Source organism: Labrus mixtus, chromosome 14 (assembly GCF_963584025.1).
Source record: "Labrus mixtus chromosome 14, fLabMix1.1, whole genome shotgun sequence".
Lineage (NCBI taxonomy): Eukaryota > Metazoa > Chordata > Actinopteri > Labriformes > Labridae > Labrus > Labrus mixtus.
This window is the reverse complement of record NC_083625.1, coordinates 14,696,593-14,840,771: the sequence shown is the minus strand read 5'-3', so window position 1 is coordinate 14,840,771 and position 144,179 is coordinate 14,696,593. Positions and strand designations below refer to the sequence as shown.

Here is a 144,179-nt window from a genome sequence, read left to right as displayed (position 1 = left end):
CGTGTAACTTAGTGTCACAATACTCCTGTAAGTCCTTTAGGAAGCCCCTTGACACACAGAGAGAAACCCTGTTTCGTGTTTTTACTGCCTTGTTTGAGAAGAAGAAAAAACAGAAATATACGGTACAAACGGTAAGTCCACAGGAAAAGATGTCCACAATAACAGAATTAGCATAAAATAAAAGACACAAATGTAAAGAATAATGATATGGGACTGCCTGTTAGATAAAGAAAAACAAACTGATTTAAGTGGTAGATAAAGCCACAACACTCTGGCTGAATCTCCTGAGATTTAACCTTAACCCTGGATTGTGTTGCATAACAGCAGCAAACCTGACAGATAAAACACAGGCTGTTAACACCCCCCACTCACCTCCCCCAGTGTGCGACTAGACAGCAGTATCCAAACACAGGGACTCCTCACTACGCTGACTTTACAAGGACTAATTACCGGCTGGCACTGAGAGCAGACAGATGGTGGAAAGAGAGAGGGAGAGGTGGAGACGGAGCACACAGGGAGGGAGCAAAAAGATGTATATCATCACACAAGTGTTTGTGGTCATGTTGGTTTGTACACATAAGCTAATTTGCGTCAATAATTGCCATCCTAAGCGGTCGACAAAAGAAGTGCCTAAACATAACTAACTGATGTCTGTTGTCAGGTTCATTCCTCTGCTGTGTGCCACAGCATCTAACTTATATTCACTCTTATTTTGACTGAGACAGCTTGTTGGTAGAGTTCTGTAAACAAATTCTCCAAACTTTAGGACATTATTTCATCATCATAAGTGGTGCTCTCCCCTCCACGAATATAGTTTCATTTTTTAATCGTCAGGTTGCAGTTGAGCAAGGCATGTTTTTCTTTTATTGGCTTCGTTCACAGCAGACATTTTGAAATGTCACATAAGAAAAAAAATCCAGTCGAACTACCGCCGTGACAAAGACCACTGTCGAGTCCAACTATACAAGCTTTGAGCTGAAAAGTTTACCGTCTTCACTAAAGAATTCAAATAATGAAGTTGGTCCCTTTCAGGCTCTCCTCTCCTCAAAACCCCTCCTGTAGTTGTCTCTTGTCTCTTTCTCTCCAGGCCACCTCTCAACCTCTGCTCCTTCCCTCGTCTCCTCACCTCACCCTCGACTCTTTATTCAAGCAGTTTTGTTTTTTTTTACTCCCCCTTCCTTTCCATCCTCAAACCCCACCCCCATAGTATTTCCCTCCCCCTTCCAACACTCTCCCCCTCGCACAGCTTCACTCGTTAGCCGGGTATAAATCTCCAGAACTAACCCAGTAATTTAACCCATTAGCATCTCAGATATGCGGGTGGCACCTAAATTACGACAGTGCAGAATAGTGATGCATGTGGCCCCGGCTGCTGAATTTACAACGTCTCGTTACATATTCAGCTGGCATAAATCAAGCGCTCCCCACTGACATGGGGCCTTATGGGTAGGCACGGGCCGGGGCTGAGGGAGCAGTCTCGGAGACACAAGTTAGTTAATCATGTGGAAATAAGAAGCATAACCTAGATACACACAGACACACACACACACACACACACGCACACACACACACACACACAAATACACATACAGGTACATGCAGTTCATACATGTGTTAATGAATACACACAGACTTGGGGACTCACATTAAACATAGAGGCTCATTCCCAGACACATGCTCAAAATCACCTAATTGATAAGCTATACTACAACCACAAACATAATAAAGTCATCACAACATTTGAATCATCAAATTATTTTTTGTTACCTACTTTCTTTTTTGTAAACACACATACACACACTCACATACACACAGGCACACTTTCCTGCCTAAATGAGTGTTTCTGTGTGTTGATGGGCACGGCAAAGAGCAAAAGCAGCCACCACTTTGTTTGTGATTGTGTGTCTGTGTGAAGGCTTGTACGCCTCTGGTGTTATCTCAGCACGTGGTTTCCGCAGCAGCGCGGGGCGTCTGGTCGTCGCAGCAGCAGCGGAGACAGCGAGTGAGTGATAACTGTAGTAAAAGTGGAGTAAACAGTCTGAGTGATGGCGGCTGTCGTCGAGGCCAATTGAGCGTGTGACATCAGCCGTGACACATCAGCGGAGAAGCACAACGGTAATGACAGCATCGCCACGCAGCGCGGTCAGGCTATCTGTTACAGCTTAACTGCCTGCACACACACACACACACACACACACACACACACACACACACACACGTACATATAGTCAGTGAGTCAGTGAAGGGGATAAATCTGACTTTCAACTGCAGGTAGAAGCTGCAATTGTTCCTAAATTACTCGTAAGTCTTAAAAGGACATTACAGACATTTTTCTTTCTTGTAAATGTGTGTGTGTGTGTGTGTGTGTGTGTGTGTGTGTGTGTGTGTGTGTGTGTGTGTGAGGATGTGTTGGTGGTAGATGCAAAATCTCAGGTATGAGGGTTTATGATTAGTTAGGATGGTCAAAGGTCAGACACTCAGGTCCCAAGAGAGAGACAACAAACACGGCTGCTCCCACAGGAAGACACACTGAGCATCATTATGGAACACACACACACACACACACACACACACACACACACACACACACACACACACACACACCACAAATCATTATAACATGTATTCTTATAATGAGGTGGTCACCTTCTAAACCTTCTAAAAAGGAATCCCCTGATGCTGCGCTGACTGGGAGGGTGTCATAATGAGACACTGGGACACAGACAGCGGAGACCACACTTAACATTGGAATTCAGAATATAGATGACAATACTCAGACTTTACCCATGTTAATCTAAACACTGACTCTGTAGACTTTTGTGTCTTATCAATTTGCTGACATCAGATAATAAAACATTTCAGTCATCAATAACATGTTTCTAAGTCCTGAAAAAACCCATCTTTAGTGATTGAATGCTGTATCTTTACCTGGGAGGACGTGTTTTTAGGTAAGATGAAGTATCCCTGAATTCATCCTGATGATTTTTATATTCTCACGATGCTCAGCACACATAACAAAATAAACATATCTATATAGTTTGAATGCAATTTGCATGTCTGTTTTAGGCATTGGAGCCTGCACACAATTGGTTCTCACAAATCTTGAAATTTGTCATAGAGACAAATTTTAGATTTGTCAGTTACAAAAATGACAAATATCTAAGCTTGAGTATCTCAAATCTTTAAAAATGAAAACTAAAATCACCTGCATATCTGGAACAAAGTTGTTTTTCTACATCAGATTAACTTACCCTATACGCTAAGAATAAAGCAACACATCTCCCTTTAAAAAAGTTTCCTTATTTAAAGGAAACATGGCTCCTTTTTCATTCACCTGCCATCAACTGACCCCGTGTGAACTGCATTTCAAAACTACTATCGCCCAATTCACACAGAATGACCAATTTGACAAAATATTCAAAAAGAACCTTTGCACAAAGACACAGTTGCTTAAAGAGAAACGGGCAGTACTTGAGGTGACGTGTGGCTTTTCAGCTAATAATACAACGTTGTACTGCAGCTTAAACAATGCAAACCCAGAAATCAGAGACTAGTCGCTTCCTCTGATCATTGGTCATTATCAAATTGTTATGTGCACTCAGGTGTTTGCTTCTCAGACTGCAACTCCATCCTCTCCCGGCTGTTAATAAAAGCGTCAGATAGACTAAGTTGACATCACCTTTCTGCTCTCGGGGGTAGTTTCTCACAAAAGCCTTCATTATAAATACGCCAAGAAGAACAGTTATATTTATACCAATGCCACGGGTCACAGAGAAGAAATGCAGATTTACAGAAACTGTCTTTCATTTTAAATAAATACCCAGATGGTAACGGCGGGTTTGACACTTACTGGCTGGCTAACACCTACGCAGCCTGACCCAAGTTCAAGTGTTTCTATCTCTCTTTTTCCCGCTCGGAGAAAGATGGAGAGAGAGCGAGAGACAGAGAAGGAGAGAGAGAGACAGAGAAGGAGAGAGAAAAGAGAGAGAAGCATTTAACCTCAGAGGGTCAGACCAAAAATTCAGTGGAAATTCTCTGTGATCAATACGTCCAAGAAATACATGCACCCACGCAGTGCTGTTCCAAACACACACACACACACACACACACACACACACACACACACACACACACACACACACACACACACACACACACACACACACACAAAGTGGAAGAGCTGGCCTCAGCTGTGCTCTACTCTCGAGCGCAGCACTAACTGACGGCTAATCGATTAGTGCTTGCTGACCTCTGACCCTGCTAGCTTCCTGTCTGACAGATTACACCTCCGCAGTTCCACAGGAGCGCAATAGCCTATCTCCTTGTGTGTTTGTTTGTGTACTGTTTTTTTTTTTTTTTTTAGCTTTCAAGCTTCACGACAGAGCATTAAAAAACAGTAACATATTTCATAACACCTCACATTCAATCACGTATGTTATATCACTGCATTTGTGTCATTGTGTGTGCATGGACAATGTTTTTTTTTTTTTCTACAGCGATGAAATGAAAAAAGTGTTTGTTGTTGTCTGGGCGTGTGCTATGTGTTTCCGTGGAGACACAGACGGTGTGCAGATCAGGCAGCTTAGTCTGGGAGTGCTGATGCATTTATGCGTGTGTGTGTGTGTGTGTGAAGGTGTGGGCGTGTGTGTGTTGGGAGGTAGATAACAATGCCCCTCTCGGCAGGACACTGATGCTCTCTTCCTGGCCTGTTCAGCACAGGAAACACCACCCCAACACACACACACACACTTATACGTGTGTTGGTTACAATGACTTCACCAGCTCGCCCTGCACAGCCCCAACAAAGGGAAACAAGACCTCATTGTAGACTTGTGTCCCCCACCACACACACACACATACACACACACGCAGACAGACACAGGACTATAGTGCTTGCAGACTCAGCCGTCCGTTAGATCAGACAAGGTTAGCATTTTTATTCCGACACGGCTATTAATAATGAAATGATGCACGGCAGGCACATTTAAAATCTCCTCTCCTCTCCTCTCCTCTCTTCTCTTTTCTTCTCTTCTCTCCTCTCCTCTCCTCTCCTCTCTTCTCCTCTCCTCTCCTCTCCTCTCCTCCAAATTCCTTTTTACAGTTACACAAGCTCTCAAACAGTAAGTAAACACACTCTCACTCGGCCTCCCAAAACACCTCAACCACTAGTCCACTTTGTGGTGAAGGGAAAATTCCCACTACCATCACTGCACTCGTGTGTGTGTGTGTGTGTGTGTGTGTGTGTGCGCGCGTGCGTGCGTGTGTACGTGTGTGTGTGTTTGTGTTTGAGAGTCTTGAGGGAGTTTCCAGATGAACTAAATTTGTTTGCTTTTTAATGACAGAGCTTAAGATATTCACACACACATGCACACACACCCCTACTCCAACCACCTATCGTGAATGAGCCACTTTATGCTTCTCTCCTTGATACCAAAAAATTGTGTATGTGTGTGTGTGTGTGTGTGTCTCTCTGTGTGTGCATTTGTGTGTGTGTGTGTGTAAGAGAGACTAATGGCTGTCCAGTAATGGGTGTAGGATAAGAGAGATCTTTGTGCGTAGTTACCCAGAGGCTTCTAACCACAGCCTAATCGCACACTAGGAGGTTATCCACATACCACACACACACACACACACACACACACACACACACACACACACACACACACACACACACACACACACACACACACACACACACACACACACACACACACACACACAGGTCAGCCAGGTAGTTTTCGTCATACAGCGAGTACAGAAGTCGTCTAGTTCAGATGGGTTACATCCTCACTCACAGAGGCAATCAGTCCGTAAGTTTGTCAATCAATCTGCAAAGTCATTATATGAGTCATTCAGCAGGTTAATTAGCCAGCAGTCATCTAATTAGTCAGCTAACTGAATGAAAAGGATTGATGTCGATTTTGCATAAATGAGTTCAACTTGACTTACGGTGCTGACACTCTTGATTTTTCCCTCCATGATACATTATCCTGTACATTTATACGTACCGCTTCTGGCTGGAAAGTATTTCTGCTACACTGTGTCAGGTCAATACTGTAAGTCCCTCGAGTCCCGTACCATAGCCGGGTCTCGGACCTCTGAATCCCTGCCCACATAACTGATCCTTTTAGCATTTTAATTACGTCTCGTTTTGTGCTCACTGACGGACAGTGACCTGATTCAAGAAACAACAGAGCCAGTTAGACACATGTATTCAGTGAGAAAGTGCACGCCATCATTTGTTTAAAAGCCAAAAACTGTTAGAGGTGATAAGGATGACCAACATGGATGACATTGAATAATTTTTTTTCAAGCCAGCAGAGATAACAAATCTTGATTAGACATGACTAGACACTACCACTACTGCCACTTTTTTGCAAGCTAGACGTGTTATAATGATGAGTATGAGGGAGTACATCAGACATTGTTGATTAGTATAGGTGCAATAAATGAAACAATGCACAATGAAGACATGGAAGGAAATCTGGAAATTAAAGGAATTAATGAAAAAAATTATTCTGCCAGATAGGCAGGTTTTTTCTAGCATGATCAGGTTTACAGCCATACTGGCGGGTCCAAATACGCTTACTGAGCTCAATGCTTACATCAAGATCTTACTTGCTTTCACAATGCTTACAATGTTGGTTTTTAGGTTACATAATTAACTTGGCATTTTAGGTGCATATGCTACACTGCTAACAGTAAAAACTCATGGTAATGTAATGTATTGCATTTAACTAGCTATAAAAAATTAAGCCGTCAGGTAATGGGGGTAGGAAAACTTAATAAGCAAATGCATTATAATTTGTCCTTACAGGAACATTAATCACTGTAACAAATACTGGGGCAAGCCATCCTATAGTCATTCAGGTGTTCCAAAAATAACTCAAAGTAAGCTTGCTGGAGTGTTAGAGGGAAAGACAGTCAAAGTCAGATCGCTACATGAAAGTCTGTGAAGAACTAAATTCATCTTAAAGCTTTGTAAACCTGCGCCACAAGAACTGACGCACTGATCGACTGACCAACAGAGTTTTTCCATCCTGAAGCTGACCATGCTTGTAAGGATAACAAATAATGATCATATAAGTATCCATATGCTGGATTGGACTGCTTTTGCAGCTTCATCTAAGAACTAGTCCATATTTCTGTGAGCTCCATACATTCAAAGTAAATTGTGCCTTACTGTATTTTACCTCTTTATAATCATTATTTGATGTATTCTCTGGGATTAATGACTGATCAATAAATCATCCTAAATACTGTAAACTTTCACTTATTCTTAACAAAATCATCCATTGACCTGCTCACCGATAAACAGAGCAAGTGTGGTTCTTCACAACAGGCAGACTCTCAGAGTATATGAGGCATCATAACATCTCTGCGGAAAAGAGATGGGAAAATGTGTGTGTGTGTGTGTGTGTGTGTGTGTGTGTGTCTTAGAGAGATTGTGAGGCCATCATGTCTGTGTTTGTAGCTTTCAGGGTAACGTGATCCCTGCCTGGGGGTGTGTGTGTGTATGTGTGTGTGTGAGAGTGTTCTTGGGGAGTGTAGAGTGGGAGACCGCAGGAGGAGGAATGGGAGGATGAAGGAGCTGAAAGAGGAGGAGAGGGGGAGGACAGAAAGAGGAAAAGGGTGAGAGTAGGGTGAGTTACTCATCTTCATGGACTCCATTTATAGCTTGTGGCAGTTTAACTTTCTCACTAATATTAACCTAAACCCTAAGCACACAGACAGCAGGAGGGACGGAGAAAGACAAAGACAAGGAGGGGATTTATTTCCCCTTAGCTCTGAGTCTCATTCATGGACAAAAAAAGAAGCAAAAATGATCAAAGACAAAACAAAATTCAGCTACACTTTGATATGTATTACAAGCTAGAACGGAAGGGAGAATTTAAGTAAAGTATTTCAAATAAACAAGTCAGAAAAAAGCACTCCACCTCCAAATAATGGCAATACAATTTGCTCTGACCCTGAATAAGCCAGGTAGTTATCTAAGAAAGCTACTGGACAAAAAAATGTGTGTGTGTGTCCATTAAAACGATCGGTTAAACTAAATCAGCAAGTAATGTGAATACCGAGCTTCTAAATGCTAGGACAGGTGCTGACTGAGAGACTAAATGAGATAAATGAATAAAACATTCTCTCTCTCTATCTCTCTCTCTCCTCCTCAACCATTCAACGCACGCACACACACACACACACACACACACACACACACACACACACACACACACACACACACACACACACACACACAGGCGCACACACACACACACACACACACACACACACACACACACACACACACACACACACACACACACACACAGTAATGCAGTGAGAAAAGTGAATGCTGACATTAAGTCAATGGTATGAATAATTCCCCTTAGTCCACATCTCCAAGCAACTGCTGACCTTTTACACAGGAAGTGAAACTTAACTCATGAAAGAGCAAGAGGGAGAGAGAGAGAGAGAGAGAGAGAGAGAGAGAGAGAAAATCTAGAATATTACCTGTTGCATTCACATATTGGTGCAGACTGACTACAAACAGACTTTCTACTAGGCGGCTGGCAGGATCCAGATGACTTAAATTCGGGATAAACAGTTTGGGGATATCACGTTCCCACTGGCAACCCTTCTGGACAATGTTGGGAAATTTGCAATATAATATACACACATCACATGCAGGGCGATTCTAAAAATAGCAACAAGAACACGAAAAGCCCCCCTTCCTCAATAGCCCAAAAACCGAAATCATGTTTCGACCGAGGGGTCTTCTTCAGGTGAAAGTCTTTGAAAAAGTGGGGTCCACACCATAGACTGTATCAAAAAAACAACAACGTACTCTCAGTGACATCACCTCTTGGTTTCTGAAGTAATTGTGTAAACTCTATATCATAGTTAGAGTTTAGCATGCGACCATTTGCTCTTTAGCTCTCAACACAAAGTGCATTAAGGCTGATGAGAAAGTTGTCCGTTTTTTCATAACCACTGTACACGATTAGATTCAAATATTGGTCTTCTAGTTCTGCTGTGTCATTTTGCAACAGTATATTACTCTTGTTGTGTTTTGCTGCTTCATTTTTTTTTTGTTTAATATCAGTTAGCAGACAGTTACAAGCAATGTGTGACTGCTTGTTTTTCTCTCCACTCAGTGACAATTCAGGTTGAACATAGGGCTGGGCGATATGGACCAAAACTCATATCTTAATATTGTTTAGCTGAATTGCGATACTCGATATATATCTCGATATGTATTTTATTAACAGTGAAAACACATGGAAAAATAAACTACCTGTTTGTGAATTTAAAAAGTAATATTATAAAATAAAAATGTTAAATACAATAAAAGAGAGAGAGAGGAGGAGCAGGGTTAAGAGGGACAGACAGTCAGTCATCATCAGTGAGATGAGAAAAAGGTGAACTGGCACCTCTATAACGTTATTTTAATGCAACATAAACTATATCGATATTAACGATATTGTCTTACCCTATATCTTGTTTGAAAATATATCGATATATCTTAAAACTCGATATATTTCCCAGCCCTAGTTGAAAATACAAACATTGTTACAGGCCTAGTGGGATTGAAAACTGGGGGATCAATCCGTATATATGCATTACTGTAAGTAATACATTGTTTATAGTGTATCACATTACACAAATCAGGAAAGGAGATTTAGGATGTAAATTGTATTATAGCTTTGAAGGAAAAAGAGGCTAACTCAACAAGCTAAACCAAACAAACAACAACAACAACAACAAAAGGGTTAGAGGTGTAGGTGTTCCAGATCGATGGGAAGAAAGCTTTTTTTGTTCATTACCTTCTTTGTTTTTGAAAGATTCAAGTTTTTTAAATCCAAGTTACATGGTGGTCATAATGAGTCTAAATGTAGTGAAGGCTTTTCTGTATTTAGCGTATCATTATACAGAGCACATTTAAATGTAATAGGATGGGTGGGGCTAAGAGAAAGGAGGGCAGAGAAGGAGAAGAGAGACGAGGACAGGTCAAGAAAGAAGGCAGATTATCTCACTATCTATTTTAGATAAGTGAGTGAGAGTGTGTGCGTCAGACGGTGACAGTTGAGCGAACAGTGACAGACCAGGTTGGCAGAGATATTTTGGTAAGTAGGACAAGAGAGAGAGAGAGAGAGAGAGAGAGAGACAGAGAGAGAGGGAGTGAAGGGTGGGGTGGGGTGGGGGAGAGAGAGAGAAGGAGAGAGAGGGTGGGGGGAGAGAGAGAGAGAGGGAAAGACAAAGGCAAAAAAGATGAAGAGATCGTTTAGAAGATCCCCCAGCTCCCTTCATCGCTTTTCTTCCCCCCTCCCTCCTCCTCCTCCTACTCCAGCTGATTGACAGCACCCCCTCCTCCCCCGACCGGCGCTCTTTGATTGACAGGACTCCCCAGACTGAAGCTCTTATCCCCAGAAACAAACCGTGCTCTGCTCCACCTCACCTCTTTTCACTCCCCAGTCTGCCTAGACAAGACTCCCTACCCATTCTCCCTCCCTCTCTCCCTTTGCTCACTCTACTCTCCTTACCTCCTTTTTCCCTCTAATTCATTTATTTCCATTCCTTCCTCATTCCTCTCTCTCCCATCATGTCTTCCTCAAGCCATGACCCTCTTAACCCTATACCTACACACACACACACACACACACACACGCACACACACACACACACACACACACACACACACACACACACACACACACACACACACACACACACACACACACACACACACACTAGGGGAACCCCTTAAACCCCTCAGGCTTATGTGGGCCCCTTTAGACTTCGAGAGGGCAACCACTGGTACCCATAACCCCCCACACACACAAATACACACACAAACACACACACACACGCACAATAATCAGACACTTTGAAACCACCTTCCCCAAGTCATGACACCGATCTAAGCCTTGTGCACACACTACCGGAGACTCTGCACACACAGTCACACACACACTGAGCCTATTAAGCCAATCGTTCAAGTCTAAATAGGCAGCGAACTGAGCAGTGAGGTAGGTTACCCCTCAGGGCCACGGAGAGTAAAACAAAGTAAAATACGAAAAAAGGGAGGAAAGAAGAGAAAATGGGAGGGAATAAGAGGCAGGGAGTAGGAGAGAGCCAAAGGGGGAGAACGAGGGGGAAAGAGAGAGATGAAGGATGGGGAAAGTTGAAATGTAGGAGGAATAAAAGAAAAAGAGCAAAAGATGTTGAGCGATTCAGGGAAAAAAAGACAGTAGGAGATACAAAGAGGCTAAACTAAAAGGCGCAAACACACACACACACACACACACACACACACACACACACACACACACAGAGAGAGAGAGACACACACGAATGAGGAGTAGAGTGGATGTGGCTCTTTAGGAGTCAAGCAGGCGTATGATAGGATATCGTTGCATGTCGTTAACCCTATATTAACCCTGGGAGGCGGCGGGACACTCACTGTGCTACAACACGGATTAACTGGGCCACACACACTCACACATTGATACATACACACACACACACACACACACAGGCAGCTGGGTGTCAGTCACAGACATACACATACAAGTGCACACAAGGACTGATATCCTCACTGACACAATGGAATGAGCTGTCAATCACACACAAACACTTTTTTCTGTTTAAATGCAACGATAACTGCAGAAGCCTGAAATGTGTTTGAGGTTGTTAAAGCACCATAAACACTGGGAGCATCACTTTTTAGATAGCATTGCAATGTGTGGCATTTTAGGGTCAACTTGTTTTTTTCTTAATTTGATGTTTTTACAGGAGGAAAGTACATGCTAATGGAAAGAGCAGCATCCCTTAAAGAGAAATCTGTAACAAGATTTGTATTGGTTCAGTTTACTCTGCACTGTGGTTATTCTCACGCTACTGTTTGTATTCCCTCCGTTTCAACTTCTAATGACAAACATCAATAAGAGTAGGTAACGTGCATGAAGTTGCATATTGTGTCGGGACACAGGTGCTGAATCCCGAATGTCTGCATGTTGTGATGAATACCCTTTTTCACACTTTGAGATGTATGTTACTTTATCTACAAATCTCGGGTTAGTTGTTAATATTACACTGTGACTTCTGCGGCATCATTTTCACGTCCCGTCTTGCCTCCTGAAAGCCCCCTACCTCCCGTCTGACAGGTAGAATCTTCCACTGTGGGGGTCATGTGTAAAATGGTAACTTTTGAAAATGTGAAGGGGTACACCGTCCTGAAGTATTGTGGAAATGTTCAGGAGTGCATTGATGAAAGGGCATTTTCCTGCATTCCTATTGGCTGCATAATTTGACTATACAGTCACATTACACAACTAATTTTAAGTCTTTAACAGCTTGATTCTTGGAAGTGAAATTGTTCCCATGATTATTGTGTTGTGTCATTTCTTCTGCAGCTGTCCTGGTTGGTGACGCAAAGAGGAAATCCTACCATAGACCAGACCGTCTTATTTAACAACGCTTAGTTTGATGTTCGTGGTGTACAAAGCTGTGACCTTCAGAGGATGCAGTCTTTGAACTGAGCCACAGCTTGTGTCATTGATTCAAAGCTCTTCGGTGCAGGTGCTTCAAACATACAATGGGAGACAAAACTGTAGTTACAAGAGCTTGATACCTCACTGACTTCAGTCAAACTGACTTCTTCCAGCTGTTATTTGCTACTATTGCAACACGCTGAATTAGCACTAGTTTTCTGTGAGCTAAGATAAATAACTACCACTTTATGAATAAATAAGTACCACTTTGGGAATATAATCCTTTATAGAAGGCTACATGGCTGCCCTCAAATAAAAAAAATGGAAAAGTTGACTCATGTTTTTCCAGTCCAATCATTGTTCTCCTTTTCTGTGTCATTGTACACACATGACTCAGCAAAACAGTAAAAGTTATAATCTTTGTCTGTCAAACTGAGTTTTGTATCAAATTGATCTTACTATCAATCTAACAAACTGAGTTATAGGAACAGAGGGCATCATAATCCCTGTAGAAACTTAAGCTTGGCTTCAGCATCTCAGTGCTCTGAGCTAGGTTCACAATGTTAGCTAGGTGCTAATGCCTCCTCTACAGCCGTTCATATTAATGTAAATCATAATTTAGAATACCTCAGCATTTGAATGAAAGAAGGATGACTACATATGTGATTTGAGTTGGACTTCAAAAATGTTGTCTGTATAGAAGCAGAGACATGCATGATTAAAGCTCTTATTTTTTCTCTTTCTCTCTACATGTTGGGCCTGACTGCAGAGCTCCAGATGTTACTCTGAGAGGAGGGGGCTACAGGAAGTATCCCACGGTATCCACGGTAACCTTGACATTCCATCCTGACCAAGTTCGCTGACATCTCCCATAATTCACTCTACTCTTTTCCTCGAGCCATAAAAAAACAAACATACACACTTATAGTCCCCAAACATGAATGCTCCATACAGTCTGGTTACACACTTATCTCTTCGATTTTGTTTACAGCTTACAGACAGCACTAATTCTCCCAGTGACCCAACACAAGTCAAAACTACCCATCCACTCACACGTTTAAACATGCGCAGATACACACACACCTTCCAGGGAAATGAATAACGGGTGTAAGCTGAGATAGCCGACAAAAACAGAAGAATGGTCCTGTGGTGTAAAGATGCTATAATGTCCTGAGCACACACACACACACACACACACACACACACACACACACACACACACACACACACACACACACACACACACACACACACACATACAACTTAAAATATCATTGCTGTGGAGTTGTGTTTAACTTTAAATATACAACTGGTCAGCTGTTGCTCAGTGGCAAAGTCAAACGTATTTCAACAGGAAGGTTGGGGGTTTGAAAGTGTCCATGGACAAGTCGCTGAGCCCCAAATTGCTCCCACGAGCAACAACTTGACTATGTGGTCACTTAGCAGCCTCTGCCATCAGTGTGTGAATGTGGAGTGAACTGGTGAACGGGACATGGAGTGTAAAAGCGCTTGGAGTGGACAGAAGAATAGAAAAGCGTTTTACAAGCCGAAGTTCATTTGCAATTTTTCTATGCTGAAATTTACCAATATTTTTATATAAAGTACGATAATAAAACAACTCCAACATGCCATAAGACAGTTACTCTATAATTATATTATATTGGATTATTGGATTATTATATTATATAATTATTATCTTATACTCTATTCTATACAATACACTGTATACAACAGAATACTGTATCTTATTGCACTATCCTATCCTAAAAAAATGAATTCATGTTTTTTACATTTGGTAAGTAAAAAGCTGCAATAACTTCCACCCCAAACTGTGTTATCACTGAAGTTATGAAAAGAAAAATTACAATCACCCCAACCTTGCTCTGATAGTTACACCTTATAAGTCAAGGCATTGTCTGATAAAAGTCCAAATAAAGCTCTGTCCATTTCCATCAAAATCTACGTTATTTGATACTTTTGGACTGGGAGTTAAGGTGTCTTTTTTTAACCTTCCTCTGGTAACAACTAAAGAATGATTACTGGGCTCTCTCATTATGTGGTGACAGCGAGAGTGATAAGAATCAGCTCTCCTTCACTCCTTCAATGGAGTCCCTGAGAGTTTTTCTTCCAAACACTCACACAGACTTTCACACAGGAAAACCTGCAACAAAGGGTTAAAACAATTGCCAAGGAGAAATCAGATTGAAATGAGGATGGATCTCATTTCAGTTTGTCTCTGTCACTTTTTTCTTTGCTCATGACCCATTTTTCTGTGCTGCCGCTGCTGCTGCAGGGATACAGAAAGGGAGAAAGGAGGAGGAGGAGGAGGAGAAGGAGGAGGGGGAGGTAAGGGAGGGATAACTTCAGTCCTCCTCATCTACAGAGAGACAGGCAGACAGAGAGATGGAAGAAAGAACCAGAGAGACAGACATGCAGGTAGGAAAAAAAGGTAAGAGCAGAAACGACAGACAGCTTCTGCTAGTAAACAGCTCTGTAGTTTGTGATACATAGCGGACACGTACACTCATCTGAGCAGCGTCTGTTCACTGAAGTCTGTAGACGATCTAACCTGCACATGTGTCTGAATCTTACAGTTTTGCAGGTGCAGGAGCTGATTTGCCTTTATGCACCCCCAGCATAGGCCAGTGATTGAGTAGCTAGATTGAATCAATCAGTCCTGTACTTTACCGGTTCAGTACCACCATGAGTCCTGCTGTTTCACTCAAATATTCAGTCTCACTCTGTCTTCCATCAAAAGCCATCACTTCTATCTGAGGGGCTTCTATTTCAGGAGCGACAGCTGATCATCAAAACACACAAACATCCTGTCATACGCAGCCATTCAAACAGGTCAACTCCTTCAGTGTGTGTGTGTGTGTGTGTGTGTGTGTGTGTGTGTGTGTGTGTGTGTGTGTGTGTGTGTGTGTGTGTGTGTGTGTGTGTGTGTGTGTGTTTAAAAGAGAGAGAACGACAGAGAGAGTGAGAGGCAGTACCTGTCGATGATAACGGGGTCTGAAGGTGTCTCATTACGGTTTCCGCAGCTCTTCTTGTCACAGCATCGACTGCAGGAAAAGGAGACAGTATAGAAGAAGTTTGAGTACAAAAAAAACCACTCAGACTTACAGTATATTACAACAGTGTGTTACAATGGGAGTGTTTCAGCATGATACTGTATGTCTCCAATGTTTTCAACCTAACACCAAATGCACAGAAAACTGATCAAATCTGTTTAAAACAGACCGAAAAGGAAACTCTGCAGCACCATCCAGGTCTACACTGACAGCACAGATAAAAAGAGATGTTCATGACATGACATGGAAAGTGAGTGTGAAGCAGGAAGTGTAAGAAAGAACACTTTTAGTGGGACAAGCCATTTGAGGAGCTTAACCATTTTAGCACATGTGAGTTATTAAAACAGATTTGTCACCAAATTGTAGACAAAGTCCTGACCTCTCATTTGAATGATTTTTCATATCTCACTCAAAAAAGGTTTTTTTGTTAATAATTTGCACTTCAGCACTGTGCACTCTTGTTGCACTGCACTGCTTGTTGCTGCAAGCCAAAACAAATTTCCTGGGCAAGTTATGAACACATACACATTAACAGCCTTTTCCACTTTCACTTTTCCCAGCATAAAGTGCACCTCGAATCCAAACCGTCCCTTGCAGGTGCCAGAAAAAGTCTGGAGATTTGCTGATGTTGTCCTTCCTCACACCAGTTCCAATACCTGAAGTTGTATGTCTGCCAATAATGAGTTCCACTATGATTTACTTCACATAAAAAGGCCTTTCTTTCTAAAACTGAACCGTGAAATCCCTCTTATTTTGAACACTTCTATACTGTGCGCATAATTGCTTCACTGATGTCTTTCTGCAGGGATGGATCATTTTGTCACAACTCTTTTTTTATTTTGTGCTAACGCCGAGTTAACCTAAATTTTTCTCTCATCACAATTTTTCTGTTTGCAGTCATCATATAAAATCAGTTCTTCATCATAACTCTAAAAAATAAGGTTTCCAGGGAAAGAAAATAAATCCACGATGGCAGAAGAGTGTCACTTCATGTGTACACTTGTTTGGAGTAGGAGGAAGAATTGATTTATAGTGAAACTAGTTCATTTATCACAAAGATTAATTATGTTATCATGTCATTTAAGATATATTGGAGGTACAACACTTGACCAAATTCATGATTATTAGATACTGGGAGCAAAATAGAAAAAAAGGGTCATTCATTATAAAGAGACAAAAGCGGGAAAAAAAGTTAAACACAACATCCTGCAATAACACAGGAGACAGACAATATCCCTGAAACTGTTATTGTTTGAAATCCGCAGCAACACGTCCTATGGATCTGAACCTCTACAGGCTCATATTGATTATTTTGAGTGCAGACTTGCCATGCATCACGTTTGGAACACTATGAGAAAACTTCCAGTCAATCCTAATTGTACTGATGAACAGGTGAGGCGCAGGGGGGAGGAGGATTGAAGAGGCCTGAGGCACAGAGGAGGAGTGGGTGGGACACACACAAACACACACTCACACAAGAAAGAAAAAAAAAAAAGCTGGCATGTGCACCACAATTCACACATCTGTAGAATGAAACTGTCAAAGCTTTCCTGCGTTCATCAATTATGAATAAAGGTGTAAGCAGGAGAAGAGTGAAAGGGTGAGCGTGGGAGGGAAAGCTAAAACAAGGGGGGGGGGGGGGTTTGGGTGGGAAGAAGAGGAAGGGGAGAAGTCTCAGGTTTCTCAGCGTCACAGATGGCAGAGGTGGAAAGAAAGAAGCTGATACGTTACACCTCACACATTGTCTCTACTATCTAACTCCTCGCTCTCTACTCTCTGTCACATCCTGTCTGCAGCTCTATGAACTGGGTCACTTTGTGGGACCATCGCAGCACCAATGATAGGTCTGAGAGGTGGACGGGAGATAAGGGGTGAGGAGGGGGGTTAGCAGATGAGGAGCAGAGATTAAGGGGAGGACAGTGCAGGAAGAGGGGAAGGAGAGCAGAGTGGAGGATGTTATAAATGGAGGGGGAAGGGGGGAGGGAAAAAGGAAGGGGCAGGATGGGGTAATGTAGCACTTATTGCTATGGATCCTGGTGATCTAATCATGTGCTCACACACCCCTCCTCCTCCAATACACACACCATACACAGCCTGCACACCCACTTTGAAACAATAGAGTCACAACAGCATGAACTGAACAGAGCATTTTCACTTGTTCAAACTGTGAAAATGTAACTTCTGTAACAAAGTGTCGCTGTGAAGAGTCCTCAAGTAGTGACACAGTTAGTCACATCGGCAGGGAGATCTGTTTAGAAAGATTTTTAAAATTATATATTAACAATATTGAGAATTTGCATCAGCGATTTAATAATTGTATAATTTATATCATTGTAAAAGTTAGGATAATGTGTTCAGGACAATCTTTTGTCCCACCTCAAATAAACACACACTGTGCATATATACTTTAAACATACACATCCTATCCCACAGCCTGACTTCACTAAATATCATGTTTTTGTAACATTGAGAATATAAGCTCTCCATCCACCACCTGTTCTCATGATTATCTTGATAACCAACAAAATTCCATTTATATCTGTCTCATCTGGACATTTGAGTGTCGTACGAACTCTCTCAGTTGAAGCCAGTTATTGTCCTTCTTTGAGTGAGTCAGAATTTAAAAAATGCTCTTTATTAGCTAAGTTATTATCTTTATTATTATCTTACTGCCAAAGAGAACTATCCAGCAGTTTCTTATAAAATCTAAATTGAATTTTAAAGAAGTGCTTACTGCAAGTTCAATATTTGCTAAGGTTTCTCATGTGCATCTTTTAACCATTTTAAAACACTGCTGGCCTATCATTCCAAATGTCTTTAGCCAAACATTTGTTCAACAGACAGAATGTTCTCTAAATCTATTTTGGTAGATTGAGGGTCCAAAAGTTGAAAAAGAAACCAAATATGGCAGCTTAAATTGTCTGTAATTAAATAAAATGTCTTAAAAAATGTATGCACAGACATCTGAAATACTTCCAACGAAACAGAATGAAAAAGCATTGAGGTTTTTCCATATTCCACCGAACTATCAAACATGAAGCTCCAATAGAACTGGAACAAGATGATACATAAACAACGAGGAATAAATCTTTCATTTTCAAGCTAAACTGTTTGAGAAACAAAACTTCCGTTACATAAATTTAACCCACCAGTGGGGTTAAATATAAGATTTCTAAACATGACATTGGTCACTTTTGTCCAAGCACGAGCAAAACTTCTCATGTGTTGGTGGCAGGGATCCAAACAGGTTTGCGTCGCAGGTCTGTGCTCTGGCAGATTGGCTGCGAGCATATGGCTAATAGCAGCACTGTGACAATGAGCCACACTGATTAATGGACGCCCTGCGCTCTTTGTGCGTGTGTTACATGTATGTGTGTTGTGTGTGTGAGACCCCCCTGCAGAATCAGCATGTGAGAACACAAGGAAACGGCCGTAACTCTGACCTCAGCTGCTGCTCCAGACGAGCAATGTTTTCAATGTCGTACTGTCTGGAAATGTTGAAACACTGGAGACTTTACCAGCAGTTCAGGTAATTTGGTACATTTAATACAAACTGTTTATTATTGTCCACGTCCTGCATGATAAACAGCAATATCTTACCATATATTTAGTTTGCCAAATACTATTCATTTAGAAATTCCCTGTAAATCTTATCAGAATTTCAATGTGTTCTCTTGGAAACCCCTTCAGCAGGAGGAATATTATTCAGCAGCATGTATAGAATAAAATATTAGTGTTCCTGGTTTCACTGCTAAAGTCCCTGCTTGTGCATATAGATGAACCCCAATTTATATTGTAACACTTAAAGTTGTTCAGTGACAAGGTCAGGGAATAAGAACAACTTAATTCATGTGCTAAATTTGAATTTTTATAACTGTGGAGTGCACGAGGGAGCGTGCATATGCATACTCCTTTGTGTCTAATGTGTTTGTGTGTGTGTGTGGTTTCTGTGTGTGTGTGTGTGTGTGTGTGTGTGTGTGTGTGTGTGTGTGTGTGTGTGTGTGTGTGTGTGTGTGTGTGTGAAAGAGACCCTGCCTATATTTTATAGTCAGATTGTGCAGAAAGGCCCATTTGTTAGCTATGAAACAACAGGAGGGTTCAGATTGACTAATGAGTTTCTCTGTGTCCTAATTAACCAGGCGTCTCTCACACACAAGCTAACATACTGAGGATGCATCCACACACACTGTGTTTTCCATTGTATAGGATAGGTTGGTAAAATGCCTCTATAAATAGAGCTCTTTCATCCAACCTACTTCCAGTAAGAAATTCATCTTTAGCTTATAATTAAAGCAACGACTCTGAAAGCTAAGAAACTCATCTTCCTCAACAGATATGGATACATGTGCGTGGATCTGGGTGTGTATGTGTGTGGGGAGGTTAATGAGAGTGACAAAATAAGAATTGTATTGAGTACAGAGAGGTGATGGGTGAGAACTTTTTGCAAGTAAGCTGCAGACAAAAAAAGAAGAAGATGAGAGTAGAGGAGAGTAAAGGAGAAGCTGGAGTGATTGTTTGCAGACGGTGAGACGAATAAAGTAGAGCAGTAGGAAGAACTAGATTTGATGCACTGATTCTTTACCTGCACATGATCTCGTGTGTGAGTAGCACTCTGCACATCTCAGGGTTCTTGTCTTGGCCTTCATAAATGATGGGCTGTGGAGGTAGACAGAAGAGAAAATACAGAATGACTCAGAGAGCACACAGGAATACAAACAGGACTTAATTCCAGCAATTAGCCTGGTCCAGTTTTGACAGGTTGTCAGTTTAAAGTTTCCTCCTTCCTAACAGATTATGGATTCAGGTCACAAAAAAAAAGTATTCTCAGTTAGGCTGAAAATAGACTTGGTAAAATCCAAAGTCTTACAAGTACAATTATCTTGATGCTATTGTTATTTAAATACAACGTTGCAAAATAGGGCTAAGCAAAAAAAGTCAATACATCAAAGTAATGCAATATTTTTTTTCCACGATTACGATATAGATCCACTCCTCATATTGATCCATTAATCCATTAAATGGATAAGGAAGTCCTTTTGTTTCCCGTAAATGTATGTAATCATAAAGACCTCCTGTAGATGTCGCTATTAAGCAAGTGGGCTGGCTCCTTGAAACAAAGTAGTGAGACATTATTTTATCGTTGTACAGCAGTTACTCAACAACACACTAATGAACATGCCTACAGCTCCACACAAACCTGAGAGATGAAGCTAGATTTTGTTTGTTCGTTCTACAGTACACAGTACTCGCGACGGTACAAAATAACAGGTCGCCAAATACAGACGTTTTGTGAAATCCTTTCGGCGTCTCATTAAGATGCACAAGTTACGTCAGTGTGTGCTAGAGACCAACAGAGTACACAGGAGACAGACAGTGACTCGTTTTTATTTAGTCCCGACCTGCAGAGTCTTTGTTGTGAGCTCTAGAGTTCTGCACAATGACTGACACAGAAGTGTTCCAAACACAGCAACATGAGGAAAGAACTGAGGCCAGGAGCTGTGCAGACCCCACACTACTGGATCATGAGTAATAATTGAAATAGAATATGTTACAATAGGCTAGGTCTCCTATTTTGAAATCCTCCTCGTCGAGACTTTTGTTGGTGTAAACAGTATTTAAAATAAGTGAGTGTGTATATTCAGTGGCTCTTTCTCTACCAGCATTGTCTGCAGGCTGCGAATGAACAACAAGAAAGTTCACAATTTTGGGTGCACAGGGTTTATATTTTTGTTGCCATGGTATTGAATCAGGAATTAATACATGATTTGTATTAGTAACTAATAAAGTAAAGTATTGAAGATGAAATTCCCCTGTTATAATACATTCAAATAAAATTTTGACATAAATGCTTTTGACTCAATAACACAGGAAGCTGTATTCTCTTAATAAGAGTATTGTAAAGTATTGTGCAATATGTCTGGTGTCATTATCCATGCTTCATGTTACGTATCCTATTGTGAGGTCCTTGCCAATAACCAGCCCTATGTTGCAAACTTTAAAAAACAAAGACTATCCTCAGTAAATAGGATAGGGGATGGGGAATGTTTTATATATAATTGTGGCACAGAGAAATATGTTTCATCAGGCTTTGACAACACAAAGACAACTTGTAAGCACGATCAATTGATTTTTCTTTTGTTGGTCTTTTCATGAAAATGGTTCAAATCAAACAAATATATCGCAAGCTATTTGAGTTACTTCATATTAAACAACAGCAGATCATTCACAATCTTGTAAGATGCAACGAAGCACCGTCAGTCAAACCTCATGTTCTGCATTAGTGCACAGGTGCATCAAAACTTATTTGCATGTTTTCAAACCACTGCACTCTACAGCTGATAGGAAATGACTACAGTCATTTCAGCAGTGCTCTGTTGGAAATCAAAGTGGTGTTGGGTCTCTAGTTTTTTTTTTCCTATTTGAGTTTTGCAGCGTTCATTTTCTTCCATTAGCATCACAGGCAGAGAATCACTGTCCAAAGTTTCCACTTCAGCTCCAAAAACACAAAGTTGCAGCAGTGACACCTCAAAACCATGTACACTCACATACACACACTGTCTATGGGCTGGATTTATGTCACAACCTTCCCAACACACAAAGTCAAAACAAAACAAAACAAGACTTCATCTACTCAAAGAATCCGGTTTTATACTGTAAGAGCAGTCACCATGTTTTCTGCTTCATAATTGTGTCTTCACTTTTGGTAAGAAGGCTCAAAATAAAGCAAAAGCAGAGCCACAAACTGCTTAGCCATCTATCAATCTATACACCTGCCTAACAGTCTTTGGTCTATTCCAGTCTGTTTGATCTGTCGATCCAAACTGCAGAAAGTCTCACTGAGTGTCAAGCTCACTTTTTCTGAAGGAGCAGTGAAAACGTTTCTCTGTCCTCTCTCATCGTCTTCAGCCGGGGTTCAGACTACCCAGACTACCACCATGAGTTGGTAAATAAATGTCCTTTAGCAGAGTGAAGGCTGGCAGATGATGCAACAAAACTGAGGTGACTAATGAATAAACCTGACCTATGTGTTCCAGCTGGGCCAAGCGGTGCATGAACCAAGCCATGACAACTGAGCCTCTTAATTTGTTTGTCACAAGAAAACTAGCTTGGAGTGTTGCAGCGCTTATAGCAAGCAGTTACTCTCCAGGAGCACTGATACAATAATGTGGTAGCTTGAAGCATTTCATGCTAACAGCTAGTTTTCTCATGACCCTCTGTGTTTTCTGGAATTGGAGACCCCCACTTGTCTCAGGGCCCAGGGGCCCTTGTCAGTTATGATTTTCCATGCATGGGCGTATATTCAGATTGAAAAACCTCTGCAGGAAATAAATCGACACCTGAGCCTGGAGCCTGCAGGGGGCCAGGACTCCGGGTTTGTGCATGCTCAGTCAGCCGTGAAATATAATACAAAAATAATGTAACTTCAAAGCAGAGAGTGCAGCTACAGGTAGACAGAGCTGGTGCTGATATTTAAAAAGCCATATCTTTCAAAGAAGATGTACAAAGTGCCAGATGTAATGGTGGAGGAGGGTGTGTGTGTGTGTGTGTGTGCGCTGGTAGCCAACAGGGAGGCAAATTCATCCTTAGACAAATATCATAACTGAAAATATTTCAGTGCAGCCAAAGCAAAGAAGCTCCTGTTAACACAGTACTGACAATCCTCCAACAGACACAACATTTGAGACTGTTTTGCTGATCTCTCTCTAATTTATTAAAGTAGTGAATAATGGCTTCATGAAAGCAAGTGTGGGAAGCAGCAGGAAAACATAGCAATAAAGAACAGGTATGTCTGTGTTTGAGCTGCTCATTGTGAGAAGAGAGAGGGTCAGACAACTTCCTCTGAACTTGTTTCCTCGCTGGACAATCATGCATCAATGCCATCTCAACTGCCCTCGTCCTCGCTCCTTTTTGTGCACTTTTGCTTTGTTCTCTCCCTATTTCTCTCTCTCTCTCTCTCTCTCTCTCACACTCACACACACACATAACAAAAACATACCTGCTCAGGGCAAGGTGAGTGCATTTATCTTTTTGTAACAGAATCAGGTTCTGAACCTGAGTGTCCCTCCAAAATTCACAAACAGGTCAGTGAATTTATCGGTTTTCTTTTTCGTTACGTTCGGTGAAACAAAACAAAAGTGTTCAGATTCATAGTTCTGATATAATGACTGACTCGACACACACATGCATTCACTCTCTCAATTAACTATGAAAAGGGACAGTTTGGTTGTGCTGTAAAGAACATGTCCTCATACCAACATTACCAGAAAGAGTTGATTGCCAATGACTACAGTTCATCTGTTTCTAGTGAGTCTCAGTTTTTTAAGTCACACTTGGGCTTTACTTAAGTGGTATATGACTGAGAAGAAACCAAATGTTCTTCCAGTTAATGGGTCACAAGTCTGACAAAATAATAACATCATGATCCAAATTCATAAAAAGTAAAAAATTATATTTCTGTCAGGTCTGTCCTCAAGAGAAGAAAACAGTTTTAAGAAAAAGCTTGTTTGTTCAGGAAGTTAGGAAACCTTAACGCTGATTGGCTTTCACTGTACAGCGTCAAGCAAGTTGTTCACTCAAGTTGAAGACTTTGATCAGACAGATTTTTAGCTGCTATACATGTCATCGTCAGATAATTGCCAATGGAATGTCATTAGCACAGATTGGGTTACTGCATAAACTTTAGCATGATGATACATGATTAGTCAATAGTACTCATACTAAAAACAGAAACCACACCTCCAGAATCTGACAGTCCTTTCCTTGTTTTAGCCCTGTTCGGACTTCAAGGGTTCCTATTTCAACATCATGGCTGCTAAAAAAAAAAAAACACAGTCAACCATAAAAGTTGCTAACCTCAGAATAATTACACTTAGCTGATCTCTTTGGTTTTAAATATCACTCGGATTTCATGGTAATTGAGAAATCTGCAGCTACCCAAAGACGAATCTGAAAATATTTTCACCATCGCCTGTCACAGGATCCTGCGTGAGTAACTTCCTCTACCATCCAGGCCTATGTTTGTCTCTGCTTCTCCTTCACACTGTCACCTTTCCTGCTCTGCTCTTATCTTCCATGTGCTTTTTTTCCCTCCTCTGTCTCCTCCCTCTCTCCTCCTCACCAGGCCTTTCATGCAGCAACTCCACCACTCGCTCCTCCACCTTTGAAGTAGCGTGACATGCGCGGCGTGTAAACAAGGAACCGTTAAGCGAGGGAACACACTTCCTCCTGTGTTAGTGTCAGGTCGACGAGCAAGCGAGTGATCCAACGGGGCTGCATTGACAGACGCTTTATTCTGCGGGACAGAGTCGTGATAAACCACTCGCCTAAAACTGCTTCAGAAGATTATAGGAGGCGCTCTCTTCCTCCTTCTCCTCCTACGTTCAACTCAAATACAGCGGCCCTCTCAGAACAGAAACACGCAGACAGGTAGAAGCACAGAAGTAGCAGAATGTCAGACCGAGGTGGCAGCTTTAGGTACCAAACGTCAGCGTAGGCAGAAAAATCACAATCGCAGCTTTGAAATAGACAGTCAGTGATATGAGACCCAGTTATATGTTCAACACAATACACAAATAAAAAAAAGCATTTTCATACTTATTTAAATGGTCATGGGTTTCTTTTCTTTTTCTTTTTTTTACAAAGAGAATTTATTGTCACTTAATAGAATTAGAATATTGTTAATGAGCCATGAAGGTTATAGGTGCAGCAATGAGTGTATAACAAAAATTTCACGTGTCCTTTCTTATCCTTACCTCGGCCTGTCTTTGGAGTTTGGGGGATCATCTTTCTAACAGGTACAAGGTAGACTATTGTTGCGACCCCAGTCTGTTCTGCACTTGGAATCTTACTTCACTAACAACCTACTCATGGCAGCTGACTCCGGACTTTTAACCATCCTCCTTGATCTGAGTGCGGCCTTCAACACCATCTCTCATAACATACTCCTTGATAGACTAGCCTCCAGTGGAATCACTGACACACCCTTACAATGGTTTACATCCTATCTATCTGGTCACACTCAGTTCATTCAACTCAAAATCTTCAAATCCCAGTCATTTCCAGTCACTACCGGTGTTCCTCAGGGTTCTCTCCTGGGCCCCCTTCTGTTCATCATCTATCTCCTTACTCTGTGCCATTTTTTCCCGTAAATTTAACATCCAGATCCATTGCTACGCGGATGACTCCCAGCTCTACCTGTCCACCAAACCCACCTCCTCCCTTCCGCCTACTTCCCTTTCTGGTTGCCTACAGGAAATCAAATCCTGGTTCTCCTGCAACTTCCTGAAATTAAACAGTGACACAACCAAGGTTCTCCTCATTGGCACCAAATCCACAATTTCAAAACTTGACAATTTGTCTCTCACTTTTGATCACTCCTCAGTTAAGTCAGTCAATTTCATTAGATTCAGTATTAAAGTGTTTAGTTTGAGATCATAGTGTTCGTATCAGCCTCACATTGTTATTCTTCATGTTGTTGATGCTTTATTAAAAAGATGCAGTTTTGTATTTTGATGTAAAAAAAACCCTGTCAAAATAGAATCACCATTCTCCTATTCACCTCAATTACGTACAGAAGCCCCTCTTTTTTAAAATGTAATATTCAATGAGAACTGATGCAAACTTGTTCAGAAAGACAACAGGAGCCTAGACCGGAGTGATTGCGATTGTGATTATGTGTGTGTGTGTGTGTGTGTGTGTGTGTGCGCGCGTGTGTGTGTGTGTGTGTGCACGTTTGAGTGTGTGTGTGTGGATAGAGAAAGCGACCATGACATCACCAACTAAGCAAACCACACGACTGTTTTGGTCTGACCACCTGTTACTGTTCCACTCCTTTACCACTGGGAGTAACACATTCATACACACTCACACACAGATTATTCCTCCGTGTTAAACATTGCCTTAGTGCCTAATGCATATACATCAGCAACAGATACCTGTACTGTATCCCATTCCATTATGTATACCTCTCTCCCGATAACTCTCTCTCACACCTACTAAATCAACTACTACACACACATGTACAGACCAGCACAGGAAGATGTCCACAGGTGCAGCACACACCTGCATACATCCTCTTTAGGAAATATGACTGTCTCTTTACAAATTGAAATGATCTCTTATGTAGGTGAAAGAGTGAACAAAGATTTAATTTTCCTTAGACAGCGGCAACCATTGCCTTTTGTTTTTGTGATTGAGTGTGAGTGTGTTTGCATGGTCAAATCCAATGTCTTTTTTCTCTCCAATTTATACTGCAGAGTCCACATTATTCCATGTGAATGTGTATGTGTGTGTAGCTGGCTGTCACCCACCGTAGCTTAAGAGCGTTACTAGTAAACAGTGTGGTCCCTTAGGCCAGCCAAATACACACACATACGCAGCATGTGGTGCAGCGTGGAAGCAGAAATGTGAGACTCTATCCGGGCCTGCAGTCACATTAGCACATATTCAGATCATAGCATGGCTTCTTGGCTCCTCAAACTATCATATACACACAAACCAGACACACACACACACACACACACACACACACACACACACACACACACACGCACACACGCACACACACACACATACACACACACACACACACAAGACTTCACCCAGTTAATCATCAAAACTCGGTTTCTTGTGCAAAACATTCAAAATCAGCCCTCACTCTTAACTGTTTACCTGAGAAACATAAAGCACAAACACTAAACGTGATCTTCCCTCTCCTTCTCTAACTCTCTCTCTCTCTCCCCCATAAAGCGTCATATCAACAATAGCACAAAAAAATTAACAGAAAAATTGGATCTGATCAGAAAACGCTTGCTGCTCGGCAGACCAAATCCCAGAGGTGCCGTTATATCTTTCCCACTTGCTTGTGTGAGCAGTAGCAGCGTTGTGCCCCTGTTCCTCGCTGCCTCCTCGCTCTAATCACAGCGAGAGAAGAAGTGCATGTGAGAACGCCCGGAGCCATACGCTGTGTGTGTGCCCCCACCCACCCACGCATACACAGACACACATCATAGACACCCACCCACAGGATCACACCCACACACAACACACATAAATGTTTTTGTGTGTGAAAGTACATGCAGAGAGAGGAAGGCGGCAGGGTACAGGCGGATCAGTGGAGCAGCTCATTGTCAGGGAGGTAACAGGAGAGGTGACAGACCTCTATGAGAAAGAGAGAGATTGTGTGTGTGTGTGCGTGCGTGCGTGTGCTTGTGTGTGTGTGTGTGTGTGTGTGTGTGTGTATGTGTGTGTGAAAATGTGTGTTTACCTGTTTAGTCATGGAGTCTATGAGTCGAACGTAAAAGTCCTGTTCTGTTCTGATGCCTGTTTGAATGCAGAAGACAAGAAAAAAATTCACAAAGATTTTAACAAAGCATAACAGAATACAAAATAGTTTAAAAAATGCTAATTTCAGTAAAGATAGAAATGTGATTTTTACACTACGGTTCTGCACGTCAGGAAGCTTTTAAATTAAAGAGGTCACATCTATAAATCATACAGACAGAAAGAGTACTTTATTAATTCCCATGGGGGAATTAGATATATATGGTATGGGAAAAACTTTTTTGTGTGAAATCTTGTTAATAATTTTATTTCTTTCAGCTTGAAAAATATGAATTGGTCCAAAAAACACAAGCACATTATCAAAGCAGCTGCTCAAACATGCAAACAGACTATAAGACTATAAGAGCTGCAACTTCATTTGCATAGTTAATTATTATTTTCTGGATTTCATGTTTGTACATTTATATTTACTTTATGGATAGCTTTATTTAAAAGGATCACAAGTCAAAGGTTTGGTCACCTCAGGAGAGGCCAGTGTGTGTCTGGGTTTCGTAAAATGAAGCCATAAGTTCTAATTATTAAAATAAACTTTCTCAGCATCGTTTTGTTTTTTTAGGTTGTAATTCTGAGTCAAGTCTGTTTCAATGAGATATTACAAAGGACTTTGTAATTATACAACATGTGACACAGTCTATTTTTACACCCCTGACCCTCTGTTCTAGAAAACTGTGAACCCATTAGACGTCCATTAAAGGGTTTAATGTGTGATGTTTAATGCCTGAACCTTACAGTTAATAGCATCGAAAAAGGCTTTGCTACATCCGCTCATACATGCAAGTGATATAAAAATCAATAATGGCAGTTAACAAATTGAATGCCCACATGTCTCAACCTCAGAGGCTGCAGCTGTGAGTTTCCTGCCAGTTTCTGTTGTTCCCCTGCTGATAGGCCCGAAAAAAACCACAATCCACAGCCACCACTACAACATGCAAACAGACACACACACACAGCCCGCTGCAGTCTGGACTAACTCATTCACGGACAGTGACAGGAATGACGCCATGAGTTTTTGCACAAATCATCTGCAACAGCTGCTCTCAAATGGTGACATTTTTTCCCAGCAATTGGTGAAATGACAGTTTGAAAATATAACAGTGCAGTTTGTATGACGTAAAAAAAAAAGTATGGCGGCCTGTTGCCAATCCGCTCCACATTTCTGCTCATTAAATATGATTTAAAAAAAATATATAAGCTGCTTCCTGAGTGTAAATTCTGATGATTGCAGGAGACAACAGCCAATCACACTAACGTGGTCAAATCTGTATAAGTGTGTGTGTGTGTGTGTGTGTGTGTGTGTGTGTGTGTGTGTGTGTGTGTGTGTGTGTGTGTGTGTGTGTGTGTGTGTGTGTGAGTCCTTACTCACCGTTACTGTACAGAAGCTGCAGCCGGTAATGAATCCCGTTATTGGTCTTTTCTCCGCTCGACTCCTTAACACACACACACACATACGCACACACACCCGCACAAACACACACACACACACACACACACACACACACACACACACAAACAGATTTATTGAAATTTTAGGTAAATCGATAAACGTACATTTTCTGCACTTTAAACTTATAGAGTCATTCACAGCGGTCAGGCAATAAATAAACACGTGATTAATGTTCACAGCGCACACAACATCACCACGTGCAATCATAATGTTATTGTGGCTTTTTAATTTCTCTGTAATCACTGGTTATGTTTGCAGGGCGAATAAATCCAGCACTGAATCGTCCCGCTATGTAGGCCTATCTCATTTAAAAGGAGTCATAATTGATGAGGAGGGCCGGCCGCTGTTTATATAAAACAAGTGGTTGTGGTGATGAGCTGTAAATTAAATGTATTTGACCGACGCAATACGCGATGAGGTTTGATTATTTGTACCAGTCACAAAAATGATCAAAGGAAGATTTGTTAGAGTTAACAGTTTGTGTAAAAATTGTTTCAGATGTAGGCCTATGTATTTCATAATAATAATAATAATAAAAATAATATAAAAAATAATGATAATAATAGGCCTAATAACAAAATGATAATAAATGAGGGGAATCTTTTATTTAATTGTTTTTGCTAATGTTTAAGTTGTGACAGTACTAGAAATACAACACGGCATTAACAGACAACAATAGAATAATCGGGCTCTTAGAAAATATACATTTGAAATGATCTCTTGTGCACCCACTTTTTCTTTCTCGATGAAGTCCACGAAGTTGGTCCTCTCGATCTCCACCGGCTGGCCCTGCCGGTCGTACAGAGCCAGGACGAAGTGGAAGAAGTTGGACTTGCGGAGGTTTGAGGGCGGCTGCTTCTCAAAGTGAGCCCGGGCCAGACCCACTCCACTGCGGACACACAGACGAGGACAAGTCGGTGTTAGGTATGGTGTAGGACAGAGGAAATTAGGATTTTGTAAAGGTGGAAGCAAATAATATCATGATCTGTAAAAAGCAGCCTAGGCATATTTTATTTCTTTAACTTGGTAATAGATAGCCTACATTTCTTAGTTAGACTATATTTTCATGAGGGTGTCGTTTCTAATCCATTCTTTAATTAATTCAATTTGTTTGAGTTTAATGGGGCTTTTATTGACGATTGGTCTGTGACAGGAGGTCATGGTTTCTCCACCTTTAAATAGGCTATCTCACACTTAGTAAACCAAAGGGGAAAATGCCCTAATATACAACCATGTGTGTTTAGAAAGGGGAAACACTGATCATTTTTACTCACTTACACTCAAAGAATCAGCATTTTTAATGTGTTTTGATTTCATTCAATTTAACCTCAGTCAGTTTGATGCACGTTTCGTGTGCTTAAAATGGCACACGTGCTGTTTTTAAAAGTTAAATTCGTTATCTATAGAGCATACTGACTATTTGAAATGTTTTGGAGCTCTATCCTGACCTCAAACATAAACTATCATAGTAATCAATCCAGATTTCTCCCCCGGACAGCAGTTCCGTCTGGACCTTAAAGACTTCTGCAGGGTCCTGACAAAACAAAATCTGATTGTTTCCTTCACCCTGAGCAGAGCTCACCTCTGGGCGGCTGTGTTGGCGTCCAGCACGCCGCCCCCCTGCATCCAGCTCCGGACAGTGTTCATTCCTCCCAGCGGCTCCTCCTTCAGGCTGCTGCCGCTTCTCTGGATGCTCTCCTGGATCCCAAACATGAACAAACCTCCGTAGACTCTCGGTCTTCTCCCGACTGGATGTGCACTTGCTCCCCTTTGGATCCTTAGGTCCGATTTAAAAGAAGCAACGTGGTTGCACTCTCTGCTTGCGCGTCACAAGAAACCAAGCAGGTATCTGTTTAGTCCTCTGAATATGGTCCTGGGGAGTGGAAGTGCCTAAAAATGAGAGGAGATCATATCGGGAAAGTAGAATCCAAGATTCAAAATTCTTTAAAGGCGGATAGAATCGTTCAGGGAGAATGCAGGACGCCAACAGACCCAGAAAGATGCGTTTAAAGTCGCTCCGCAGAGATCCACAGTTCAAACTGTCAAACAGAATAAAAAGAGATCAACTCGCATCCGGATCAGATGTCATAATTTTCTGACTTCTGTTTTTCCTCTTTTCGCGCTTTGCTCTCTCTCTCTTCCTCCCTCAACTTTGTGCTCCGGGACGTGATGGGTTTCTGTGGTGTCCGGAGCAGCGCTGCTTCCTCTCGGCGCTCTGCTCCCTCTCTGAGGAAAAAACGCCCTGTGACTCTTCCCAGGAGGACTCTGTCTCTCCCTCTCTCCTCTCTCTCTCTCTCTCTCTCTCTGAGAACCAAACACGGGCTTCTCCCACCCCGGGGGAGAGAGAGGGAGCTAGGATGGAGAGAAAAAGAGGGGAGGGGACAGGACGGGAGGAGAGGAGATGAGAAGAGACGCCCCCAAATAAAGACGACAGAGGAGTCAGGTCCGCTCCAAGCAGCGGACTCGGAGCTCATCTTCTCTGTCCCATCCTGGAGGGTCCAGTCCGGGTATACGGAACCCTCTCTGTCCGTGTTAAAATGACTCGTCAAATAACGTCTCGTCTCTGTCAATGTGAGAACAAATTCATATGAGCACCACAACAAGGACATCGACATGGAAAGTTTACTTTTGCTCCTGCAGAGCCGCAGACTGGCGCTCAGGATGCTGGGATTAAAAAAAACGGCTGGATGGCGCTTCAGCAAGGCAGACATTTCTCGGCTTCAATATCATCTTAATTATCTTATAATACATCGACTGTTAATCATTTTTACGCAAAGTACCTTGAAAAATATTGAATAAGGAAAGAGAACAATGAAAAAAAACTCTTGTGAATTTTGTAGCCATGGATTAGAACTTGATTAAAGGCCTGTTAATATTTGAGACTTTGTATAAATTCTACAAAGAAATATAATAAAGCTAAATAAAAAACAAAAAAAACAAAGAGAATAAAATCCAGGCATCAGCACGACACAAATTTAGATTTTACTGCAAGACGTGAAAAATGACTGATGTTTGTGTATCAGTCTATAGATCCAATAGCCTATCAGATTAATTTAGTCGCAGACATTTGGTTAATCTGATATGAACCCTCAGCATTCACATTGAGATTTCAGTTTTATTTAGAGCAAAGTGGTTAGGCTCAATTATGAAAGCCATATTTCATCGTCACAACAGATCCCTGCTCCCCATTGTCCTCCGCAGGCCCGCTTATTGCAGCTCAGCGCCGCAAGACGCACAAACAAAAGTGACAATAACAATAATTAGCTCAAAATAACAATGAACATAATTGAGGATAATTGCTACCAGATTTGCCCGCTTTGTCTCTCCCTGCAGCACCATCTGTTATTTGGAACTATTTATCACGCCGCCGAGAGGGGGAATCCAAACAAAATATTAATAGATAATTCTGAGAACTCTTATAATAAAACAAAGCTGGAGCGTATTGATCTGCTGAGGTGCCAAAAGGTCAACAACTTTTGTATTATTCAGCCGGCTGTGGGGATGATTGGCAGGAGCAACTGGCGCTGTTCCAGGGTTTAATTCCCAAAGGTGATTGAAAAACGCTCTTGACCTTGATTATGGAGAATAAGAGTCTTTTATGCTCCAATTTCCTGCTTATAGAGGAAGAGAGAGAGAGAGAGAGAGAGAGAGAGAGAGAAGGATCAGGCCGTGTTGGAAAAGATACACGTGAATGGATGGAGGAGTGTTAAGAGGGGCTGGTGTTTGTATCGATCCGAGTGTGATATAAAATATAGGCTATATATCTCTGCATGTTACACTCCATTAAAATGTCAACAGCAATGAGTTTAAAATCAATACAGGACACGCAAGTTAATCTCTTGAAATGATAAAGGTCTGAAATTTGAGAAAACTTCAAACCAATCGATTAATGAAAAACAAGAGATTTCTTAAATATGTCAGATCAGTCGGCTATAGGCCTAAACATTTCAGATCCTAAATATGTTCATCTCAAAGGTAGTTTAAGTTTTCAACACCAAGTAGTCAGACGTGGCTTAAGTTAGGCTATTTATCTTTTTTAAAGTTGAGCCTGTGAATGAATGTATTCGGAACATGGGCCAAATGAGCTTATTTAAGTAGCTCAACAGCTTGACGGATTCAAGGAAACGAAAATATCACTTCGATATTTAACCACGTTTTAGGCTACTGTCTTTCACAGCGACTTTCTCCACTAGCATAGACTACCTCGACACACACAGTCCCGTGTGTGTGTTTACTGTATGTCTGAGCGCGCGCGCGCGTGTGTGTGTGGTTTGTAATGAATCAGTTCCCACTGAGTTTAAAACCAACACAACAGCGCCATCTTGTGTCCAATCCGTCAAATATAACACACATTTTTACAGAAATCCTTTTTTTTCCATTTTTTATTAATTATTTTCTTTTCTTAAAAAAAACAGTCTTCATTTAGGTTTACTATTATTTTACTGTGATTGTTTGAATATCCTCTACGAGACATTGTACCAATTTGCTGTCAAACACAATTAACAACTAAACACAGGCCTTATAGAGCGGGCCTCTCCACCACCGTCGATTCTCCAACACTGAAATTGGTGCAACCACATTGCTAGAGGTCCCTATACTAGGCCACCACTCCAATGTCATTTCAACTTCTTTAAATTAAGATATATCAAAGATATTATTTTTCACTATTAATCTTTTATAAAATGATCCATAATAACTGTATTAAATGTAAAGCCATCTTTTAAGTAACAGACTAAAGACTAATGTAAACACTGGTGCTAACACTGGAAACAAAACTACTATTTCATCATATTTATTATAAGAAATAAATTTAAATCACAAAGATGATATCAAAGCAGAGTCCAGAGTGGATGGTTCATTTATTACTGACATTCATTTTTTTTGTAAAAGAACCAAGGCAATGCCAGGCATATAAAGTCCAAAACCAACCTGGATGCATTTGAACAGAAATTAACTGGCATTCAGAGTCAGGTTGTATAGATAATGTCCTAATCATGTGTGGGGGGGAAACTTAACCAGACAAGAAAATAAAAAAAGAACAAGATCTGTAGGCAATCTGAGAAAGAAGAGCCCTGAACATGACCGACTAACATCAGAGGAAACAGTATGGGGCAGCAGTACTGTATCCTTTTCTTCCAAAACACTCTTTAAAAAAAAGCATTTGGAAAAGACGCACGTTGTCAGAGAGTGCTCTGTAGCAGCTAGAGATTCCATAAGCATATCTGCTTGCTTCTCAAACATAAAGAACAAAAACAGAGCAAATACATCTGGAATCAACAGCTGGCAGACTTCTCTGACAGTTGAATACTGCGATGCATAGTCACAATCAGTTTCCAATGACAGCTATCGCCTCATCGAGTATGTGACAGTTCAATGCTCCAAGATGAAAACAAAGGTTTGTTTAAGATGTTGAAATGTTTTTAACCACTTCAAGTGCTTGAAGTAAATGAAAGTTTATGAGGAATGGAGCTCATGATAAAATGTCATTCAAGAATACGGAAAAGTCCTTATGTTAATCTTTCACAGGAACGTGTGCAAAATACATCAAACTCTACATTTCATCTTTGAAAAATAAAATAAACACAACATTGCTCAGGTTTGATCCTACATTGATAATGTATTCATTCTCAGCCCTGAAGCCAATGCTTTATATGAAAACAAAGAATTCATTCATAGTAATAAGACCTTTAGTAATAGTGGTAGTAATAATACTGTCGAGAGTTAACTTGGGCTTCTCCTGCTTCGTCAGCGCCATGCTGATCCCACTCCTATCAGTAGAGGGCACCAGAGTGATCACACCAGCTTGAGGACGCGTCATACACGCAGGAGAAGCTGTAACACTGGCTGGTCTCAAAGATCAGAAGGCTTTTTCTCCAAAACCTCTCAGTTTGAAGTGTGTCTTATTTCACAAACATGTAAAAGTAACAAAGAACATTGAACTGCTGAGAAGCTTTGGTGAAATCTAGTCCTGAACTTCATTCTATAACAACACTCCCCTGGTTTAATATAGATGTCATAGAGAGCAACATTTCTATACATTACACACAAACAGAATGGGCTGTGTCCTAGTACACAAATGTATCAGAGGGTATTTGGTTGCTGACAGCCTCAGAACAGCTTTGGAGCGTTGCTAGTAGAAATGACATTAGTGCAAAAGAAAAAAAAAAAAAGGCATATGTCAAAAATGAGACACGGGGGTCGGGGTGGGGGAGGGGGTTTAGAGCACAGTGGGGACAAACGTAGAAATGCAATGTAACAGTGGCAGCGTGCAAGCTCTACTTATAAGCGTGCATCAGGACTCTCAGGCATTTTCACAAATTGTAGTCTTTCAATTCAATCCAAAGAACTTCCCCCCCTTTTTGCTGAGTACAGGAGCTGGCTAAGTGTGTGCATGTGTTAACGTATGGTAATAAAAAAATGACTTTCCTATCATACGGCTTAATCTGCTGGTAGAAACATTTCACTTCATGCCTGTGCAGCAAAGGGAGGAGAATGATGGTCCTAGAAATGACATGGGGCTTTTGTTTGATTGGCCAATGCAGAGCTGGATGCAGTGAGGTCATATATAGGATGGAGGGCAGAGCCAATGCGTTTGTAAATCAGAAGATGATTGAGAGTACCGTGAACGAAGTTGAGCGTCTGACAACAAAGTTTATGGCACCATGCCTACACTGGAATACTTTACACTTCCAATACTCAAAAGCTCACCTCAAACACAGTGGCCTTTGTTTCATGTTCATCCCCCTCCTCTCTCTCCGTCTGTCGGCACTGCGTATTGTTCAATAAAGATCTCTTTAACAGTAATACAAAAGTTTGGCGATGAGGAGAAGAACTTTTTTTTTTGCTGGGACCAGCCAACAAATTTGATTCAAATATGGGATTATATGCCAGAGAATGCATAAAACATGAAATGAAAGTTGACCATTGTTCACACTGTCACATTTAACTAGACCACACTAGAAAATCTTCAGGCTTCAGGTCATGTGATGACCACATGAAACATTCAGTCTTTGTGTTTTCACTTGCACACAAAACTACTGTCACCCAACAGTGAAGACTGGAAGTCTTCATCAAAACCACTGTAGAAGTTTGTTGATTCTATATGAAATGTTAAGACTTTGTCACCTTTTTGAATTGTAACCCTAAGTAATAACGTGTCTCCCAAGCTCTCAACACCTCTGAGCCGTGTCTCATTACAGACAGGACTACAGAGAACACCTAAACACTGAAATGTTCAGCGATTAGAGTGACGATGCGCAAAAAAAAGGAAAAATCAGGATGGGAGCCACCATGAAGTGAGGCATATGGGATTGAAATGAGAAGAGCTTTAGGTCTCATATTAAAGTCTAAATCTATGAAACAAGAAAAATAAGTGAAGTGACACTTCAGTTTGATACAGGACTTCACATTTTGTGGACATGATGAAAAGTACCAATTCATTTTGAGATGACATTACCGCTTTCTCCCAAAACAGAAAATAAAAATGTTGAAAGGTGGAAAAAGTTTCACCCACCATCATGACATAATCGAAAGGAAAAGGATAACGGCCACTGAAAAAAAAAAGTTTTTTCATTCTGACTTTTTCACAGAATTGGAAAAAAAATGTGACTGTTTTTTTCCAGTGGCCCTAATCCTCTTCTGTATCATCTCTAGCATGAAATTAAAACACATCTTGTCTTTTGCTTGTGGATATTTTTCTCTTCAACTGGTTATGGAGGGTTCTTGTCAAACTTTAGACATGAGATAGCCAATAGCTCAACCTGTAGAATATAGGCAGAATTTTGGCATATGGAGTGTTCAGATTGTGTATCTATGCGCATGCATGTTGGTCCTTGTGTGTTGTGATGGGGCTCAGAGGCTGCATGGCAGGGGAGACTGTCCCTCAAAAGAGGAGGAGGGCTGTTCAGGCTGTGATGATGGAACGGTAGACAACTCCTTGCTGTCCAGGAGGAAGCCTGGTTGTAGCTGAGGGGCGGGGTCAGGTTCAGCAAGGGTTGCATCTTCCTGGATTGAGGAATGCGAGGACGAGTGGTGACAGACCGAGGGGTGCGTGCCCAAAGTGTCAGAGGAAGAGGAGAAGGAGGAAGACGGAGATGGAGATGGATCATCTGCGAGAGACTCAGATTCAGTCACAAGTGGGGGAAGAGGAGAAGATGAAGAACAAGATGGTGTTGCTGGAGTGTCGAGCGTGTGGGGGGGAGCAGTGGTGTCACCAGAGGAGGAGGAGGAGGAGGAGGAGGTTTCTCTATCTGACATAGCAGGTCCATTATCTCCCTCCTTCTCCTCTTTCCCATTGTCTGTAGAAGCACCACCGTTTTGCTCTTTTTTGGTTTCTTCTTGACCTGCAGGGCTCTGATTGGCTGCAGGGGTGTCTTGGTTGGGGACTGTGGTGGTTGGTGATTGGCTCTTGAGCTGAGAGTGACAGAGGGGACATGTCTCCTGGACATAAAGCCATTTCTTCAGACAGCCAGCGTGGAAGAAATGACTACAGGGAGTGATCACAGCACTGTTCATGTCCTGAAAAGAATTAGAAAAAAAATCCAGCTTTAGATTACTTCTTTTCCATGTCCTCTCTATGATTAAACAAAACCACACAAACCTAGCCCATACCTGGTAGCAGATAGCACAGATGTCGTTGTACTGCTCCAGCTGTGTATTGCTAGCCGTGGGGAGGCTTTTGATCTTGTTTACAGCATCTCTCCTGAGGAGGAAGCTTTGCCAGCCCAGCTGTGCTCTGAGCCACACGTTATAGTACGAGTGGACCAGGATGATGGTGCTGCCCATCACACTCCACTCCCCGAATACAGTCTCCGACACACCATAGCACACCACACACACCGCTACCTGGCAGGGGGGGAAATCAGAAACAGTTACGTTTAGATGACTTCATTTTGTATGTCAATGATGCCACTTTTTTTTGTGTGCCATTATGATACTGTGTGTACATGTGTTAAACCTACCAGAAACTCCAGCAATCTGTAGGTACCGTTGACACAGTAAATAACTTCATCCATGTTCTCCACTGGAGCCTTACGAAATTCCTCCACCATGAACAGCACGTAGATCAGCAGAGTGCCAAGAACCTGGGGATGTTTGAGGAAAGTGTGTTAGCATTTTGGTCTAACTTAATTCATAAAACAAGGTGCAGATGCCGAAGTATCCTCACTGAATTTTTCTCGGTACTGTGTGAAATACAGTTTGGCGTTTAAACTGCTGTCTGCTTGTGTGTTACCTGCAGTGATGTGAGGATGGAGGAGGAGATGATGATGAGAAGCCAGAAGTCCATGTGAAAGAACTGACAGATCATGTAGGCCATGTAGGCTGGAAAGATAAGCAGGAACAGACACAGAGACACAGCTCTGAAGTGCTTCCACAAACTCCTACAGGACACACAGAGCAGGAACCAAAGAGAAGACCATTAACATGTTGAGTAATAACACAAAAATGTCAACTAGTTTTGACCTTCAAATGTGTTGCCAAATTTTTAATTCACAGTGAGAGTTTGCACTTGGCATTTTTCTTTACGGAAATCTGTTTTAATAGACATGAGGTACCTTATTGTTTAAGATAAATCCATTTTTAAATGCTTAGAGACATAAAAATACAACTTCTTACTTGTCTCTGGACGCTCCCAAGGCCAGGACTATGGGGTCAGCTATCTCCAGCATGGACTGCAGGATGGAAGCAACAACAATGAAGAGGATGATGGAGAGGAGGAAGGCTCGGTGGATGACCTGAAGCTCGATCAGGCCGGTCTGAACAGCGAGGATCAGCAGGGTGATGCCTTCTGTCATCCCTCTGCACAGAGAGAGAGACAGGAAACAAACGTGATTCAAAATGTAGCTACAAACCAACAGACATCTTGAAAACACACACAAACACACACACGCAGATATACACTTGTTCTAACCTGTGCATTGTGTTGTCATTCATAAAGGCTCTGTAACCTTGCAGGTAGAACTTGCAGAGTGTGAGAACTCCCAGAGCAATAAAGGAGACGGTGAAAACCAGACCGAGCAGGGAGTACGGTGTGCTGCAACATTCTGCAATACTGAGGACCAGGAGGGAGGTGGAGCAAAAAGAAGAAAGAGATAAGACACCAAACAAACAAAAAAAGTTTTTTCTTTGTAATCTAACTCCACCATAACTGCTGCTATGACGCTATTAGCTGTGTAGCTTGTAACTTGAGTAGAGTCATGTTTTCTCACAAATGTCAACTATTGTCATGTTTTTAAGACACTTTGTTTAGCAGGAAAGGGGAACCAATTCTATTAGACTTCCTGCAGTTCTTTTACCGAGCCATTAGTCTTAGTAGCATATGTTAAAGAACAATTACAAGCCCCTACTGTCAGAATTTGCCAAAAACTCTTTTAAAAATAATCATCCTTAGATCAGACCAGGAGACCTAAAATAAACTCAGTAGGCTGATTTATTCTGAGAGCAGGAGTCTACAAACCATCAACAAACCCCTTGATAGGTAGGTAATGCTGCTATGAGTGGACCACGTAGGCCATTCAGCACATTTTTGCAGAGATATGCAATCTCCACTATTACTGGACGCGTTTGCTACAGATATTAAATCACAGCCCTGAATGACTTATTTTAGATAAATACGTTGAACCATGAACATATCATATAAATAATGTCTTCCTTTTACATTTTACTACTTTAGTGTACAGTGTTTCTGTTTTCTATCCTACATGATTTTGTTCATTTTGATAAAGTTTTAAGACACTGTACCCATACTACATCACAGTTTAATGCCACATACTGGACTGTACAAGGTAGTTTAGTGTGTGGTTTTTCAAACTGTTTTGTGCAGGGCTCACCCTTTACAAAATATCCATGGTGATCAGTAAACAAATGCAGGCTAAAGAGTGAGTCTGTGATGTACAGTGTGTGATGTCCCATGCTGCTTCAGCCTTACCTGGTCAGAAAGAGGAAAAGTAGCCTCTCCCGTGAGGTAGGCTGGTCTCTGGTGCTGAAGTATGAGTAGATCTGCAGCGCAAACAGCAGCAGCCAGAAACACATGAAGAGAACAGGGAGGACTAGCTGGTTCCATAGAGACATACCCAGAGCCAGCAGTCCGTACACTTCCACCACCTGGGGACAGAGAGCGAGATAGAGGCAGAGAGGAGATCAAGGTCATTGGCACAGAGAAAAGAAAGGGATAAGAAATACACCAGGACTACTTTACTCAAAATCTAGTCATACATTTTGAGTAAAACATGCAACATCAGGCCACATAGCTATTTTTCTTCACCTGAGCCAGCTCCCTGTAGGCAGTCTTTGCCAGGTTGTATGGTACCAACAAGTTAGAAGCCAGGAAGTAAATGACCTCCAGGCCTGTGAAGATCATGGAGAATTTATTGATGAAGACGATGGTCTCCAGTGGGACCAGACACAGTCTGGCAACCAGAGGGAGGAGGTGAGCAGAAAAGAGCCAAATCCTCTTGGTCTGCATCACACAGGAACACAGCGTACACACCACCAGCTGACCTAAAAGACAAAAAAGATCAAATGAGGGGACAGAACAGAAGGAATATGCGTAAAACGTCACATATGCATATATGAATCTGCACACTGTAAACAATGTGATATTTTGTGACGCACTGACGTTTGAAAATGTTCATCTACTTTAGAGCTGAAAATAAAAACTTAATGAAAATATTAAGAGCCGTATAAAAACGAACTAAGTCAGCTCCAAAACAAAAAGATGTCAATTTGAGAGACCACGTTTATATTTACAAGCTTTAATCCCCCCTCCCCCCTCACTGTGATATAGCAGTTTGTCTTTATCACTGTATCCGTATCATTTTTACTTTCTCAGGCTTCCACTGTGCAGTGAAATCAGCAAAGTCTATGAAACCAAAGATGAAACCAGATCATGTGGACCCAAGAACATACTGCCCATGTCAACATAGACCACATATCACAGGTAGTAGATGGTGACCAAAGAGTGGCCATGCCATATGACATTAAAGTGATAAGTCCCAGCAATTTTTAGCAAATACTCCATTAAACCTTGTGCTGATCTTTCTCTGCCATCTGTTCTACAGAAAGTTTGAGACACTGACACATGTAAGAGCTACAATTCTAGTAAGAGAGAAGTGTTTTTTCTGTAAACAGAGGATGGATTTATTCTGTAAACGAGACTCAAGCTACAACTTAGTCCGACACCAAATATTACGTCATACTGAAAGTAACCAGGATCCACGTGCAAGAATGAAATTGAAGAGGGGCTAGTGGTCTAGCAGTTAGGTCACACTGCATGTACGCAGGCTATAGTCTTCCAAGTGGGCGACCCGGGTTCAAGTCCCGCGTGACATTTCAAATCGAAAAATTCATCTGTCTATGTTTGGGTTTGTGCTAGATGTTATCATTCCCTGTCATGTATACTACAAGAGTGTCTCCAATCATTCATGTGTTATTTCATACCTATGAGTGCAGTGGTGAATCTGTTCATGGAAAGAGGTTCTAGGTAGACAGGTCCTTCATGGCCAGACTCCAGTTCACTGCGGACATAATCCCTGAAAAAGAGAAGTCAAAAGGCTCCGTTAACAGGTCTGATTATGAATGAATACATACCACTAACCTTTAACTCATCAGAACATGTTATACTGTGCAGTGAATGTCTATAGCACCCTTGCAAAATAGCAATGTTTACAAATCAGGCTTTAATACATCCGACAGAATGTGACCCTTACTGGAAGGACAACCCCAGTTATGGTGAAAGTTTTGTAAAATGTAAATACAAACAGAATGTGATGATTCGCAAAACAGGGAACCCCTAATTTAATTTCAAATAGCACAAAGACAACATCAAATCTTAAAACTGAGAAATTGTATTGCATTTAGAAAATGACATGCTCATTTTGAATTTAATGCCAACAACAAATTTCAACTCTGGAAATCTGTGTGTACCTTGAAACTTGGTGACCAGCGTACAGCAACAAAGCCGTCAGGACGTACAGGTAGAGCTTAACCAGGTGTTGACGAGGCAGAGTCAGGAGCACCAAGCTCAGAATGTAACCTGCGAAGTATTCACCCAGGCAAACACAAAAACACACACACACACACACACACACAGATCCCATAGATGACCATTAAAAATCATCACAGCATCAAGTATAGACAAGTGATACGATATACACTACTAAAAAACATCTTTACTTCATTTGTGTTGACCACAAACTGATTTCAGTCACATACTGTAAACCATCTTCTTACTGTGAATGTACGCTCGTGTGACTGTGTGTGTGTGTGTGTGTGTCACACGTTCCTTATGTCATAGCGTGGAGCTACTTTTGACAGTCAATCAAACAGTCATTGCTGACAGTAGGTTTACTGAGCAACAGGCTACTACTAACTAAAACAAAGTCTAAAAATACACTCTTCGGTTCAGTGCATAGCAACAGTTAGTTTGGTTTAAGGGCCTTTCTCTCAGTTTATTCAGTCTGTCCACTCATCAGCACATACCAAGCCTTTGAGTTCATTAACCGACTGTAGCCAAGTCTGACAGCACACACTCACAAACACAGACGTATAAAAAAAAAAAAAAACACACACACAGGGTAAATCTGCATTCTCAGAGCAGCAAAATGGAACATCAATGAAAGAGCAACTCAGGAAGATTTCCAGGGCAGATTGTCCTGAAATGTGTGTGTGTGTGTGTGTGTGTGTGTGTGTGTGTGTGTGTGTGTGTGTGTGTGTGTGTGTGTGTGTGTGTGTGTGTGTGTGTGTGTGTGTGTGTTAGAGATGGTCATTATAACCCTATATGCTATTTGCGGTAATGGTATTATACATACGAATGCATGTTGATATACCACCATCGCCTTCCCCCCCTCACACAAGCTTGCAATGCCATACTCTCATTTCTGAGCATGAGACCAGAGAAAGATGCTTTAATGCGTCAATCTACGTTCACTTCTCAGTACTTGTAGCTTTTGACTGAATCAGTGTAGTTACCAAGTTTTAATAAAGGTATGGCAAAAATCCTTGTTGCAGAATGTAATACCAGTGTCACTATTGATACCAGTTTACCCCCCACCAACAGTGTGTTTGTGTGTGTGCGTGTGTGATACCATACTGACCTACGTAGTGCAGGTAGAGAGCCAGGTATTTGTACTGAAACAGGGGGTTGTTTGAGAGGCTGGAGCGCTGGATCTTCTGGAAGAAGGAGCTGACGTCCCAGCGGTACAGGACATCCAGCAGCATGATGCTGGGAACTCGCAGACCCACATTTAGGACCGCCTCGACACGGTCCTTCACTGCCATGGCCTTACCTTAGCCTCTGATGGGCAGGCAGAACTGACCACTAAGACGGGATGTTAACACTGCAGAAAAGGAGCGACAATGCACAAAATGAAGATCATGATTTATTCGGTATGCAGTTGAGATATGCAGCAGTTATAAAAAAAAAGATGAGAACAATAAATGAGGGAAAAAGGCAACTCTGCATATATTTAAACTGCCCAGCAACAGCCACTATTTTCCTGCATTTAGCAGATGTGTGGTGTTAAAATCTGCATTCTAATGATGACAAGTGTGGTGCATAACATCTATCTTATAAGCTGTTTTATAGTCAAGGCTAAGGCTTTAAATATTGTATGGGGGGGTGGGGGGGTGGGGTGGGGAATTGTAGTGTCCGGACCCAGTCAAAAGAAACGATCCAGCGCGAGCCGCATGTGTAAATGGATGAGAGGGGAGATGACTACTAGAAGTCAGAGACGTCGTATTTAAGTTCATGTTCTCCTTGTTCAACGTTTGATGTATTGATATTTTTAACATACATTCAGGGAGGATTTGATTTGCAATTTGAATCGTCCTTTTTTTCTTTTGGCGATGGTGATTTTCCTTTGGCGCTGGGTGAAACCTCTTTGGGGGGGGGGGGGGCGCCAAAGAGTTCTCTATGCAGGAAGAACCCTGAATGTACTGGCTGCATAACTTGGTTAAAAAATTATGAGCATAAATGATAATACAGCTTCAGAGTCATTAGCATAGCTGTGATGGTGCTCGTGGGGCCACCAGCACCAGACAAGTAAACCAGAAAAAGAACAGCCCGTAATTCAGCCATTAAACTGCTCTTACCAAAACCTGTTAACAGTCCTTTGCACCAACTTCTGTAACTCTACCTGCTGTTCCTCCATGCTTTTCTTTCTCTAGTAGACTCATCAGTGTGACCAAACAGACCGGCAGTCAGTCAGTCAGACAGTGAGTGTGAGAGCTTGGTTCACATTAAGTCTTAGGGATCCCATTACCTAAATTCTTTATCTGCACTACTAGACACTGTACTGACCTGAATGTTTTATGAATACTGCAGTGTGTACTAGGGCAACAGATTCTTTATTATTGGAGTAATCAATCGATTCTTCTGGCTATTAATTGAGTAATCGGATAGGAAACATTGCATGGTTGGCCATTTTTTTCATGAAATCTCTTGCTTTAGTTAAGAGCAATAGTAATACACAGAAGAAAAAATATGACATGTTTCTTAAATAAACAATTACTTTTTTATTATCACATTTTTTAAACATGTTTTCTTGTCTATCTCAACTTTTACTGTAGTTTTGCCTTTACTGCTCTAATGATACAAATCCCTCTATTGTGGGACTTAAACAGGATAATCTTATCTTGTCTTATTACTAGGCGGCATATATTAATTACCATACTTAAAGTTCATTCGACTGTTTAATGTAAATTATTTACCATGTTGAAGGGATGCCCAACACCTGCTGGAGACTCCTACTTACTGCAATCAAATTAAAATAGCACGAGCAGGGAACTAATTTGAACTTCAACTAAACAATTAATATTTGTATCTGTTACTTTTTGTAAATAATGACATTTGTTAAAAGATAAAATATTTTTTTTTGTGTATGTACACAAACTTCTTGCCACCCCATAGAAGTCAGGGCTGAACCACCCTGGTCAAAAAAATCTGGATTCGCTTCCGTTTGTTGAACTTGTGCGCAAGCACTTCCTACTTTGGCCAACAGCAGGGGGACAGAGGGGGCTACCACAGGGGGGACAGAGAGGGACTCTTTATCAATCAGGTAGAAGTCAGAAAACTTCTCAAGGATTACAATCTTTCCTTCATCGATCTCATCCTCAGTGACTGACACTGGCTCTGCTGAGAGAGCCACGTCCGATTTCATACTATAGCCGCAAAAACATTTCCCGAGGGCCGAGACTGATAAGATTTGAAAACACAGAAAGGCAGATAATAGTGCATGAAGGTCCAGCATACTGTGGTCACCCATATATTGTTTTAAAAGCACAACAAACTCTCTCTGTTGTGTCTCTCTCTCGTTGAGAGTTAGTGTAGCTCCCCCCCGTGTTAAAAAAAATAAACAATAATAATCCATACAGCTCACCAAAGAGGGGACTTTCTTAAAACGAAGAATGATCACAGTGTTATGAAAAATACATGTATTGGTCAACATTATACATAGAGTTTTTTTTATTATAAGAGCAGCATGCTTTACATCACGTGAGTGCGTCTGTCAATTCAAATATTAAAAGTCAGCGGGGAAACAAAAGCTGTCTCTGTATCATAAATGTTTCAGAGAAATATCTTTGAAAAAAGACAATTGAATATGGTAGAAGAAAAGGAAACAGTTGTAAATTCTTCAGGTAAGAGGCTCAGCCAAAATGTATACCATAGCACTGTTTCTGAGACAAACCATAAAGGAGATGTGTCAGTCGTAAAGACGTGTCAGACGAAAAACTGGCCCTAGTAACACACGGGCAAAGCAGAGACATTCATCAGGACAGAGAAACACAGACACTCATGCTCTGCTGAAATCAGACATGAGCACATAAATAAGCCTATGTACATTCATTCACTTACATATAAGTATTTCATGCCTTTGGATAGTGCGCTGTATAGTAGTCTGGATTTAAATTAAAGATTTTCTTTGAATGATCTGATGTTGATTCATAAAATCCAAAGATCGATCTATTAATAGGATATATTCCCTTTCCTCCCTATCCATTCAAATCAGTTCTTTCGTATTTCTGTGCTGTGAGCAGGCTGCAACGTCTGTTTCAGGCTGCAACGTCTGTTTCATCGGCCTTTACATTCACAAACCTGACACAAATGTCTGAGGATCACTGCTTGCAGATGCTGCTAATTCACTCTGTGGATGGCGACTGAGTCATCTTTAAAAACGTAATGACCATTAAGTTAGTTCACAGGACAGTTTTCCAGCTAGCTTACTTGTTGAGTTAATGCGATTGTATGACACATTAGAAATAAATAAAAAACAACTCCCCACAGGCACAACTCACGGCAGTAAAGACGGACCAACAGGTTTCCATTGAGAAGCTAAAGTTAGCTTGTTAGTAGCAGGGATGTTTCGGGTTTTTTTTGGACAGCTGATTGGCGCTAACACACATCATGAGCATCATGCAATGAAACTACATGGACACATAACACTTTAGACAAATGAAAGTTATTTATGATGTCACATGTATTTCTACGGATGACCAGAAGAAAATTAAAGCTAAAAGAAAATAAACTAAATTGAAGACCATTCAAACCAAATTCAAGACTTTAAGGCCTTAATTTGACAATTTCAAATGTAATGTGTTTTTTAAGACTTTTAAGACTCCACTGGTACCCAGTTTACATTCTGTTCACAACATTTATCAAGTTTTTTCTAAAAGTGGTGTAATGGTGAAAGGTAAAGTAATGTGGGAAAAACTACTTTCAGCAAAAAAAAAGAATTTATGAAACAATTAAGACAGTTTTGGAAAATGGTAAGGGTGGATGGATGGGGCAAATAAAAATCATTTTACTTTTGACACTGGAGTTCTGTTGCCACATGAAACCAAAACGTTCAGTCACATTCAAAAACTAATTTAATAAATGTTCATAAGTGCATTATGTAACCCACATATGTTTACATAGTGTAAAAAGCACACCCAAACCAAACCCGGGTAGTTTGAGCCTAAACCTATTCACATTATGACCATTCACAATGATAACGTGTTGGTCCAGTGCCGATGTGTACCAGTATGAGGACTAGTTTCCTGCCAAAAGTAATGACACTGAAAAACTGCAGTGATTCATGCTAAGGAGGTGGAACAAATGACATACAGTTTTACAGGGAAAGACAATTAGGTATTGTTTAAACTACACATGAAAAGGGAATGTAGGGGGTCTTCCCTGTTCAGATAAAACCATTACTATCAGATATCAAGTTATCTAGTTTTAGATTTTGAGGTTCAAGGTTTTGCTGTAACCAGTGTGGTGCCGCTTGCTCTGGGTTTTGTGTGCTTGTGCAGGGTGGATCAGTCAATAAAGTCAAACCCTACTACCAATACAACTTAATTTGTTTGTATACCGAGTTCCTCCCTTCGTTAACTTGTGCCTGCCAGGGCATCATTAAGTGATGCAAGAAACACAATCCTGGGAAAATAGCTTGTGTGGAAAAGAATGAAACTGTAAAGATTCCAAAGAAATACCATAGAGATGTTACAGTTCCAAAGAAGAGATTCAAGTATACAGTTCAGTTCATCATGCAAAAGCTTTATAGCACAAGAACTGATGAAAAAATAGGCATACTTGCATAACCAGCATATTTTAAACATGGCTCCTCAGTTTTTCCACACTATTCGATTTACCTCCCAAATCATTCATTCAGATATTTATACTGGTTTAAAGCACTGACTAACAGTATACACACATGGTTTACCACTAGGGGTGCGTTGTTTATATTTCATCTTTCACAGATTGTGCAATATTCTGCTTTAGTTTAGAACCCAACGTTAAATAAAGTAAGACTAATATCCAAGAATTGTACAATTCAAAATGACAATTGTACAATGACAAAAAAGCAAAGAAGTCAAATAAATTTCACTTCAGACATTCATCCTCAAAACCTTTCATCATCAGGGAGATGCTGACTTGATCATATGGATACAAAAATCTTGTAAATTCATTGTTGATATAAAACTGTCATGCTCAATGATTTGTAAGATTGCACTACTGCAAAGGCCTTTCACAATCAGAGCAGTGGGGGACACATACAGGGTACTATAGGTACTGCAGAAAACATTGAAGTTATTTCTTGGTGTGTAATGTCACAATATGGACAGGGCTGCTTAGGTTCTAAGCTACCATCTGATTAATTGGTGCCAATTAAGAGGTGGGGGGAAAGTTTTTTTTTTTCTTTCTAGAACTAATTAAATCGAACTTAATGTAAAGCAAACATTTGTAATCATATCATCTCAATATCACATAATATAAGTGATAAAATAACTCTTGACAGTTTACTCCATAGAAATCCGAGTAAAGTGTTATTATTTTTTTTCTCAGGTGTTTTAAAAAAAAGTGCATCTTGATCAGCTGGGTATATGTAGCTGGGGGGGGTCTCAGTCTCAGTTGTTCATCACGTGTTTTTCTTTAGAAGGATGATCGTGAAACCTCAAACTTTCCACGTGGAAATTAAACACACAAGTCTCACATGACTTTATATTTTGCAAGAGACTATTTGAAAGTTACCGTGAGTTTCCATTTATTAATAATCCCTGCAGCCGAGGACAGGACCCTGATATCTTACATAACAGTAGATTCACCGCGACAACGACTGGCCACAGAGAGATCACTTCGCAGAATCCTCTCTTATATAACGCGTCCGTCTAGCCCTGTATTTTGATCTGTTGTAAACCATCAACAGATAGCTACAGGGTAGTTTTAAACAATTACTTGCTCAACTGACACACCGGCCCTACCAACAGTATGGATGAGTGAGTGCTGCATTTATTGTGGTACGCAATGAGCTCTGGTAACCCCTCCGTCTCCCAGCTACGCCGCTAAAAAAACTGCAACACTTTGCTAATTAGACTGGTTTCGTACGTTGCAGCTCGAAATATTACAGTCAACCCACATGAACCACTTTTGTTTTATTGATGTGTAACGTTTGCTGACTTGGTGATGTAGCTGTAGCAGCGTATGTGCCGTGTAGTGATGAAGAGCTGCATCAGGCACAGAGCCAACAATTCGTGCTAACGTTGTCAGCTACGTTAGCATCTACTGTCAACAACCCGGATGCCTTAAACACAACAGGGAATAAAATGACAGCGTTTGCTTGTTTCAGAAGCTTGTTTTAGACAACAAAGTCCAAACACATGCACGTAAAGGCAGTCAGCGTTATCTTTTTACAATCTGCAGATTAATATAAACTGTCCCCCCTGACCACAAACTCCCAACTGTAATGCTAGCCTAGCTTAAACATTCTGAACTAGCTATGGCGCCAACACCAAAGAAATAAGAGAACTTACGGTCGAAAGACGAGGATCGCAGTATGTACAATGGTTTCGGGATGCTTTTCAGGTCGGATATCGACCATTTTAACTCGGCACCACCCGAGTTAACGGTCCTCGCGGTGGAAGCGCCTCGCACTCAAAGGATGCGGCCGATCCGTTCATCTCAGCCAGCAGCCATTACCCCAGAGTACCGAGGAAGATGTACTGGGCATGCGCAGTCGACCGTCCCATTAAATCTCTTTGCTTACATGCTTTTTACTTTCTAGCCGGAGGACACGCTATTTTACTAAAATACTTTAACTAATGCTGCAGTGTTGCTTAATATTCTATAACGTTTACTGTAAAGGGGAATTAAGCTGAAGCTGGAGATCCAGTTAGTTTGCCAGCCCATATATATATATTTTTAATGATAATGGTTAGGCTTGTGGTGCTTGCTAGATAGGACTATATTTAGGTTAAGGACATTTGTGATAGCTATGCTAAGTAAGAAAAGCAAATCAAGTTTAATTATAACGTACTTTTCACAGACACATGTCACAACATACAGAGAATGAATATAATCTCAATAATACAATTACCATAATAAAATAATAACAATAAGATAAGATAAGATATACTTTATTCATCCCAGCAGGGAAATGTAGGTGTTCCAGCAGCCAGCATACATACAAACACACAACACAACACATATATACATACATATCCCACCCATACAAAAAAACATGAGCCCACAATACAGTTTGATATATGATATATGCAACTCAGGCTAAAGTTTAAAAGTTTAAATGTTTAATAACAACAACAGCAACTATAAAGAAAAGGTAAGACGGTCACAAAAGCCTACAGTTCACATGTACATGTACAGCAAAGTATGCAGTGCATTAAGTTAGAAAGTCCAACCAAAAATACGTTTTTAGTGTTTTTGATCAACAGGAGGATAATTATTGAGCTGTCGATAAATAAAACACATTGTTGATTTTAGTGGCCTAAGGGTATACATTTAATTTCCTTTCCTGTTTTGTATCGTATCTATGATGAAGCAACTTACATCTATTTTAAGGTTAGAACATAAAATAACCATTGTAATGTGCTATGGTTACTAGTCGGTTCCTACTTCTGTGTTGTTTAGCTTTTCAACTTTTCACTTATGTAGTTTGTATTATTATTATCATTGTCAATTTACTGTTACTTTGTCACTATGGTAACGAAGCTTTTTGTTTCTGACGTCACATCCGGAACAATTTGGGACGCCAGGAAGAGGAGAGTGTGCGCCTTGCTCTGAATGAAACTGAACGGCAAACTTCATTCATTCATTCATTCAGTTATTGAACTTTGGACGAAAATTGACTGTATTCTCTGAGTATAACACGTTATTTTGCTCTTTCAGGTAATTTTACCCAAACCGTGTTGCTAAGTAAGCTAATGTGAGCGAGTTGGCCGGTTACCCTTGCTTGTTTACATTGTTGCTAGCTAATATTAGCCGTCTCATGCTAAAAATATCAACACTAGGGAGGGACAATCACTGTCAACTCTGATTAGGTAGTATTTGGCCGTTGTGCCTTTAATTGGATAGGAAAAACAACACATGTGTAAGGCTTGTGAATGCTTCATTTGCTTACCGTTTGTCGCTATTAGCTTCTTGATAAGTTTTGCTGAAGCTATAGTCACAAGCATCCTGACACCTCTCCTGTTGTTTATCCCCCCTCTCTTTTCTAGGGGTGCGTGTGCATGTTTGTCACTTTGGTGATAGTCTTTTGCTTGAAAGTGTGTGCACGTGCAGCTGGAGCCAAGTGTGTGCGTATGTGTTTGAGCATCCTCACTGTGTCATGTCGGTATCAGTAATCATTAAGTGGGGGGGCCAGGAGTACTCCATCAGTTCTCTGTCTGAGGAGGACACAATTATGGACCTCAAACAGTCAATTAAGACCTTGACTGGGGTGCTGCCAGAGAGACAGAAACTACTGGGACTCAAAGTGAAAGGTGAGAGGCCATATCTTCTGGAGGTAGTGTATATAATACTTGATACTATGATATTGAAACCAGATGAATGATATTTGGCCTTTATTGTCCTTTTTATCTTTGTGCTTATGTTAGCAGTGAGTAAGAAAAGGCTCAAACCATGAATAGCTGATGTTCTGTTTTTTTAATCTTTGTATTATTTATACATCAACTAACGTTTCAATAGTTGTGTTTTGTCTTAACAAATCTCCCTCTTCTCCTTTCGTTGACTTTAATCTTTCAATCTTGCCTAAAGGTAAACCTGCAGAGGATGAGGTGAAGCTGGGCTCTCTGAAGCTGAAGCCAAACACTAAGATCATGATGATGGGTACCAGAGAGGAGAGCTTGGTAGGTGTCAGTGTGACAAAGAAATTAACTGAGAAAGAGAAATAGGACATTACGCATTCACAATATTTCAATGGGCTAAACTCACATAGATTTATTATTATTGTTTATTTGCTGTCTGGCACACTGCAGTGCTAACTGTGAATATATTTTGCTTTGTGAAGGAAGATGTTTTAGCTCCTCCACCAGAGAACGATGATGTGGTCAATGATTTTGACATCGAGGAAGAGGTCATTGAAGTGGAGAACAGGTTTGTGTTACTGTTTTTTATGGGTCTGTGGTTGTATAAATGCTGGATTAGATATATCATGAGTGTAACAACATATATGTCTTTGTTTATCTGATAAAATATTGTTGTACATCTGCAGAGAGGAGAACTTGGCTAAAATTGCTCGCAGAGTAAAAGACTATAAGGTGGAGGAGCTGAACCCTCCCAGAGAAGGCAAGAGGCTTCTGGTACTGGATGTCGATTATACACTGTTTGGTGAGTTAGAAGGACGCAGACATTTGTCTCTTTAAATGGTTTACTAATGGACAAATCACTTTACAACTTGTTAAATGATAGCAGCTAAATGATAAACGACTTTTAGCACTATAATGTATACATCATTTACTTGCTGTTTCCTTTCTTCATGTCTGCACTAACTTTATACAGATGACACTTTTAAATAAAAAGCTCTGACAGCGTGTCTATGCTGAAAGCTTAATCTAGTACATAGAGCTTTCATTGTTTGATTTGTGTGTCTAGATCATAAGTCATGTGCAGAAACAGGTCAGGAGCTAATGAGACCATATCTTCACGAGTTTCTGACATCAGCCTACGAGGACTTTGACATTGTCATCTGGTGTATGTATTATTTCTTCTCTTTTCTTGTTATGAGGTCTCAATTGGACTAAACTGAATGCTTCAAACTCAAAGTGAAAGAGCAGGAGAATGTAATTAAAAGTTGTACACATATTTATGGATTCAAGATTCAAGATTTTTATTTGTCACATGCTCATACAGATGTGCAGTGAAATGTATGGCGACATTTCTTTGAAAGGTCAGCAGTACTGTGCACCATATTTTTTAATTGGACAGCTTAAATAATGTCAACTACTGGAAGCCAACATTATGTGATTTTTATTTTGTATTTATATTTTGGGCCTTTGTTGTGTGTGATTAACTCAATGTGCTGGCAGCTTGTAGAATATACATCTTACACGTATTTTCTCTCCCTAGCTGCAACAAGTATGAAATGGATTGATGCTAAAATGAAAGTAAGGGTCCATGTTTTGTTTGTTTTCCTTTACTTGTCTTGAAGAATCTTAGAATCACCTGTTAGTAGTGGACTGAAACATTACTGTTCTGTACCCCTTTTTGCCAGAAGATGGCAGTGTTGATCAACTTAACATGCAATATTTGGGTTTTGAGGGGAACACACGTTAACACGGCTGCCTGTGCATTTGTGTTTAGGAGCTTGGAGTGACAGACAACCCTCACTACAAGATTACCTTCATGCTGGACAGTGCAGCTATGATCACGGTACACACCCCAAAGAGAGGGGTTGTGGAGGTTGGTACACACACAGCTGATCCTACATATAATATCCTGACCTGTTTCACTGGTGCAGTTACACATATTGCTGATGGAATCAGGTCGGCTTCTCTTTAAGAAGGTGATAGTATTCATGCATTTTGTTTGATGGCATGCACATATCCAGGTGAAGCCTCTGGGTGTGATATGGGGGAAGTACGGAGAATTTTACAGCAGGAAGAACACCATCATGTTTGACGACATTGGACGAAACTTCCTCATGAATCCACAGAACGGACTAAAGGTAGGCGGACGGTACTGTCATCATAACCTTGACCTCTTCCTCTGATTCGTCAGCATTGTGCACATTTTTTGCAGAAGCTTATTTGCCTTCGTGTGTCTTTTTGTGTGTTAGATCCGACCCTTCATGAAGGCCCACATGAACAGGGAGAAGGACAGAGAGCTGTACAAACTGGCTCAGTACCTCAAAGAAATCGCCAAGCTTGAGGATTTCAGTGGACTCAACCACAAACACTGGGAGAGGTATGCTATGCACACATGATGAAACAGTTGTATTAATATAGTAGTGACACAACACATTCTTGTTGCACGTGTCAGAACTTTTTTGTGCAAATCAACCATGCTTCCATATCTAAAATGATATACTTAATGTACATCTAAAAAGACACGTTTGAAATAAAGATTCAGCAAACACTTTTGAATTATCAAACATATACATGTATTTATGTGTGAATTTGTGTGTGAAGGTACCTATCTAAGAGGCAGCACCACTGAAGATGGACTGCATCATCTGTTATGACTTGAAGTCTCTTCCCAGTATCAAGTCCTCACACACACCCACACCAACTATTTGCTACTACAAGACCGTCATTTCAGCCCGTACGCCAGATCCCACACTAACCAACACTCCTAAGCTCAGGACTGAGATGGGCTTCCCATTTTCTATATTTGCATGCTATTTGTCTTTCCCAAGTCATGCACATTTTGTTCCTAATATCATTTGCGTTTTTTTTTTTTTAATAATGGCTGTTTCTACCAGTTAGTGTATTACTGTATGAGTTAAAACGGCTGAAAGATTTGAGACCAACAAACTTCAACGTGCTGACATCAGTCTGGTCGAATTCAGAATTTAATAACAGTCATATCTTGAGAGCTTTTTAAATCTGCTCGGTCTTCCTAATGGGCTGGGTGGTTTTCATCATTTTACATTGTAGTTTGTTTGTCTCTCACTGAAAAGTTGGCATACTTTCCTGTGCGTTTCAAGTACTATGCTATACCAACCAATTGAAACATATAATGAAGTCAACATAGTTTGGGTGACAGGTGACGTCCTCCTCCCCTTTTGTGAAGTGTAGATGTCACCTTAAAGAGACAGAGATTAACCAATAACAAAGGATGATTAAACATTTGGTTTATCATTAAACCTGATAGTTAAAGTGACAAATATGCAATAATCCTTAAACCACTGTGACACTAAAAGTTACTGATATTGAGACTGGTCATAGAGAAATTGGCACATGTTATATCTTGTTCCTACACGGTTGGAGGATCCGTCTGAACGGTTGGAGGAAGTTGTACGTTTTCTGTATACATGCAGGCTGTAGGCACATAAACGATCAGCTTTGATTAGGCGGATGGTAGAAGTATTTTTGTGTTTCTTTTCATTTCCATTGACATACCAGCTCTGTTGCATTGCTGAACACACACTCTTGGATACTAAACAAGATTTCATGAGTTGGTGTTTTGTTTAGAGCTTTTATTGAAAGATTTTGGTTTATAGAAATACTGAAAAGAGAGGTGATGCTAAAAATAACAGCACAAAATGTGCACATGACAGTTTTGTTTTTGGGTAGTTTTTTATTTTAACGAGATGAATTTTTCTGCACTTATTGTCAGTGTTTAGTTTAAGTTATGGATAAAGAAGTGGAAGGGTTGTTGGAGCATGTGCAGCATCTGAAGCTCTTGGAAACATCAGGGATGTGATTTTTCAGATTTCGTCAGGTTTACAGTTCTCTCTTAAATTAAATTCCTTTCATTTCTATGGATGATCTCTTGAGATCTGCCTTTTAGTGTTTCCATCATCACATCCCTGACATCCTGGCTGTAAATATGACAATAAATCTCTTTTGTAACTAAGTTGCCTATGTTGTTGTTTATTGTTCCTTATGTTCATATTTACAGTATTTCATTGCAACCATCTCTGTATTTGAAATACATATACATATATATATATATATATAATAATCAAGTCATTCAAAGGCACAATGATATTACAAATATTTGCTTTATTGATAACTTTAGTTCCAATTACAACATTATGGATGATCAATAAATACTGTACATGTACATATTCACTGCCAAAGTCCAGCTTTGATTTCTAAATATTTTGAAAACTTTAAAAAGAGGACTTCCAGAAAACATTGTTGTTCTCTTCTTTCCTTATGGCTGCAGTCCAGTATCAGAAGAGCACTTCACTTCATGTTTGTTCACTCTGCAGACAGACAGGTTGGACAGAATCAGTACTGATGAATTATTTGAATGAAATAAGATGACTCGTACAAATGGATTGAGAAATAAACTCACTTGCAACTGCTCCATTGGTTGAATGGCCCGTTGGTGATCTTGTCCTGAGCTTTCACACAGAAAACAAACTTCTTGACTTTGACTCTGACCTCGTACTGAGTCTGCTCAGTGGCTGTGTTCTGCAGAAGAGGAATGTGATTAGAAAGAAGGCAGACAAATGTAGCTATAGTTGTGACTTTAAACTGTTCTCCTGTAAACTATGCATGATTTGATTTACCACTAAGGGCTCCATACTGCTGCAGTCATGACCACTGGGGACCACCTTAACCTGGAACTGCAGGGGAAAGAATGCGCAGGGCTTATCCCAGGTCTCTGGATAGCCCCAGCTGAACACCTTCATGTCACTGGTGTGCAGGTTGGGGAGGTTTGCCGGCCTCACTGAAAGGGTGAGGAAACAACACAGTGTTTGTTTAAGTATTCGCATCACCAGTAGGTCAAAAAGTACTTGCAAAATGTACAAGAAGAGCAACTATTTAAACTTCTTCTGACACATGTTTTATGTTAACTGCTACATTCATAATATACCAAAGAACTGAAAAACAAACCAGAACCATAACTGTGGTAGCCTAAGGCAGACATACAACCATATAGGAAAACTGAGTAAATGAAATGTATGGATGCACATCTTCTAAGGGCTTCCATTTAAAACTTATTTAAGCAGAAATATTAAAAAACAGTTACTCACCGATGTCTCTCAGGAAAAAGGTCTTGGTGTGTTTCTCCAGGAGAGAATAACTGCGTATGTAAACAGTCAGGGAAATGCTGTGCTGTTCCTCACTGATTCGGCATATCGTGTCATTGCAGTGGACTCCTGATCCATTAGCATCCAGCACACAGGGAATATTTTTCAGATCACTGTGTACAAGACAAACTGGTTAGCACAAATACTACCTACAACAGAATACAGTCAATCATTAGTGTTTTTCTGTCCTCACCGCTCAGCCGTCACCAGGAGCACAGCGGCCATGGGTCTGTTAGTTGATCTTGTCCAGGTGCAGTGAAAGGAGCCTTTATAGTTAGGAGCTGAACAGTGGATGTGACCTAGAGGAACAGAAATACGGTCAGTGTCTCCCTATGTTTGTGTTATATGTTCTGGTGAGCTATTTCATTCTTTATTTTGTGTGTCAGAGGGCTTCATTTGGAAGGTCCCCGCATTTAAAGATGGATAAACTGAGGAGTAACTGAGGATTATAAATTGAGGAGAAAATTGCAAAACGTATATTTAGATGAAATCTGACACAAGAAAACTGTCTGAGTCAGGATGGTGTTTTTCAGTACAAAGAGAATTAGAGCTTTCTCAGGTTTTCACATTTTTGAAAGGTGGAAAGAAGGCCAAATCAAATGAAAGAATGTCCATGAATAAAACAAAAACACACGCAGTTTTGGAACTATTTCTAGTTCTCTTTTGCCGACCACTTTGGTTCCTTTTCTGCAATCATGTTATTCTTTTGTTTCCTCCTCTTCAATTGCATCTCTTCCCTCCCTTCTAGTTCTCCTAATTCTTTACTTATCCTTTGTATGTCTTCTGCTTTTTGGGCCACAGTCCCCTTCCTTTGTCAATTTTTATTGTCTTCTACTCTGACCATCTTTCTTATCTCAGCGTTGTTGAGACATCCATCCCGAGTCCCCAGGTCTGACAACAACACACATCTTGATCTCTCTGTCAACTTTTTCTCCTGTTGTGTTCCCTTTTTGGTCTTTCTGTGGTCTCATCTTTCTTCTCTTACCTCCTTTGGGGGATTTTTCCTGCAGTATGATACTCCTGTTGTCTCGTTCTGGTTGGACCAGGATCGTGGTGTGGTTGAGGTACCGTCCGTCTGGGCTCTGGTGACAACTGTAGTTTCCTCCTCTCAACTCCACCACCAGGACTTTGACATGGTTCCCCTGTAGAGCTGGTTTAAGCTCCACGCCTGAGATGAAGACATGTGACACTGACTTCACACTTCACGCTTCAAAGGTTTATCAAAACACAGAGACAATTCCACATCTGAGGGAAGAATAGATTGTAGAGGTAGTATCAAAAGGAACACTTGTTTTACCGTTTTCCTTCCAAAACACAGGCTGGTTTTGATAAGCTTCTCCACAGGTCAGATTAACATACACCCTGCCCCTAATATAAGGCACCATCAGGACCAGAACTAGATTTCAAACAGACAAAAAACACACAGTGATTATTTACTGTATGAAAATTACGTGAAGGTAAATGGAAAGGCAGATGAATATTTAGTTGTAATCAGAGTGGTTACCAACCATTATCCATGAGGGACTCAATTTTCGGCTGGTTGCTGTCAGTATTGGCGTAGCACAGAGCAGCACCCAGGAACAGAAGGAACAATGGACGCATCTGGAAGAAAGAAGTATAAGTAAGCATGTTCCAAATACTGGAGTCACCCTCTGGTTATTATGTCCTATAAAAATGAAATTCTTTATGATGCAAAAATATGACAGTTCAATAATACAAAAAATCAATTAAAGTTTTAAAAGTTTGTAAAATGACATGGAGCTATAATCCTGAGATACATTTCATAAGGATATATAGTGCATTGTTTAATATTAAGTCTTCCAAATTCAAGACAAGCAAAGGTTCTCATTCTGTTTGTCCCTTGAACACATCAAAATAAGTAATGTGTAAAAATAATGGTTTTGATTTTAACAAACTGTGACAAGTCCAACTGAAGACTTTTTCTTGGTTTGATTTGATTAATATACAGGGACTCTGAAAAAGTTAAATAAAACTGTTATAAAAGTGTAAACAAAAACATTTTGTTAAAGATTCCTAAAATTAAACATGAGATGAAAGTATTTGACGCACTTGAGTAAAATGATGCTGTAAGGATTCTTGTTCAAGGCACTCATCATAATCAACTGTGTTTAGCTGCTACTTAAAAAATGAGTCTCTGGATAAAGTTATCAACTAATTTTGAGAGTTTTTTTCTTTAAATAATATTTCTAGTGAATACACACAAGAGGAAGAAACAAAAATGAACGAGTTCAAAAGATCTCACCTTGAAACGAGACGTGATCCTGAGTTTAAAACTACACGTTGAGCTTTAAAGTAGAAATTAGTTGACTGCCTGAGGTGTCTTCAGTTCGTCTGCTTGAACTCAGCATGCTGTTGCTGTATTTATGTCTGACTGAAGAAGAAGAAGGGTAAAAAAAAAAAAACCCAACAAGAGGAACTACCTCACTGTGATAGTGTGTGGCTTTTTTTTTTTTAACCTGAGAGAGTTTGTAAGTTATGTAAGAGTGATGGTTTACAGCAGCCGGTGGAAACAACAGAAGGCATTATGACCACTTTTTGTCCCACTTGATTTTCAGCGTCACAAGGAAGATGACAAAAGCTGAGAACAATAGTTCTCTTCTCATTTGACCATTTTCCAATGTGAAAATGTGTGAATGCTTGTGCAGTTGAACTGACCATCATAGAGGAAGTCAGGGCTACACAAGTGTCATAAACCTATTAGAAAAAGGAAGTGTTTCAAGTGTCTACTTGATGTTGTGGTGAGTTCTCAGGAATAATAATAATTAAAAAAAAGGTGAAGTGTTTAACACCTCTGTGGAAGTGTGAGAGGGAATAAAGTCACAGCTGGGATAAGGTTAATACTTACTTATAAAACAATAAGAAACAACAAATATGCTGGTCACACAAGTTGCCTATACAAAAGGGATTCATGAGAGATTTTCTATTATTCATTCTCAGACCACGACAACCACTAACATTTAACATCGCCAATGTATGTCTTTCTTTTTTACGATAACCAGGACAATATTTCCTCTAAGAGAGACCTTACCTTTATTATGATGAGAGGTTTCTTATGATTCAACATTGCTATGTGCTTATGAAAACAGGTAACAGATGACTGTTGCCAAAGGTTAGTTCGCTTTGTGGTTTTCAGTTTGCTGCTCAGGACAGAGAGGGGGCTATTATACTTTAAGGATGCACACGTGAAACCACAAACTTTGCCCATCTTTAATGTGATTCTATGTGTCATACTGATCCCTTTTTGCAAAACAGAGAGAAATACATTTTGAGTCTGCAACCTTGCATCATTGCAGGTATGAACACACAGGTATTTCCCGGAAAAAAAACCCTAAGCATATAATAAGTTTTTTAAGAGGACTGATGACTTAATGCCACACTGACCATATTATTATTAATTACTGATGTCTGAAACTGCCACTAGCTGTGACATTTGGGCTCATGGGCACATTGTGTATGAAATTCAACAAACCTGCTGTTTTTGGGCAAAAGAGTTTTAAAGTATTTGCTCTGTCTTCTTGGTCTCAGAGCTACAGGGTCACATTACACCTGACTGTTTAGCTCGGGAGGTTAAAAACCAGCATTAATGATCATTTCACCAGTGTATGCACGTTTTAATGCTGAACACTGCTCATTTTATTGCCTATTGTACATTCTTGCTTTAGTTGCTCTTTAGTTTTTGTGTGTGTGTGTGTTTGAAACCTTTGGTGCTGCTGTCTTGCCTAAGGACTCTTGTTAAATGGATTTTTTTATTTCTTATAAATAAAAAGTATTCTACCACTTCCTCTGCAGCCTGACTTTTCAAATTAAAAGCATCCTGGCTTGTCAAGTACTCTCATTCTTCATCAAAAACTCAAAAGCTTTTTACACACCTTTGTGTGACTGACAAATAGCAGCAGGTAGCACGCAGGTTTTCTTCCTCATTCTATTACGGGCCGCATGACGTTCACTTATTGTTCCCCTGCGGGGAAATGCCAGTTGGCAGCACTTCTGTCAAAAAAAACAAGCTTACTTGTGGTGGCTTCTTCTAACTACAAGGCGTTTTTTCATCTGTGTTTTTTGGGGAGTTTTCCACTACTGTCTTGTTGAAATTAGTGAATAAAATAAGGACATTTAAATAAGGAAATAGGAAATCATAAGGAAAAGGGAAGCTGTTGTACTGTGAGTTGTAAATAATGCCTGACCTTTAAATTAGCTATGACCAATATGAATAATTCTTCTACATTTTACTATATTGTCTAACTAGATTTCCTACAGCTTGAGAAAAGAATGCTGGTTATTTAGGATCAGCTTAACATAGACACTGGCAGCAGGGGAAAACAACTCTGACCTAATGTAAAGAAAGAAAAGAAAACTTACTGGCACTTTTAAAGCTCACTGTTATGTGTAGAAATCATTCCTTGTCAGGGCAGTGAGTTTATGAGTTGTGGTGCGACAAGACACACAACTCCTTATGAAACCACAAATTAAAGTCATTAAAAGTTTGTGTACAAAGTAAAGAAGACATAACATGTTCATAGATTAGAGTTAGAGGGGCGTGTAGGCTTAGCCGTACACTCTCCATGTGGACAGAGCCAGGCTAGCTGTTCAGATATGACTCCAGTTTTCAAATATGACGATGTAACAACTCTGCGCAAAGATAAGATTAGACCAAAAAGGCAAATCAGCAGTTTGTGAAATAGGAAAATCATCACCTTAGCCTGATCTTTTTAAGTGAAATGTGTATAGTATAATAGTATAAACATCAAAATCAAATACATTATAGTTAAAACAATTCATATTTGCACTGCATTATACGTCTCTTCTTTATAAACCTGAGATAAAAAAAATTGCAAGCACTGATTAGTTGAAGTCCTTTAACATTGATTTAGAGCCACAAACAGAAAGACTGTAAAATATGTTAGTTGCAATGTTATGCCAGAGAATATAATGCATCATATTACTTCAACAACAAGACGTGAAAACACTGAGGACACATTGAGACAGAGACAAGAGGAATAGAAACAATGATCAATTTTAATTAAAAACCTACTATTTTTAATCAAAATATGCAACTGTGTTTCTGAAGTGCCATCCTTTTCCCACATGAATATGTGTGGCTGTGTCTTAAACTTATATGAACACCCACCCACACACACACACACACACACACACACGCACACACACACACACGCACACACACAGAGATAGGCTGACTAATTGATGTGTATTACATGATTGCTCTGATTGTTGAAGCAGAGTGAAGTAAAGCTTGGTAAAACGTTGTCATGCCTCTGATGTGACCACACTGAGGACACATCTGTTTGCTTAACAGCACCAACCTTTCTTTCCAGCTGTTAGCATACCGACATTGATCCTGAGTGAGGAAATGGCCTGGATTTGATTCATGTTCAGTATAACTAAGAGTGATTGTTGAGTATCTATATTTCTTTCTTTGTAAGATGTCCAGGTTGAAAGTGTATGTCGTGAAATAATTGTTAAACCCTGTCGCCCCATAAACAGAATTCTAAGCTTTACCAGAGAGCAGAACTTGAATAGAAACAGAAACATTCGATCATCAGTGTTCTTAAGAAAACCCTTTGAGCCATCCGACAAAGTTCTGCTTTGTTGTTTGGTTTCCATAGGAACAGTTAAAAATACTTCAAAAAGGTCAAAATTTCGACATGTAAACCAAAAGGAAGAGTTTTTCCTCAATTCAAGAGTCTTTTTTCTCCAGCAGACAGCCAACAAAGAAAGACTGAGAGGAGAGAAATCAAGAGAAGAGAAGGGATGAAGAGGAGAAAAGGAGGGATGAAGAGAAGGGATGAAGAGGAGAAAAGGAGGGATGAAGAGAAGGGATGAAGAGGAGAAAAGGAGGGATGAAGAGGAGGAGAGAAGAGAAGAGGAGGGAAGAGAACTAATCTAAAAAGAAAAGCCAGAATCATCTTTCATCCTTTTTTCTCCCTTGTTGTCCTCCTTTTAAACAGGAAGCCTGTTGGTACTCCTGCCTCCGGGGAGCCAGACTGAGCAGAGTTAGTTCTCCACAGGCGTGGGCTCCTGCGGCAGTGCAGCCACTCCCTCCTCTGCCACCGGCCCGGGGCCCTCTAGTGTGTGTCCTGCTGTTGACAGCGGCTCCAGCGGTGGCGGCTGGCTGAGGATCACCTGCACCACATAGTCCCTGGAGATGTTGAGTTGGTCCAAGCGCAGCCTGTCTGTCAGAGGCCGACCTGAGAAAAACCAGCGTTGGGTCGGAGAAGGAACGCCCTCCTGACTCTGTAGACGACGTTTCATCATGCCCACTGTGTCCGAAGAACGAACAGCCAGCCGGAGGTCGCGGCCCGTTGAGAGCCGGAGCCTCAGCTGGCACTCCCCTCCTGAGCCTTGATCGCTGGCGCTGCCCGTGGACGGATCCGCTGCACCAGAGTCTGGATCTGAACCGTCGGGCTCTTCAGAGTGCTCCTCGATCATGTTGACGGGAGGAGAGAGGCAGTAGACTGGCAGCTGGTATCGATTCCCCAGCTCATCGTAGCATTCAGTCAGAGCTCCTGGAAAAACGAAAAAAATGATCAATACCTGTATAAAAATCAATTCCTAACTTAAATGACATCATTACAACATGATAATGAAGATAGAAAGTTAATCTATAAAACATGGCCAGATTACTTCACTGTCATTCTCCTAACCCATTGGCTATATTGTCTACTGACCATTTAGCCTCTTGGATGTCTAACTTGTGTTAAAGAATTCCAGCTAGTTTTCTTTTTTTGGTGCTCTGACCAATGTTAACAGTCTGATTAGAAGCAGAAATTGAGTTGGAGTTGAGAAAATGTGTCTTGAAGTGGATAGTTGGCTGCACATAAACACAGGTGCCTTATTATATAGATACACTCAATCATTGTAGGGTGACTGATGACTAGCTAGTAGCCTTTAGTTGGACTAGATCTCTTTTTAAAAACCAGATTCTTGTTCCTTCCTCAAAAACAGATTCTCTATTGTATCCAGAATCTTTTAAGAATGATCATTTGAGTATGTATTAGTGTGACTGCCACACTTTTTAAAATCTATGTTATATGATATAAGAATCACTTTAACCATATGCAGCAGGTTACAGCTTCTTACAACTCACTCAGCAGTATAAAAACTAAGGTCCACCAGACTAGGTGATGGTTTAACTGGGAAGTTCCAATACAAAGAAACTAACAGTTAAAAATGTGTTATAGGTAACCCCTCAACACATTCTTTTTCCAAATAACAAAGCCAACACCTGACATGCATAGCACATACTTGACTGTTTTAAGCTGGAATAGAGAAATGAGAGTTAAAGGAGAACAGAGACTGTGAGGAACAATCTATGAATGAAAGCAGGAGAAAGGGAATGTCATGTGTCTGTAGGAGTGTGACATTTAGAGACATTTTCTGATTTACAGTACAGGGGAAAGAAAGTTGCAGTGAAGACGCAAACTGAAAGTTAACACAGTGATACTAAAGTGAGTGTGTGTGTGGGGGGGGGGTCCTTCAGGGCAATTTAAGACATACCTCCTGCATAATCATTTGTCCCTACTTGTCATAAAACACCAGATAAAAAGTTGATTCCAACAAGGAACGCGATAGCAGGACTTTGGAGGTGTTCAGTGTGTCTACTACATGAACCAGGGTCTACACAAAGTTCAGAGGACCCCCTCAAAGTTCTGCTGTATGGGTAGTTCCAAAGTTACAGTGACATTAGGGATGGGACTTGCAGTACCTGAATCCTTCGAGAGACTATTTCACATGTTAGGAAAATGATTGGCCTGAAGAACCTTTGGGGCCCCTGATTAAAAGCTCCTGTCATTGGTTGGCTTTGTTTTCTTATCCTAAAGTGTAATGTAGTTCATAAACAGAAGAGACATCCTCTATGTTCCGTCTTTTTATTTATTTTAAGTTCACTCACGATGTTGCCCTTCATGTATTTTAAAACCTATAACAACATAATCTAAGGTCAGGGTGAAAACTCCCCACAAAAGCAGAGAGTAGAAATCCTCTGCTTTGACCTCTAAACAGTGTTTCAAAGGTCCCACCAGCTCCTGAGCTGTTTTGTGAGTTCCATGACAGCACGAGCTATTCAGAGAAGACTTGTGTGGTAAGGCAGAGAGAGATGAGTCAGTAGAAGCCACAGGATGCTGCTTTCTGTCAAAACGGCAGCTGCAGTGGTCAAGCTGAGAACACAAAGGCCACACTACGCCATCAGGTCTCGCTTTACCGAAGTGAGTGTGAGAAAGGGCTCGGCTTACCTTGTGTTGCTAAAACTGAACTAAGTAGTAACAAGTGTGAAGCACCTTACAGGAACAGAACTCACTAAAAACCGCTTGGTGTGAAAATACAGAAAAAAAAGCGATCAAAATAAGTTGACAACTGACCTCAGATATTTCAGCACTCACTTTTTTTTTTTTTCCAGCTATCTGTTGAGTCAAAATAAAGGCTGTCTGTGAAATGTACTGTTCGTTTTTTTAACATCAAATGAAAGAAAACACCTCTTCAGTGTGCTGATGTTATTACTTTTGACAAGATGGGACTTGTTGCATCCAAATAGGGTTTACATCTGCGTAGTCAGAAGTGTACAAGTGTTCAGTGAAATTATTTCAAAACAAGGTCTATCATGATTAAAAGGATTTTTTTATGTAACGTAAGTTGCAGCAGAAACTTCTTAAATGTGGGTGCTGTCATGGCCACTGTGATAAAAGGCTAGTATAAATCTAAGATAAATGTTAAACTCGGTGCACTGACAACAAGCCTTCAAAAGGATTCTGTTAAGACTCTTCATGTCTGTTACAAATCTCTATGTCTTGCTATTTTTCTTCCCCAGGCGGCTCCACCTCAGAGTTTATCCTTCAGCTGCACAGTGCTGAAGTGAAACATTCTAAGATCCAAGCATGAAAATATGTTCTTACATGAAAGAGGTTTGGTTGCTGCAGTTCTGTTTGCATTGCGACGAATATGGCTAAAAGTATAAAGCTTATAAAGAATGTATTCTGTAGACGTTTATGTAGAGCTCCTACAGCCACATGTCCACATGTGTCCTTGAGCAAGACACTTAACCCCAACTTGCTCCCACTGCTTTGTCGGCGGGTTTGAATGTATTTGAATGGGATTAGTTACTTCTGACGGTCACTTTAAATAGCAACCTGACTGCCATCAGTGTATGAGTGGGTAGATGTGACCTGCGGTGTAAAAGTGCTTGGAGCAGTCAGAAGACTAGAAAAGGGCTATACACTCTCAAGCCCATTTACCACTTATTTAAAAATCTTTAGCATCATAGCCAAAGTTATTTAAGCTTATAAGGACATTGAAGGATGATGACTGCTCCTAGAAAGCCAACATCCAGTAAGTGCTGAATATGAAGTGATAAATCAATATTTTCACAATCTGCACAACTAGAAACTGAGTGATCTGATTGTAATACAATGCCACTATTGACTGGCAGACAGACAATCAATTCATACGGGAATGTTGAGAGTAAAATACCAGCAATAGAAAGGCATGACATTTGTGAATGGTGAAATAATCTAGTGATGTGGCTGCTCTTTGTACCAAAGTGCTGGACGAGTGTTAAGTGACATCAGACCTGGGGAATCCACAGCTGCAGCCCAGCGGGATCTGATCTGAACCAGACAGAACTACCAACAGGAAAGGAAGAGGACAAAACAAGGCCCACTTGTACATGCAGCAGAAGTCTTTTTGTTGGTACCTGCTATACCCAAATCATTCCGGTAGGTAGAGCTGTTTTTTAGTTTTTTTATCGTTCCTGTTTGCCAACTTACAGAATACCTTTGCTTCTGCAAACTGCAGAGTAGGTTAAGTGGTTTCCTGACAGCCCCTCACAAAGAAACTGGATGGATGAACTTTACCCAAGAGACCAGGTTTGTATCACACGTCACTAGTGACCTTTATCAGCCTGAATCAAACTCTTTACAAAAACAAAGCGATTTTGCTGCCTGAACCAAAACACCAAGTACAACCTTTTTACTACTTTACTAATAAGATTTATACACCAAACTAGTCTGTCAGGTTTTACAAAAGAATACAAAATGACCCAATAAAAAGGTACAGTACATGAGTAATCTAATTAATTGTAATTTGGTATCATTTACACCTCTTTTCATGCATCCTCTCTTAACTTGTCCCTGATGTCCGACATTATCCTACTGTGTTCTTCTTCATTTATCTCGCTGTCAACTTCTTTGGCCAATTCCCTTCCATTCATGTTACCCATCAGCAGTAATGAAGTACTGACGCTGTGAGACAAATTGGCAGGAAAATCTGTCTAGACGCTCTAAGAGCGCCTTCTTTTTTTAAAATAACAATATAGATATTTGGAGCCAGCGATTACAAAATGGTATGACATGAGTCAAGGATGATGATGTATTGCCATGTCGATATTTTGTCCCAACCTAATTAACAATGACTGTTGGTTTCTCCCAGCCAGGACACTATCAGAGGTCTCGTTGGTGAAAGAGAGGGAGCATGTGTGACCATTTAGTACCAGGGGGGAAAGGTCATCTGTTTACCACCTTCTTATATTGACTTCAATTATACAACACCTACAATGATGTGCTGGTCTGGTATGACAGGTAAGAGATCTTTAAATGGTCCATAACATGTTTTAAATAAAATACATCTCAGCCTTTGTCATACAGCTCCTGACCTTTACTTTCACTGAGAACATTAAAAGCACACTTTAAGATTCTCTTACATGAAGTCTGGAGACACGGGGGGGGGGGGGGGGGGGGGGGGGGGGGGGGGATTTTGCTATACTTTATTATTCCCCAAGGGGAATCTAAGGAGTTATAAAACAGAAATCAAGTGAAGGTTGCTCATCCATAAAAAGAAAGCGGCTCCAGCAGCTGATAATTGCTTTGAGGAGATGCCGGGGTTCCTGAATCAGAGCCATGTCGATTCATTGATCTGTTCTATGTGGAAGCTCTCAAGTATGCTGTAGAGGAGGCACTACCTTTGGAATACTTTCCTGAGTGATTACCTCATTAAATCCTGCTTTAAGAAGACCGGAGACACACTCCTCTTTATTTATTATTCATCGATCCCCTCTACAGAGTATACTTTTGAATAGCTACAGTCTGAATGATACATTTTGGTCATTGAGACACACTCGGTCAAGCGTCTTTGACTTCTTTAAATGTGTGTAATTTGTGTTAAGGTCCATATTAGGGGTTAATTATTGTGAATGGGGGGAAAAAAACTTCTTGTTCTTCTTCCAAACACAAATGAGTCCTCATGTTCAGCAGAGTCGTCTTCCTGTTTATGAAACTTCAGATGACCAGAGAAACTATAAGAGGTCATAGACGAGACTTCCTTAGCGAACCTATTCTACATCCTTTAGCGTCGCAGCCCTTACTCTGCTAATGCAGCGTATTTATTTATAGCCTTTGGATACTACTGAAACTGACGACCTCACGCTCCCCAACACATCTGAGGTAAGAATAAGACTTATCAACACATCTGAGGTAAGAATAAGACTTATCAACACATCTGAGGTAAGAATAAGACTCCTATATATCTGAGGTAAGAATAACAATATCAATCTATCTCAATCTCCCCATCACCAAATTAAGCTAAAGAAAAAAAACAAGAAAATAAATTGAAGGAAAAAATTAATTCTACATTATGAGCATCACCTCATTTTACTAAAACTGCAACTTTGGTAGCTGCTAAATACATTTCCACTCAAACAACAAGACAGATTTTTTGTTAAATAATTGATTTCTTCTATGTTCTATCTTTTGAGGTTCCTGGAGCTTTTATGGAGGGTGGTAACCACAATTTGTTGTATTTTTCTCAACTGCTAGTGGCTCGTTCACTTCCAAAAGGGAAATATAATGATTAATATCTGACTATGTCATGTCTTAAAATGTTATATATTATTACTTTATATTTAGGTAGTATATTTTTTGTGAGTATTATCTGATTTTAAAACATAAGTTTAACATTTAATCAGATGTCTGTCCTGTTTAAACACATCAGCAAAGTGGAGGGTGGCAGCAGCCAATGATATGCTCTAGTACTGACTATCAAGTAGGCTATCTGTGTCTGTCAATGGGCATGTATGAATAAAGTTTTTCTCCAGAGGGAGATCCAGTTCAGGCAGAACTGTTGCCCTGCTGTGTGTTTATTATTCAGTTGGTCTAGTTTTGGGTATGCACGCCAGAATCGCTCAGCCAATTGCCTCTGCTAACACTTCTGCTTTTGTTGTAAACAAACACCTCCAGATGTTGCTCCTCCACTCGCCCCTCTGTGCGCCAGAGATTTCATTCTCCCCTTGCTTCTGCGACTTGGCATGTCTTTTTTGTCTGTTTCATACAAAGTCAACCTAAATCATGTACTGCAAAGCGATACTTTTCTGCTGTCCTCCCTTAATAAGCAGCAAGTTCAGCCATACATACTTGTCCTGCAGTTACACAGGGGGAGAGTGCAGGATTACCTTCAGATGTGTGCAGTTGAAGAGAGAGAGAGAGAGGCAGACACAGCCAGATCACGTGTACATGGAAACTGATATACAGAATATCAAACGGCATTTTTGTTGCAGCCCTCCTTACTTACATGCATTGTTGTCCCTTTTGTATTAATCTAAGGTAAAATTTAAAGATTTCTAAGATTTAAAATGGCAAATAAAGCACAAACAAAACAAGATGGCTTCTAAATAACTCCTCTATTAACTTAGTTCCAGAGTTTTATTTGCTCCAGAGAACTTCAGAAGAGGGAATTTAAATTATTTTGGTAGTAGTCATCAACAGAACTGTCCAACATTATGTCTATGAAGTCATCTGCCAGTGTGGAAATGTGTTTTACCGTGCGGCAGTGTGATGCTCGCCCCATCCAGGATGGCCTGAGCTAGCAGGTGGTCGTTGCTCTCAAAGGCGCTGGCCGCAGCCCGCAGCGCATCCCAGATCTCCTTCCGGCCCTCGAATGCTGGCGCCGTATCCCAGAACTCATCTCTCTTGCTACGCAGCTGGCCTTCAGTCATCGGGTAGTCACTTTTCCATTTAGGCCGCTCTCTCTTCAGGGGCTGGTTACGCCCTAGAGCCACTGACAGAGAGGATGAGAGGAAGAGAGGAGAGGTTGAGAGGGAGGGAAAAGTAGAGGAAGACAGGAGATTTGGAGGGAAGATGAAGGAGAGGAAGCAGAAGGAAATGATACAAGAGAAATAAAAGGCATAGAACAAGGGTCAGGTTTAATGGAGGATGTGAGGGAACAGGGTACCAACAGAAATAGAGATGAAAAGAGAAGGAGGTATAAACCAGAAAGGACTTAAGAAAAACAGAGTGGAGGGTGACACAGAGAAAATGTAAAAGTCGGAGGAAAGGGATGTAAATTCCAAAAGAGAAGAAAAGATAGAGAGAAAGAGAAAAAGAAAAAAGAGGGAAGAAGAAGAGTTTGTATTTGTCTGAAAAATACATGAAGCAGAAGAGAAGCTGCAAGTGTTTGTTGCTAAACTCGGTTAAAAGGTGAGGGTTTGCGCATCTCGCGGCGCTCCATCTGCAGCTGAATGGTTAATGAATAACACCATCTGGATCAACACGGAAGGGGACGACAGGTACTGGACAGTATGTGCAGTACATGAAGTGTGTGTGTGTGTGTGACAGAAGAGAGAGAGGGATGACGGATCAAGGTGTAGAGTTTCACCTGCTGCTGGTACACATGTAGTCCCATGATCATACGGCGCTGTTCATCAACACCTACCTTCCACACACTGTTCTAAGTAAATAAGACCTCTAACTGACAGACTGATTATACTTTGACCCTTTTATTCTTTTGTTATGTGTAATGCCATAATTCACCTGAATACAAGAGGAGGGCATTGTCTTTAAAAGTCCTCTTAATGATGGTATATTTATTGAAGTATGGAGGTCAAATGAGATCCTTGTATAAGATAGGACGAAAGAATAATTGAAAGAATGAATAAATAAATGGGTTTTGATATGTAGTTATGTAAAACAGCAGCAGGAGCTTCTTCTGACTTCATCAAAATATAGAAGGGTTGTTTGTATTTATGACAACCTTATCTTCAGTTATGATTCACAGAAGAGGATAGGGAAAGAACAGTTTGTGTCAGCATCTGTAATGGGATATATAAATGTTTTTGTCACAATAAGTTAGAAGAGTGAATTCAGTATGTTTCAAATCCTTAAAAGAGTTGTATACACATTTTGATGATTCACAGGATAACATCAAGAATGCTATTATTTTCAGTCATGTCATTAAATAGTTAAACATATCATTCCATCCTTTGCATGTATATTATACATTACTGTAAGTACAATTAAAAAATATTTAAAAAAAATATACACAGAATTGAAGCGCACTGAAATATGCTATACGAAGTTCAATTCAGTTTTACTGATCTTCCAAATGTGCATGTCTGAATTCATATATGTGTGTGTGTGTGTGTGTGTGTGTGTGTGTGTGTGTGTGTGTGTGTCTCTGCCTGGCTGTGTGTTGTACATTAGCCTACTTTCCAGCTCATCTGTCTGCCCATAATTTAATAATTTACGTTACACAATAGCCTACTTTCCTGCCTTTCAGTAATTCTTAATAATCCTCTGGGACGCTCGTCGGCCAGTATGAATAAAAGATGATATTTCAACTCAAATATCCTTACCCTTTAAGCAGGTAAATCCACTTATTACACTTGCTTTGGTGAAAGCAGATACATGTGCTCAAATGTAACTGCTCCGTCTCTGTCATCATCAAGCAGAGTGTCAGGTAACAGCTGCTTATCTCAATCTGTTTTAACACTGCAGAGCTTCTTGTTACCACAAACACGGACACACACTCGGTCTTAATAAAAAGGATCTCTGAAACATTTTAACGTGACTTTGAAACAGGTCAAGTTGGACAGATGTAGGATTAATAAGAAAGACATTAATGAGACCAGACTATATACGGCAGCATCTTAAAATGTTCTGTCCCCAGCCCTTAAACCAGCTTTATCTCCCAATCTCTGATTAGAATAACTTCACAGTGGCAGAACTCCTCGACAGACAAAACATCGAGGAAACTATTGTACAAAGGTATTTCAGCACAAGGGGCCCCGCAGACAGTAAGCCACTTACTATCTAAACTCAGCGTCTCCAATGTAATTCCATGTTTTGTATAAAATTCCCTCTGTTTCTGGTACGCAGCCTCCTCTGAAACACTTTGCATCTTTATGTACCGTGCCACACCCATAAGAAGTAATGGACTGCACTTACACAGCAATCTTCTAGTCTTCTGACCACTCTGATCCCTTTACACCACATGTCAGCATTCACCCATTCACACTGACATTCATACACTAATGATACCGTCATAGCTTATCATCTTTAAATACATTTACAGACAACGGAAACTACGCCTTTGGGAGCAACATGGGATTCAGTTATTGGCATCTGGACATAGGAGGACTGCAGGAGCCGCAGGGATTTAACCACAGGTTTGTGGACTGGTAAACAACCTGCTCTAACTTTGAGCCACATGCCTTTCCTGGTGGCTTTAAACATTTTACCAAGTTATCGTACTTTAAAAAAAAAAAAAATCATAACAGTTTGTTAGCATCATTAAAAACATGTGATGATTTAGGACGGTGCTTCTGTTGGTTGGGATGTGATCATGATAATTTCAGGGTCACATTTTATTCACCGTAACTGATTGACTTATGAATGTTTGACTCCTATGGGCTACAGACAAGCATGTTACTTTAATTTGCAGATTAAGATTTTTAGACAAGGGCTGCTCCACTGTCTGCTCATACCTTTGACCTTTTTTCCACAAATTGCAGTTTTTGCTTTTGGGATCTTGTAATGAGCCTACTAATATATGATTTTGAAAATACTTCCTTTGACTGTTCAGCATTTGTAAACAAAAATTGTAACTTTTTTGTTGTATTTCACTTGAAGAAAAAGGGTGAAGATGCGTCTGGAAATGTCCCATGAGCTCACCTTCTGATCTAATTATGTTTAGTTCATCTAAATTAAAACGATACCCTGTCTATTGTCATGCTTAATTCTACTTTGTGCATGTCAGACTGCTGACAGAATGGTGTCCCCTGCTCTCGGGCCTTTCTCTACATCAGACTGTAATAAACACTTCATCATAACTCATAAAGCTTGAGGCACCCCTATAAGTTTTGACACCTCCTCCAGTTTCTCCACAACACTTTGCGGCCGTAAACACCTCGCTTATACAACACAGTCAATAAAAACAATCGCCTGGCATTGCAACAATCATAAAACGCGCTGAGCAATAAGATAACTTAAAGCAGGCATGGGCGTAATTTAAATCAGACTGCATCACTCCGGTGCATGCCATTGCCGTCTGTGACCCATATTTGTTATGCAGAGAAGCTAGCAAGCTAATTCCGCTAGCCGGGCCAGCTCAGTCAACACCAAAGAACAAAGGGAGGAAGCGACGCATTGTGAATATTTCCCACTTGGTGAAGTACAAACGGGTCGTCATTTATCGCTTCAAGGCCCGCTGTGTGGAGGGAGATAACCCGGGTGGGCTGCCGTGTCTGTCTGCGTGTCTGCCTGGCTCGGATATAAAAGGAAGGGACCTCCAGCCGGGACTACGTGCAGAAAGCCTAGAGGACCCCCCATCTCCCCCCTCAAAATAATATAAGTGTAAGCACTAAAAGACGGCGATAGGTTACCTCCAGTGCCGTCCGAGTTCTCGTTTAAGCTGCCCGAGGAGTCGTGGTGGCTCCCGACACAGCCACCCATGGATGTTTCGGCAGAGCAGCCCGGGCTAGGTAGCTCTCCCCCCCGGCCCACAGCTAGAGCTACATCCACTAGCCCCTCTCTCTCTCTCTCTCTCTCTCTCTCTCTCTCTCTCGTTTTCCTCCCCCCACCCCCCTCCCTTTCCCCTCTCCTTCCTGCCTCCCTTTCACCTCGCCTCCTCCCGTCTTTCCTTTCCTCCTTCCCTTCCTCCCTCTCCTCTTCTTCTTCTCAGCATCAGCAAGGGCTCAGCGGGCACCATCCTCTTCTTCGTCTCTGGGGAAGAAGGCGAAGAAGAGGAAGACAGACATCGTTACAAGGTGACCTAGAGAGGAGTGAGGAAAAGGGGGGGGGGGGGGGACAAAGGAGGAGTGCACTGGCTGTTTTCTTTTGGGCAGTAAATGATTGACTTCAGATGTTTATCATTTTGACACGTGTGCTGTTATGTGTTTGGATTGCTGCCCTGAAGAAGACACATAAATAAATTACTTTTTGTTATACTCCTGAATGTCAGCGAGGCCCTCCTGCTGCTATTGTGTGCGTCCCTCATTAAAATCCATGCTTATCTATTCTATTCTGTTCTATTCTATTCGGTGTGATATGCTTTCAACAGATTTGCACACACATTTGCAGGTTTGCACAAAACTAGTTGCATGTAGATCGGATTTCACAACACAGAGTGAAAGTACTCCTATTCTTTTCTATTAAAAAGTTGTATAGGCTACAATATTGAAAAGCTTTGGCAGTCAGTGGGTGTCTCTATAACCCGTTTTACTTAGGAAGTTCATGTATCAACTTTGGTTTGGGAGCAGGAGCAGGCCTAAACTTCAATCACTTGACAAGCCTACTCTTACCGGGTTTACCCTCCTCTCCATTCTGTTTTCGCTCAGTTCTCTCTTTCTCTACACTCTGGGCCGTTATCAGCTCGGGTAGAATAACTACACACGACAGAACCCTCACTCTGAGTCTCCCTCTGCCTGATCTTTTGTTCAACCCCCCCCCCCAGACCAACCTTAAGGACGACGACCATCTCTCACCTATATGTCCCAATATACTGTATGAATCCACATTAAATGATGCAATGCATATTGTTATGGCATGGTGAAGCCGTCTTAAATGTAATTAGGGGTTAGGGGTTGCACTGACTTTTCGATTAATACTTGACTTTACAGCAGTGTGATGACGCTTTATGCCTGATGTTGACTAATCGCTTATCAGGATAGAAAATCCCAAACTGTGACTGAGAAGGACTATGACAGTGAGTAGGCAAAACCGCTATTTACCTGAGTTTTTTCTTTCCCTAGTGTGACTTTTTTTCTTTGCACACTCTTATATGGGAGTTGTAGCACACATGTTATTGTTACATGCCTTATTACAGCTGTTACAGCCTGCTGTGTCTTTAAGTGTTAACTGTCTGCATTCTGCCGATTATGCATTAGGTTTGGCAATAAATCTTTTTTTTGCTGGTTGCAAAACCTTTCCTTCTGCATGGTTTTACTGATAACTTCATCAGGGGCTAGTAGACATCGACCTGACTATTACCACATGACTGTCAAATGAAGTTGTGCAACCCTTAATGTGTGTGCATGTCTAAGTGTGCGTGTGAAGCTCCTGCTGATTGTTGACTTGTGTGTCTTGTTCTTTCATAACTCCATAACAAAATGTAAAATCACTCACTTGGACACCAACCTCTAGGGCTTCTGGGCACCTTGGACAAGCTCTACAACTAAATAGCATTCGAAGCATATCATAGCGTCCTTTTTGTTTGCAGGGCCTCCAAAGTTGAAAAGTGTATTGAGTCCTCTTCTTCAGCAGTGAAGTTGACCGTTAGAAAATCCATTTTCATGTTTTAAAAGTCAAGTTATCACAGATTAAAAAAAAAAAACAGCTCTTTTCACACTACAAAGAGAATAGTTGCTATTGTGCAACTTTATCTCCTGTTCTTTCATATGTTTTTGCTTTATAATTTTACTATCAATAGTTTTCCTTTTTGACACCCGCAGAGGGAGGACACAGAGGGATGGAGACATTAATTTATCAATTTTTATAATTAATGTAATCCATAAAAATCCATATAAATCCAACAACAATGTTTTCCCTGTCAGAGCAGGTCTACTTGCTCTCTTTCTACAGCCGAGTGTTGCAACATTACACCACAAGAACACACTCCTGCCCGGTCACTATCTTTAGGACTGTCCTAAAGAGACTTGATTGTAATATGACACACTGGCTCTGACACACACATTCACAAACACAGCCACTCATGTGGTCATGGACACACACACACACGCACGCACACACACACACACACACACACACACACACACACACACACACACACACACTGAGCGCAACGGGATAGCAAGGGTAATTTTACAACAAAGCTGTCTGGAATTACAAGTATTTCCCATTGCTGGGAAGTTGAAGCAGACATGTTTATGGAGGAGAGAGAGCTTGCTTCCAAACATTGTTTGTCCCGATGACGTAATGTGATGTAAGAAGTTTCTGATAAAAACACTTGAAATGTTGCTGCGTATTCTGTGTCTACTATCTGTATGACGAAAATGATTAAACGTCCTCTTTTGATTCCTCAGGAGTAACTTTGTGTCAACTGAGGATTTGAGTTTGGAATATGGATGGGACCAAGGAAATATTTATAAAGAGATAAATGAGAAATGTCACAGAATCCTAAAAACCAGAGTGATTTAAAATTCACAAAAGAAAACTGACAGACATGATAAAGAAATAGACAACATGTTCAAATAGCTCCAGTAGTAATTACTTTTTTTTGGGCTCCAGCGTTGCTAGGTGCCACAATGAGCTGTGAACTATAATATTTAACTGTTCAGGGGAAGAATAGGTTTTGAACTAAACAGACAATGAAAGTCTGTTGTTTTCTGAGAACTTTAGTGACCTCTAGTGACATTTTTTAACCTACAGCAGAATTCATCTATTAATTTAAAGGACATTTTTTGTGTGAGATTCTTAAATCCTCGTATAGTTTCAATGGCAGAACAGATTAGTGTCTTATATATAGCTATTATAGGAAAACACATTTGTGTTACTTTTTAAGGAAGGTGCTGACGTTTTGTCACAGATGTTTCACATTTACAGGAAACATTCAGCTGTATGGTGTATGTGTGCATGGCCAGTTTCTCATTGATGTATTATTGCTGGAATACTTGAACATATCCACATATGTTGTGAAGAGGGATATGAACAATTTTAATTAATAAAAAATATATTTAATATATTTTTGTGATTAATCTTTTAGAAGTTTGAAGTGTGATAAGGGAGTCATTAATTAATCATCTGAATTAAACATGAATACAAAAAATAAAGCAAAGCTTTACTAGCAAAGCCTGCTTGTACAGCATTCAGTCAGTAGATGGAGCAGGAGAGTTTAAACTGCAGTGTGAGATACCCTGCAAAAACTGTGTGTGTGTTTGTGTGTGCGTAGTTTTCTGTTAAAATATTGGCAACCACATGTACTCCAGCAAAAAAAGAGAATATAACATTTGGCCTGAAAATAAGAAAGCAGAAAATGACAAGTTGCACACTGGCTTTTCACTGCAGCATCCGGGGCACTTATCCTCAGCTTCCCCTTTCTGGTCTAAAATAATTACAAAAGAAAAAAAGCGTAGCAGCCTTTGCATTTATTCGACTTGTTGACTTTTCTTATTGGCGTTTTCTCTCTAGCCTCTTGACTGCCTCACTTTCTTCTTCTTTTCATCTGCCTTATCAGCGTCTCTTCTTAAATCTCTTTCATATGTCACACAGAACAGCTGACACAGAGGTTAATAGGCTCATCATTGATTTATTCTTATCCCTCTCTGGCACAAAGCTCTACAGCCTCACATCTGCCCTATTGTGTCTCTGATGCTGTGGTTCCAATTGTCCGTCCATTTGAAGATGCTGCCCCATCTGTGTTGAAGATGGGGCTTCATTGATTTACTGTTATCTGTACCCCCCATCCCCCCCCATTGACGCGCTTCATTCATAGACATCCAGCTGTGTATGGAGGAGGCTGGCAGACACACCCTCACTTAAGCCTTAATCGTTATGGTGTCTCTTTCATTTTGATTCATACCTCAGGATTTTGCTTCTTGTGTATTTGTTACCCAGACCTGCCTAATGCCATAGTGCATATAGGGCTGTCAACTCTTACCTGATGGAGATGTGACTTATCCCATGTACCTCCCTTCTGATACTTTCAGAATAGTTGATCTGTTCTGTACATCAGAAAAGATCAATAAAGATACTACAAAACAAGGCTTACAAAAATCAGTTTAGGTCATCTAATTGTGCTTTTTATAGATAAAACCTTCAGAACATGTTGTTCAAAACTTTTGATTAGGATTTGGATAAATAAAAATCTGTGTTATTTTATCTCAGCTGAGGGGTGGACCCAGGGCTGGATTAAAGGGAGACATATAGTTAAAAATACAGCACTTTTACAATTCTGATTTTTTCAATATTTAGCTCTTGCATAGCTGAATCACTAATAGTGACAAGCTAATGAATAAGGTAGACACAGGAATGTAAACAACAGTTAATTCTTTATTCATAAAATAGTTGACCAAATTGTTGGTACGAGTATGCATAGAATGTTTTATTTTTTGTGGACAAACTATGTAACATGTTGTCCCATTTAGAGCACTGGTTATCTGAATTTGTTCATCTCTAAAAGTCTGTACCACGATCCTATCCAGTATTTCTTTAAAAACCCAGACAGAAGTAAAAGGGATCTGATTCTGGGATATGAAAATAGTGGATTTTCAAATCGCGATCATTCTTATCCGGATAAAAAAAAAAACACATGTACAACATGGCCCTTAAATCAGCCCCGCCAAAAAAGGCCAAGCCAGTATCAGTTTAAAAATCTAAAGACTGACTATTTGGAGAGATTGTAAGTTATTCACAGACACAGCCAGTTAGATTGCAACCAAGCTGTGACTAATCTGTAAGGAAAAAAGACATGACGTGCCAATTTGGATAAATAAAAGCTGCATTACTTTTGCTAGAACAAAGTTTCTACAAAGCACTCACAGTCAGTATTTACTGGATATGTCTATATATATATATATATATATATATATATATATATATATATATATAATCTTATGACATTTAAGCCCTGTAATAAATGTTCCTTTGTGTGGAATGTAAACTTGAATCCACTTGGAGCTCAGGCTGCTTCACCAGAGGAAAGGTTCACTGTACTATATGAAGTGTGATATAATAAATGAATACTTTATGGGACTCCTTCTATAGGTATTGTCAGCACTAATATCAACAAGGATAGCATCCACATGACATGAGTAGAAAACAGAAGTCCAATCAGGAGAACCTTAGTATTTATACATCCACAAAACCATGATTAAGAACATCCAGAAAACAACATAATTACTTGAATGAGGTGGGATGTGTAAAAGAGAGAGAAAGAGAAATAGTTAGAGATGGTAGAGATGACCGCCTCTGACTAATTTTGGTCATGACTGCAGCCTTACTGAAGCATTCGTATATCTTATCATTCCAGACTGTGTCTCGCTCTCTCTTGTGTGTGCGTATGTGTGTGTATGTGTGTGTGTTTGTGTTTGTGTGTGTGTGTGTGTGTGTGTGTGTGTGTGTGTGTGTGTGTGTGTGTGTGTGTGTGTGTGTGTGTGTGTGTGTGTGTGTTGCCGTGCGTCAGACACAAAGCAAAGGTCACACACAGCCCTGACTTGTTATGGTAAAGCTCAGTTATGCAGAGATTTGTCATTGTCTGCGTTTCCATACAACACCTTTTTTATATTTCTCTATAAACACAACTCTAATTACATGATGATTGCTCTCAATACATTACTCTGTAAAATATATTCTCTGGCTTTTTATTTGGGATTGTGGAGTGTGTTTAAAAGACTAGACTCAACAGTGAAATACTCAAAAATCACCTAAACCTGCCCTGACCCCTGAGCAAAACAATCTAGTCACAAAACAAACTTTTTTTGTTAAATTAAGTAATCAGGAATCAGTTGTAGATTGAAATGTAGCCAAATCAAAATAAGTAAATCACCTAAGCTAATATAACTTAAAGAAAACCAACATTTTTTATTCCAGAAGTTGCTGGTTACCCCATGAAAATGAATAAATATATGCCAGTATTTAATCGCACATTTGAATATTTATGTTAGCAATGCACTAAATCTAAAATTAGTTCCAGGCAATACAAGACTTTCACCCTAATTTTCCCTCCTTAAATCAAAGCACATTTTTTCCCCCACAAATCACTTGACTTCCTTCACCATTATAAAAAAGGAAAGTTTCCAATACACATCAACTATTCTGTTAAAGGAAATATTGCATGAAATAAGTAAATAGTTCTTAGAAAACGGAGAATGGTATAAATAACAGTATTGTTAATATTAAGACTTCTTTAGTGCTCCAGGCTGGTCAAGTTTCTGCTTGACTAATTGTAAAAATTGACCCAATATTCCAAGTTTCCATAAATACAAAAGAATAGATGTATCTGGTTTAATATGACACACCGTGGTAAACACATTTCCAAATTGTTAATACAGATTTACTTTTTCTCCTTTTTTAATGTTACAATACTTTTGAACAAAAAGCCAAATGCTCAGAAGATATTTTTATCATTGTCATCTTCATATTCTGTTGGCAGAAAGTTCCTGCATTTTTCTTTGTGATATTTAATTGAACCTGAACTGTTTTTTTGTGTATCTTGATGTTTTTCTCATCAGCTTTGAGCATTTATTTTCTGCATAGATTTCAAATGAAAAGGCAGGATATTGGATAGGAGCTCTGAGATGAATTTTTGAATAGCCTACAGTATAACAGATTTATGACATGGTGACAGCGGTTGTTTCCATATATTTAGAATTTTCTTTCATGAAAAGTGAGTTGTCACTTGCATTTACCTTCCTTGAGTACAACATCACAGCATTCATGCTAACCTGTTTGTTCTCTGTCTCCCCAAGTGTCTGTATTTATAAGCAATGCAGCCTGGCTTCGGAAAAATCCAGCAGGCTTTGGCAGAGCTTAAAGGGCAATGCAATCATAATGAAATATGTCTCCTGTTTGACTGCCGCAGTATTCAAGTATTTTACCAACATGGCTTCTAGGCATCATATCTTTGCAGGTGTAAATCTTGTCCTTTTAAATCCAAACTAATAAAAACTTTCTATTTCTATCCCTGGTTCATATTTTCCCTCAAAGCAAGATTATCTTCATAATACACAGAGATGGGAACACAGAGTGAGCCAGAGACACTTTCATGTTCTGTGCAGATGATTCAGTAGCTAACAAAGTCGCATTAGATTTGAGTATCGGAGCTTTGTCCTGATGCGTCCTGTCATGATTGGATAATAAAGGAACACAGTAGGCGACAGGAGTTACAACAGCCTCAGACAGCCGGCGTGAATTTAAGTGCCTGAGTCTGTCTTGTCTGTGTCAGTTTGGCGCGCTGCCTGTCTGGATAAGATGGTGTCTAAGTGATGATCTAATCCTGGTCTAATTTGATCGAATCAGGCCTGATGTAATGAAACCTGATGTCTTTAATTTGCAGTGATTGGATTTCTAAAGTTAGCAAAAGGAGATTTCTGAGTTGTGAACACCAGTGGCAACACCATGTCTGTTTCACAAGAATATTATACAATTCCTCATATTGTAGGTTGATCATACGTCCGCTTTTCTCTTACTGGGTTACACATGCAAAAAGAAATTATGACGTTGACATCAGGGAACTTCTGGCTGTGGTTCTCACCCTTCTCGCCCCCAGAGTGAAGACACTGGCTGGAGGGCTCCACACAACCTTTCGTGGAATAGATGGACCATAAATACCTCTCTTAGGCTTGGTGGGCTTTATTACTCTGCAGATTCCAGTTCGCCCTCACCTGCCACCCTGCATGGGTCCAGGAATGTCAAGCCCAATGCTTTATCCTGTCAGATTTCTCTTTCTGTGGAAGACTCAACTGAAGAAACCATCCTTCCTTCATCCTGCATGGTTGGAGCGGCCAGGTGGGAGATCGAGTGGGTGGTACAAGAGGCTCAACTAGACCACCCGACCCCTGAGAACTTCTACTGCCCTCATCCAAGGTCGCCTGCTATCCTGGTATCCGCAGGCCTCTCTCCCTGCTCCAGCAGAGTTTTTGGTGGCTGACCATCTCAGCCAAAACCAAATCACCTAATCAAACACCTGCTGGCCTCTTACGCCCCCTGCCTATTCCCTATCATCCTCGCTGATTTTACATCTTTTGTCGACCTTTTAACGCTTTTATCCTCTCCTTTGTACTTAAACAATATAATATCAAAGTAACCTGACTTCTCTTGCAGATTGATATTATTAGAGTTAGTCCTCTAGAGTCTGTGATAAGCTCTTCATCCCTAACAACTATCTGCTTTTCTTGGTAACAGTTTGTACTTCTTCAACATCGATGTTCAATCAAGTAATACAGGACCATTGCTCTGTGTTATTTTGGCCAATCACAGTCTAGTATTTATCACAGATGTGCAAAAAAAGTCAAATTAAAAGAGTACAATGGAAGTTACTCTCTCAATGAAGTTCATCATTTGGTTGCAGTTTAGATCTCTGTTGGATGGTTGACGCACATGGCCAACAGTGCTTGCCAAAAGGATGCAGGCTGACAGCAGGCCAATCAGGAGTATTTAATGTCCCGTGCTTCCCTGGAAAAGTACCAAAGACACACGCGCATGCACACACACACACACACACACACACACACACACACACACACACACACACGAAATGTTGGGACACACATAGAAATGCATATAAAGTATATGAATGGACTGAGAGACACAAATACAGACAGTTTCCAAGGCTGCGCAGTCTGGTGTCATACCATATTTTTCAGTTTGGCAGCAGCACAAGTTTCAGTGGGTGAGTTACAAATCTATTAAAGGCTCTGGACATACTTAGGGGATTATATGTATTGTTGAACAGGAAAGTATTTCCCAAGTGTTTAAATGATAGAAATATAAAATACCTAAAATCAAAAGTGATCACATGGTTTTATTAACAATTTTCCGGACTAAGCTGGTTAAGCTGCATGAGAGCTTCTTCATGCCTTAGTTACATATGGATCTGTCAAGTTTATCTATACAAAGTTTGAAGGAGGTTTAACACCCTGAGCTGAGGACTGTTTGACTTTCACCTCCCAGAATACCAACAAGGCCCTAAGGACCACCTAAAGATGGTTGACATTGGAGTTTGTGAAGTATAAAGACTTCTCTGGATTTCATCTTGACTTCCAAACAGTCTGAAGGATCTGCAGGTTCCGCAGATGTTTTCACCAAAGACTGTATATATCCTCAGCTCACTCATACACATTGCGGTTCTTCAGGCTATACAATAGTGATCCTTGCTAGCCAGCAACTATAGCAGGGTAATAATGTAAGTTACTGTACTGTAAGTTTTATATGTGGTCAAGTAGTATTCAAAAAACTAAGGAGCAAAAAGGAGGCAAATGAGCATATGTAATGATGTTGAACTGTATAAGGTCTGATGGGCATGTTGGTCATTCAACATATCATTCAACATATTAGACTGGAAATACCTGATTGATGCAGAGAGGATATCAATTAGTCAGCTCCTTCAAAAACTGGAGAGCGCCTGTGAAGTTTGGCTGCTAACACATACGGGTGAAATAAGTATGAAAAATGGAGCCAAGAAGAGTGCCTGGCAAGTTCCCTGTATGATAGAAAAACAATAGTTTTGCTGCAGATGATTTTCTAGTGATGCTTCTTTGTGTGATCCCGTTGACAGTACATGAGCAGGGGGTTTTGGACACAGCTTCCCTGTTTCTTTGCCGTTTGGTTGTATCTACCCTTGCTCTGAGTGTGAATATGTTGTTGATGGCTTTACCACAGTTTTTTCCTGTTTGTTGAACCTTGCTTATCTGTTGCCTTGGATATTTTCTTACCTTCACACATCCCATGGATTACATTTTATAGTTCAAATTTCTTTTTTTTCTTTCTACAAACGCATTTTGAATCTTCATCTTGCACTTTTTTCTTCGCAAGAAGGTGACAATTTCATCCCCCCACATTCCTTATTTGTTACATTTCTTAGATGTTTTCCTTGGCAGACACCCTTCAAATGAAGTTGGTGATGTGACAGAGGCAGAACTGATGTACACTTTCCATATCAGGATGAACATGTCTGAATTTCATGGTTAGTATTTACTTTTTTTTTTAATGGTAACTATTAGTTTGTTATGATCTTTTACTGGAAGTGAAAACCCATTTCCATAGAAAAGACCTGCTTCAGTAATCACAGTTGTGATTCAAAACCAGATCAAGGGTTTCATTTACAGTCTTTCACATGGCAGCACACTCCAGAATGATGTGTGAGCACGCTAGAGAGGCCTTATTTATAGATCAAGAACTGACCAGTGTGAATGTGAGTCATGTTGTGATGGGATAGTATTGCTGTTTTTTCCTTTGACAGAAAAACTGTTTGACTTTTCAGAAGCAACACAACACATGCAGCGGCAACTTTGAGTCCAGGAAGTCAAATATTTCCCCCCTGTGTACTGTTAGCAAACCGTCACTTACCGTCAGCAGCTGAAACAAGGGCGCTACATTATGTCCTTGAAAGTGTCCTTGAGTGGCCCTTGCAGAGCTTTTTGATATACCTGATGTCACATGCCGATGCGTAATTCAGGATGGGAAAGGCCAATAGTCACATTTGTTCTTCTTGAAAAAGGAAATGGCAAAACATTACACAAAGATACTGTCTCTATGACAATAACTGAAATGAAAGGTTCTGTTATTTATCAAAATGTATCTGCCACTTTGTAATCATTTATGAATTTTGTACATTCTAAAATAGTCTCATACATCATGGTGGGAAAAGATTGGATACTTTGTTTCTTCTTTGTCACTTCTGCAGCAGCACTGCTGGTGGTACTTGGCATTGGCAACTGGTTTGACATTTTAGCATCTTTACGAGCAGTAAAGTCGCCAGTAAGAGTTATTTTATTCATGAAGAATGTCAAAATATCAATTTTATTGGTTAATAATTCCCAAAGCAGCTTCCTTAGGCTATAGTGAAGAGCTCAGACAAGCAGTGCATCTACTTCTGAACAGAAAACACTGCTAGCTTAATTCATCGTTAATGAGCTAACCTCAACATTAGCAAGCAAGTCCGTTTTAAATAATGAAGACGTGTGGTTATTAAATGTATTCTATATTTAACGCATGCTATATAACCAATAACATCAAATATCTTCACCAATAAATATGTCTCATAAAGCAAACCAACTCTTTTTCTCTGAGCAAAGGTTGAATTTCTTTGTTCATATTTATCTGATGCTTTGTGAGTGTTCGTCTTTGTGTGTGTCTGTTTCTGCGCTTGCATTTTATTGACTTTTCCTTCACTCCCTTTCACTTTATTACCTCAGTTCAGGGGGTACTGTCTCGTCGACTGACTCCCAGGTACCTCCACCCGCACATCCAGGGACAGGCAAACATTAGGTAATGTCCCAGTGCAAACAGAAGTCCATTGTAGAGGAGCCGTCACCCTGGTCATGCGTACACTGCAGAGGTGAATACAAACAATTATTCATAAATCCTTCAAAGGGAGAAAAGCTGCCTTTGAAATCTGCATACCCATACTAGCTATCTTCATGACTTTCTTAAAGGCCCATCTTCTGTAACTTCTCTTTGTGTCTAAAAAGCAAGAAACTGACTGACAAGCTGAATGATAATGTGTATGCAGATGTGCATGTATTGCAAGTGGAGATACTGTGTAGAGTGTTGACGTTTTGTTTTGCACAGCTTCTTTGCAACACCCTTTTTGAAGAGCTGCATTGGGTTTGTATAGCTTGACCGTAACAGACAGGTAAACACAACAACAGCATAATCTGTCTGTTCTCACTGTCTTTTTTGTTATTTGGCAGGAGCTGTTGGGTCGGAAAGAGTTCATGCAGCAACACAAGCTCACCATCTATAAACTGTCTGTGATCATTATATACACATGGCACATCTCTCTCTCTGTAACCCCCCCCCCCCCCCCCCCCCCCCCCCCACACACACACACACACACACACATACACAGACACACATTTCAAACGTTGTGTCTCTGTGCATGGATATATAATATATGAATATTATGCATATTCTGTGTGTGTGTGTGTGTGTGTTTATTTAGAGGGCATACCTACTAGAAGGTTTTGAAGTCACAGCCCAGAATGTCTGTGTGTGATCTGTGTGGATTAAACTGTCAACAGGAGTGTGTGTGTCTATGTGTCTCTGTGTCTGCAAATGCTTCAGTCTTTTTAGGTCTGTGATCACACAGGATGTACCTGTCCATCAGCTCTGTAGTGCTAGTTAACACATCATAACAGGATAAGACAACGACACACCCAGACAAATGAGAAGTTCACTGACCACTTCCTGATTTTGAGGCAGGCTTCTTAGAAAAAGAGAATATAGGGAGATAGTAGACAGTGAACTATTAAAGATTTCTATATAATTACCCTGTAAATAATCAAAATGATAGGATTTTAGAGAAAAATAAACAAGACAGTATGCCAAATTCAGTTAAAGTACTGTCGTTATATAAATGTATTATGAATGTCTACAAATAGTCACTGATACTTCTCAGTGTTGAGATTGACACAATATACACCATTTGCAAACACTCACTGGACAATTGAATTACAGGTTAAAGACACACATTTAACATGTAAATAAATACAGCTGACATCGACACATACAAAATACATGTAAGTATATTTTCCTTTAATAAGAATATGTACTTAACTTGAAACTTAACATTAACATGCACGCGCACACACACACACACACACACACACACACACACACACACACACACACACACACACACACACATATGCACACTATGTTTTCACATCCCCCTGTAAAGCTGCATTGGTGTATTAAGGAAGTGTAGCTGGTTATATTTCCTCTGCAGCAGCTGATACTGTAGCTGTTGTGATTGCCTGCACCTGTCACTGTGCGTCATGCCCCATGCCTCACACACACACATGCACATGTTTACACTTTACCATTAATACTAACAGGCATTTAGGAGGGTTTATATGAATAGCATGCATGAGTGAATCAGCACAAAAAGCCTCTGTCTGATGAGTTTGGATCAATAGATCAAAGAGTCAGATATCCTGTTCTCGTTTTTTTTTTTTACAAAGAGCCTTTTGATGCAAAGCCCCTCCAAAATTTCCATGTAATTACGGTCTTTTAAAATGTTTTTTAATTAAAACGTATCGACTTTCTTTCTTTTCTTTCTTTTTTTTTGTCATAATTGCTCCTTTTGGTCAACAGCACAAAGTTCTGTCTCCTTGACAAATCACTGGTTCTAAAATGAATTGCAGCAGAACATTTGGCACTGGATTTTTCACTGTGAAGGACAAGATTTCCATTTAGTACAACGTCACACGATTTAAGCTGATTTTAACCTCAGAAAAGCATACTTTTGTCTATCTAACACAAACACAACTCCCCCCCCGCCCACACACACACACACATACACACACCAACAACCATGCAAACAAACAGAGTTCAGAAGACAATTAAACTTCACACATTGTCGTTTTACTCAAAAATGTCATACCATCTTGATAATAAATATTTGCACAGCTGAGATGACATGCATGTGACTGACGGAGGTAGAAAGTAGAAATAATTAATCTGCTACGAAGCTTTGAAGCAAATTTCAGATCAAGATATTAGATGACTTTTCAAAGCTGCATTCACTCTTTCTTTCAAGTTCCAAAAATAATAACATGACACAAAATGCACAATAAAACAGCCTGGAGCATTTGTTCTCTTTTGTGAATCAGAACAAATTGTTGACTTTAAAATTCTAAATAAAAGTACACTGCACTATCCCCACCCCAATACTTACATTTAAATAAGTTATGAATGTGACATGGCACTTTACAAGCTATACAATGCACACAAAGCAAATAAACACAGCATACAATCAGATTCACACGGAGCAGTTGGATTTAATTGTATTTAAGATTACTGTAATCGGGCTAATTTATCACATAAGGTTTTTTTTAAACTATATGTGAATGAATAATTACCCTTAACTACAGTAATATGTCTGCTTTATCTCAGGGTGTGTGACAGGCAGGGTTATTGAAACATATCCCTCTCCAGGAAAGTAATCTCCACAGCTCTGCCTGAGAGGTTATGCCTCTCTTGTTTCGAAGGTAAAGCCGACAGAATAAAGAAAAACAGTGGATTTCTTAAAAAAAGAATGAACATAGTTTGAGGGTAAAAAGTAAAGTGAAGACAGAGAGAGAGAGGGAGGAAAAAGTAGTCACAAGTTTTGTGATATGTGAGTTTTTATACAGCAGTAAATGATTCTGGACAAGCGAAGAGGTTTATCAGAGAGGAATTCAAAACAGGCTTTCTGTTTTTATAGCTAGGTTATTACAAAAGAGCCTGAAATGAGACCTTTTGTTCCAAGTAAGACTTTCAGTAACAGGAAAACAAAATGATCAGTCCCTTTCATTCATGGCTGTGTGTTCTGGCGTACACGTTTGTTGCTGGCAGACAAGTTTATTAATAACACTGCAAACGTGGTGCTATGTCCCTGCTAGTTCAGTCTGTTCTGATGGTTTATATAGAAAATAATAACACAGCTTGGTCTGATGAATTTCATATGGCACAGTGTGTTTTGGACATCAGAGGCTTCAGTCATTTTCCTGCATGTTCATTAAACCTCACCTTAAACGACTTTTCCTCCATCAGCAGCTTGCTATGTGTGAGTGGTCCCTTTAACAACAAACCATTGTCAGTTAAAACAAGAACAGTATGTCATTGTCACATAAAAGATTTATCTCCCCTCAAAGCATGGTATGGGAACTGAGGAGCATGTGCAGAACGCCTAGGCTTGTTTGGGTCTGATAGAGGTGAGTACCTGCAAGAGAAAATCTATTACCAACAGAATTACGCAGACTGAGAGTCTGTGGAGAAATGTATGTTACTGTACACTGCTGTCTCTGAAAGCATTATCAGATACAGGATAACAGCCTGGTATGGTCACTTGTCTGTTCAGCTGAAATCACAGACAACTTGTCTTGTGCAGACTGCTATGAAAATCATCCATCTCACCAAACACTCTGTGAGCAGTCTGTTGTTTGACAGGCACAGAAAGTAATGTCTGACCCTACCCACATTCTTCACGCTGAGTTTCAGCTTTTACCCTCTGGGAGAAGATTCAGGGTCACTCACACCAGGCTGAATAAACATTCATTTGCACCAATGTCCATTATTTTCTGAATAACAGGTAATGTAGAATGTGCCCAGGGGCCGTGCAATATGTCACTACTGTAGGAAGGTGTTTTACGTTTATGTATGTATGCATGTATTTTACAATTAAGTATATAGGCCATTATCTTATCTTATTATCTGATCTGGTTGTCTGATCTCAAGAAATCTGACTTAGAATGATTTCAGTTGGACTAAAATGTTTAAATGTCATTTAAAAGTCAATTTTTAGTCGGACTAACAATACATATAAAAAACCTCCTCTCAGTATATATACTGAGAGGAGGTTTTTTATTTCTCTTTGGAAATGCTTGTTTTTATCTTGTCTGATTATAATTAATTTTCAGGCTGTCTTTTAAAAAACGTTTATATTGCGCTGGTAAATGATATTGAATGCAATCTGCAGTTAAATGTTCCAGTAAGACCTTATTTAAAAACAACAACTTATTTGTGTTGCTGCATTTGTGATTTACACTGTAATTGGAAAAGGATCAGGACCAAGACCAGTTAACATTGACTGAAAAAAAAATAAAAAAAAATAAATAGAGTATTAACTGAAATGTTACAGCCTCTAAAACAACCTGAAAGTTGGATCATTTGTGACCAAAAGCAGACATCTGGACCATCATCAATCTTCTGTTTACTTCTTGGCATTACACACACGATCTTAAGTCTAACACTGGTCAAACATTAGAAGCCAGGTTTTCCTGACAGCCCTCATTTGCAGAACTGTTTGCCTGCCAGTTTGTCAGGGAACCAGGAGCTACATCCAAAACCTGCTCACAGCTTGAAGACAGAGGAGTCACAGTTAGCTTCTTGCTGTCTGGATTAGAGTTCTCTAAACACCCTTTCCAGACTGGTCTCTGCTGAACATCCTCCCCTCCATGACCATTCAGCGCTGCCTTCATGTTCGTTCTACCGGGGGGCTTGGAGTTATAGTCTCTCTCCCTGCACCACCTCCATGCTCTACCCCTTTTCCCCCTCAGACAGAGTATCTCCTGAAAAGCGTGCCTGAAGTCCGGGCTGCGGCAGTAGATGAGTGGGTTGAAGGCTGAGTTGGAGTATCCCAGCCAGTTGAGGAGTCTAAAGAGCAGCCTCACGTCACCCAGTTTGAGGAAGGTCATGAGGATGTTGAGGATGAAGAAGGGTAGCCAACACAATGTAAAGGTTCCCATAATGATCCCCAGAGTTTTTACAGCCTTGTGCTCCTTAAGACAGAACTTAAGTCGCTTTGTGGCAGAGTGTTTTCCTTCCACCCTTCCTTTACCAGTGTCTGTACCGCCTGTTTTCTCCATGATAAGACTGTCCTCCCCCGCATCATCTCCCTCCTCAGCTCCTGCCCTGAGTTTACACACTGCAGCCTTATCGTCAAGATATTTCCGCTGTGCAGTGTAATGCAAGTTATTGAAGTGCCTCTCCCTCCCTCTGATCTTCTCCAGCTGTTTCTGAGCCTCCTGGAAGACCCGGCTGTACAGAAAGATCATCACCACCAGTGGCAGGTAAAACGACACGATGGAGGAAGACACTGCATACGCTACATTTGTGTTGAAATCACAGCAGTACTCGTTATCCAAACACACTCGAGCTTTCTCATCATCTGACACCCACAGCTTCAGATGGATGGGCAGGAAGGAGATGAGGGAGGCCACGACCCAAACCCCGAGGACCACCGCAAAGGCCCGACCCCTTAAACAACAGAAGATGGGAAGCAGATGAGCGAAAGCACAGATAACTGAGAAATACTGTACAAGGCTGCCATTAAGTGTTACAAAAGTGTTCTTAAAGCTACATGAAAACAATAACTTGTTGCATCTTTTACCTCCTGTTATACAGTGGTCTGGTTAGATGATTAATTCTGATTGGCTGCAGGGTGTCAATTCATTTCTAATAATTGGACCTTTGAAGTAGTTCTGGTGAAACTGTCCGTTTACAGTCCTAAATAATACACTGACCATGTGTTGGCCTGTATCAAAAGGGACACAGTCGAAACTTCTCTTTGTTTGACATCAATTGAGTCATTTTAGTAGGTTACCTCTAGAGCCAAAAAGTCTTTTTACACTAAACAGCAGTGCTCCCGAAGATTTGAAACAGACTTCTCCAACAAGTTTCATTATAAGTTGTATGTTTAATAAAGAAAGGCTTCTTCCCAAACCAGTCATTAACAAATTGCTACAAAACCAATTGATAGAACTATTACTATTATACTACTCTTTGACCATTATTGGTTAAAATTTTCTGAAAATGTTGTACCTCTGGCCTAAAAATGTGATAATTCAACAAGTTTTGCACTTCATGGACTGAAAACTTCTGCTTCATTAGGTTGGCAGAGGGTCTTGATGTAGAACATGCTGGAAAGTTTGAGAGTATCTGGTGTGGGAGCAGTATGCCCTCATAGCTGGACCAGAATGTCTTGGTCATACCTGGTGAGCATGGTTGGGTAACGTAGTGGCGAGGTGATGGCGAGGTAGCGGTCCAGAGCGATCACACACAGGGTTTCAATGCTGGCCGTCACACACAGAACGTCAGTAGCTGTCCAGAACTCACACATGAAGTTTCCAAACTGCCAGGCTCCCAGCAGGATGTAGCTGGAGCCAAAAGGGACCACAACCAAACCCATGATGAGGTCAGCAAGAGCCAGTGAGGCGATGAAGAGGTTGGTGACTGTCTGGAGCCGCTGAAACCGTATGAGGGCTGTGATCACCAGAACATTACCTGGTCAGGAGAAAATATTCTTTAATAGAGGATTCTTTAGGAGACATGAAAATGCTGTCTTCATTATTTTTAATTTCATGAATTGAATAATATATAAATGATTATCTAATAGAAATGATAACAACTTACCAAAAACTATGGCTAGAACCAGTATAGACATCGCAACACCCAGTAGCACCAGCTCTGCATCGCTGTACTCCAACGATCTGTCTGGCCAATCAGAGAGCAGGGAGGAGTTGTTTTGCTGTGATTGGTTCCGGTCCATGATCTACAGTCAGAAATCAAAGGACAATAAACCCTTTTTAATGAATTAGCACAGCACAGAACTGTATGGCCAGTTCAGACTTAAAGTCCGACTGTGTTCCAGGACAGCTTTAAGAAGTAATCAAACAAGTCATATTATTCTATTAAAGATGCTTAATGTGTTAAATATCATGTAAATACACCTCGAGAATGAACTGAGACTTTTGATGTCAGAAGCATTTTTGTTTTCATTTAAATTCAGAGTAGTGTCATCCGATTGGTTTCAGGGGGAAACCTTCATGTGGAGAGTAAAACAGGCGGAATGCATCAGCTGTTCCTGAAACCGTTCAGCTGTAATCCGATGACGATTTAGCTTTTACTAGTCTACATTAGTCTCTATAAAACAGACGTCTGCGTACATGGGACGATAACAGGCTGGTTGTTGACGTCAACTCTACACTTCAACTCCACTGTTGTCCCTCAAAGTCGGACTGTAAAAAATGACAGCTGCATGGAAAGGGAAATTCTTTAACGTTTAGCGTAACAACTGCTGCCTACACTGGAAGCCACAAAAATAGGCTGACGCTCCAAAAGGCTAGATCTTGGGAATATCAGCCTAGAGCGTGATGCTCATGTGTGGTCCTACACAGAAGAAGTTATCTGTTTGTGTAATCAGGAATCCATCAGGTCCAGCTTTCTGTATGTCGTTGTTTTTAACCCACTTTGTTAACTTATATGTAATATTAGCTTTGATTACTGCTGGGATTTTATAGTTAAGGGGAGTAATGTCTGCATTATTTGTGATAATTGATTGCAGAATGCACAGAAATGAAGGGAGTGAGAGAAGGAATAACGTGCCAATATGTCCGTGTCTAGACTTAATAATGGTTGTTATGTTCATATGCAGTTGGTACCGAGTTTACATTTGGCTTCTTGGCTCTTATCTAATCACTCAGTGCAAGCTTGTGCCAAAGCTGGGAGAGATGAATGGTTGGAAAGTGTTTGAAGATTTGAAAGGTTGTTTGAGCTACACCAGAAAATGTGGTAAGGTGTTGGCAGAAGAGCACTAGCAGAAACAGTAGCCTAAAGTTCTTGCACCTTGTTGGATAAGTTGGACATAACAGTAACATGAATGGATTCACTTCACAATATGAACTTTTTGATTTTGTGCAGCTTCTCAATTTCACAATTATTGTGAATATCTATGCAGCATAAGACACCAGGCCGAATGATTCAGCTTTCATTTCTAGAGGCTGGCAAAGCAGGAGGCTCTTTCAGAGCAGAGCAAACTTCGTCCTCAGAGGTTTAGGATGATAAGTAATCCTGCAGTAGCTTCTTGTTGTCTGAGCCATGTTATACCTGTTTCCCAAAGGTCGAAGTGAATTTATTTTGGTTTGTTTGGTTAGTTCAAAGAGAACAGCTTGTACAGCTCAATTTGTAAATGCACTTTAGACTACGTGTGGCTGTTTGGTTAACTGGATCTTCTGTGTTCACACACACTTAAATTGATATGTATGTTGGCTTTATTCCAACACAATCTTAAAACAACACACTTAAATGCCAGCTGAAAAAGGAGGCATTGATTCACATGTGTTTACCCAGTTTAACCCTGGTCAATGAGTAAAGAGTTACAGATATCTGGATGAGTTTAAATTTTTCTTTTACGATTAGTGGAATCAAGTTATGCCACACTGTCATTACATTACAGAACAGTGAAAATAAATGGTCAGTGTTAGTATGCTGTCAGTCCTATTTGTAGTCTGTGTGAAAATGTAGAAACCCAGTTCAACGCATTACCATTATAACATAGAAGACGTAGAAGTGCCAAAGGGTTGGTTGAATGATGGATCTGCTGTTAATCTAACCTCAAAGTCATTACAAAAATCAATATTTTATTACTGATGCTTGGACAGGTGTTTAATTAATGAATACCTTAAGAAAAGTCCATTCTGCTCTTGACAGGTCATAATACATCAATGCAAGGCTTTAACCACAGACATCTTTTCATATTTTATTTATGTTTATTAGATGCTCTTTGTGCTTTGTGCTTTTTTTATGCAGCTCAAAGATAACACTGCAAAATTTCACTGTGATAACCCTTAAATGGTACCTTGTGCCTGTTCACTGCCCCCATTGATCAGATCAATAATCTAAGTTGTAGTCAAGCCTGTGAAAGAGGCTCTGCTCGCTCTGTTTAAACAGTTACACAGGGAATACAAAGAAACCTGACCAGCTCTCTGAGGCCAACAATCAAACACAATATTAAGGCTGAGATAGCTTAGCGGTGATTACACTTAAACACACTCCAATGCACACAGTAACGTGAAAAACACAAATACAAAAACGACACTCACAGACCACCCATGTTTCTGTAGTGCTTTGTGGAATAAACAGATTATAGTGGACCAAACAGTGAGGTAAGACAAATGTCTTACTCTTTATGAAAACACAAAAGCACACATGACAACTGAGTCATTAAATATGTTGCTGTCCTGATAAAATAACATAAATGTAAATATGAAAAACTGTAACACTTTTTAAATATCTTGCTTATTTCTAATGACAAGGTGTGGCCAGAGGGGTGAGCATTGAGATTATAGAAAATAGGATCAGCTGGGAGTTGTGCTTTTCAAATATTTTAAGATTTAAGAATTTCATCCCACATGCAGCAGAAGAATTTGCGATATCCACTCTTATCCTATTATACAGAGCTTTTAATGAAATGTTTTTTGTTTTTTTCTTTTTACATGGTCAAAGTTAGTGAAAATCTGAGAGTATGAAATTGCCTTGTTTCAAGTTTATCACATACCATCAATCTACAATCGATTAACTTCAAGCCTTTAATAATTATAAAATGTGTGAAGCAGTATAGACACTTCTGTAAAACTGTCCCTTCAAAAATTCCTTGTGTCTTCACATTTAGATGTTTGAAAGTGCATTTTTGTAAAGATTTGTGTTCATGAAACATATGTGCATTTAAAATTGCAGTTAAATTTCCTACCTCCTGGCACTGACTTCTGCTGTATAATCCAGTGATTAAATAATCCCGACACTTTAAAATCCACAGCCCAAAAGACCATTATAATGTGTTTGTCAGCGGCTTTTTTAGTTTCTCTTCCTCTTCTTCTGAGTTATGAACGTTAGGTTTTGTGTCACATGCAAGCACACACACACTCTCCGTGTTGCTCTCTCTTTCCAGCACACGCTCATGAATTGACACTCTCAGTCAGCCCTCAACCTCACTTGCCCTTTTGGAGCAGCTGAGCCTGTCCTTTTTATACACAAGCCCTCATGACATCACAGCAGGACAGTAGCCAATCAGAAGGCAAGGAATGGTTTTCTGGGTATATTGCATGTCTGCAGTGTTCTGACAGCTAGGCTGCACCCTGTGCCTTCAGGGAAACATTAGTTTCTTAACCTTTAATTTATTCAGGGTGGGTATTCTCAGCTCTTTTTCCGTACCACTCTGTGGTAGTTGCTGTATAGAAACACTGTCTTTTGATTTTGGCTGTTAAATTGCTGCATTGAGCAGTTTAAACCCTAATGAGCTATGTTCCCCTAATAAGACCTACAGAACAGTATGCTGAACCACATCTTACTGAGAAACGGCGGTAAAAATGGTTGCTCCCAAGTTTAATAATAATAGAATCAAAATGTGAGGATATAGAAACCTGAACCTGAAGGTGAACTCTTGCAACAGGAAACAATGCTGCAGGTTGAATCAAGGTCAGAGAGCCAATGTTCAGACTGTAAGATAAAGTAATTTGTGTTCAGTCTCTTGCTTTATATGATATATAGAACTACGTCCTAGACCTCCATCTGAGTCTGCTCAAAGTCTGGGTCAACTCTGTCCTTGAAAAAAATCACTGACCTTGAATAAAGTCACTCTCTTCAGTCTCATTGTGCTGACACAACCAGTTGAGTTGGTGAACCATCAATGATGATCAAAGCAATTAACTCACTCTCAAGTAGGTGTTCCACAAGGATCAGCTCTGAGCCCCCTACTGAAACCCACCTCTTCTAGTCCTTGCAGCTTTCAGACAGGGCAGTGAGGAACTAGTTCTTCTCCAAGTCACATCTGACCCTCCACTCGGGTCTATCCACCATGCGTCTGCTTGTGGACCATTCACTTCCATCTCACCCTGATGAATTAATCTAATTTAGAATACAGTATTATCACATAAAAATACAAACACAACCAGCCAAATGTCCCTGAACAGTGTTCTGTTCCTTTTTACACTGATGATGCTTGCTCTCAACACAACCTTACCACGTAAACAGGACATGCACAACATGTGGTTAAACACGCAGAGGTGAGCAGCATGCCAAAAGTTTACATTAGCAGCATCTAAACATCTATTAACAAAGCTTTTATTCATGCATTATTATGAATCAACAAAATTAGTTTGGCCATATATTAAAACTGAATTGAAATAATGAGCTTTGCTAAGGCAGTAGGTTGAGGTTTTGTTTGTTGTTAGCCCAGTCACACTCTGTCTTTTCTTTCACCAATAACACAGGAAACTCTGAAACCACATTGATGGCTTTGCAATGTGTCTCTGGTCTTATCTCTCCTCCTGTGATCATCTTTCTTATTTCATGACATCTTTTGGGGTAATAGGTCAAGAGGTTCAGAGCAAGATCAATGAGGTCAAAGATTCTGATTAGAGATAAAGCCCGGAGGAACCATTTGAACACAATGTTTCGTCTTCACTACCAAAATCAATTATGTTTTCAGCACTCAGCGGATCTGCAGTCATTATTCTGGTGGGAACAGTCACTCTGCTTGTGCACGAGCAAACTGCTGACACAGGTCATACTCAGGGTTTCAGGCTTGCAGATTTCTGTTACAAAGGCGTGCAACAACCAAAGAGGTGCCATAGTGAGATACTGCATGGTTTGTGACTATCTATGGGGAAGGAAAAAGAGTGCTGTTGGTATGGCAATATCCTCATGTCTGTCTCAGCCTTATACATTCCTCTCCACACCTTTTCCTGTCCTTGTCCTATCCCTTCCTCCCTCTCTCCACATCCTCTTCTCCCTGCCACACCTTCTTAAACATACATTAACTAACATTATGTCATTGTTAGCTATATTCTTAAGCTTTTCATTTATTGTGTCTTTTTTTCTGTTTTTTTTAACACTGCAACATCATCTATCCACAACTGGTGTTTTCATGACTCTGTCATGTCCAGCTCTGTGTCTTAGGTTATGTTTTAATTTCCGCTTGTATTATTTTCTGTTTTGGTCACTAACCTCTCCTCTCATTTCAGATCCTTCACTTCCTGCCCTCATGTGTTTCCCACCTGTGTGATTGTCTGCCCCGCCCTGATTGTTCCCAGCTGCATCTCGTTGTCTTCCCCCTCACCTGTGGCTTCCCTTCCTCCTGTGCCAGTTTGTCTTTGTCCCCTGTGAGAAGCGTACAAGCCCTTTGTTTCCTCTTCGATCACTTTTTTGGATTCTGTCTGCTTGTAAGAAGTAAAGACTGTTTTTTTCCCCCAACCAAAGACTGTTTTTTGTGAGTCGTGCTTTTGAGTTCAGTTACCTGTGGTCTTGTTACAGACTCGGTCTGCACACAGCTTTGATACCTGAATAATTTTGAAATTTTTATGATAAATTCAATAAATTTGCAATACAACGTACATTCGGTGAAAAGTATAATTCTGCAACATTTTGAAGACATGTTTTACTGATAGTACAGTCAGACCTGCAGTGTGGACAAGCCAGTAAAGAGGGAAAGTGTCTGCTTGGAGAGGATGTTATCAAGTATAGGACATTTAATTTCATTCATAGCTTAAATTGCCTTTTAATTGACCTCAATTAAATGAAGCCAAACCCTGACCTTTTTGCCTCATCTTACTGAAACATTCTAATCTTACCAACAATTTCACAAAATAGTCCTAATATCAGGTGTATCTGGTAGACCTGTGAATGTCATTCTATATGTGGCTTGATAGTCATTTACAATCAACCTATTCAATCTAAGGTATTATGATGTGTTTGAATGTTAGAGTAAAATACAGCTAAATATTACGCTGCCTGGCACTTCTTATTTTTCTTTCCAACAATTCTTCTATAACACATAATCAGAATATAAATAAGTACTTGAGGTACCTGTCATGTTACTAAAAATGACTATGAAATAAAAAAAACACATAATTTCCCCCTTTTGGGAATGACTATATTGTTGGTCACCTGGCAACAGGGTTTCTACTTTAACATGACTTAAACCACTTAAAATATAACCTCATTATTTCATCTTGAAGGCATCATATAAAACCAAGCCAAACTACAGAATGTTTCACAGTGAAGTGTTTGATCATCAGTCAAAGAAAGTTACTGTTGGAGAAGATGTTAATGTGTTTAGGTAGAAGAAAAAGAATGACACATACACCAAGCTCGCTGGTTTGAATCTGTCTCATGTTCTTTTTTTCCTCCCTAATCTTCTCTGTAACTGTCAACTGAATCCAATTTCCACCTAAGCTGAAAAGCTTTAAATGCTTCAGAAATAACTGGTTTCCTCACTCTGTATAGGGTAGTTTCTTAAGTCACTGGATCAATCTAAAACACAGCTATGTTTTTGCAGACTGTGTTGAGACGTAATACAACTACGATTCAGACAAGATGTTGTCATTCTTTTACAAAACTGAACAAATTATCTGGAAAGCTACATTTGAGTTATCTTAAATAGTTGTCATTATATTTGTACCAACAAATTTCATCGTACTGTACAAAGGTCTTTAGCTGCAGAACACAACAGTTATCAATTTTCTTATGTGCAGTTAGCAGGCCTCCTTATACATACAATAAAACCCAGCTTCATTTGTTTTTTGTGTGCAGTTTTTTTGCTATCATAAGAGAGGCCCATTCTGTACAGTATATCCTGTGCCTAATGTACACCTGGACCAATAAGACCGTACTGTACAGTTTCCTGCTGCTATTCTAACTAGTCTGGATTTTGAGCTTTTCCTGATTTAGGATCAGCCAATGGCTTCATTGACTGCAGGGTTCTGGTATGAGCAGGGTAAGGAAAAATAATCTTCAGAAGAATTGCTGCAGAAGAGCATTTTGTAACTACAATGACTCAATAAGCTCCAATTAAATTTTAATTTTGAAATGTTGTATTTCTTTGAATATTTTTCTTCCAAACTACATTAGCTGTTAAAATTTTAAATTTTAAACTTTTAATTTGTTAAACAGAGCCAAAAAAGTTGCTGAAAGAAAATGTTGTGTTGTGTTGAGGGGAATAAGTGCACTGTTAGTGCCATGGCCTTAAAACTAATCCATCCACATATTGTCTTAACCCTCGTCCTTTTGCTACAACCTCCTACATGTCACATAGGCCCTCTCTCTTTTTAGCTCTCCCTCTCTCCTCCTACACCATATTTATGTACTCACACAGCCCCGGCCCAACATCTGCTCAGCCGAGACAGATATGAAGACAGATGTGATGATAGACATTATGACTGAAAGGGCCAAACAAGGTAGTGTGACGGCCCTGGTTATATCTGTTACTGCAGGGGAATATGGAGTCCCATCGATGGCGGTTGTTCAGGTAATGTTGTTGGCAGTAACAGTAAAGTGTCTATTTCTGTGTACAGTATTTTAACTTAACACAGAAATCATTTGTGCAACAGGCTTGTCATGGAACATTACAATTTGCAAAGGCTGATTTGGTTAATTTAGGTGTGCATTTAAGAAAACAAAGGATGAATTGAGGGTCTTTGTTGAGGGGTTGGCAGATTCCTTAGATACTTTGGAACCCTAGGGGGGTAAGGGTTGTGAGGTAAAGTTTCCAGGAGGTATTGAGAAGCTGTCTTTTGAACCGTACCAGGCACAGATCAATAATTGCCCCCTCTTCTCTGCCCCGCTGGTGTATGGATAATATAGTCAACCTCAAACATGCAACTCTTAACTGTATGGCCCATTAATTTTAGCCTGGAAACCTGAACCCACGATAGGCAACAACATCAATGCTTGATAAGTACCATACATACAAGAGAAGTGGAATCATCTACACATTCTTGCCACAAGATAACACTCACACCCTCTATAGGCTCTATATGCTGTATGCACCCCCACTTCACCCTCTACCAGGTCGGAAGACAGGTTTAGATGATGCAATGGCACAAACAATGGAACCAAACTAATTGCAAGAACTGGAGTTGTCTCACCAGTGTCTACAGCAGATTAAAAAAGTAATACAAGTTCCAAAATGAATGCATTTTTCCACTGTAGTGGCTCCACTGACACACCTTTTGAGTGAAAGGTCTGTATTTGTGGTCTCCCCAAATGTCAGGATGTTTTTGTTACTGTAAATACCCTGCTCTGTTGTTGTACTGTGCTCACAGATCTAAACTTTGAAAAACTCTTTAAAAATTCAGGTGGATCCAAGTAGAGTTGACGCAAGAGCTGAAAGGAAGGGGGCCATTGATCATCCAGTCTGCTTCTTTTCCGAAAGTTCAAGCGTCATCAGCTCAATGATTCAGTCGTGGAGAAGGAGACATCGGCACTTATTTGGGCTCTACAGTGCTTTGAAGTGTACTGATTTGACTTTTCTGTTCTGTGATTCTGTTCATATGACAACTTGAGTAATTGAGGCAGCTTATTACTGAATCAAGTGTTTTTACACAAAGCAACATATTCTCCTATGTCTCGTTTTGGGTGTAAAGGATCAACAAACTATAGGATTGGGACATGCTGGATCATGGTAAAAAAAGGAAGATGATATAATATATATAATATATAACATTTCAAGCATTGGGATGTTTTACGATGAAGTAAGTTTACAGTAATTATTTTTTTTTGTAACTTGATACAAAAGTTAAAGCTGTGATCCTTATTGTATCACTGTTACTATCTCTATCTGTATGTTTGCAAGTGTGTTGAAGGATAAATGTTAGGTCTACTTTTTACAATTCAGGACTGAGGCAAGCTCAAAGATAAACACTTTCTGCCCATCAGCACCTTTCCTTTCCTCTCTTCCTCCTCCTTTATTCTCCAATCATCTTCCTTCTCCCTCTTCCTTGTTCTGAACATCTTTCAGCCCCCTCACTACCTCTCCTTTCTGTCACTCCCTCTACTCTCCCTCATCACTCCCTCCTGTTTTTATTTCCTCTCCCTTCCTTCATAACTCCTCCTCTGCTCTCTTCTCATCACTCTCTCCGTTTGTTTTCCTCCATTATCTCCCCTCTTGTGTAATTAAACTCTGCCGCTCATCTTTCATCTATTCTTATTTTTCTTCCTCCCCCTGGGCTTTTCCTGGTGCCTCTTTTCCCCACTTGTGTAATTTGTCATCCAGTTGATATTCAATTTTCGAACAATCCTCAGCACATTTTTACATCTTAGTAGCAGCAGATGCATCATAACCTGCAATTTAATTCATAAACTCTCTCTCCTCACTCATCATAGTTTCAAGTACACAGTAGCCAATGGTATCAAAAAAACAATTAGACTTTTTTAGCAGTGACATCCAAGTGATGTTTGTTATAGATCCATGTACACATTTGCAGCAGTACAATGTATATGTTGAAAGGCAAGACCACCAGTACTAACTAACAATGGCATCAGGGTGGTGGAAGATGGGCAGTGCTGGTGTGACAGACGAGCTGGCCCCCTTGTAGCATTCTAAATACCACTTTACAATCTTATCGTCACTCCAAAAGACTCAAGGTGCATGTCTGGAGGGGTGATCAGGGGTGTCATGCAAATGTTGGTGGTGTTTTTGTTTTTATATTACTTAAACAATTAATTTTTCAGATAATTCAACAATTTGGTACCTCTTCTTTCAGCTCAAAACTGACATACAGTCCATTACAAATGTATGGTAGTTATTTTATTAAATTGCATTGTGACCTAAATGGTATTCACATTGAGATTCATTTTTATATTTTCTTTTTGTTCTCATTTTGCAGCTGAAAAAATTCCAAATTCATGCAACTGAATCTTCAGAATTTACTTTATAACAATCTAGATAAAACACATTTTTAAGAACCAAACTGAGGTCACCTCGTGATGGAAAACAGTCAGAGAGACGTCATTTACAACACTGTCCTGCTTTTTATCAGACCCTGAAGGATTCATGTAAATCCAAACACAGCTGCCTGGTCCACCTTGGATTAGAACCAAAGCGGTGAAATAGCTGGCTCCAAATCATGCAGATTTGAAGGAGGTGAGAAAGAGTGAAGCAGCAGCCAAAGCTTAACAGACATACCAGTCTAATCTACAACAGCTATGATCTGTTCTGACATGGTGTTTTGAGTTGTAAGAGACGAGTCAGTTATTCATCTTCTCCCTGACTTTTACAGTCAAATTAAGCTGAGTGAGGTTTATTTTGTTTTCTATGGGAAAGATGACACCGTGGGTACAGTGGAATAATGCACTACAACAACAATGGTTCTGATTACCACCATCTGATATGATGAAAAATACACACTAAGAGAAAGGGGAGGTGAATTTACCATGACGTTACATGGGACAGACAAAACTAAAAACATGTCTGCAGGAACATCTTCTCACTTGATTTAGCTTAGGTCAAAGTTGGACATGAACTGTGTTGTAAGTATGCTATCTGATGATCTGTTGACACAAGGTGTGGTTCGTCTTTTATTTTAAGAAAAGACATAATCATATTTGATATATTAGCTGTATCTCATTATTCTAGTAATATTAATCTAAAGGTTTTAGGTGTGCAAAGTGACCTGTGACATATGTTTGGATTCATTAACAATGAATTTCACCTTAAAGACCAGGACCCAAACATCCAATGTATGACCCTTTAAACTTCAGAGGGTACTTCAGTGATAAAATACACTTACACCATTGTGAATGTATTTATAGACTCTGGTCTTCACATTGTTATAAATCCATGCACACATTCTCACAAGACACAGGCAAGTCTCATGAAAGGTTAATTTAAAAGAACATCTTGCTAAATGTCAGTATGTCATGCTGTTTAACAAAAGACGGCATAATCTTTATCCTGTTCTTAGGCTTCTGAGGCTCTGCCAAAAATCCCAGGTCTTTCCAGGACTCAACATAAAGCAGAGCACTAAAAAAATTTCAACACCTATTATGGTCCAACTGGCAGATTATAGTCAAATTAAATTACCAAAGATTTTACCACTTCCTGTCTCTGTTTTAGTTATCACTTAATCATAATGCTTTGTCATATTTTACATACATTTTCACTGCTGTTTGGTGCAGCCAACAGAGTGGTCTGTTTTTACTGATTGGTCAAATTAAGTTATATAGCAGTAAGTTTTAAGTCATATCTATGGAAAACTTGAGGTTAGTTTGGGTGTTATGCTCTACTAGTTAAGATAAACCTTACATGCCCATGGTGCACCCAAACAATGAGACAATTTAATAAAAAAAACTAACAAGTTTAAACGTAGGGTTTTGTGTGGACTTTGTACCCAAACTTTGTACCCAAACTGGACCAGTTGCAACCTTCAGAGTTGAAAAAGTGCAGAAAAAATTGCAGTTCTTGGAGTGTCCACTTGAGGCTGGATGCAGAAGACCTGGAAGTCCCATATAAAGCCATTCTAAAATGCATATTTTTACAGCAGAAATAAAGTTTTAAGTGCCTGGTTCAAAAAACGAATTAGTTTGAATACCTCGTGTCTTTTTCGGCACACACTGTACAAAGATCGATTTTTTTTCAGAACTCACCCGATTTTGTGAACAGCAATTCATAATAAAGGCGGTGGCTGATCTGACTCACTAGCGTGTAGGTTGTAGCTGTTTGTCAGTAGGCTTAAGTCCCGCCTCAGCTCCAGCTCTTTGCCTGTTAAGTTAGTTTGAGACTGACTTTAGCACTTTGGCTACAGCCTTCGATGTTCAAAAGTACGCTTCTGAAAACAATGTGTGAGAATAAGTCCATGTTTTATACAGTCTATGTTAGAGACTTCACAAAATCGAGGAAGTTCTTACATGTGTGTGTGCCCAGGTCAAAGTGGAACAAGGACAACCCACATTCCCAGGGTTCAAGAAAGCAGACCAATCAGAAGAAAGTTGGCTTGGAGTGGGTGGCCTTAAAGAGACAATACCTGAAATCGTAGACAGAGGCTGAACGGAGGATTTTTACAGGCACCATGGTGAGATAAATAAGATATTTTTAAAATTGTTAATCATGCAAATCTTCTACAGAGGTTTCGCAGAGTGAACATATACAAATTTGCATAATATGGCCACTTAAACAATGGATCATATGACAACATGTTGTCAGAAAGAAGGTGTAAATCGTTACAATTCTCACAAAATTAACAAAACTATTGTCAAGGTGACCCAATCCCACTGGAGAGTTATTTATAGGTGGTGTTATTGTTGTTATGTCAAATTTCCTATTAAGCCCAATACTTCCTTCCCTAAAGGATGTGGCTGCTTTTCCCACTTAAGGGAGCATATGATGTGTTTTTTTTCATTTTTTTCATTCTTGCACCTCCACCACCATAAAAGAGTGGCCCTGAGAGCTTAAGACATACACAGCAGATCTAAAACACATTGCAGATACGGTAAAGCTTGCTGTAATTTTGCTACAGTAAGTAACCAAACTACTTTAAAGGAATATCGGTTACCAAGCAGTGCAACAGAAAAAGACCAACATCTGAAACTTGTTTAAATAATGTCTGCCTCAAGAGCCTTGTGCATTTTTTTTCCTAATTATTGAACCATTCTGCATTCATATAACTATATTCATGTGATAGTTTACTAATGCATGCTTTATTAAATACTATACCTCAACAGACAACAGACATGCAGCGCATTTTCTCTCTTAGCACAGAATAAGTCTTGATTAAGTGATTAAGTTAGATGGTACAAAACATTCCCATATTGAATTATTTTTTACAGTCCTTTGTGATATAAGACAACCTGCCCCTAACCTGTGCTAACTGTTAGTTTAAAAAGGACTGTTCTGAGTGGTCCAAGCTTGCAGTTTGCAGACTGTCTTTTGGGAGGAAAGGAACTTTTCCATTGTGTCAACAATGCTTCAAAATAGACAGGCTTACTTTACAAAAGGGTCATTAACACAACTTCCCACAGATAGACACACTGGATGTGACACTCAGATGACATGCTGTTCACTGACAAAGAAACTTTAGTTGAATGCCTGAGCTGGAAAAAGCCTGACTGTGTGATTTGTAAAGTAAATACAGAAAAACACTCCGGACAGAAAGGCATAATAACCCGCAGTTAGTCCAGTTCTGTTCAGAAATGTTCCTCTACTTTATTAGCTAATTTCACAATTGAAGATTATTCTTTTATCCGAATGCAAACTTTCACCATTTCCCCCCTTGTTCAGAAAGCTTCGCAGGAGATTTGAGACAGTGTAAGTGGTTTGGTGGTTTTTACAGGAAGTATCCTTCACATTGTTTTAAGTCACTTGGAAGTGAGCCAAGACAGACTGAGCGGTAACTGTACAAACATGTTTTTGTTTTAGAGAGATATTGTGTCCATCAGAGGAATTAACCCACATTAGTGCTCATTAGGAATATAACATCAAGACTTTTGAAAATCGAAATTGTTTATTTTTAAGATGTCTTTATATTATTATTATTTAATTTATTTTATCTTATAAATTATATTTATGTGAGTATAAGGCACAACTAAATATTCTATTCAAATGATTTGTACTACTGAGTGGATAACATTCATTCATTTTCAATGCTTATGATGCAACTAAGATACCCATAATGCATCTGAAACAGTCTCGATGGACAGTAAGCACTGCTTTCTTATCCAGGTACTATTTTGACATTTCACTAATAAGACAATCCCTTCCAGTGCCTCTATAGCCATCACTATCTGAACTTGTGCTGCCACCTTTTGGTGAATCTTTGTAGCTACATGTACAGATATTTGATATGTTGGAATATTCAATGAAAGAGACATTATTCCATCTGGGCTTTTTGTGGTAAGAAAACTTATAAAGACTTATGTTATCAAAATATTGTTCTGAGAATCTGCAGACCTCCATTGACAATGTTTTGTCGGGGAACATCGTTAAGAATAGAACAGCCTATTATTTGACTTGTGTACATACAATAATAAAATTATGTAGAGAGGTTTGATCCTACTTTTCTTCTTTTATTTTTTTTGTACAGAAATTCTTAAAGTTATGATTAAGCTTAATATTGTGTTTCCTTGTTTCTAGGATCTTGATTTAAATATTTTTGTATCTTTCATTTTTATACCTTGGTGGCTGGTAATCTTGAAGTTGAGTTTTAAACAGTTTTTGTTCTTTACACATTGGTTAGGATTTTTGTTTATTGTAAAAAAAGATGCAAAAGCAAAAAAAGGATCAATATTTAGATCTTCATATAGCTCATCCATCCAGCCAGCCAGCCAGCCAGCCTGCCTGCCTGCCTGTCTTTCAAATCAGTTTCTCAGAATACCAGTGAGGCAAACCAAAGAGATATGGGTTGTAAAGACATAACCTTCATTGACACTGTCAAGGCTGGATTACCATTCGGGACAAGAAAGTGTCCCAAAGCATTGGACCCTCCGGGCCTTGATTAAGCCTTGGTTTAATAGTTCAATTCAAATCTGGATGCTCTAATTCTTAGAAGGACGCCTATTAGCACTACATATTTTTGATGTGAGGCTGGACTTTTTTATCTTTATTCTACCTTTAGGATCATTGTATTATTCTTTAAGTGACACACGATGAAATAACAACAGGTATTTAGTGTCCTTTTTTAAGCCAACATTAACTGACTGCGGAGAACCACTGACACGCTTTCCTAATTGCAATATTAAAGGAATAATAGGCTACATAAAATAGCACAGATCCAACAATATACAAAATGACAAATGTCTCACATACATTCTCAAAAGAGTGGCAATTAGTGTCTGGTATCGCGGACATAATCCCCAAGTAGGGAAATATGTAGGCTAATTGATAAGATGTGTAAATATCAGGTTGGATTCTCCCCCGGAAGACCGTCGAGGAGCCGCACTACTGGAACATATCCGCTTCCTGTTAATATCTGAGGAAGTTGAAGATTGTTCACTGCTGGTACTTTGTGTTGAAATAATCCATAGACTGTAAATAATAATCCAATAAATAGTGTTTCCAGGTATAAATCAGAAAGCAATTATTTTGCTGTATCATTTAACTTAGGCTACTGTCCCTTTTCTACACTAAAATCTATTCTACAACTAGCCAGAAAATCCCATTTGAGCCGCTGTTTTTGTAGGCTATTTTTACCTTTCATCCTTTTGAGAGAGTTTTAATCGGTCTTTTAAGGTAAATTCCAGATTAAGTCCCTTGTTTTACAATGTCTAGGTTGCACGATTAATGCCAGAAAGATTAAGCTGTTCAATGTTGTCGTAATTTCCTGACCCCTGAGAGGAAACCCCGTGGGTCGCTGTCTTTGTTTTCATCTTAACTTTTAACTGTTTGCGATGTGATATGTAATTTAACTTTGTTTTTTTTGTGACACCCTATCACCAAATGATTTTATCTTTAATCTTTAATCTTTCATGTGCGCACTTTATCTTCCTCCATGACAGGGATGGGCAACTTTGGTCACAGCAAGGGCCACGTTCATTTAATTCTCACTGCCAGAGGGCCAAATTCTAGAACACAAAAAACGATTACAGTCGATTATGTCTCAGATTTAACTCAACATATACCAGTGATCAAATATTATTATGGACATATTTCTGGTTTTCATGATTTCATGGCAGATTTTGTCATGTTTTCTTCATGTTTTCAAATAAGTGTAAAAAATTAACCTGAGGGCCACGTTGAGGGTTGATGGGGGCCGCATGTGGTCCCCGGGCCGCCAGTTGCCCACCCCTTCTCCATGAAGTAGACTAGCCTACATTAAAGCGTCGATACCTAGCCAGAAAAGAAGAAGCAGCACAATGACAGCTCAAAAATCTTTCTGTTCCTTGGCATGGTGATTTCCGTCGGCAGTTCCGATGTTGGACGCTACTCGGCGCTATCCCTCCATGGAGTTCGTCCTGCACGGTAAAAGAGATCTCTGACAGCTCCGAGAGTGTGAAAACCATCTCAAACTCTCCAGGCAGCATATACCGCCACGGAGCGCACAGGCGTGTTGGCGTCCACTGGAGCGCACTGACTGTTTAGGGCGGGATGGACCCTGAATCAGAGGACCGCTGAGGCTTGTTGGCTAGAAGAGGTGGAAGCTGAAGGCGTGTGGAGGAGGAGGAGGAGCAGGAGGATGGTACCAGTCAGTGGCGATTTAATTCCGGCTGAAGCGGCTGTCTTTACTAGGGGTGGAGGGGTACAGTAGTCCACCGCCTGGCAGTATAATCCGCTTGCGGGGAGGAGCAGGGAAAGCCCTTTTCAGACTGACACAGACAAAGGGAGGGAGAGTTTAAAGTCGCACTGGACCACAGAGGAATGTTTAGTCATATCTGGATCATTTCTCCTGCTGCTGACTGATACAAACTCTGAGTGTTCAAGCTGCTGGACTTCTACATCACATCATGAGTGGACCGACAAATGGTAAGCAATAATTTGTGTGTGTCTGACTCTGTTCGCCCAAATGTGTGTGTGTGTGTGTGTGTGTGTGTGTGTGTGTGTGTGTGTGTGTTCGAGACGCACCTGTGTGGTTTTTCATTCAATAAGTGTGCTTCTGTCTAATCAATATCAAAGTGTCCTGGGAGGGTTTAACTTGAAGTAGACATAAACAACCCTTTAGTGAAGCTATTGATCACCTGCCTCGCTTATTGACGCTGCATTTCATCCTGTCATTATCTGTCAGTGAAGGTTAGAAACAGAGGCTGATATTGTGTATTGATCTATGACAGTCCTTTCTGTTCATTTGACAGATTTCTGTGGTTATGATGACAAAGGGGATTCCTCCACACCACGGTCACTGGATATGATCGCTTGATCCATTTCATGTGATCTTAGAAACTTGTAAAATTGCACTTGGTATTGCAGAAAATATGTTAGGTAAGTCAGGTCAAGAAAAAAATGATAACCCGCTAAAGCCAGTCAGATATCTCTGAAAGAAATGATTAAACTGTCGACAGAAGAGCACATCTAACGGTCTTCACTGTGTCGGCCACATAATCATATCTGCCCGTGTCTAAACATAGACCAAGATACAGCAGGTTTTTAATAATATGAAACCATCAAATCCCAAAGTCCAGAACAGAGTAGCTCTGCAGAAGGGGCACAAAAAACCAAGCCTGTGTTATAGCTCTCACCTCAGGGGGTGTTTAACCTTATATTAGGGCTCCGCTGGGGCTGCACTCCAACACATTATGACTCTGTCAGTGTGGCATGAGGGGCCCTGGCTGACAGTGTATCCCCTAATATCTTCCATAATAAAGGGGGAGGATTATTTTCTGGCTGACTGGTTTGGTTCCTACTGTGGGATGCTGTAGTGTTTTTCATTCATACAGTTAAACCACAAGGTAAAAGGTCAGACTTTATGTGTGATGCTCTCAGACACTGCACACTTTAGTTAGAGCCTCCCTCAAGTTTTGAAAATAGAAAAATATAGGGGACATGGCGTTAGACATATTGCTTATATACTGACCATCATTAGGTTAACTGATGTAAGTGATGTAAACCTCTGTTCCCAACCAAGGGGCTCATAAATGTCTCTGCAATAAAATGCTTCCTTTTTTTAATGTTTCTCACATATTGTGTTTGAATGAAGTTAAACATTTAATTGTAAAAAATGAAAAATAAGTATTTGACTGACACAGACCGTGTTACTAAACTGAGGGTTGGTACTTTTCTTGAGATTGCAAATCATTTTAGGGGTCTTGAGGTAATTTAGTTAAAAGTTCTGTTGAATATTCATTCCCTGGTTGGACATACTACCTCTGAGGGAAATGCGATTTGGAATCACAGGACAACGAGGCTTTGTTTGGAAAGATCAGATGTGAGCTTAGTGTTTGCGTAAAGAGCGTTACTTGACTGCTTGTCAGTTCTTGTTGGAAAAATGTACGACCAAAATAACTTTATTTAACAAAATACACCTTACTACACAATGTGAATAGTTTCACCTTCATAAATCAAATAATTATCGCACACATCATTTAAACCTTCTCCAAATAACAAATGCACAAGAATATAACACATTCAGTCATTTTTCTCTCTCGCTCTCGCACACATGCAAACACATGCACAAACACAGGTGGCTCTGATCTTTCTATGTCTGTGGGTTCAGTTGTGTGCTGCCATCTGGCTATAGTTCCAATGCCAGCTTCTGTTGTACACACACTCTCTCTCAAATACACACACACACACACACACTGATGATACTATTTGTTAGGAAACATTTATGTTCCAGCTTTCCTTTTTTTCATGCTGAAAACAATTTTAGAAACACAACTCTCTCTCTATGTCTCTCTCCTGCTGTCATCAGCTTAACCTGCCTGTGTGTGTGTGTGTGTGTGTGTGTGTGTGTCGGGGGGGGGGACACGCTGCTGTGATGCAGCAGCGTGAACTGTAATTTAATTGAATTTTGCCGAATACAATAGTATTGTTGCTCAGATGGTTGAGTTCAGTCAGCTGCTACAGGAAATCTATGTCAATATTGATCAAACATCATGTTAGTCATTGAAATATATTCAATCTGCACGGTTGTCAGCCCTGAGTCGTGACATGACAGATAAAGCACTGTGAGTTTTTGTGTGTTTTTGTGCATCTGCGTGTGTGTTTGGTGTGACAGAGAGCATAAAGAATGGACTTGTGTCTCTAAGAGGGATTTGACCAGTTTCATAATCGAGGATGAAGGTGTAATCCCCAAAAGGGCTCCACTGTTCCGCTGTGTGTGTGTGTGTGTGTGTGTGTGTGTGTGTGTGTGTGTGTGTGTGTGCATGTGTGTGTCATGTTCTGCATCCTGTCTATTTCAATATTAAAAATTCAAAGCTCTTTTTTTACTTATGCAGATGTTGCAATAAACAGAACAGTGGGATTCCTAGTTTGTTATTAAAAGGAGAAAAAAAGAAAAGTTAGCACTATAGAATAAAATGTACACAGGTTTGTATTCATGAGGCAAGTCGTCTTTTTTGTAATTACTAATCGTGTTCAAAACAAAACATAATTGAATAACAACACAATGTTGTCCGGTTAAACTAAATATGTATTACAATACTTATCTGAATGCAAGATGCCAAGACAAGCAGCAGTTGCATACATAACACACCTGAGCAACTGTTGTTCTTTGCATTATTCATTAGAGATTGTGTTAAGCTGTCACATGTTCCTGCAATAAGGCACTTTCCTGTCAAAAAATGCATCACATGCCTTATCTTTTTATGAGAGTAGTTCCTGCTGTCTGTCACACTTTGATCAGATGTTTTAATGCTGTTGAAATGAGGACAAGAAATAGAGGCCTTAAAACAATAGTGACATGTGTTTGATCCTCTCTTGTCTTCTTCTCAGTTCAGTACCATTCAGGTCTCTATGGAGGAAACAACAACAACAGCAGCTCTCCTCTCTCCAGCCGGGGAAATTCGCCCATCGTATGTGAGCGCTGTGGGGAGGTTTGTCGTGGGGAGGTGGTGCGTGTCAAAAGTACGCACTTCCATGTTCACTGCTTCACCTGCCAAGGTAAAAAAAAATCTGCACACCTACACAAACTAACAATCTTCTGTGTAAGTGTACATCTGCACCTCCTCACATGCACACAAACTGTATGACACACATCCTCTTCCATTGTCGACTCCCACACTCACACACACATTGTTTCATTTGTGGTTTCCACCCACATCAATTAGCACAATTAAATATTTAATAATTACCAGTACTCAGACAACAAGGAACCAGCACAATTGAATCAGTGGCAGGCTTTGTCTCTAGTGAAATAGAAACTGAAATTTACCAGGATAAAAGTTAAGAATGTTCTATAAAAGAGAAACGCTATGTGACACATAGCCCTTCTTATTTACACAGGGAATGATCTGCGAATCACAAACCATGTTGTTGGATCTCACTTAGACTCAGGAAAATGTAATCTTTTAAATTTAACGGAAGGTAAAACGGAGGGCGCACTTTGTTGATGTTGCCTTGAAGTCTTCAGCATTTAGTATATTTTCTGGTAATCAACCATTGTGGCAGTTGTTGTACAACAATCATCAAAGAACAGTTTGCAGTTTGGTACGGTATCTGCATTAGTATTTGAATTTATACTGGAAGGTATATGAAATATACTGTTTCATATCCTGTGTTTTATTGTTGTCCACTGTCCAGTAAACCTCTTAGACGTTTAGATCCTCACAGAACGTAGAAAAATGACACAATCTTATGATTTAAATCATGTGCCTAAATTAATCACATAAAGAAGAATGATTTGTAACCTAGCTCCCTCCTCTTCTAGTGAAGGTATATAAAGCTGTCGAGGTTCCTTATGGCAAAGGCAAACAGAGAGGAAAGGTAAAGTTGCATTTCTCCACATACCACATATGAGAACATGCAGTATTTGTGTGTCTTTGCATGTTTGAGCTCCACCGGTGAGCAGGTGGGACAGAGCACACAAATAGACGTCTGGAGTCAGCAGCTAGCTTAGCTGTGCAGTCAGCGGGTTTTTCAGCGCCTTGTCAGACCTCAACCTGCTAACCTCCTTTCACAGGCCTGGACTCACACAGACTCAAGTATGCTGCAAGACAACACTGTTTCTCTGTTGGATCTGCCAGGAACCTAAATACATTCAGCCACAAAGAACCAAAGAGGAGTGCTCTTACTGTCTTACTGTTTATGGAAAATACCTTAATGCAGATATTAAAATTAACCATAGCGGAAATAGTCGCTTCTAAAAAAATCACTGATTGTTGGCTTAAACAAAGCACTCACTCTTTCTGACATAACACTGTCTAGATTTATTGATGGAAGAAAAGTATTTATTATTATGTTCAACTGATCTTACAGAGTAGGCTTAATGACTTTTAGATAATGGACTGAGAGCTTAGCAGACTCAGCTGATGAAGTGGTCAGGAATCAAATGTTAGCTTTTAGTACAAGGGCTCATTATTTTTTCCTCTTTTCCCTTCCCCTCACTGTCCCTCTCTTGTCACACATTCTTTGTTTGTAGCTTTGAATGACAGAGAGGGTTACAATGCATCCTTGTTTTGTAACAGTGTAATCTCCCGTTAGAGCATCTATTTGAGACTGCAGAGAGAGGAGAGGAGATTTGGGATGAATGAGAAATGGAAACAGATAAGCAGAGTGAGACAGATGAGAGAGCAAGATTGAAGTACCTTATACAACAGTTTGTTCTGACTGAGTAATTTAATTGGACAAGAAGCATTTTAGTGCTGACGGGAGTACAACGGCACTGGGACTTAACTTCATATAAGACTCCTCAAGCCTTTGAACACCGTTTCATTTACATTCCAGCAACAATATGTACGAATTGATCAATATGGTTCCTCTAAATGTCACAGGCAACTAATGGAACAGTCAACAGAATCGTTTTTTACGTGTGTTTTGTGGACTTGGAGAAGGCCTATGATTTAGGATTGTGAGATACAGTATATATATATACTGATATATACTGACAAGGGTGTTAAGCTCTGCCAGCACATGGATTTTTTGCAATACCGTCATCACCAGTCTCAATACACACATTTGGTTGGAGTGCACACTGCACACACGCAGACTACTCAAGCTTCCGGTCCCCAGGTCTTCTGCACGTTTGGCTCTGATGCTTAGAATAGAGAGGCAGCGGTCACAGCCTCACACACTCACTGATCAAAGGGCACCACCTCTCCTCGTGTCAGAGGGTGTGTCCGTGTTTAGGACGAAAGTGAATTATGACACAACAATCAGGTAAATTGGTATTCACCATTATTATGTTGTTTGAGCACCTTTATTATGAAAGAGACAATTCAGGAAATATGGTGTTTCAGCAACCACTTAAAGGTCACATATTATGCAAAATACACTTTACTCTGGTTTTCGAACACTCATTTTCGTCCTAAGCCTGTCGGCAAACCCTCAAATAATAAGAAAATTACATCCTCATAATCTTTTGCCTTCTCAACTTTTCCAAAAATATGTGCTCAAACTGGCCCATTGGAAATTCTACCTTAATAACATCACCCTCCCTCAGGTGGTTGACACTCTCACAGCTAGGTGTTTCCTCTGCCCTTCGAGTCTGCCTTCTCGCCGTTAAACAATACGGCAACAATAGTGTGATAAAGCCCAAGCCACCCAAGCCCTTCCAGAGAGAGGCGTGGTCAGACACAGCTCATTTTGCATTGAAAGCTATAGGCACAAAAACAGCCTGTTCAGAGCAGGGCTGAAATAGAGGGGTTTATAGGTATGCTAAAATACAGGATATGAGTTGATTTTGAGCAAGAAACTTCAAGGACATGTTTTGGGGAGCCTTGGGACTTATTTTACCTTGTTGGTATACTATGTGAACTTTAACAAAACTCAGCAGTAGAGAATCAAAACTTTAAACCACACAGTTTCAGTTACAAGCTGCCATGTATTGACAAATGAACAAACAGTGACATATAAAAACATCTTTCTTTGAATGCACAGAAATTAGTCAAGTATCGGAGGCTTCTTTTAGGGGAAGAAGGGGGTCATTGTGTTGCAAGTGTGTTCATATACACAATTCCTTTTGATACTTTAATAGTGCAAAAATAATACTGTTACCGCAATAAGCAAAAGAAAATTCAGTGATATGAATTTCAGGCGATACTGCCCACCACTTCTCCAAAGATCCTGTCTCTCGGGGTCTTGTTGGGGGGACTGTAGGAATATGGAGTTCCTGGGCCATTGCTACTAGCTATCCAGTCCTTATATGACCAAAGTGGTGCGTCATATAAGGTGCGTCTTGCCCTCCACCATGACTGTTCCTTATCACCAGTTTTGATTTTCATGGACCCGATCTCAAGGTGGAACGGAGGGGAGGAGGGTGTCAGGTTTGGTGGCCAACTGTCATCTCTGTTTTTTGTACAAGATGTGATTCTGTTAGGATGAGGGTCAGCACCTTCAAGTCATAGGCCATAGTTCCCTGCAGGAAAACTGTGTAATGTTCCTGCCCGGAGATTGACAGGTGGGTTGGTGCAGCATCAACCGTTATGGGGGACTTTCAACTTTAACTTCAACTTAAATGTCCCTGAGGGGAAATTTGTTTCACAGCCAGGTGAGAACAATATGAAAAAAATTACAAAACATATAGAAACACAGGCACGTAGACTCAGACAATAGAAACAACAAACACTGTGAATGACATTAAATTCATAAATACAAGAGTTCATCAGGTAACAACAGGAAACTGAGAATGTTTAAAAAACGTCCATAAAACCATCATCAAAAACACAATCAAAACCCATTATCAGTCATCATTGGAGTTCAGAAGCTTGATGGCCTGACTGTCGTGGTAAGAGGAAGATGTTGATAAGCTATGATAAGTTACCTTAAAATCAATTGAATACTTCTTAAACTTTTAGTTTCTTACAGAGCAATAGAGATGAAGAACAGAAAGCCAAACCAATGCTGTTTTTAACCAAGCCAATCAGTCATGAGCAGATGTATCTCTGCAAATAATATCTATCTGCTGTCATAAAATCTCTCATAAAATATGAAGCACACTTACGAATTTGGCCTCGTTTCAAAACAAATGATGCCAGTATTTTTAGGGTTGGACCCGTGTCTTGCTGGGTATGCAGAGTCCCATTTTCAGTGCAATCCATCCAGATTGTGTAGCGTATTTGTACCAATGTGTCTGTTGATAATGACGCCTCCTCCAGTAAGACTGGTAAGACCCCCCTACACACACACTCCCCTCAAACCTCTCTTTCTCTCTGATCCGTCTGTCCGTCCTGATCACACTCTTGCTAATGCAGAGGAGCAACACAGGGAAATCCATCCCATGTTGATGAATAGATGAAGGAAGACAGTGACAGGACGGTAGACGGGCACTGGATGGACAGATCGATAGCCTCATTGATACCTCCCCTGGGTCCCTCCCCCACCCCCCACCCCTGTCTCATCCTCCACATCCTCATCTCCTCACTTTGCTGTCTACTTCTCCTTCTCCTCACATATGATGCGTTCTCTTTCCCTCCTCGTCTAATCTCTCCCTTGACTCCAGTCTTGCCTTTCTTCTCTTCTCACAACGTCTCGCCTTAGCCTCGTGTCCAAAACAATCCCTCCTCGCCTTTTTTTCAGGAGTCTATTGAACCATGTACATCATCTTTGACCTTTCAGTATCTGTTTTTTAGAGAACCAAATCAAAACCCCAAACATTATTTTATTCTCCAGTGAAACATTTCACAAGGCTGCTTTACATGTAAGGCAGTGTGTCCAACATTTTCAAACACTTTTTTTGTGTGGAGTTTAAATTTAAACAAAATGTACAACCTTTGCAAATTGATTTATTTGAAAAGATTTCACAGCTAAAGGGTCTCACCTTCACCTGAATTTAAAACCGACTCATGATTCTTCTTACATTGAGAAGCTCACTGCAAAGCATGACCCACTTTTGTTTGAAACAAGTTTGTGTTTCAGTATGAGGCACACCAGGAGCAGTGCATTTTATCAGTATTAGTGTTCTCTCTGCTGTACGTACACAATGGCCAGGCTCTTTCTTCACAAGAGACTTCAAGGACAAACTGTGAAGCTTTCACCGCTGTATCAGCTCAGCCATGCAGCGCTCTTCTTTGTGTGGGTCCCTGCATGAACATTTGTGTCAGTGTGCTGGTGTTTTGGTCTACTTTAGTGCATGCTATTTTATATATCTAAATTAGAAAGCTAGAGACAGAGTCAACCCGTGTATCAGGCCTTCCAGAAATCATCTTCAATCCATCTTCATTTGCATTCCTCCTTTGGAATCTTTTTTTTTTCTTCCAGTTCCTTGACCCTTTTCTTTTGCCTCTGGCAGAAAACAAAGAAATCATTATGTGTTTTCTTTATGCCAGTTTTTGTGTAATATGTGTGTCCACGTGGAGAGCACTTGAATCTAATAGGCTACAAATCACTGTTAACAGATGCAGAAAGAAATACTTAACTACTTCAGTTTCTCCATGGAACTGCAGCTGAACCGGCCCCCCTGATGTGCAGAAAGAAGGTCACAGAGGAGGCTTACAGAAGGAAACTGATGGAGCACAGAGTTACAAATGAAATAGATATAAGGAACAATCAAAGAAGGAAAAAAATCCTATATTTTTTGTCTTCAATACTATTTTCGGACCTGAAATTTAGTTTCTGCTTGCTTTCTCCTCTAACCTCCAATTATTTCCTTTTCCCCTATAGGCCTTTATGATTCAAAGAGCTGTCAATCATGATGTTATATCCACTCTTTTTAGGAACTGATAACTATTTAAAACTAGACATCTCTGAAAAACACTTTCCCATTAAACAACCCGATAAGGACCAAATATAAAGATAAAAAACTGGTTTGAGAAAAAACAATTTGAGCTGTATTTTTGATTTTATAGTCTGACCCATGGAGGAGGCAGAGCTCATGAACTGTTCTGCAGCCATGCCAATATTTTTCCCTTCACTTTTTGGGAGGGGTTGTGCAGTCCATCGTTTCGGTCTTTGGAATGAAACAAAAAAACACAACACCAAGACAGAAAACAACATGTATTATTGTCCACAGGGTTGATAGAATCTTCACAAAATAAAACCTCCTCATAAGCTTAACTCTCACATGTCTTTATCTCCTCCCATCCCGCAACAGTGTAAACTATTGCGCTGCCATGATGGCTCACTATACGTTTGTTCTTCTGTCTCTAAAAAGTATAGTTTCCTGAATGATGTGCTCTATCATAAAATGAAGAAAAAAATCTCTCATAGTGGTTAGAATGTGTGTGTATTTTATTGATCAATGATGATCTTCATTACTGGTGCTTACATGAGGACTTAAACTCTGTGTAGAGGTTGCTGCTGTCTCTGAACGTGCCTGTGCTGATTCAACTCACAGACCTGGGATCATCCCTAGTAAACCCCCAGCATGGGGCAACAGGTGGGGTTGGGGTGGGGTGGGGTTGGGGGGGGGGGGGGGGGGGTGTTCAGGGTGAGGTCATGTGGGGTCCTGAGGTCTTTATTGGCTGGAATTCTGTGGAGCTGAATGACTTTTGGCTGTTTGGGAAATTAAGCTTCTGTCAGCAGGTTCAAGCAGCGACAGGAAGATTTGTCCTGACTGTCCCCGAAAGACTGAAATGTCATGTGACAGAGGGGGATAATGGATGGCAGCAGAGAGGCACAACCTCATTTAGATTCTGGGAATTCTCTGCAGTGGCCTTTTCTGCCTCTACTATTATAATTACACTGTAAATCTCAAAAATGAAAGCGTAATGAAATGATTTTGGCTCAGCCACACTCATCTACACTTTTAGTGAAAGTACTAACAAGTTATAAGATTTAATGGATGAATTTACATCTAAGTTGCTCATCATAGAGATATATTTTTTTTGGTAGAGAGCATGAAACAGGTTTTTGTTGCTCTATGGATATGCTCATGTCAATGCCGAAGATTATCATCAAGAATAATATTAAATTGCCCTGTAAATATGCTAAAACGTGCTAATTAGCAGAAAATGTAGTTAAGGATTATACATTATTATGTCATTATTTTATTGTTTATTATTATAATTGGAATTATTGTACGAGACATTTTTTGATCCAAATGTTGATCTTTGATTGGTTATTACATCATAAAAATGCTGAAAAAAAATCTATTGTGTAAAAACCCTGGAGTAGCGACACAAACAGCCGTCTTCAGGGTGAAAAAAGGCCTTTTACTTTTCTTTTTTTTAAAGAGTGCCTTGGTTTTTTTCACTCTTTTGAATTTCACTGTCATTCATTTCACATTCATTCATTTTTACATGAAGCTACAAAGGTCACCCTCACGGTATTCATCAAAGTCAGCAGGTTGCATCCTCTGGGAACCATGAATGTGTGTACAAGTTGTTATGACAACCCATCCGACACTTAAGTCAGGACCAAAATGGCTGACTGACAGACATTATAATCTCTCAAACGTTGGGTTTGCATTGCCAAAATACCAGTCTAATAAACCACCAGTAAAAAAAGCATTAACACTTGCCATCGAAACAGCAAAGTCACATTAATGTCATAATTGTGCTTGTTGGATGGATGTATGTATTGTATCCTAAAAGATTGATGAAAGGATAAATAACATGAACAAACACAGCCAGTTTAAATGTTCACACATGGTTCTTGGTTTGTGTGGACAGTGTATGAAAATAGCCAGTGATCTGAAATCAAAATATACCAGAGGTCTCTGAGGAGGCCATGCCTCAACAGCTTCCTCTCTTTCCTGTTTTCCTCTGATCTTAACAGCTTTTCATTTAGATTGTGATGAAAATGTGCATGCTGTCAGCAGGGTGGCTCCTTTCCAAAATGTCATTTCCCACTCTCTCTCCCCAGTGCCTGACTCTGTCCACTGTAAGGCATAAACAAGTCTTTATTCAGATATAATCTTAAAAAGAAATAACTAAAGAGATTTATGAAGCCCACTTGCTGAGATAAAAATGAATGGCATGCTTGTGAAACATACGTTTACAACAACAAACATCACATACATGTGTTTGTATTTATGCATTGTGTATTCAGCACATACAGAACATGGAAGTCTTCCAGCGTGAACAGCTTTACTCTCAAGCCGACTGATAAAGGTCAGGTTGGCATTTTAAAGTTGTGCGACAGCAGCTTTGCCATGAGAAGAATATGATTTCAGAGGCAAAGGAGACAGAGAAAATAAACTGTAAAAAGACAGAGTTTCTTGTGTTTGAGGGTGATGTCCTAGTTTTTCTTTCATTTTTCTCTAAATTGACTTCAAATTACATTTTTGAAAAAAAAAAAAACTTGCAGTTTAAAGACAAAAATGAAATTGACCTTATTTTTTGGAAACAACAAAAACTTTAGTCTGTGTTGGAAAATCATTTTGATATATTTTTCAATGGTATGCTGCATTTCTGTTGAACGCAAGCAAACACTTATGTTCTAAAATGGAAAGTCAATCCTGTTTGAGTAGCCATAAGATCAGTTGCCTGAAGAAATAAAGGCTTGCTTATCTGAGTTGGAGATACAAAATTCTAAACTGGCTCAACTGCTATGCTGCTATATTTACAGGTCTCTCTGCAAAGTCTGTCAGAAAGCTGTGGCTGATTCAGAACGTGGCTGTGCAGGGGAGTGGGTCATCAGACACCAGTGCACTTCACACTTGACTTGTATTCACAAACATTCTGAGAATAGTCTCAGTAACTTACATTAAACATTGCGAGTAGGAGTCCTAGGAGTGGTGTACAGCGGGAACATCCTCAGAGAAACTGTGAGCAAAAAAAAAAGGGACATCTTCGTGAGGAGGCCTGGTTGATCCTGTTGCTATATGACACATTCTTTCAAATACTGTCATTGGTTGCAATAAAAAAGGGACAAAAAAAAAAGTAAAGATTCTCACTTAATGATAATGGGCATAGAAAGACTAAAATTGATCGGCCTAATCAGATGAATCCAGTCATTGGTTGTGTTATTATGAACATTTTTTTTGTAAAATACATCTGTTGAAGAAATTGTAAACTTACTATTCTACAATTCTACAATTCTACACTTCTACAATTCACTTAGCAGATGCTTTTATCCAAAGCTACGTACATCAGAGAGTAAGTACAACACAAGCAAGGATCTAGAAAAAAGGGAACAATGTCAGTAAGAGCAAACGATCACTTACTACAAAATATTAGAAACAAATGCCCACTTGTGCAGCAGCCTCTTCAATGCCATTACTTATATTTATTTACTCTTGTTTGTTAAGTACGTTGGTTATATTAGTACTTAATGTAATGTAAATAATGAGCCTGTGACAGCCCTGTAACTGTGTGATCACTCTGCTGATTGAAAACTGCGACAGACCCAAGCTCTAATGAGATCTACCACAAACGTGTTCCTATCTGTAGTGTATAATTCATTCCGTCATTCAAGGTTTGGGGAACATTTCTTCGATCTTTACCCTAACCCTAACCCTCATACATATTTACATATCGCTTGTATACATAACTAATGTAAAGGGGCAATTTCTTAGAAAACGTCATGATTTTAAGAATTTCTTAGAATTTTGTCTCTGGTAGCAACTCTTGTTGCTTTATGAATATGGCCCCTGATTTATTAACACTGGTTTCCTTTTTCTGTTCATAAAGTTCAACAGTTCTAAACAGTTGAAGGAAAAATACTTTTCTCTTTTGATGCTCTAATATGAGCCATGTAGACATTACAATTTCCAGAGTTAAAGCGTTTAGCTGACCTATGTCTAACTTACTTAAAGCTTTTCAGTTCACTGTATTTACTGCTTTGTAGTTGCTCTCTCTCTCTCTCTCTCTCTCTCTCTCTCTCTCTCTCTCTCTCTCTCTCTCTCTCTCTCTCTCTCTCTCTCTCTCTCACTTGCCTCTTTATTTTCTCAAACCCTGTTTGTCTTAAGTAGTAGTAGTACTTAGTTGATTAGTCTACTGTTAGAAGATACAATACAATGAAACCTACATGGCCTCTGTGTAACAGTCTGCCTGCTCTGTTTTTAATGATGTTGCCTTTGGCAATAGAGTTAGTTGTTTAACAGCAATATGGTTTATGTAATCACAGCGGTTTCAGTCTTGAAATCTTCAATTGTTACCAGTGCAATCTGAAGCCCTGCATAATATTAGAACATTATATTTTGTAAAGGGAATTTACAGTAAATAATTATTAAATTGTCCTTTGGCTACATTCAATGAAAAATGTAATAAATTGATATGTTTGTTTAAATGTTTGGATTCAGGCTTATTAAGAAAAACTTTATAAAGGAATTCAGTTCACTTAAAATGTTAAACACATTACACAAACACATACATTAGGCAGCTAGACTGCTCTGCAGTATCTCCTCTCTCTCTGTCTCTCTCTCTCTGTCTCTCTCCTTCTCTCTCTCTCTCTGTGTCTTTCTCTCTCCTTCTCTCTCTCTCTGTCTCTCTCTCTCGCTCTCTCTGTCTTTCTCTCTCCTCCCCATCTATCTCTCTGTCTCTCTCCTCCTTCTCTCTCTCCTCCTTCTCTCTCTCCTCCTTCTCTCTCTCTCTCTCTCTGTCTGAGCCACTTAACACGCCAGCTCAGATCAGATTGGATCCATTCACTCATCTGGGTTTAGAGCCATTAGCTTAATTAAAGGCGAGACTTTCAATTCACAGTCAGATATCTCGATCGGTTGGCTTCCATTCAGATGTCTTACTTTAAATACATCCAGATTGTATCAAGGTGCTGCACGTCACACCGGCCTGGCCTGTACCCGACAGGTAATATCAGAGTGTCATCAGATCCTACATGTTTCAGAGGTGAAAAGATAGAATATGGTTCTGACAATTACTAGCAGTGAGTTAATTCATTTTGGGGACTTCAGGATACAATTTCTTTATAGGGGTGGCATAATAAGTGTAAAAGAACAATGGTGTTTTAGGGCCAAGTTGGTAAAGACAAATGAGACAGACAGCAAAGTTAGGAAATATTAGGTGATAGAAATAGTAATGTTTCGTGAGAAAAAAATGTACTTATTTTGTGCATTTACTTGGGATTTAATAACAGATTTTTTTTTCTCTTAATTTCTTGCAAATCTAAGACTCTAATCTTAGGGGATATTCCAGTTAATTTTAATGAAAATTTGAGGGCTTTTTTTACTCAGTAAATCTCAAAAACATGTCATTTGTTTTCAATTAACTCCAATCTTGTTGTTATTGGCTCTATATTCCTGTCATAGTCATGTGTTGTGACTAAAAATAGCTTTTAAAAAAAAAAGAAAATCCCTTAAACAAAATGGAGGGGGGCCACAGTAAGCCTCCTGCTTCTGATAGCTGGAGCAGAAAGTCATTCAGCTGCTTTCAGACAGTCTAACCATCCTGCTTATCGGCGGCCCCCTCACCCTCAGCACAGCTGGACCTCAAGCAATCATTTGGCTGAGGGACTTTGCATTTGCTAAATAAATAAAAGCCATACATCATGTTGTCAGTAGATAAAGTGTGTGCCCCACGTGTCTCTTTGCCTGGACATGCATCTATCCCCCAACACAGCCTCCATAAATACATGTTAATGTGTTCATTATGTGTGAACAGTTCATGCAGATTCACATTGACAAGACCTGCTTTGTATGGAGGCACACAGATTCTCTATGTACATGCCTTTGTGTTCACAGAACAACATAACATACTGTATAATTTAACAGATTAGACGTGACTCCTCTAATCCTCAAAACCAGATTACAGTATTAACCCTTTAGAGGTCAAAAGGACAACGGACTCCACTGTTACCAGCCCCACTAGCAAACTCTGAAAGAAAAAACACTGACAGTGTACTATTACTGATTTTATGTACCGGTAATTGTAGGCCTACAATTAAGAATATATACAATATGAATTACATTGAATTTAATTTATTTATTTAATAGGGACAATGCAATTTAACATAATTTCAATACAAAGCATGAAATTGATGTGCTGCATAAAGAGTATATAGCTATTGCTAATTTCCAACTCGTGTCCCCAGTTGGGCCTTTGTACATGAGTGAAACTTTCCCATATGAACGTCTCTGTAACAGCAGGATGCCATAAACAACTTCTCTTGTGAATGAGTTTAACAGTCCAAGCTGCTCAACCACTACACACAGTACACTTTTATTTCTGTCCCGTCCGTCTGCCTTGTATTTTTGAGCACTAAATTGAGCTGATTCGGTGTTTTCTTTTTCCAGTGTGCGGTTGTGATCTGGCCCACTCGGGGTTCTTCCACCACTCTGGCGAGTACATCTGCACAGAGGACTACCAGCGGCTCTACGGGACGCAGTGTGACAGCTGTGAGCAGTACATCACTGGAGAGGTGGTGTCTGCACTGGGGAGGACGTACCACCGACACTGCTTCGTCTGCAGCATCTGCAGGTCTGGAAACGTGCCACAACATATTACATTAATGAACCTACTTATATACTGTATCCCTACTTATATATACTGTAAATTATTATAGTGGGGTATACAGTAAACATTGTTAAGGTGGTATTGGTTATAGTCTAACAAGGAATTTACAGCTCTATTGTTGTGTACTTAGGGATCCTCTCAGCAGTGCTTCATTTCAAACTTGTGACCACTAAAAACAACACCAACTAATTAGATTCTCACAGAGCACTGCGTACTGTGGCACTCTATAATGACTTTGAAAGTCTGTACACAACTTCTTGCAAACCATAGGTGGCTTTTTGTAATAACAAATATGTACAAGTACAGCAGGCCAGTAAATGCATGTCTTTTTTAAGTTCCACTAAGCAGTTCAGACAAAACGATGGTAGAATCTTTTAAAGATCCTGTAATTGAAAAACAGTCATCAGAGCAAACATGTTAGCTATATATTATTAAAGGTCACATATTATCCTCCTTTTCAACCAGTTTAAATAAGTCTCAGAGGTCCCCAAAACATGTCTTTGAAGTTTCTTCTAATAATTCCTCTCAGATCCTGTATTTTATCAAGCATATAAACCCCTCTATTTCAGCCCTGCTCAGAACAGGCTGTTTCTGTGTCTATAGCTTTAAATGCAAATGAGCTGTGTCTGACCACGCCCCTCTCTGGAAAGGCTCGAGCTTGGGCTTTCTTGCACCATGTTTGATTGTTTATGTTGAGAAGCCAGACTCAGAGGATAGAACAAACACCTATAGCTGTGGTATTGTTACCAAACTGGGGAGGGGTTACTGCCCTTTGTGATGTCATAAAGGGGAAATCTCCAAAGCACACATTTTCTGAAAGGTGGAGCAGGCAAAAGACAGAGTAGATGGACTTTTCTCATAATTGTGAAGTTTGTAGACAGACTAAAGACACATATTAGTGTTAGAAAAAAATGGTAAAGTATTTTGCATCATATGTGACATTTAAAGGAATCATATTCCAGTTATTGGAGAGCATTTCTTTTCCAGATGTGTCTCAAAGAGCCTTACAGATATAATTTAGTTGTGAAAATTGAGATTAAGAGAAAAAAGGAGATAAACTTAAAAAAAAAGTATCTATATTGTTTGCATTTGCACATACACAAAGCTGGGATAAAGCTGTTATTTATCATAATGCCACAACCAGGGTTATTCCTCTGAGACATTTGAATATAAAACAGCTTTCAAAGACTAAAGAATACAAGTTAACAATAACTGCAATTTCTCCATGAGTAGCATTATATTTTTTGGAGTATTTAGTTTCCCCTTTGGTAAGTTTGCGAGAGTTTAGCTGGAAGTGATAAGTAAGAAAATACGAGAGAAAAAAAAGATACAATTTAAAGTATTACAAAGCGAAGAGTCTGCTGCAGTCGGCTGGTCTCTTTACTTATTATATAATATCATGTAAATCTAAAAAGACCGAACATCAGCTCACTCAGAGCTGGAGCGACTGTGCTCTGAAAAAAGTGTGTTTAAATGAAGCGTGTCCTGTGAGCCGTACAGTTTATCTTTAATAACTAACTGTCAGTCAGAGATGGATCTTTGGGTTTCCATTTGCTTATGTTCAGAGTTTTACACTGAGTTTGTGTGTGTGTGTGTGTGTGTGTGTGTGTGTGTGTGTGTGTGTGTGTGTGTGTGTGTGTGTGTGTGTGTGTCTGTCTGCTCGCTCTATTGAATAAGAACAGCATGCACTGAAATTGTGAATGAAGTGTATTCATCTTGAAAGTTGCTGTGTCAGCATGTTGGAATAAAATTTTAACTTTCAAATGAGATTCAGGGAAAGTTTTGATATGAATACCTCAACAAGCACCCTTAGAGTGTTCAGAAAAACTCTTACCGGAGGACAGAAAATCAGCATAAAGTAGAGCTGGATAGGGTATTGATGATCATGTTTTGTCCTTTTAATGAAATGTATTCATTAACATACCCATCAGACACTCTCATGTCCCATAGAAGTTGCTCCTCTGACCCCAATGTTCATGAGCTAAAGGTCGTGAAGTAGAATCAATGTGGAAACTGCTAAGAAAATTGTTGTTTTTTTTTGGAGAAATTAATAACAAAGATATATTTCAATGTTTCCCCTACCATTATATTAGGGAAGCGGCCCACACCCCCAACTGCCCCTCCCACCCCCCCCTTGAAGGTCAATTTAAAAAAAAATATATATATATATACATTTTAGATTCATTTTTGGGCTTTTTGTGCCTTTATTGTAGAGATGGGATAGTGGATAGAGTCGGAAATTAGGGAAAGAAGTCATTTAAGGATACCTGTCCGATAGAAGAGGATAGCTGTCATTAAAACAGTAACGCATAAACACCAAGATTCCTTCAAGTGTTCGTTCCGTCTCCTTGCACCCCCCCCCCCCAAAAGCTGTAAACCTAGGGGAAACACTGTATTTAATATATATATATATATATACATATATATATATAGCCCCACGGCTGCTATATCATAACAGTACAAGAATCCAGATGTGAAGCATCATACACACAGGATGTAAACTACAGCGAGGTTTAAGCTTTATGTGAGGGCAGATGTGTTGATGAAACAAAACAAAACACCGTATCCTTAAAAGTATAAACCCTAATCCATAAAGCTCAGTCACAGTTGGAATAAGACTTGCTCACTGATCACTCTGAATGTGAAATCTGGAACTAGCGCATCAATACAAAAATAAAGAGCACAGAATCCCCTTATCCGCATTGTTTGACTCTCAGTTTCCATGTGTGTGTTTTTTTCAGGAGTCCGTTCCCGATTGGAGACAGGGTGACCTTCTGTGGGAAGAAGTGTGTGTGTCAGCAGTGCTCACACACTCTGAGCAGCGACAAGCCCGTCAAGGTCCATGGACCAAGCTGTAAGTCACACACACACAGACACACACAAACACACACACACACACACACATTCAAAAGCACATGCAACTGTACAACATCACCTATTATGGACATTTTAAAGGCAGAATCTGCATTTTACACATAAATACAGCAGAAATCAAGTCTATCCTCTGTAACTATCCCTCTGAGTCATGATTGCCTACAATGAGTGAGAAGCGCAAGTCCCGCTGGCTGTGTTGTTGTCGGGCTGTGTTTATATCGTGTTTACATGGACGGGACGGACTTGCGTATAAAGCTGTTTTAGTCAAGGACTAGAGAAAAGAAGAATAACAAAGCCTACTCACTGCTTATTTGTATGTCACGTAAGTGTCTTTAGGTCGCGGTCATTCTGTGTCAATTCATGTTCAATGTGAAGCTATGAGTTAACAAAAGTGTGCTAACATTAGCCTGCTAACACAACAATGCAGGACAGCTCGAGCCCAGAACCATTTTGTCCGCTGTTTGTGCTTAATGGTGCTTAATTGTGGTGCGTTCTAATTGATAACTCTTTAGTGCAAGAGCGAGTGGAGAAGGGTTGGAGGTGTGCTCCTGGTTGAGAGCGGAGGCTCCAGAATAGCGCAGGCTTTGCCAAACAGCAGTTTGTTTTGGTTTCATGCTGGTGCTCAAAGGTGACATCCACTGGATCAAAGAGTCGCACATTCTTCCTTTAAAAGATGTGCTCATATTTGTTTCTTATGCGGTACCATGGCTTCTTAGCAGCAATACAAATGTCATTGTTACTCATTCATATTGTGGTCATGTCACGATCCCATTGAATTTGGTTTAGCGCTCAAATCTTGTCAATGCATCGTCAATTTCCCTTCTTTGCATTTACACGTGCTGTCATGGTTGTCTTTTGGTGAGATCAGGCAGGGAGCATGTTTATACCAGGAATCAACATGGTCTAATAATAGCATCTCAAGGTTCCTCTTACTTACAAAAAGGGGGAAAATCAAGCACTCTGAACCATCCAGAACGTAAGACACTCTGAACCCTACAGGTGACAAACACTGGAAGACTTTTACAGTCCACCTGCTGAACTGTGTGAAACAGTCACATGCCCTGCAGCCACACACACACACACACACACACACACACACACACACACACACACACACACACACACACACACACACACACACACACACACACACACAAACAGAAGGTGACCCACTGCTTCAGGTAGTCTTGTAGCCTGATTCTAGTGGCTCCATCTGGCACAGACAGTGTGACTTCTACAGGAAGATGGGATACCGAAGAAGAAGAGTGGTGATGAGAGGTTGGCATAGCTGAAAGGCAAGGGCAGAGAAGTACAACAATAAATGCGCAAAATATTGTCCAAAAGTCTGTTTTCTCATCCCTATTCTTTGTTTTAATTGCTCCTCTCCTCTCCTGCAGACTGTGCAGGCTGTGGTGAGGAGATCAAACAGGGTCAGTCTCTGCTGGCTCTGGAGCGTCAGTGGCACGTCAGCTGTTTTAAATGCCGAACATGTGGCTGCACACTCACCGGAGAGTACATCAGCAAGTAGGTGTTGTGATCCGCCTGTGAACAACTTCTTCTTTGTTTGATCAGATATCAAACGCTTTCTAAAGTGAAAGTAAAAAAATTGATTTAAGTTAATACTTCTGGTTTTGACTGCCTTTATAAACCAATTCCTATTTATAATAGTCATATCATTACTGCAGCTCAGTCTTCATTTTTTTAATGTCTTAAATTCAGAGTTTGCACTTTGTTTTTATATAGATTTTAATTGATATCTTCTCTTCTCTGTGTTTATATATACATGCCTAAAATGTACTGTTTTTACATTTGTTCATGGCACTGTACAAGTTGCACAAAACAAGGAAGCGTCTTCATATTTATAAGCCAACCTTTTTATGTGTTTTTGCTTTTTGTTCCTGGCAGGGATGGGACACCGTACTGTGAGACAGATTACCACTCCCAGTTTGGGATACGGTGTGACAGCTGCAACAGGTACATCAGTGGCAGAGTACTTGAGGTGAGACAACTTTTTCTGTTTGTTAATATGTACGTATGTGTGTGTACGTAACAGACAGATGGGAACCAGAAGGAGAAGTGCAGGTCTTTTTGCCTCTGAGTGTCTTTGTGAAAGAACGTGTGGGTTTGTGTTCACATAGGAAGCATGTGTGTGTCAGTCTAAAAAAAAAAACGGTGAAAAAATGCAGCTGTCCGTCTTAAAATGACTGAAGCGTTGACTGATGACGAAGCAGATTTGGAAATCCAACAAAACAACACTCTCCCATCTTCTCTTCCCTTTCATTTTCTTTTGTACTTCTTATTGCCACTCGTGCCATTTTTCATCCTCATTGTTTTTCTCTGAATCTTATCTCCACTCTGTCCTCACTTCCTCATTTGTGTCATCTGCTTTTGATTCTCTCTGTGTAATTTATTTTCCTCTCACTTTTTTCCCTCCTGGATGTGTCCTTTCCTATCTCATATTCTCCTTTTCTTCCTGTTGTTTTCAATTTCTGTAATTTTATTCCCTACCCTTCACTCTTTTTACCCTTTTCCTGACATGTTCTGTCCTGTTCATTTCTTTACCTGTCTTTTCTTTTCTTTCCCATCATTCCATTGTCTTTCTTTCCCTGTCCTTTCATTTATCTCCCTTCTTCCTCCTAAGTTCTTCTGTCCTTTATCGCCATTCTTGTTCTACCCTGCAATGTCCTTCCCTTTACTTTTTTTTGGTAAACTTGTCTTCCCCATCCTTTCCTGTCTTTTTGTTTACTCTACTTCCCTCTCCATGTCCTATTTTTTCTTTTCTTCTTTTCTCCTTCTGCATTTTACACCCTGGCCTTCAGTGCTGTATTACTTCAATTAAATCACCCCGTGATAACCGCATTATGATGTCACAGCTATATGTTATTATTATTTCATGTGATATCCTCTTAGTCATAATGACAATGTAACATTGACAAGTGAAATAACATGATGGCTAAACACCTATGAGGGCTACAAATACACTTACTGCCCATACACACTTACTGCCCATACATAAAATTAAATGTAGAAACCATCAAGGGCCTATCACTATTTACTTTAAGACCGGATGCTGTGTGACACACAAGCATCACATACAGCCGAAATCTATTTCCTTACCACAGTTACGAGAAGAAATTCACAACAACATTTACTCCAAGACCACCAAGTAGGTAAAACATGACAACACATAAAACCCAAATGACAGATTTCAGCAGGCCTCGGCACATTCCAGCCCAACTGCTGACCTAAAACCCACATGCAGCCTCACGTCTCCTGCCCTGCCTTGGTTAGGCGATTCTGATTTGCAAACCGGACGGTTCCAAGTTGATCAGATTCTATATATAACGCATTTCCAGCGATACAATTCGCAACGCTTCTCTGAATCTGTAAGCCAAGTGTACCTTTCATAGTTGCTGAAGTTTAAGCGAAGCACACAACCTTAACCTTGCTGGGTCAGGACTGCTAGCTGTGGGGTTAGTTGATCCTTTTTAACATTGTCTAGCTTTTCTGTACACATCCTTCTCGAAAAAAAGATTTGCCAGTCAATCACCTGTTTAATTTTCTTGTGTGAAGCTTATGTGAGCTATCTAAAAGAGATCTATACTACACAAAAATCTAAAGTGCTAAAAATCTCAAGGTTACCAAAAAAACATTTGGAGTTACTTCACTTCTCTTCCCAACGTTGTGAAGCTAACTAGTTTCACAAATGTTAGCCTGGCTCAATCAAGCCGCACTAAATTCTGACGTTCTCGGCAAGACAAGCTAGGAGGCTCTGGCATGTCAAAGAATACACCCAGTTTCTTGTTCTGTCTCTCCTCCAGGCTGGAGGAAAGCGCTACCACCCCAGCTGTGCTACGTGTGCCCGCTGCCACATGATGTTCCTTGAAGGAGAGGAAATGTACCTTACAGGTGAGGTGACAAGATAATAGGAGAGCCAAAAAAATAGCACAAATCAATAAGAACAAAAGAAATGTATAAGGCTACACTAAGGTGCGTCTGCAACTGTACAGCTAACAGGCATGAAAATAGACCTAGAGCATGTATTGAGTTAGCTGAACCCTGCAAGTGGCCTAAGTGTGTGTGTTGATGAATGACTTCTTTTAACAAAACACAGCTATATAGGTTATTGATCTCACATATAACACTCAGTGAACACACACAAACTAACACTCACTCACCTTCCCCTTGTGGATGTTTCCTTCATAAACACAAAGGTCTGAGTCAATTACCTCTCAACCTTCTCCTCTACTATTTCCATCATTCTGTCCACCCCCGAAAGCATTAATCTGAATGAAACCGACATCAGCGGAGGTCTAAATGGAATCATCTCGCTGTTTTTCAAATTAGAATGAAAAAAATTGTTTTGCCATCCGTGTATCTCAGTGTTTAAACGGATGAGACAAATGTCATAATAATACTCTGCAGCTACGAAGCAGCTGTATTTTCAAGTACATTTTTGGAGGACGTGCACCACCGTGTCGGAGAAAACGTTTGTGATGAACTACATGTTATTTTCAACACTGTGATAAACAGAGAACATTGTTTACTAATACAAAAAAAGAGGTGTTAAGACTTGAGTGTTCGTCCTCTGAGATCTACAGTATACAGGCAGGCAGACAGGAAGGTGGATTTAAAATTCTTAACTGACTTTGATCCAAATCAAACCTTAGCCACAGTTCGATTGCTTTTATACTGAAGCAGTAACTACATAAAACTGTTGGGTGTGATGATTTTGTAGCACATGAGTTGCACATGCCGCGGCATATGCCGGTCTGGTCCACTCATGTGCCGCGGCATATGCCGGTCTGGTCCACTCATGTCCCGCAGCATATGCCTGTCTGGTCCACTCGTGCCGTGGCGTATGCCCCATGTTAGTGGCATGTAAAGATAAAGATAAACTTTATTGATCCCCCATTGGGGGAAATTTCTGTGTACCGCGGCATATGCCGGTCTGGTCCACTCGTGAGGCAGCATATGCCGCATATGAGTTACACATGCCGTGGCATATGTCGGTCTGGTCCACTCGTGACGCAGCATATGTCGGCCATGAGTGGCATATGCTGCTGCATATTCCGTTCTGGTCCACTCATGTGCTGTGACATTACGCATATGAGTGGCATTTGTGCATAAAAGTAAATTTTTGGAGGACGTGCACCACCATGTTTGAGAAAATGTTTGTTATGAACTACATGTTAATTCACAACACTGTGATAAACAGAGAACATTGTTACAATACAAAAAAAAGGTAGGTTAACCGCAGTACCCTGAGTGACGTTTGGTGGCGATGTGGAGCCGTTGGCAACGCCCATGCACCGGACCACTTTCATACGTAAATTTCACACAAGGCAGTATTTTGTGTGAAGTTTGGTGAGTTTTTGTTCACGTTAAAGCCCCCAAATAAGCGATTTATTGTGGCGAGGGAGAATAATAATTCCTTCAGTTTCAATAGGGTCCTCGCTTCGAGGTCGGTGCTTGGGCCCTAAATATTAAACAAACAGCCAAAAAAGAAGAATTTCCTTGTAACCATGACATCAATGCAAATGAGTTGGATATAAACACTGTGGGAACATTGTTTGATTCCTTCAGTTCATAACTGCACAGATGTTTCTTTAAGATAAAGCTGTAATAGAAAAATCAATTCAAATAGCTCACCAAAGAATGAGTGCAAACAGCACTGTAGTTATAAACAGACCCTTTGTGGTACACAGATAATTTAGCCGGGTTGTGTTGAATCGAGATTAAGTGTTGAGCTACTGAAGCGTAACATGTGGCTGACTCAAAGCGTCCCAGAGTCACCGCACAAGTTGTTGCCTCCTGCTTCACCTCATTGACATTCTGCTGCTCGCTCACTGACATCGAACAGTAAAACAAGCATTTGCATATTTTACCTGAAGTCTGTGTGTGTGTGTGTGTGTGTGTGTGTGTGTGTGTGTTTGTGTTTTAATCTACGCCTGTAAAAGCATGCATTCTCAATGTTTACAGGTGTATCTGCTTGAATGCATGTTTGCACACTGAGTCTACATATGAATGCAAGTGTGTGTGTCTGCTGAGCTCCATCAAGCTGCCCCAAGGTTACATTCGCTCCTTTTGATGACTTCAGACATGTAGGAGGGCTGAGCAATCACCCTTGTGAGACACACTCAATTACGACACACACACAAACACATGTGCACGCACACACACACACACACCCACGTGCACGCACACGCAAGTTAACACACTTGCTATCAATCTCATGATGCATGCTTGGAATAAGAAATGGTGTGTGTGTGTGTGTGTGTGTGTGTGGGGGGGGGGGGGGGTGTGGGTGTGTGTGTGTGGGTGTGTGTGGGTGCGTGTGTGTGTGTGTTGGAGAAGTTTTAAAAGTACTAATTGAGAATCTCAGAATCAGGTGGGTGGCTAGATTGATGGAAATAGTAAGTTAGGATTTCCCCTTTTCTAATTATTTTGCATTTTCAAACTTTTGAAAACCTTTAGTGAGGTGTAACTTCGCCTTCAGTTCTCTCTATTTCAAAAATGTAACACCTCAACTGTATTTGACAGGATGGTGAATCATCTGTTGGAAAAAATATTAGTTCATTCATCTGTTTTTTTTCCCTTACTGCCCATAAAACATGTAAGATAATTAGCTAGAGCCAAACCTGATGTGCTCTACGTCCATAACTTTTATGTGAATAGATATAAAAGGGGAAACAAAAACAGGATAACACCAACAAACATGTTTAAGTGAAAACATAATTCAGAGCTTGTTGTTATCGTTTAACTTTCTTTTGAACAAGTAATGGATTAATGAACTATAGCCAGAATGTTTCATGTGTAGACAAAATTTGATCAAAAGAACCATAACGAGAGAAGAACAAAGTGCTAACGTCAATTATACGTTTAAGGCTGAAAACTCACAGAATCGATCCTCACCTGTCTTATTAGAGTATTCAAATGGAGGATTCTTTCTCTACTTTAATACAGTGTTACTGCTTGGTCTAATCGGCAGCACAAAAAATGTAGTGCCAAAGAAAACATAGAAATGATGTTGTTTTTTCGTCATCAGATACCTCGCATTTTAGAAAAATATCTTCACCCGTTATTAGAAGATTACACCTCGTATTCATTTATTCATGTATTCAGTAGTTGTGGCTGGTGCATTGTTCTGTAGTGTGGGCAATTTATTACAGATGGACTTGGATGTATATCTTAGTTCTCTAGCTAAGATATACATCTTGTGCTAACTCATACTGGAAAATGCCATTAACTGGCTAACAGAGTTTGCGTCACGATAATTTTTATTAATTTCAGCAACACCATATCCACTCGTAATTACAGGCATATTTACCCTAGCCTCTGTTGAGACAAACTGTAAAACCTGCTGACTCATGCTGGTCTGTTCTGCTGCTCCCACTCATCTACAAAATATAAACAGTCAATGCTCTGATCCAGTGACACTGCATGACTTTCTCTTTATGTCTCAGTTCAAGGGACATCTCCCTCTGCTGTGTGCTTTTGGGTGTTGGTGTGTTTTTCCTGTGCTCAATTGAAGCTCCTGTCTCTTGAACTGAAGAGGAGCATATGGGCATGTGCAACTTGTGACGCGAGTCAATGGAGCCCCGGAGCACCAAACATGTCACCAATCAGTAACCTTAGACACGTAAAACGTTTAACTCAATAACTACATCAAAGTACAGTGTGTTTGTCCCTTAAAATCATTTTTTAAAATCATATTCAGTGAAGGTCTGCCATTCTCCTTGAAGGGAGCGATTGGGTGGCACCCTAGCGCCCTCTGATGACCAGCCGTGACTGGTATTGCTTTTCCACTTCACTCTTTTTTTCGTACTTCCTCGATTAAGTTCAAAAAGGAATGTCGCCATGAATTGAAAAATCCTACTAAATATCTGAACGGTACTGTTTGCCTGACCTGTGTGCTGTTTTTTTTGGCAGCATGATTCAGTTATGCTGCCTAGCAATGCTTGCAATGCTTTAGAGCTTTGTATTTTTAAATGATATTTGCTCAAGCGTCAATGTTGCTTTTCTAGATTTCACTGGCCACTTTCATCCCACATTTTGAATTTTGCTTGTCAAGAGAAAGAGGCAAATATTTGTCCACTGATAAACCTACCTTTACATAAAGTTATTGAAAGAGGAAAACAAAGTGTGTAGTGTAGGACCTATTCTTCAATGAAAGGAAAGGGGGGGACTCATTCAGATTTTTATTTTGTGACTCATTTCTAGCAGCTAATTTTCTTTGAACTAATGGTCTGTGTTTTGGATTGTATTGTGTTGTTTCAGCACCATGTAGATTCTCCTCACCAGGAGATAAAGGATCCAGAGTCCAAGGCCATACATCTGTTCAGCAGCAGAACTGGGGAGTGTGGGTGGGACGGGGGTGCACTGAATCACTACGCATGCTTCCTGTCTACTGTATTGATTTTGTGTGGTGGTGTGTGTGTGGTTGTGTGTTGTTGCGTGTGTGTATGTCCATTTCCCAGTGCCTCTGTGTGGCTTTACTTCTGTGTGTGTTGGTGTGTGTGTGTGTGTGTGTGCGTGTGTGTGTGTGTGAAGGTCAGATTTATGGTGTTGATATACAATAGGTTGTATATTACAGTCATGATCAGCTAACTGAGTCAGTTCCGTTGACCTGTGATGCCCAGAGGCCAGAGAAAATTAGTGTGTGTGTGTGTGTGTGTGTGTGTGTGTGTGTGTGTGTGTGTGTGTGTGTGTTCAGAGCAGAAATATTACTGTAATTATGGCTATTAGATCGACATTTATGGGACATCCTGGCATTAGTGGTTTATTGTTATGAATTGTCTGTCCTCTTTTGCTCCACGGTAAAATGTCCTCTCCAGCTTTTTCATTTTTCTCTCTTCTCAGCTGTCTGTATCGTCCCTCTTTTGACCCCTCTTCATCAAACTTGTTTTTTTGTTTATTTCAGGTCAGCTTTTTTATTCTAGCCCCCTGGATTAGCCTGGATATTAAGACAAATATCATTTGTATTACAAGAAATGCATCTTAGAATAACTACAGTGCATACCCTTTCTTCAATTTTAGTTAGTTTTATCCAAAAGTAAACTTAACTTTAAGTATTGATCCCAATAATCCTGAGGGGAACTAAGAATTTGTGTGCCACATTTCTTTTCAATCTATACTATAGCTATTCAGACACTATTAAACTACAGTTAACAATTCTCTGAGGACCATGTATGTCCATAACAAGCCAAATTATATAAATGTTTTAGACATTTATGTGTGGATCAAAGTGATGGGTCTACCGGCTCAGCCATCCCTCAAGACACATCATCTAATAATACCCCATTTCCCTCTGTCTCCCTTCTCTCTGTATCTCCCTCTCTGTTTATCTGTGTGTTGAGACAAGACTAACATCCTCTGTCCTCAGACCAGACAAACTGCCTCCACAGCCACACGCGCAGCCTTGTTTGTTTGTATGTGTGTGTGTGTGAGTGTGTGTGTGTGTGTGTGTGTGTGTGTGTGTGTGTGTGTGTGTGTGTGTATTTGTTGAGCGTGTGTGTTGTTGATTGATGTTGATGCACTTGAAAAAGACTGATCTATTCTTCATAGGATCCCATAAAACTGTACGGCTGCTGCTCAAACACAGTAAACACTGAGCTCTGTTTGTGTGTGTGTGTGTGTGTGTGTGTGTGTGTGTGTGTGTGTGTGTGTGTGTGTGTGTGTGTGTGTGTGTGTGTGTGTGTGTGTGTGTGTGTGTGTGTGTGTGTGTGTGTGTGTGTGTGCAGGTTCAGAGGTCTGGCACCCCATGTGTAAAGAAGCAGCTCGGCTGGAGAGGAAACTGAGGGTGAGCGTTACTCAAAATACCCACAACCACTTTTTCTTTCGCTCTATGTCTTTATCTATTTTTTGTTTCTGTTCTCTTTGTGTTTCTCTGAATCTCTTTGTGTCTACAATTTTTCACAGTCAGTTTAAAAGCTCATTGTTCTTCTATTCTTAACAAATAACTTACACAGACTGAAGTAGCGTTCTTTTAAAGAAATATCAATCATAATCATTTTTTACTCTTCTTTCCCTTAGCAGAGAACTCTCAATTAAAGAGAGACATGTATCTTTATCAAAAGAAGTCAAAAGACTTAGATAGTGCGATCATTTTGTTTTAGATATGATTAGAGCTGCACAAACACCAGAAGTAAAAGTAACAGGAAAAAAACCCTGATGAATTGGGTTGTCACATTAGCACTTAGTCATTATTATGTGTGAGTGAGTTGACTTGCTTTGCTGTCTCAACATAAATATGTATTTTGGAAACCTTGTAAATCCCAAAGAGTCATGTGGACAGTAATTAGAAAACGTGGACTTTTTTATTGTACTTGCATGTGTACATGGTTTTGTATTTAAAATGAGCAGATGCTCATGAAGCTTTGTCCAATAAGTGGTTAGGTCATTGCAAACTATAGACATGTCTTATGTCGTGGATTGTGTCTTCAAAGCCATTATCATTGCTGAATGACGTGCAATGTGGCTAATTGTACTCTAACTTCTCTTTGACCTTTGACTCTTACATTGTTCCCCTAAAGATAAGACGAACCTCTGAGACGGCGTCCATTTCTCCTCCAAACTCTTCTCCTCTGCTTGGCTCCCCTCACCGACTCATTTGCGTGAGTGCTGTCTTCACCAAAATCTATACGGTTTTTATCCTCGGCTTTCACTGTCAAAGCTTTCAATCAAACTATAATCCACTGCAAAAAAAGCACTGAAGCTCTTTCTGTTGTCTGTATCTGTCTCTGAGCAGACTTTTTGCCTGTCTGTTTGTTTTGCCACCTGTTTGTCCCCCTGCTTCCCTACATCTCTGTTAACACTGAGCGGTCTGTTCCTCTGAGTCATAAGTCTATGGGTTTTGTTTCTTTTGGGAGGTTGGTCTTTTTTTTATCTTCTTGCTTATTTTGTCATTAAACTAACCTTCAGGCATTTTATTTTGACCTACTAAACTGTCAGCCATTTCTTATTGTTCTGTGTATGACTATGTCTCTGTTTGTCTGGTTTTCATTTTCCTCCCATTTTTCCTTCTAAATAATCTTTTCTGCCCAATTTTCATATATGTACAACTCAATTTCAATTCTCTGTGTCTTTCTCTCTGTCTTTGTCCACCTGTGTGTCCCTCTCCGTCTCACTCACACAGTCTAAGGCTGACAGTGATGTGTCAAATTACAAGCAGCTGGCAGCTCTGCCCAGGATCAAAGCCATTTATGACATCCAGCGGCCCGACATCATCCCTTATCAGGCAGACCATGCACATACCCACTTCTCAGACGACACTGTGGAGCAATACAACTGTGGACGGGTACTTACTCACACACGCACACACACATACAGATAAACACACTGTCAGTCATTAAGTTCAAGAGCATCAGGTGATACTGAGCTACAGGATGTTTGTCCAGCAAAAAGTCGGATAAAAAGGAAACTGACAGAAGAGGTAACTCTTAAGGAAGAAGTAGTCATTGTTTGTCACCATCAGTCTCTGTAATGACCTTTAATTGTCTCCCTCTCTTCCAGTCATTGGGCTCTTTGTCGCCATACTCTCATGTAAGTACTGCACACACAGATTTTGCTGTAATGTACTTTATATGTGACATGTTACTGTTTGAAAGGAGCATGGGAGAACAGTCAGACACTCTCAGCATGCTCGGAGTAAGAAAACGTTTTCATAAGACTTTTTTTTTTTTTTTTTTTATTTTTTTTTTTTAGTAGTAATATTTATTTTGGTCCATGACCACAAAGCATAGAACATACACGAACAATAATAAAAAAATAAAAAAAACAATGGCCGAAAAGGTGTAGGATGAAGCCGAGGCTTATTATGCCTACCCTTTGAACATTTCATTTATACAGTATATATATATATATATATATATATATATATATAGACTTAGGAATGTTAACATCTGCTTTTATAGAGACTAAATCAGTCATTGGAGGACTTAAATGAATTATTCATTACTCTGAAATGTCAGCTTTAGAGATCTTCAGTTGACCAGAATGAAACTATCTGCAATAGGAACAACACAGTCACTGTCATTTTAAAGTATTTATATGTTATACAACAATGTTAGGTCTAATGCTGCCTTGCAAAATACATGTCTGTAAAATATGTAAAATATGAGTTTTTCCACAGTTAAGTATCTTAATTTAATAGTTTCAATAACTATTATTGTTGCACCAGTCCCCAGTATCGGCAGATAACCAAAAGGTTTTGAAACAGACTCAGTGTCAGAAGAAATGAAATGGGTCAATGCGTTCTAGATCTGCAGCAAAAAAATCAAAGTTCTACAGGCTGATAATGGAAGCCCAAAACCAAAACAAAAAAACACCCAGTAAAACCCCAGCTTATGTTTCTACTCATAACCATTTGTGTAAGGATTAAACATACATAAGAAATATGTCTTGAGGTTTTGATGGAGAGCTATGCTAGCTGTTTCCCCCTGTTCCCAGTCTTTATACTGAGGTACCCTAACCAGCTTCACACCCACCTGTGTGTGTGTGTGTGTGTCTGTGTGTGTGTGTGTGTGTTTGTGTGTGTGTGTGTGTGTGTGTGTGTGTGTGTGTGTGTGTGTGTGTGTGTGTGTGTCTGTGTGTGTGTGTCTGTGTGTGTGTGGTGTGTGTGTGTGTGTGTGTGTGTGTGTGTGTGTGTGTGTGTGTGTGTGTGTGTGTGTGTGTGTAGGAATATGCCTCTGTGCAATGGAGATACTTCCAGCAACACTGTTTCAATAAAGAATATTAAACTCCTGATGTAATTACAATTTTGTTTTGGAAACAGGACTTACTGCACTTAGTAAATGAAGACCATTACTCTTAGACCAATCCCTCTCTCTCTCTCTCCCCCCCCCCCCCCCATCTCCAGGATCTCTTGGACGGGGTTGAGTTAAGAACGAGGCGTTCATCCAGCTCCGCCTTCACTGACTCTCCTGCACACAGTCACCACGGAGGCTCCCCACTGCATTGTTATCTTCCTGGTAATGTGCCCACTCAGGCAAAGACACATATTTCACTCACACACACACACACAAACACACACACACACACACACACACACACACACACACACACACACACACACACAGAATATAATAAGGTCCCTTACTGGAAAGATGCAATGTTTTTTGAGTGGGTGCTGAAGTTCAATCTTTTTTGGAACCCCAGAATTCCTAGAATCACCCTGAAATAAACACACACACACACACACACACACACACACACACACACACACACACACACACACACACACACACACACACACAAACACACACACACACACACACACACACTCACACACACACGTACATGCTGTATGTTATTCATCAGTCTATACATCTGTCTGTTTGGTGTCCTGGGCAATTCTGCCACTCATGCTTTGGTTTCTCTTACTGTGATTGGCTGGCTGACTGCAGGCAATGAGAGTGGCAGGAGTTCACCCTATTGCAGTCAGCCAGAGCCCAGGTGTGCTACACCCACTACCACCTCCACCCTTCAAGCCCCAAAGCATTTCCATGTTCCAGGTAGGCCGTCATCTGTACAGCAAACCTGAGACCCCTTCACTAACTTGCCTACCCCCACCTCAACCCTACGACTTTAGCAAAGCCTGGATATAAATCCTGACCCACAATCCACACTGCCTGCTCTCCTAACATACACACAACTGCATTACCCGTGAGATTTTTGCCTGATTGTGATCATTTGACACTTCAAGAAGAAATGCTCAAGAATGGGGCGCCAGTTTAGTTCAGTCAGTAGAGCTGCCATGCAGTGTTCAGAGGTTAAGGTCCCCGACTTATCATCCACTGGTTCGACTCCTGTTCTCAAACCTGTGATTCATCCCATCCATGAAGGCAAAAGGCTCAACAATAATCTTAGTTTTAGTTCTCTCTAATCTCTAATTTTAGTTTATGAGGAAGGAATTATCAACAATGATTTTGTTTTAAATAATTGAATTCCTGTATTTTTTTAAGCAAAAATCCAAAGTTTGAGCTTCTTAAATCTGGGGATTCACTGTATTCATGTTTTATTCACTTATTTTGGTATTGGGTTGTTTTTAAATAAGAAAACAAATATGTGATGACTTCATTTTTGTTGTAAATTGGGATTTAAAAAAAATATTTTTCATATTTCAGATGTAATATTCAAATATTTCTATAACTAAATCATTCAAATATAACATTAAAAATGTTATATTGTCTCTTTTTACTGGTTAGAATACGGTCTTAACATCCATATTAATTGTGAACTTACATGCTCTTCTCAGTGTGTTCTCGTCTGGGTTTCTCTGATTTATCTCATGGATCTGGGACTCTTGTATAACATATGAGTGCTTTAATCTAGCGAGCTCAGTTTATTTAAGCATTTCCGGCATCAACCCCTCATTTTTATTAAGTTAATGCCTCTCTCTTCCCCTGAATGTTTCACTCTGTCTTTGTTCTCTCCACTTTTAAAAGCCCCTCTACTTCCCACTGCAAGCTGTGCATTTGGTTTCCCTCCATCATCCCCCCCTCAGCCTGCTACCAGTCCATTTCTCACTGTGTGTTCTCCCTCTTTCCGGCTTTTCTCAGGCTGTTATTCCCTGCCAGCCTTGAGACAGCACTCCCCTTCATGCTTCTCAACTCGGAGCAAAATGTATTTGGTGGATGCTTTTATCCAAAGTGCCTCACAGTATCCCGAGTGCATACAAATTTAGTGCCGAGGCCCATCGGGAGTCAAGGCTCTAACTTTGGCATGTTCAGTATCACACTCTTTGCATTAGGAGGATTTTACATGTGCTTTTGCTCTATTTGTTACTCATTGAAGGTAATAATTCAAATTATCAAAAATGTTGTTTGAGTAGTTTTCCTGAACTGACTCAACCTCACGAGAGCTGCTGTACAAGGTGCCACTTGCTCTTGTCAATCCAGAGTTTCTACCTCTTCTTCCTGTTTATTGCTCTCCTTCCAGCCTCTCCATCTCTCCACCCTTCAACTGCTCTCCTCCCTCTTCTTTATTCCTCTGCCATCTGCTGCTCTTTCCAGTAATAAGCCTGTGATTCTGTATTAATCAGCCTCCCTGCACGTCAGTCAGGCTGTCTGGATGCACGGCACTGTCTCTGCCATAGCAGTTTATTACCCGTTCTGTCAGCTTTACGGTTAAGGAGACTGTAAATGTACACAATTAATTCAGTGGGAGGGGATGAATAAGAAAACCTAGATAAGTCCTATCTCCTCTCCTCTTACTCTCCTACCTTGCTGCAATGCTGATTTTGTTGTTGTTTCTCTTCCCAGCATCTGAGAGAACCAACATCTATAGGAAAGCCCCCATCTATAAGAGACCAGGTGAGCTGATTCCTCACAATGTTTTGTTTGACCGTCTTCCTGTCAGGCAGGCAATCGTTGAGCTAAATCTCAGTTTCCCTTCTAGTCTGTCTTACATCTGGTGATGCTCTCAGTCCTGTCCAGCTCTGTCAAAGAAAAGTATTCAGAGGAAGTGAAAACACTTCACAGGCTTTATGCTGCAGTGGCTCACCAGTGGAAAGTTTATAGAGAGCCAACGGATCATCTGAGGAGAGGATCAGATTGTTTAAAATACAATCTTTCTTTTAACAGACCAGCAGATTGTGTCTGTGCCCTGGTCTCTGAATCGCTCAATGCAAACTCTTTTTGGGCTGTGAGGAGAGTAGTCAAGTTATTAATAAGCCATTTCAAGTTTATATCAAGGATTAAAACCCAAACCTTCACAGCTTTCAGCTAGTTTAATGTGGGTAGTTTCTGCTTTTGTATTCGTTATTTACTACTCTTAATATGAACTATCTATTTTTGTCTGGTCTTGAAATATAGCTAACTGTGAAGGTGATTGTTGGAAGAGTGCACCTCGTAAAGCTAAAGCTCTCAAATCAGATACATACGGTAGCTCTTCAGTGAGGAACTCTCAAAATATTTAAATAGCTTAACTAACAAACAAATCTGCAGAAACTGAACTGGTGGAACTCCATCCTCAAAAACACAAAGGATATAGAAACTGTAATCAAACGCCTTCCTTTCTATACGTGGGCGAGTCCACCCACTTAAACCCCTGATCAGCACCTGAGATGGAAAAAGAGGAGGAAGAGGGAGACAGAAATGAAGCAGATCAAAACAAAACAAACCCACGAGCGGTGTTTCAAACAGTGCAGGTGAGGTCCACATCTTACAGTGGCCTCGTGTTTTGTAAAGCTCAAGTTTTTAACTGCTTGGACTTCACTGTATTTGAGTACATGTTTGTACTTTTGCAACAAAAATTGTATTATAATTAAAGATAAAATCCTTTTATCTTACCTACTCTACCACAAGGCCCTCACTTGCCAAACAGCAATGCCACCTTCAACAGACCCCAAAATATCTCATATTGACTATCTTAACTACCGGCAAGTGAAATTATCATCAGGAAAAGAAGACAGTAACAAAAGTTAAAGATCTTCTGACATGATTTGGTGCAGGTGTTCCCTTACTCTTTTCCACTTCAGATTCTTTGTTAATGACATTTGACAATTTGGTCATTCTGAATCTGTGTTAGTCATTGTTGTGCCGTCATAGTTAGCTCTTAAAATGACCAAAAGAATCCCTGGATTTATATTACCTTATGTGAAAATCATTGCATATAGAGACATTTCAAATGAGAAAAAGAAAACTGAAAACTGCATCTCATTGGGAATCAACACTGGAAGATTCCCTTATTCCCTGGCAGAGGAAAAGTCAGATTGGTGTTTCCATAATTATGTCACATAACATCCCTATCATCTCTTACATCACCTTGTAACTAAATCTCACTCACTCGCTTAATTTCTACAACAAAACAAACCAGACCTGAAATGGTTCAAGAACAGAACATCAATCTTTGATAGCTGTAAGCATATATGTGAGATTATAGATTCCATTGATGCTTCAAGACGTGAAGTAAAACTGTGAAGTAAAAGCGTTTTTTTTACCTCAAGATGTGATGCACAAGACTCTGAGTGTGAAGATGATCCATCAGAGCTCAGATGGCAGGTCGGACTGAGTTGCAGCTCTTCAGAAACACCTCTGGATGATTTACTCTGAGCTACAAAGTGCTGACAAACCTCTCTCTCGCTTTCTCCTCAGTCATAGACAGCAAGCTGGGATCTGGGCTCTAAGGAAGAATCTGAATTTACAGCATAAATCAGTTATACAGCAGTTTATATATGGAAAGACCATAATCATGTTTATAAAGTGTATATTAAGTGCCATAATGTTTGTCATAGTCAATCCTGATGGTACTTGAAAAACTCACTTTGAAGGATAGGAGAGTGTCAGTACATGTAATACAAAAAAAAACACCTCCACATGCATACTGCTAACTTTTATCTGTGTTTTTTGTTTCCTGGTGATGACATAATACGTGTTTTAAATGAAATAAATTGTTACCAGGATAAGGGTTTTTTGGTGGAAACATCGATATATGGCTTCTGTTGGCGATGAGGGATGTATTATGTTATGTATATAAACCTTTCTTTGATTTCTAATTTCTGATTTAATATCTATCATTTTAGACGTATCCGCCTCTCCAATAGCCAATAAGAGTAAGACCAATGAGAACCTCCTTAATTCCAGCCGCCTTTCCTCCTCCAA

General features: G+C 40.1%; 7 protein-coding genes and 1 long non-coding RNA gene across 10 annotated transcripts in view; 3 read left to right on the top strand and 5 right to left on the bottom strand.

Annotated features, from left to right (window-relative positions):
- Window positions 1–31,070, bottom strand: part of LOC132988121 (transcription factor COE1-A-like) — an 82,417-nt gene extending 51,347 nt beyond the window's left edge. For both annotated transcript variants that reach the window (XM_061055274.1, XM_061055275.1), the window contains exons 1-6: window positions 30,931–31,070; window positions 30,081–30,237; window positions 29,268–29,331; window positions 27,828–27,883; window positions 20,145–20,218; window positions 15,485–15,553 (exon numbers count right to left, since the gene is read on the bottom strand). In XM_061055274.1, coding sequence (XP_060911257.1) covers window positions 15,485–15,553; window positions 20,145–20,218; window positions 27,828–27,883; window positions 29,268–29,331; window positions 30,081–30,237; window positions 30,931–31,061 — 551 coding nt within the window. In that variant the 5' untranslated portion in view covers window positions 31,062–31,070. The remainder of the gene's footprint in view (window positions 1–15,484; window positions 15,554–20,144; window positions 20,219–27,827; window positions 27,884–29,267; window positions 29,332–30,080; window positions 30,238–30,930) is intronic.
- A 3,120-nt stretch (window positions 31,071–34,190) lies between these two features.
- On the bottom strand, window positions 34,191–49,804 carry LOC132988118 (RING finger protein 145-like). Its single transcript, XM_061055270.1, has 12 exons — window positions 49,638–49,804; window positions 43,442–43,684; window positions 42,273–42,381; window positions 41,787–41,878; window positions 40,612–40,847; window positions 40,276–40,451; window positions 39,259–39,399; window positions 38,964–39,146; window positions 38,581–38,728; window positions 38,309–38,431; window positions 37,959–38,192; window positions 34,191–37,865 (listed from the first exon to the last, which is right to left on the bottom strand). Exons 2-12 carry the CDS (start codon window positions 43,623–43,625, stop codon window positions 37,200–37,202), a joined length of 2,292 nt encoding a protein of 763 aa, XP_060911253.1. The 5' UTR covers window positions 43,626–43,684; window positions 49,638–49,804; the 3' UTR covers window positions 34,191–37,199.
- A 1,063-nt stretch (window positions 49,805–50,867) lies between these two features.
- ublcp1 (ubiquitin-like domain containing CTD phosphatase 1) lies at window positions 50,868–54,513 on the top strand. Its single transcript, XM_061055255.1, has 11 exons — window positions 50,868–51,009; window positions 51,339–51,602; window positions 51,877–51,968; window positions 52,130–52,215; window positions 52,334–52,449; window positions 52,714–52,812; window positions 53,188–53,225; window positions 53,422–53,520; window positions 53,669–53,785; window positions 53,897–54,024; window positions 54,249–54,513. Exons 2-11 carry the CDS (start codon window positions 51,449–51,451, stop codon window positions 54,274–54,276), a joined length of 957 nt encoding a protein of 318 aa, XP_060911238.1. The 5' UTR covers window positions 50,868–51,009; window positions 51,339–51,448; the 3' UTR covers window positions 54,277–54,513.
- Window positions 54,514–55,767: 1,254 nt separating this feature from the next.
- On the bottom strand, window positions 55,768–59,222 carry il12bb (interleukin 12B, b). The gene is made up of 9 exons (XM_061055254.1): window positions 59,091–59,222; window positions 58,336–58,429; window positions 58,125–58,223; window positions 57,813–57,995; window positions 57,021–57,126; window positions 56,771–56,940; window positions 56,303–56,463; window positions 56,086–56,204; window positions 55,768–55,993 (listed from the first exon to the last, which is right to left on the bottom strand). The coding sequence occupies exons 2-9, from the start codon at window positions 58,427–58,429 to the stop codon at window positions 55,942–55,944; spliced, it is 984 nt and encodes a 327-aa protein (XP_060911237.1). The 5' UTR covers window positions 59,091–59,222; the 3' UTR covers window positions 55,768–55,941.
- An 819-nt stretch (window positions 59,223–60,041) lies between these two features.
- Window positions 60,042–73,661, bottom strand: ubtd2 (ubiquitin domain containing 2). The gene is made up of 3 exons (XM_061055253.1): window positions 73,503–73,661; window positions 69,665–69,901; window positions 60,042–63,369 (listed from the first exon to the last, which is right to left on the bottom strand). Exons 1-3 carry the CDS (start codon window positions 73,570–73,572, stop codon window positions 62,858–62,860), a joined length of 819 nt encoding a protein of 272 aa, XP_060911236.1. The 5' UTR covers window positions 73,573–73,661; the 3' UTR covers window positions 60,042–62,857.
- Window positions 73,662–73,685: 24 nt separating this feature from the next.
- On the top strand, window positions 73,686–85,594 carry LOC132988103 (uncharacterized). Its single transcript, XR_009675781.1, has 4 exons — window positions 73,686–73,886; window positions 83,673–83,758; window positions 84,990–85,132; window positions 85,488–85,594. It is a non-coding gene; the product is annotated as an uncharacterized LOC132988103 (long non-coding RNA).
- Window positions 85,595–89,473: 3,879 nt separating this feature from the next.
- Window positions 89,474–95,041, bottom strand: LOC132988101 (beta-2 adrenergic receptor-like). Its single transcript, XM_061055252.1, has 4 exons — window positions 94,808–95,041; window positions 91,693–91,831; window positions 91,272–91,563; window positions 89,474–90,537 (listed from the first exon to the last, which is right to left on the bottom strand). Exons 2-4 carry the CDS (start codon window positions 91,826–91,828, stop codon window positions 89,535–89,537), a joined length of 1,431 nt encoding a protein of 476 aa, XP_060911235.1. The 5' UTR covers window positions 91,829–91,831; window positions 94,808–95,041; the 3' UTR covers window positions 89,474–89,534.
- Window positions 95,042–107,820: 12,779 nt separating this feature from the next.
- Window positions 107,821–144,179, top strand: part of LOC132988100 (actin-binding LIM protein 3-like) — a 47,407-nt gene continuing 11,048 nt past the window's right edge. Inside the window, exons 1-15 of one of the 2 annotated variants that reach the window (XM_061055251.1) lie at window positions 107,821–108,286; window positions 111,191–111,358; window positions 123,483–123,666; window positions 126,444–126,556; window positions 127,974–128,100; window positions 128,482–128,575; window positions 130,398–130,485; window positions 136,320–136,378; window positions 137,112–137,192; window positions 137,714–137,875; window positions 138,091–138,120; window positions 139,436–139,547; window positions 139,983–140,090; window positions 141,840–141,890; window positions 144,101–144,179. The exon at window positions 144,101–144,179 is cut by the window's right edge and continues 59 nt beyond it. In XM_061055251.1, the coding sequence (XP_060911234.1) occupies window positions 108,268–108,286; window positions 111,191–111,358; window positions 123,483–123,666; window positions 126,444–126,556; window positions 127,974–128,100; window positions 128,482–128,575; window positions 130,398–130,485; window positions 136,320–136,378; window positions 137,112–137,192; window positions 137,714–137,875; window positions 138,091–138,120; window positions 139,436–139,547; window positions 139,983–140,090; window positions 141,840–141,890; window positions 144,101–144,179 (1,475 nt within the window). In that variant the 5' untranslated portion in view covers window positions 107,821–108,267. The remainder of the gene's footprint in view (window positions 108,287–111,190; window positions 111,359–123,482; window positions 123,667–126,443; window positions 126,557–127,973; window positions 128,101–128,481; window positions 128,576–130,397; window positions 130,486–136,319; window positions 136,379–137,111; window positions 137,193–137,713; window positions 137,876–138,090; window positions 138,121–139,435; window positions 139,548–139,982; window positions 140,091–141,839; window positions 141,891–144,100) is intronic. The other variant, XR_009675780.1, reaches the window with a different exon arrangement.

Bases quoted from the DNA above. Each gene is read 5' to 3' on its own strand.
- LOC132988101 (XM_061055252.1), bottom strand. From the start codon at position 91,828: ATGGACCGGAACCAATCACAGCAAAACAACTCCTCCCTGCTCTCTGAT. The intron at 91,564-91,692 runs GTAAGTTGTTAT...TCTCCTGACCAG, and splicing joins GGTTCTAGCCATAGTTTTTG to GTAATGTTCTGGTGATCACA. The intron at 90,538-91,271 runs GTATGACCAAGA...CTGTTGTTTAAG, and splicing joins TACCCAACCATGCTCACCAG to GGGTCGGGCCTTTGCGGTGG.
- il12bb (XM_061055254.1), bottom strand. From the start codon at position 58,429: ATGCGTCCATTGTTCCTTCTGTTCCTGGGTGCTGCTCTGTGCTACGCC. The intron at 57,996-58,124 runs GTAAAACAAGTG...TCTTCATCTCAG, and splicing joins TGTGTTTTGGAAGGAAAACG to GCGTGGAGCTTAAACCAGCT. The intron at 56,464-56,770 runs GTGAGTAACTGT...TCACCCTTTCAG, and splicing joins CTTTTTCCTGAGAGACATCG to TGAGGCCGGCAAACCTCCCC.
- ublcp1 (XM_061055255.1), top strand. From the start codon at position 51,449: ATGTCGGTATCAGTAATCATTAAGTGGGGGGGCCAGGAGTACTCCATC. The intron at 52,813-53,187 runs GTATGTATTATT...TTCTCTCCCTAG, and splicing joins CTTTGACATTGTCATCTGGT to CTGCAACAAGTATGAAATGG. The intron at 54,025-54,248 runs GTATGCTATGCA...TTGTGTGTGAAG, and splicing joins AACCACAAACACTGGGAGAG to GTACCTATCTAAGAGGCAGC.
- ubtd2 (XM_061055253.1), bottom strand. From the start codon at position 73,572: ATGGGTGGCTGTGTCGGGAGCCACCACGACTCCTCGGGCAGCTTAAAC. The intron at 69,902-73,502 runs GTAACCTATCGC...CCTCTCTGTCAG, and splicing joins GAACTCGGACGGCACTGGAG to TGGCTCTAGGGCGTAACCAG. The intron at 63,370-69,664 runs GTAAAACACATT...TCGTTTTTCCAG, and splicing joins GAGCATCACACTGCCGCACG to GAGCTCTGACTGAATGCTAC.
- LOC132988118 (XM_061055270.1), bottom strand. From the start codon at position 43,625: ATGGCAGTGAAGGACCGTGTCGAGGCGGTCCTAAATGTGGGTCTGCGA. The intron at 41,879-42,272 runs GTACACACAGAT...TCTCTTTTTCAG, and splicing joins GCTGGTCACCAAGTTTCAAG to GGATTATGTCCGCAGTGAAC. The intron at 38,193-38,308 runs GTAGGTTTAACA...CCCCCCTGCCAG, and splicing joins ACAGATTGCTGGAGTTTCTG to GTAGCGGTGTGTGTGGTGTG.